The sequence below is a fragment of the Amphiura filiformis genome, chromosome 4, assembly GCF_039555335.1.
Source record: "Amphiura filiformis chromosome 4, Afil_fr2py, whole genome shotgun sequence".
Lineage (NCBI taxonomy): Eukaryota > Metazoa > Echinodermata > Ophiuroidea > Amphilepidida > Amphiuridae > Amphiura > Amphiura filiformis.
In genome coordinates this window covers 14,561,653-14,684,529 of record NC_092631.1, presented here as the reverse complement: position 1 = coordinate 14,684,529, position 122,877 = coordinate 14,561,653, and the positions used below count along the sequence as shown (strand labels likewise).

Below are 122,877 nucleotides of genomic sequence, written 5' to 3'. Positions count from 1 at the left end.
GTAACTTTTATCGTCGCAGGAGCCACCAGTCAAAAACGGAAACTCACTATTATGCTCGTATGAACTTCTTGCATTAAGCTAAATATTATTATTTCAGATCAAAATAAAATGTATCCCACTTAAAATGATGTCCAATAGCGAATTTTTATGGGCCTTTAGTTACGGTATGTTATGTATGTATGGAGGTAGGCGGCCTCAGAAAAATTTAGTTGCTGCAGTTTTGTTTGAATTATAAATATTATTATTATGTTGCAGAACATCCAGCTATTTGGACTATTTAGCTATTATGATACTGGAACACAATTAACTTTGGCAAGAACTTTCGAATGTCATAAATTTCATTTGACATTTGAATCCATAAAATGAAATTTATACCTTATAATTATTGAGCTTTGTAGTGGAATGCTCAAATTCATTACTGTATCTTGTGACATAAAGGCTTAATGAGCACTTACTATCTTGGGTTTATCCTTGCTAAACTGCATGGAAATAGCCTAGTGCAGAAATCTTTATATTATACAGCTTTATACCGTAAGCGGTGTAATTACTCAACCGAGTCTTTATACACTAGTCTTAACTTGTGAATATCTTAACACAAAGGATACACCCAATTTTGGGATAGAAAGTTGCCACAGAAGCAAAGAGTTTTGCAGTATGTAATCACATAGCTATTATGACATAATAGCAAAATAGACTGGATAGCTGAATAGTCTGCTTATATTTTGTAGAAGTGGTATTTTTGTGCAATATTTTCAAATTACAATTTTTGATTAGTAATAAGATTCAATAATTTGATATACTTAAGGCTATTCCAGTTGAAATCCATACACCCCTATGGAAAGAATGACCTTAATCTCTTCACACAGGGGGTGTAGATTTCAAGTGGAGTCATCTATTCAAGTAACCCCATTTGAATTCACTCTTCCTGTGTGAAAGATTAAGGCCATCTTCAATTAGGGGTGTATGGATTTCAACAGGAATAGACACCCTAAGTAAACATGGCTTCTGCATAACCATTGTGTCAACAGCAGAGAGTGTAAAACACAAAATATCCACTTTTACATATAAATTAAGTTTTGTTTTATGTTTTACAGTACTGATTTTTTGCACTAAGATACAAATTTGAATGTCAGCACATGGTTAGTTGTGTGAACTGTTCTAACAAATGTTCATCTTTGAAGGTGTATATGTGGCTAGAAATACATTTGTGGGTGTGTGTACTAATGGTATGTTCTTGATTAACAGGGTGCAGCATCAGACATGTCTATGTGACTGACATTCATAAACAATTTGGATGAAAGTTATTTTTGAGGAACAACCTCAAAAGGTGAATGTACTTTTGAAGTTGTGGAGCAATGTTGTATGAAAATGGGCTATTCCAGTTGCAATTTATACACCCCCTATGGAAGACATTACCTTAATCTTAAATGGGGTGTAAAATCTGCCTCCTGAGTGTGAGAGATTAATGTCATGTCTTCCATAAGGGGTGTATGGATTCCAACTGGAACAGCACAATATCAGTATATGGTGCAATATAACGTCATTGTGCTTTTGGCCCCTGAACATGTTTAAAACAAAACTGCCAACAGGTTACATAGGAGGTTTTGCTTTAAACATGTTCAGGGGCCAGTGACACAGGTTTTTTCCTGCCCAATGCTTCTTGTTTTCAAAGTTGAATCAAATTGTTGCACCCCTCCCCTTCGTGAAAGTTGCATCACTGCAGGCGCATTTTATGCAAATTGCAATGCATGGAGCTTAATTTGAAGTCGGGTCAGTAATATCCTCTAATATGCCCAAAGAAATTAAAAATACTCTGTATAATACTGTTGATATCATAATAATGGCCTATCAGACGATGTTGTTAATAGGTTTACATTTCACTATTGAAGTGTCTAGAAATCACAGCACATATATATCACATACCTAAATTGCAAATGATTCTTGCCATGTATATAAGAAAATGAAAAAAAAAAGATATTGAATAACATCGCTAATATCAAGGGGTAGAATAAAATAGCTGCCATATAGACATTTGACAATTTTTGTATTCTATATTGTACACAGTGTTAAAGTATGACACCTGGCAGCTATTGCAGATGAGGTAACATTAAACCAATCACAATACCCTCAATTTCAGTTTTGTGTGTGTTAATGGGTGGGGTATGAACGTTTGGACAGTATTTATTGTGAGACATTAGAGCACATCAGACATATCGAATTGCATTCTGAATACGAAGAATGTCCTTCTGGTATCAAATAATTTAGATTTTTGGAAATTCGCAATGTAATACACATTTTATGGCAAATGATTAAAAATTGATATTTTTGTTATTTAACAGTACTCGAAGTAAACTTTATAAATCTGATGATTTATACTTAAAGTGTATGGAGGTGGGATGAAAAGCCGATGATCAATTGAAAATTTTGACCTTTCGTATTGAAGATATGGAATTTTTTCCCAAAACACCAACAAAAAATTAGGTCTTTTTGAGAAAAAATCCATATCTTCAATATGAAAGGTCAAAATTTTCAATTGATCGTCGGCTTTTCCTCCCAGCTACATACACTTTAAGAATATATCATTAGATTTATCAAGTATTCAGAATGCAATTCGATATGCCTGGTGTGCTCTCATGTCCCACAAAAAATACTGTCGAAACGCTCATTCCAGATCCCTTAAAGAAAGTAAATTATATTAAGAAAATGTTGAGGTTCATTTACAGGCTAACTACAATTGTGCTCAAAATTTCATTCCAAAAGGACCAATTGTATTCTTTAAATGGCAAATAATATTAATTCAAAGGTGTGTGAAATGGTAAATTAATATAAATTAAGTCACTTTTGCAAATGTGACATGATCAAGGGGAATGAGTCACATGTCGACAATTTTCAATTAGAAGTTTTTTACATCATTTTCTGGCAGTTTACAAATGCTACATTTTGATGTAAACCCCATCAAAATTGGACATTTGGTTTCTGAGTTATGAGCAATTTATTAATGGCTGAACACAATATAAAACAAAAGAATTTAAACAATGTTTTTGCCAATATCTCAAAAACAAGTTTAGCGACATCCGACTCATTCCTCTTGATCATGTCACAAATGTGATTCAAGTGTACCTTTAGCTTTATACTATTATAATGTGTTTTGTTGAAAACATCAAATTTAATTCACAAGATCCAACTATTGTTGCAAATGTTGTAAACAAATGCCAACATACAAGATGCAATTATTTTCCCAAGACATAAAGTCCTGACATACTTTTGTTAGTATTGTTAACCAACTCATTGTCCTTTTCATTGTTTCAAATTGTTAAATTAATTTAATGTTAAGAATTGCAGGTAATCTTGATCTTGTGCACCAGCTTTTAATGTTTGAATGTTCCAGTGTATGATGCGTAAGCCTCTTACCTATGTTTCCTGCTATGTCCTAGGCAAACGGTTAAGCATCATGTCTCAGCAAGTACAAAATATTTTACATAAAACATTTAAATGTCGGGTTAGGCCATCTTAATTAAATTCTGTGTCTCAAAGCTTGTGAGAAATTGAAAACCTAATGCTGCGGTGTTTTACTACTGTATTTTTTATTTTTTAAATTTTTTTATGTGTCAGTACAGGATTTTGGACAAGCATTTTGTGCAAATAATATCCAATGTTGTAAATGTTGGAATAGCAGACAAAAAAGGCACTACAAACTATTATTCTTCTCTTTTATTATTTTTGTGTCCAAAGTTTGCAAATAAATTGAAAACTTGAAATCTTTTTTTTTTTTTTAAAAAAATAAAAAGAGATGAAAAAAATATTCTTGATTTTCAAAGAGGACTACACACACGATTTTACTAACGCGCGGCAGCTTTGAGACACAGGATTTAATTAAGATGGCCTTATATAAAGGGTATAAAACGTGCTAATAAGATTCAGAAAACATTTGTGAAGACTTAGTGCAAAACATTCTAACATAATATTATTAAGAGTTGACAAAATATTTTGCAAAAATATTTGCCCAAAATATTTTGCAATAACATTTTGACAACATTCAAAAAAACATTCACAACTGAGCCCGGATGTCGCCAGTGCCACTATTGAGATATGCTCCATCGAACTTAACAATAAACAATAGGAAACAAAGGATTTATTGACTGTTTTATTGATTTTCACTACTTAAATGTCAAGTACTATAGACATGATATACATCATTTTAAAGCTAATTTCAAGCAGAATATTTTGGTTGAATATCTCAAAAATGATGATTGGCGACTTCAGGGCTCAGTTGTGCCGAGGGGTCACATATAATCTGACATTTAAATGTTTTCACCAAAACCAAAACGTGTGTATAACATGTTATAAAGTTTAAAAAACATTTTTGTTGGGTACTTGATCTCTTGTGCTGATGTGTTTATTGTTTACTGTGACCGTTCATCCAAGAGTACCAGGCTTGAGCCTTGGGTATCAAGGACAACTTGTGTAACTCAAGTGGAAGAGCATCGGACTCGTCTTCCAAGGATCTGAGGTTCAAGCCCCCGCATAGGCAGTTACATTCGGAGTTTTTATCTCCAGGCTTACCTGCCTATGCATGTTATGTTTTCATTGTAATTTAATGTTAAATATGTTCTAGTGTGCGTTGCACAGGGTTCTTTCTCACCTCCATAAATTAACATAACAGTTGTTCTAATTCATGCACATCGATGAAGTTAACGAGAGAGATAAGATAATTGAAATTATAATTACCAATTGAAATGTACAAAATGTATAATCAGGATTTTATATAAATATCGAACTTCAACTATGCATTGAAATGTACATGTTTAAAAGCTACAAAATTATCAAACTGATGAAACAAAAAGGAATAAAATGTGTGAGATTTTCTGGTTGTCTGTTGGGCAACAAAAAAATCTGTTCTACGGGCCCGCCCCGCCCAGATTTTCATTGTTGGCATTTTTTTTAGCTGTATGAAATTAAAAAACAGCAATTTTTTTTGGCCAAAGGGGATTGAGTGTGGTTGACATATTTTGAAGAAAAAAGAATCAAAATATGTTTACAAAGCCAATTTTTTAAGCTTACTGAGTTAATGAATTTTTATGGTAATTTGTGATGTGATCAAGCAAAATCAGTCAAAAGTCAGAAATATTGATTTTGAGATATAGCCAAATAAAAGAAATATTTCCTTTTGTTTCCTATTGTTTTGGACTGTTTGTCCAAGTCAATTGAGGTTTTCTGCAAATGCTTTTTACAATCCTATGAGAAACTAAAAATTAAATAAGTGTGACTTCAAACTGATTTTGCTTGATCACACCACATTTAGCCTCTTCCAAAAAAATGTTGTCACCTTACAAACAACTATATTATATAAGTGATTGTAATGGTATAATATCAGATTATTGAGAAAAAGTTGTATTTTATTTTACATTCAGCTGGCATCACAAGTTTGATAGTTTTTGTGATCATTTTGATACGAGTTTGAGCTTCTTATATCTGGTGTGTGATCTTTAATATAACAACTTTATGCGAGTGTACATTTTGTTGTTCATAATATTTCTTATGATTTATTTACAGCATTGTTTTCCAAATTGGCAAGTGTTCCAATAAAACATTTCCACATGAAGGATTAGTGTGTTTGTTTTCATTTTGACCGTATTTGTTTTCATAAATTTAATTTTAAGGAGACCATTGTTTGATTGTGTGCATCCGACTGACCCTAATCTGGACAAAGGTTTCTTTTTTTATTTCTTTTTTTTTCCTGTACAAAAGAGTACGAGCCTAATTTTGGAAATTCCAGAAAAAGTTTATTTTTCTATCAAAATTTTTGACATCCTGAAAGGTTTTTTAAACAGTTTCTGCACAATTCTAAACTGTTTTAAAAACACGAATGAATGAAATGGTATACAGTAGAGAAGTTTCCCAATCCGCGCACATTTGGGCTTATATTAAGCTAATTCGACGCATACAATCATGTTTTGGCTATGACCTTTAAAAAAATTATTTAGAAAATAAATCTGACCGACCAACCGTTATCATTATATCACAAATAGCATCATGTGCAGTAGATAGCATTATCATATCACAGATATCATTGTGTGTCATCTTCAGTAGATAGCATTATATCGCACATAGCATCATGTGCTGTCTTCAGCAGAGAGCATTATCATATCAGCCTCATTTGCTGTCTTCAGTAGATAGCATTATCATATCACAGATAACATCATTTGCTATCTCCAGTAGATAGCATCACATCACAAATAGCTGTCTTTAGTAGATAGCATTATACCACAGATAGCATCATTTGCTGTCTTCAGTAGATAGCATTAGGGGCCTATCATATCACAGATAGCATTATCATATCACAGAAAGCATCATGTGCTGTCTTTGGTAGGTAGTATTATCATATCACAGATAGCATCATATCACAGAAAGCACTGTGTGATGTCTTTAGTAGGTAGTATTTTCATATCACAGATAGTATCATGTGCTGTCTTCAGTAGATAGCATCACATCCACAGATGGCATCATGTGCTGTCTTCAGTAGATAGCATTATCATATCACACAGCATCATGTTCTGTCTTCAGTAGATAGCATTATCATATCACACATATCAGCATTTGCTGTCTTCAGTAGATAGTATTATCTGTCTTCTGTAGATAGCATTATCATATCACAGAGAGCATCATGTGCTGCCTTGAGTAGATAGCATTATCATATCACAGAGAGCATTGTGTGCTGTCTTCAATAGATATCATTATCATATCACAGATAGCATATTAAATGTGCTGTCTTCAGTAGATAGCATTATCATATCACAGGTAACATTGTGTGCTGTCTTCAGTAGATAGCATTATCATATCACAGATAACATCATGTGCTGACTTCAGTAGATAACATTGTCATATCATAGATAACATCATGTGCTGTCTTCAGTAGATAGCATTATCATATCACAGAAATCATTGCGTGCTGTCTTCAGTAGATAGCATTATTATATCACAGATAACATCATGTGCTGACTTCAATAGATAACATTGTCATATCATAGATAACATCATGTGCTGTCTTCAGTAGATAGCATTATCATATCACAGATAGCATTGCGTGCTGTCTTCAGTAGATAGCATTATCATATCACAGATAGCATTGCGTGCTGTCTTCAGTAGATAGCATTATTATATCACAGATAACATCATGTGCTGTCTTCAGTAGATAGCATTATCATATCACAGATAGCATCATGTGTTGTCTTCAGTAGATAGCATAACACAGAAAGCATCATGTACTGTCTTCAGTTGATGGCAATATCATAATTACAAATAGCATCACTAGATAGCATTTTGGTATCACACACACAGCATCGTGTGCTGTCTTCAGTAGATAGCATTATCACACCACACATCATTTTTTAGAAAGATACTATATTATTAGTGTAGGGATAGGGTCTGTTATAGGGTTGCTGTTAAGAGCGCTTGGACACATACGGCAAAACATGTTAACCTACTTCAAACAGATTGCCTTTTTGGTAGAATATTCTGGTGTGAAATATCAGTAGACAGTGATTTTTTTTCGATCAGTGTGCGTATGTATCTCATATCTCATGTACCCAAATCTACCAAATGGCCAGCGTCACCTTAATAGTGATGTAACCCTTAAACTGATTTGTTGAAATCAAACGTCATTATCGTATGTTTAAAACACGATTAGATATGATGTTTACATAAGCGGTCTTATCACAAATAGTGCTATACAAACGCTAATAATGTTAATGTACCATTTGTGTGTTATGTTATGTAGATTGCATTTGTATTTTCATACTGGTGTAAAGTATATAAGCGTTTTTTATGGGGTGTTGGAAAATCTAACAGGACAAGAAAGTATTGCAGAGATGTACAAGATATAGGCCTAAAGGATAATATTCACAGTATCTTTCAGATCTGCAGCATTCATTTTTAGATGTGATTGGTTCAACCAATTTAACTACTTCTGGGAGACAAATTTCGTCAAGTTTTCAAGGTAAGAAAAATAACACGTACGATTGCTATTTCTTCCTGTCTTCTCATCAAAGCGATATTAATCTTTTGTAAGGTTTAGACCTTTTGCAAGTACCTACATTCTTGGGGAAAAATCTTGAAAATTTTTGAAACTTTTGTGCAAAGAACAGAAAACTGTCACCCCCTCTCCCCCCGTACAATGTTGAAAATACCAATGTCTTCAGCAGTTTTCCAATGTGTTCCAACATTGATTGATGGAGAGGGGGAAGGTTAAATCATTGTTGTAGATGTCATGTTTGTTCCCAAACACAATAGACGTCATTTCCGCGATCTTAACTAATTCTGCACATAATTTCGACAGAGTGTGCCAAGTTTTCCAAGTACTTTTTTTTTCAAACTTGTAGCTTTTCAATAAAGTAATTTGGACTAGGCCTACGATTATATTAATGATAATAATTATGATTCAATAAAATCTTGGTACTCCAATACAAGCCAATACATAATTTCTTCTGAGTTGATGTTGTTAACAAAATCTGGACACCGTCATACCCCAGCAAACACAAAAACGTTTTAAAAACGTTTTAAATAAGTTATAATTTGGCTTTTGGTTTAGGTAAAAACGTTTTAATAACATTAAAATGTCGGGTTATATAAAGGTCATGATAACGTTTTAAAACGTTTTGTATAAAAACACACTACAACAATATTTTTAAATGTTTTCAAAAAATGTTATTGTAAACTATTTTTGCAAACATTTTTGCCAAATATTGTGTCAATACTTAAATAACATTATTTGAAAATATTTGAACCCAGCAAACACAGAAATGTTCTTAAAATGTTTTTTTTTTCAAAACCTTTTAATAACATTTAAATGTCGGGTTATATAAAGGTCATGAAAACGTTTTTAAAACGTTATTGAAAATATTTTGTGCACAAATTTTTCGCAAAATATTTTTCAACCCCCAAATAATATTCTGTTTAGAATGTTTTGTATCAAGTTTTCAAGAATGTTTTGGGAATGTTATTAAAACGTTTTTATACCCTTTATATAACCCGACATTTAAACGTTTTCTGTAAAACATTTTTGTTTGCTGAGCAGTAGATTATCAAAAATGTTTTTAAGTTTATGAAAACGTTTTATACTCTTAATATACCCTTTATATCCCGACATTTAAACGTTTTCTGACAACCTTTTATAACCTTTTGCGAATGATGTCGAAAACGTTTTGTGTTTGCTGGGACCTCATTCCTCTCCATCTTCACTATCTATCTTCTATATCTTTATCTCCCCCTCGGTATTTCTCTCCAGCAAATACAAAAATGTGTTTTGGTTTATATAAAGGTCGTGATAACCTTTTTACGAAAAAAGAAAAAAAATTGCAACAACATTTTTAAAATGTTGTCAAACATTTTGCAAAAATTTTTTGGCAAACATAATTTTACATATTTTTCAAAATATTTTGTCAACACGTAATAACATTATGCTAGAATGTTTTGCGTTAAGTTGTCAAAAAATGGTTTCTGAATGTTATTAAAACGTTTATACCCTTCATATAATCCGATATTTCAACGTTTTCTGAATGTTATTAAAACGTTTTATATCTTTTATGTATGAATGTTATTAAAAGTTTGTTACCTTTTATAACTCGACATTGAAACGTTTTCTGAATGTTATTAAAATGTTTTATACCCTTTATATAACCCTATATTTAAACGTTTTCTGAGTGTTATTTTAATAAACGTTTTATACCCTTTATTTTTAAAACGTTTTATACCCTTTATAAAACCCGACATTAAAACGTTTTAAGAATGTTATTCAAACGTTTTATACCCTTTATATAACCTGACATTTATACATTGCAAAGTTAAGCTCAATGTTGCGGGCGCAGCCTGTCTAGAATGAAGAAATAAAAGGAAATTTTAAGCCTACATCCCAGGAGAAGTTTTATTGATGATAAACGTGTTTAATCTTTGTTCAATTTCAGTACCATCGTTAAAGATAACTATTTGGATCAAATTATGGCGCAGACAGCTATGGCCTCTTTCCTCATCATTGACCATCAATTATCCCAACAAGTTCAAGCCGATGACGTAATCAATCATCTTCGAGGTTGTGATATTATCACTGCTACTGAGCAACTGCATATCCTAGATGGTGCTACCAAGAAGATCCAAACGGACCGACTCTTGGCTAGGGTTAAAGCGCATGGTGTTGATGGTTATGTACAATTGCGGCTTGCTTTACTTCTTGTTGGAGTTAAATACAAGGATCTTGTAGCAGCCATTGACAAAATTCTGCCACCGCAACAGATGCTTGTTTATAGGAGTTCTACATTTTGATTTTGACGTTTATTTGATTTGATTAAAAATGATTGGCATGCCCGGTGGACATGATTTATTTAGAGAGCCGGAAGAAACTGAAATGACCGTAAAGGTCCGATTTCTCTTAAGCTTGTCTAGTGCTCAAGCTTTCTATAAGCCAGCAGGCTAGCCCTATCAATGTGGATCCATTGTATTGGTTTAAATTTCGAGGTGAAATTGTAAGCACTGGTATGGTATATAGATATAATTGGGCTTAAACCTGATGGCTTATGAAGACTGATCACTAGCCATGCTTCAAGAAACTGGCCCTGAATGACGTGAGCAGTGGAGCTGAAAAGTGGAGGCTTTTATTGTTTGATGCAAATTTTGATCATAGTAGGTATGTCACAGTGGCTGCACAATAATTCTGCCACACTGTGCATGCAAGCATAACAGTGAATTGAAAAGCGCGCGCTTCAAAGTTGACCAATTTTAGAAAACATCTATGTCAAAAAATGAATTTCCTCATGCTTCATTTATCCAAATTGTTTGAATTTTTAATATATGGTGTGTGAAGACTTTCCGAGGCTACCATCGGGTCCGCAAAAATTAAATATTGTTTTGTTTAAGAGCTACTGCCTGTTTTTATGGATTTTTGAAGATCGCTCATAAATCAGCGCCACCATTTAGCTGAAATGTTATCTTTCTTAGCATGTAAATTATTTCCGTCGACAACGAATGAAACACTTGCCTTGCCTTGAGTAAAACTAATTAAAAACAAAACATTATCAAAGACATTTTTAGGGAGTAATATTCCAAACCACAATAGCTTTAAGCCATTGTGTGTGTCCAAGGCCATACTATTTTTGTATAGGCCTACGCGATACAGTAGAATGGCTGTTCTTTTTACCATTTGTCTTCCCATGTTAATCCAGATAACAAAATGTTAATTTAAAGTCTCATTACAAATGAATTTTTATTTTTACTTTTCGGATTTAGCTTTGAGCAATGGTGACACATACCATGTTTACAGAAAAAAATGAAAATTCTATTCCAGACATCGTCAAAATGTCAAACTTTGTATTTTTGTATTATATTTAAGTAATTAACTGCAGTTTCTTTATTCAACATCATAACAGGTTCATACTTGACAAATTTATGGTGAATGAATAGACTTTCATTAAATATTGAAAAACCCAAAATTACTCATGCCTAATTTACATAATAATATCATGAATACATAATTAGCTGTAATTAGCTAATTTGCATAATTCATTACTTTTGTGTATTATTTGTTATCAATTGAAATAACTTTGTATACATATGTGTGCAAAAAAAACGCACCCAGATACCATGTACGGTTTTCTATTGGCATCAATTTTGCATATTAATTAGCTGAACTTAGTCATTTTTTCACCTTTAATTTGTCTGCAGATTGGCTGAAATAGCTAAAATAGTATATTTGGTTAATTTATTATAATTATTCAATGATAGATTTTTAAATTTTGTTTTCTTTAGAGGGTACTACACCCCTCAATAAATTTATTGACTATTTTGCATTTTTCTCAAAAACTAATAACACACTGGTAACAAAAGTTATGTATATTATAGGGGCAAGGAATCCAATTACTACACTGGAATTTCAGTGACCCAAGACAAGCGGTTCGATACTTATGATAGAAAATGAGGTACCGCTAGGATGTACCTCATTTCCTATCATATTTACTGAACCGCTTGTCTTGAGTCACTGAAATTTCAGTGTAGTAATTGGATTCCTTGCCCCTATAATATACATAACTTTTGTTACCAGTGTGTTATTAATTTTTGAGAAAAATGCAAAAATAGTCACAAATTTACCACAGGGGTGTAGTACTCCCTTCTTAACGAAGTACGGAAAGATAGGCATTTAACCTGTGATACTTAAATTAACGCTGCTTTTTCAAGCAAGGGTCCAAATAAACCTTCAAAATCTCGAAATGTGCCAATTTTGTCATCATAGCCATTTGTGGCAGGTTTTAATTCCATTTATGAGCATCTTAAAATTGACGCTACATCACAATGCATTGACCGATTTCAATTCCGTTTTTTGATACTTTAATAAAGCTCATTCATGTAGAAACATTAAATAATGTGTTTCTGCTGCGCTTATTTATGGGGTGATATGCCTAATCATAGCCCAATTCATCTATAATAAATGCAAAAGTAGCTATTATCACTATAACGGGAGGCTGCAGAGGCAAAAATTGTCAGATTGAGACAAAATATGCTGTCAGAGGGAGGATGCTTTTGCAGATTTGTCGGGGACAATTCACAGTATACCTTGGGAATTTGACCATGACCCCATTTTGGTCTTATGTCAAAGTTGCTAGCTGGCGCAAAATATTATTATTCATGTTTGTAAAAGCAATCAACACTACCTTAATAATGCAAAGAAACTAAAAGTTAATTTGTTTACATATTTCATGTATTTATTCCCCAAGATGATGTACATTAAATGCATTCAAGAAGTACATATACAAAATTTTGACTGGTAATATCATATACAAATGTTCACAAAAACAGTGCATACATCATGAAACCCAATCCAATGCTAATTGATAATCACCTGTGGTAAAGTGTTAGGGCTGATTTATACTCCATACACAGCATGGAACTTGCAATGTAACATGTAGACCTATTCATTATTCAATTTATTTCAACTTTTAAGTCATCTATCTTCTAATAAATATTTCATAAAAAAAAGTATTCAACATAAATTTTAGTTGTGATTTTTTATGTCTACAAGCATTCATTAGAAGATATATATATATGACTTTAAGATTGAATAATAAATACTTGCTGGAAGTATTTGACATTGAAGAATCAAAAGTCTGAACCAAGCCTCAGCTGAGTGACCAGTATACTTGCAGTTTCAGGCCCGTTCTCTATGCCTTTCACATTCAACATGAACATTGTATTTGACTACAATGATGCACTTTGCATCACAAAGAGTTGTCAATAAACATTGAAATAATTTTGAGAAGTTACTATTTTTTTGGTTTCAGATTTTTTTTATACATTCAGATGAATGTTTTTTTAAGGGGACGGTCACCCACCTTTGCAGTATTTTTGTGGGGCCTAAGAGCACATCAGACACACTAAATAGCATTCTGTATACAAAAATTATTTGATATCGGAAGGATATTTCGTGTATTCAGATGCAATTTGGTATGTCTGATGTGCTCCCAGATCCCACAAAAATACTGTGCAAACGTCACTATCTGAGCCCTTAATTCATATTAGCACATAGTATGTGCTACATAAATACTTTCAACACAAAAAGTAAAAATTTCAACCACTCTATATCAACTTAAAGCATGAGAAAATGTTGATGTGAAAAAGTTAAGGACTCCTTTACCTATACCATCTCCATTCCTCACTTAGTCTATTACAGAAAAATGTATACTATTTTTCACCTTAATATGGCAGTGACGTCAGCGCGTTGGGGCAGCTGTATCACGCATGCATCTATGCAGCGTCTTTGAGTGCGTGTGTGCATACACCAGTGCTTTGAGCGTCCGCTTCCTACTTGAAGCTGAGCCTAATGAAATCCGTACTGATGTCATTGCCACATCAGGTTGAAAAATGGTTTATCTGGGATGGTAGAGTGGTAGTTAGGCTCTTTATTCTAAGATAAGTAAAAATGTTGAATTCTATTTTTATGATCTACAGGGTGTCCCAATCAGCATAGTATGAATATACATTTGAGCTATTACATTATAATCAGCATTGGTATGAACACATTTTTGAGCTAACATGGTATTATAAAATATTTTTTGTTATTTATCAAAATAATCAATATTTACATACATACATACAGGTTATCTGGAAAGTAAAACCCTACAAAGTGAAATTCTACAGTCTACAGGGGGTGTGGTTTGATGTAATCAAGTTTTCTCCTGCAATTACAAGTGGTGATAAATTTGCGAATATTTATCGCCTTCATCATGTTTCAAAGCTGTGGTCATATAGTATATAAGTACCACTTAAGGAATAAGGAGTAAATGTATGAGCTAGAGAACTTAAGATTGAATACCATATACTTTTTTACTAATAAGAATGTATAAATCAAAATACATATCTACTACCATGTGATGAGCATCTTATTCTGTATAATTAACTTAATTCTCATCATTCAATAACTTCCTACATATTTTATAAAGATGTAGTTACTTTGCCTTGAGGGAGACCAACTTGGTTTTAATTTTGCTCATGTTTAAAATCACAAAGAACAGAACTCTCGCAAGGGTCAGATTCTAGGAATCAATGGTGTGAATAGCATTACATAAAGCTGTTAAAATCTTGTATAGGAAATATATTTCCAAATTAAATATACACGTATCATACAATATCATGTTCCCAGAGGGAGTGGCGAGAATGCATGCAATTTAAAACACTGCACTATATGGTTTGATTAGTATCACATAGGCTTAAACAGGGCCATGGTTTTCACACAGGCATTTTAAGTTATCAATCACAAAATGCGATACAACATCATGGCTGCCTTGTGTTTTTTGGCTTTTCCAGTAAAAATCCATACACCCCCTATTATAGACATTACCTTAATCTCACACACAGGGGGTGTAGATTTCAAATGGAGTCATCTATTCAGGTAACCCCCATATGAAATCTACACTCCCTGTGTGGAAGATTAAGGTCATGTCTTCCATAGTAGTTGTATGGATATCAACTGGAATAGCAGATTTTTAAAAATAAATATTGGTATTGATAGTTTTTATATTTTTGTGTTCAGTCCTTTTTTTTAATGATCACAGGATTTCAACATCATCCTCACACTAATTAGTGCTGCCTAATTAGCAACAATATTTCAAAGTATCTCACTGCATAAAATAGCAATATTAATTACAAAATATGCAAGGCAGCCTTTGGGATCAGATGTTTTGATCAAATTCAAGTAACGACTGCCCAGTGCCACAAGTGGACAAGTGCAATAGCTGCCCTGTGAACATATGGCAGTTTACACAAAGTACATTGTACACACGTGGCAGCTACTGCACTTACCTACTTCTAGCATTGAGCAGTCGACAAATGATATGTCCATTCACAGGACCACACCATATCCACTTCCTCTGGGCAAACACATGAAACCACCACCAGTAATGTGAAATATATATGGATTTACATATAATTACTATCTACAACAAAAAAAGCTTTAAAATGAGTTTTTCGTATCAAAGTGAGTACCAAAGCAATTCTAGACCTTCTCTTGTTTCCTTTCTACTTCTACTAACCCAATAACTGTGGGATGAAAGAATTGCACAAAACATGCTCCTACTACAAAATCTCAAGATTTTGGCAAGAATCAAGTCAAAAATTAGAGTTTCTTCCCACTATGGCTATTCTACTGTAATCAAAACTGTGAAGTACAAAATTTGCTTCCAAAAATATTTAGGACTAAAATCTGTAAGCACCTCATAACCACAACATTAAGTCATGAAAATAAATTTCTTCTGATACTTGGAACGATTTTATCCTGATTACAAAATAAAACATTTTATTATTAAGTTTGAGATCCTTTTTTATTAAAAAATATCCAATTTGATGCAAGGTATCAATCAAATCATTATGCACAATGATTGACAGCTGGGCTGTACCTTAACACACACGACCAGATGCTGGTAGCTTTGATATTTGTTGGAGAAACTTTCAAAAAAACTTTAGCAGGTAAGTATTTCAGATCAGTATGAATTATCATCATACCACTTTTATAGCCTGATCATTTCTGTAGTCGCGCTAGTAACCTTGTATATGGAGGGACTTACAGCATAGTGTCAAAGTTAAGATACAGCCCTGGTGATTGGTCAACATGTGCTTCAAGGCAGAAATGTCTCGTATATCGACCAATAGCAGTACACAATGCTCAGAATCAGAAAAAAATATGTCAAGCATTCATTTAGCAAGGCATCTCTGGTATTTTTTTATATTATGAGAATATTATATTTGGTGCTTTGGAAAAGTTGAAATGGCAAAGTTTTTGCATTTTCAAATACCTTTGTAGAGCATGAAATGTACAGTCCCAAAACATGGTATGGGGCAGACCACAGATTAAATTTAAACGTTTTGACCAAATTAGAGAAGGGTTTTTGAAACACATCAAAATTTGATTATTTGAGTGTACTTATGGTAATCAATATAATTACCTCTTTACCTCTGAAATAATTGACCAACCAACAATATTTCCAATATTTCATATTAAAACCATGGTCAAATCCCAATACTCTTTACAATCAGAATACATGTAAGTAAAAACAATTATTAAATTCACACATTGTTTAAATGTGATCAATATTTAACATTTTCTTAATATGTCATACTTGTGCTCTGTGCAGTTCAATCTATTTAATTTACTCCTTGGAACACACTGACACTTGCACAATACATAGTCAACTTCATAACACCATGCACAGAATTTACACTGAACATTTCAACTTTCAAGTCACATAGTTTATACACATTATGGTCATATAAAGTAGTTAAAATTGAGTACATACAGTAATGATACATACAATTGAAAGGCTACTCATCTCCTTGATATGAAGCAAATTATGTTACAAGGACTGCGAGACATAATTTACAAGTGACGAGTATATTCATCACACACTTTTTACACTGAAAATATTAATTAGTCACAACCATGGTGTCGGATTTACTAATTAATAATGTCACAACAAATGGTAAATGTCTTATTCAAGAAACAAATTTCGAAATTGTTTTCTTGAGTGAGAAGTCTTGTACTGGCAACTTATTAATTAGTCAAATTAGACCATATTTTTGATTAATTGATATTTCCAGTGTTTACTTGACTTACTTTCTACTTTACACCCAAAATATTTCCATCTGCATTTTAGTTTGTTCTCAGGTAGACTTAAAAAATCTGAAGAGTACTGTAAGATCATACAAATTGAATTACTTGCCATGCCAAATTTCAACAGCCTTTTTCTGAGACTGGTTTACATGTTGTTCTACAGAAAGTGTGCTAGTTGAGGGCCCTATAACCTAAATCTTTAGCAGTTGCGGCACTATGGGGGCATGGCAGAAATTCCCCATTCAGAGATTTTCCCATCCCCAATCATAGAAAATTTACAATTTTCGCGACAACTTGCTAAAATGTCATGATTCCCTGAAATAGTAATAATTTAGGTGCCGCCACTCATCTAAAGTTATTTCTCTAAACGCACATCACTATTCTATTTCGCACAGCATACATTATGATTAAATGTAGGAATATAATCAAATATGTAAGTCTCCAGAATCATGAAACAATGGGGTGGTTTGTTTTGTTAGCTCCATGCAATTTTGTTACTTCTATGATATTTGTTACATCAATTTGTTAGCATTTTGTCAGTTAGGTTCAATAGCAATGTATTTGATCCGATGTAACAAGCAGAAATTACTTTTTCCTTTGTAATTTGTTATTGATGATATCAACAACAAAAAATCATTATCGTGCAAGAAATACCTACAATATGCAGCAAAGTGACAGTAGATTAGTCAGCAAGGTGGCAGATGAAAAAAGTTGAGTCAAAGCTATAAATGATTCAATTGTATCTGTAAATACAACCCACATTCCCTGCTGGTCAGTTGGACCACACAGATATACATGATGTAGGTGCACATCGTGACCTATGACCCATTTGACAAACTCATCACATAATAATTGTGTTATTCCAGTTGAAATCCATACACCCCTCTATGGAAGGTACAATCTCAATCTCCCACACATGGGTGTAGATTTCAAATGGAGTCACCCATTCAAGTAGCCCCTTTTGAAATTCACACTCCCTGTGTGGAAGAGTAAGATCATCTCTTACTTAAGATGGTATATGGATTTCAACAGGAATAACCCAATCCAGGCACAACCCTGAGAATCTAAGAAAACCTGATCTGGTATATTTTGCTGACATGCAGTGTATTTGCTGTATCTACAATCTATCATATTCAGATTTCTTGGTTAGTCCTGATGAAGAAAACAAAATAAAACATTCAAAATATGTTTTCATCTTTCTTTATTTCAAAATTTTTTATATTAAACTATGTTGTTCTTCTTGCAAATGAAAATCAGTGGTAACAGTAAATGTTTGAAAAAGTAGTTATGCTATGAGTAATAAACTTTAAAGGCCTCGCATTGGACAAAGACAAATGCCAAAACTTAAACAACGAATGAAATTAGCTGATAACATCTTAAAGTAAAATGAGCATGTATTAATGTGCTGTTAAAATAACTGCAGGTGTTTGTTAATGGGCTATTCCAGTTGAAAGTCATACACCCCCTATGGAAGACATAACCTTGTAATCTCCCACACAGCTACAGGGAGTGTGAATTTCAAATGGGTTTACCTGAATGGGTGACTCCATTAGAAAACTACACTCCTGTATGGACATTAAGGTCATGTCTTCAATTGCGGGTGTATGGATTTCAACTGAAACAGCCCAACGGGTCAGTTTGCACTCCAAAAAAAAGAAAGTCCCCAATTGACTGGATGGTAATAATGCTGGAAAACTTAAATAAAAGCAACAAAACTGACATGAACGTTGTTGTTAGCTGCAGTATTATATCAAATTTGCGTAAAAACAAATCTGAATGATCCGAAATTAGTTGTTGAATGAAGTTTGGTGCCATTTGAAAAGCTGCAAATTCAAACAGATTATGTGAAATTGCATAACCTAACATGTTGCACTCATCTGAAGTTTGTGGTGGCCAACTGGCTGTACCATTTTGCATAGTTGCTACCCAGTAAAAACATGCAATTTGCACATTCAATGATGTTGCAACTTTTTTTAATCGCACCAAATGTCATTTACTTCTCAGTCAATTCAGATTTCATTTGAAACAAGTGCAGGATCATGTTGTGGGTAACAAAATTATTTACGCATTCATCTGGATTTGATTGCTTTTAATTAATTATGCTCCCAAGTTATGACTGCCCAATCAAGTGGGATTTTTTTATGCGTTTATATATACAATGTATGACCATGATGACAATGAAATTGTGAATAAGCTCTCGCACTTGTATCAGTTTCGCCCTTTTTACCAGTTAAAAAGCTTAAATACATTAATGCAATATATCCTTATAAAATACTTATAATTATCCTAACTTATAGACGGTGTATGACACAACGTTTGTCCGAATTTTGTCAAAATTATAAAAGAAATGCATCATCACAGATCATGTTAATTTATTATTGAATGTTGCTTAGGCAAAAAACAAAAACAAAATTGTATTACCCTTTTCCGATTGAACCAAAAGTTGAAAAATCTAGAACGCAATTTTTTTTCCATATTTCAATTTTCATATTTTTTGTATAAAATTCACAAAATGTTTTTCTTGTTTGTAAATAATTTCCTTTTGTATTACTTGTGTCAAACACTGTCTATGCAAAACATTATTGATAAGATTTTCATGTTGCAGTTTAACATGTTTAATTTGATTTTGAGTCAAACTGCAACATGAATCATTAAATAAATGGAATATAACCTTTTAGTGAATGCACACAGGTCAAAGGTTAAAGGTCATATTCCATTGTATGTTATATCATTAGAAACAATTATAGACGAGTCAAACTTAAACATCTTCAGTCAGCGTAAGTTCTGTGCAGCTGTCATCGTCCTCTTCTTTCAATAACCCTGCATGGATGAAAAAATAGTTGGGCACCAGCCACCAAGCAAGCATTAAGGGAGGAAAAGAAACACAGAAACAATGCGTTAGTATAGTTGGTAATAGAATGGCAGCTAAATACTAGTGTTTCACACAGCCAAACTCCTCATACTAGGATACCCCAAACCCTATACCTATGGAGTACCTTCAGCGGTACATGTATACCAAGAAAGAGGGAACATTATGGCAGTCACATATTGACTATTTGTTTGTTTTAAAATAAAATTACCTTTTTATGTATTCTGATTGAGAACTAATAATTTTTTTATTACACATCTTGTAAAAAAGCCTAGCATTTATTTCTTGGCTTTAAAAGTATGGTAAAGTGTTATTCAGATTTCCTTTGACAGCTGAACTATCGCGTATACGCGCGCGACGTCAAGCGTGTGCATTGGAGCTTGTGCAAAATAATACGCGCTGGACGGCTAGCAGTACGCTTAATTTGTAAAAGGGAATCTGAATAATAATGTAATCATATAAACTAAAGTACAAATAACCAACAAAAATAAAAATCATGGCAATGTTAATGTGTTCTGTTCAAAAACAGGGCTTCACCTTGCCTAAGTACCTTAACAGACACTATGTTTAGCTACATATTTGTACTTTTTATAACTAATTTATGTATAATTAATATATTTATGATTGTCAGCATTACTTTAACATCCCTAACAGTTATTTCTTTAAACAATGTCAAATGTTTGTGATCATCAAGAGTTGCTAGTATTTACCACTCTTGGTGTGTCAGGAGGGTAACACAAAGTGAACAAAGTACATTATGTATCTTGGTGTTGAACTATCTTAGAAATTAATGAAGCATTCGCTCCACATTTTCAGAATGGTTAAAACAAGACTATGTTGACATTTTAAAGGCAAGTTTACATGGTGTTACTGATATTTGTTTTGAATTATCATTAAAATATTAAAAACTTGAGATAAATTCTTGCAGAAGGGACAAAAAATTTCAAAGACACCCATAATAATAGTTGTAGAATGAGCTTTTCTATGTTTCATATATGTTGAACAATCTAAATACTTGATTTCTAAACAAGACAAGGATTTTGAGATCACAGAATAGCAATTTCCTATCAAAGTTGGCACGTCAGGAGGGTAACACCAATGTACAAATATGGTATAAATACATATTGGATCCTGCAGTGCCTTGTCATGCATTATGCTATAAACTTAAAACTTTTGGAATAGTTTCTGACAGGTATTGTTTATAATGTAGGTATGTTAAACAGTTTAACTACAGTTAATTTTTTTGAGAATGAAAACTTCTGCCCCTCAAGTGAGTAAAAATCAGCGTTTTTAATATGAAAAATGATATTTTTTCAGTTTTTGATGGTAAAGATATACTTTAAAGGGCTTGTTTGTCTTTAACCATGTCACAGATTACCTCTAAATGTTACAGTAGTGTTGATAACCATTATTTTAGATACCTAAAAAACGAATAAAGTTTTATGTGACTTTTCTTACAAAGTGGGTATATTCTGTAGTACATGTGCCATAAAAAAATAAATAGATGTTTTCAGACTGTCCCCTCAACTGTTTCACAAACTTTAACATACTAACTTCAAAGTAGCACACAAAAATCACTTGGATAGCGAATTTGAATTTTCGGACAAAATGTCCCACTTTTGAGTCATTTTTTTTTAAGTCGCCCATAAGACTTTATATAAGCCTATTTTTCAGGAAATCTGTATTATTTTGAGAAATCCATTGAAAGTAAACTTTATAGGAGTCTGGCTATATAAACAAAAATGACATTTTTAAATGTCATTTTGTTTCCTTAATGATGTTTCCTTAATGATTAAAATCATTAAGGAAACATATCAGGGAAAATATTTGAATAAACACATTATATATCATTTTTTGTATCACTTCCTACTTCCTGTTCATTACTAATATCGTAATAAAAAACAGTTGAGGATGTAGCATGAACATAGTGCTACTAAGAATCTGTTAAATTTAAGTTACAAAAAATAAGAAAAATCATTTTATCAAAGCTGCTGGAAATTTGAACATTTATCACACCACTCCATTGGTATTAGTTCACAACAAACTTTGCATGTTGCCTAAAGTACATGAAGATTAAGCCTATGTGCAAGTTTTCCATCATTGTTTTTTTGTATTTTACATACACATGTTATTGTCAAGCCAACAGAATTTATATGTTTAATGTAAATTCACTTATGTCTGCACACCCCACGCACCCGCACTCCTACACATGTATACTTATTCACCCCAAACAAGGAGCTCAGAAAGCCTGCTGGACAATTTTCTTTCCAAAACAAGGATAATTTGATCAACATTTTTCAGGTTTCATCAGTTTTGTCACCATAGAAATATTTATTTTGAAAGGAAGAAATATAAGTAGTGACCCTGCCTGGGAATTGAACCCAGGACCTCCGGTTTGAGAGACCTGTGCTCGGACCAGCACATGAACTAATTGGCCACAGATACTTCCTGATAAGCATGTTCTTACATTGACAAACATGCAGGATTTTCCAACAGAGGACCTTTAACTTGCCCCTATCTAAACATGGTTTTTGTAAACCTAAAAATCTACAAAACATGGACCCGTTTTTTATAATCATCCTGAGACCTACCTAACCTACACCTGCAAACGAGGTATGGTCTTGACTATTAAATTACATGCATTTATATATTGTTTGCAATGAGTTGGTGGGGGAAAGGAACAGAAGACATTGCTTTGTGTCCACTGTTATGTGAAATGTATTTTGATCAACGTCCTCGGATAAAGGCGTTTACCAACACACCCCCACACACACTGATACTCTGTTGGACACTAGTGGCTTGTGTTAATCATTATGAAACAAGACAGTCCTTGACAACACACAAGATAACAGATAGTTCATTTATTTTGATTGCACACTTGGGACACAGTCTTATCTGTGTAATTGTATATTTGGAATTTCCTTGAGGAAGAAGATAAAGTTTTTGTGGTATAATTTAGTTCTGTCACACAAGCTCAAAATAAACTCTAGATTTCCCAGTGAGCTAATTAAAATTAGCAAATTGGCAACCCAAGTTTGGGATCAGTGACCTTTTGGACACTTGACCCCAAAACCCGGTCGTACACTCTGGGTAACTTGTATCGGCCCCCGCCCCCGTTCTATAGTTTATATTAATTTCGTTTTTAAAGCTGATGGAAAATGATGATTTGTTGGCTTAGGCTGCAAGATGATGTGTCTGATAGGCCTACAGCTTTTGGAGTCAATTTTAAAATAATTAAATCACAATATAAAAAGGAATATAAAAAAATGAAACAACAATGTGATCATATTATAAGAAGAACTTGAGTGAAGTGTTGATGTTAACTGTTTGTGTGCGAGCGAGTGGCTTGCCAAATTGTACTAAATCAAAAAGTTTAAATGTTAAATATCAGGTCTGTCAGCACAGATTAGCAAATTTCTATAGTTTATATTAATTTCGTTTCTAAAGCTGAACATGGAAAATGATGATTTGTTGGCTTAGGCTGCCAGATGATGTGTCTGATAGGCCTACAGCTTTTGGAGTCAATTTATACTTAAATCACACTATAAAAGGAATATAAAAAAATGAAACAATGATGTGATCATCATATTATAAGAACTTGAGTGAAGTGTTGATGTGAACTCTTTGTGTGTGAGCGAGTGGATTTCCATGTTGTGCTATTAAATGTGCTGTTCAACAATCTGATTGTAAATTATGTGACACATACATTGCATTAAATACTAGACTAGCTTCCAGAGAAGTACAGCAGTCTTTTGTTCTTATTGACGCGAGCGCCCTGTTAATGAGCAACCCCTTCAAGAGTGCCGCTCTACGCCGACCAATCCTTTCACGCATAATTGGCCAATCAAATTATCGGCTTGTTGGTATTATTGTCAGATGGTTAAATCAGCAAAATCAGAACCCCACTCCAATGTTTACGCTGTGCTTACTCTCAAAATGTAAACAAATGCCGTACTTCTCTGCCAGAGACTGTAGCAATACATTATGTGCTCTATCACATAAAGTTTCGTATGTTAATCCCAGATGAGAAAACATCATACATATTGCTATTGTGAGATAATTGCAGAATTAAGTGCTCCCTCATGAGAAAAACAAGAACAGGTGAATGGTGTTTTGTGAGAACCAGTATGAGGTCCTCTGGAGACAATGTGAGAATATAACAAGATATGAAGATAAGTTGTGAAAAAAAATAAGTGTTGCGAGAAAAGACATGTGGTGTGAGAATGCAATAATTGAAATATTTGAAAGGTTGTGAATTGCGATTCCTTTTGTCTTGGGTCTTTCTTACCCAGCCTGCCTCGCTATTCAAAATCACGCTCTCAAAATTTTAACTTGTGATTGAAAACATGTTAAAGCAAGGTAATGTGTGCAGGACCGAGTTACAAAGACCAGCTGTAGTCACTGTATTGTAGAGGTGCAAAATCCAGCAACTGCTCTATGCCACTTGACACTGTGCATTACAGTGATGAAAACTGCAACTTCACATTTTCTCATTGTAAACATTTTGGCAAAAGTACTTTTTGAATCAATTTCATTTACATATTATTTTAAAAGTTAGTACACTTCATACTTAGATTACGAATCAAAGCTATATATTGGACAATTCTGTCTTTTAGAATCTTATGCTACTGCATTAAAGGATGATATGAGAAAAATATATTGATTAATGGGCTGAAAAAAAATGGATTAGAAAAGGGGCCGAAATAAATTTATGCCTCAGGGAGAGGAAAATGGAGGGGGCAAGCATTTTTGGCAGGTCAAAAGGGGGTGCAAATGATTTTCGGCATAATTTGTTTTCATGAGGCACCTTAAAAATAATATGCGCTAAAAAGATTGGCAAACATTCAAATAATCAAAAAAAATATACTTGCATCATAATTAGACTATTTAGGTTTGCAAATTGGGTTCCAAAAATTTAGTACATGCTGTGGGGCCAATGATATTTTTGGCAAGCCAAGAGGGGTTATTGTAATTGTTTTACCATTTCATTTAACATTCAACATGTCAGGGGATTTTACATTACAGGTCAAAGGTCATGGAACTCTGAACACACAAGACGGCAAGGGTTTTGATTGGAACAAGAGCTGGCTATGTCTTTCATTTGACCTGCACAACTTTGTATGTCATCTGATTTGACAGTCTTTGCTGTTTTAAAGACATTTCTTGTTTAAATGCTGGACATAGCCTGGGGCACATTTCACAAAGGCTGGCAATCGATCTACATGTATGCATTGATTTACCACATTAAATCAAGCATAAGATCGATTGTAAGCCTTTGTGAAACAGGCACAGGTCTGGTTTGAAGCCCTTGATATGCAATACAATGTATGGACAGGAAATGTTGCTGATGAGTTTATATGTTTTAACATGCTACATAGTCTACTATACTATGGCTTCTACTATGGACCTAATGGCAAGCTCAAAACATGGAAAACAAAATCACCCCAACATACTTTCTAGTACACGCACATGTAAATTTATGGATTTTCCAACTTATGGTAGGACCCATCATCATCATTCATGAGACCTGTATCAAAAACATAAAGAGAGAATAGAAAGAAAAAAATAGGGGAGAACAAGCACAAAATGAACAGGATCTACCGCAAGCAAATACACATGCAAAAAATCTACAATGCATGGGATAAGTCATGCTATTAATTAGTAAGGTCATTACTACTGAGTACATTTTGTTTGTACATGTATGCACAGAATTTGATTGGGAGAAATTAGGATTCTGCTAGCACAATGAATTTACTTGCCAGGCAGCGGTGAATGACTCTCAAGTAGCCCAATTTTTAAGACTACAAAAAAATTTAGAATGTTAATCACCCCATTGGGCAAAAAAGCACTTCATTGATAAAACTGACGGTTCTCTAGTCTTGATTCAAGCACATATTCACCCCAAGACACATACTTTATGTTACTGCCATGGTGCTGTGCACAGGTTATTGGTAGTGTGTGTTAGACAGCGATGGTGGCAGATTCTCTAGCGATGGGTGTGGGTCAAAGATAACTCCATCTAAAGACTCAAGTGGAGCAGTTCGTCTTTCTTGCATGATCAGATTGAGTAAATAATATATGTGACCATCCAGCACAACTGAGCCATGAAGTCACCAATCATCATTTTTGAGATATTCAACCAAAATATTCTGCTTGAAATTATCTTTAAAATGATGTATATCATGTCTATTATAGTACTTGACATTTAAATAGTGAAAAATCAATAAAACAGTCAATAAATCCTTTGTTTCCTATTGTTTATTGTTAAGTTCAATGGAGCATATCTCAATAGTGGCACTGGCAACATCCGGGCTCAGTTGTGGAGGATGGTCACATATGTGACAAAGAAATATACAGGTTGCCACGGTTTGTAAATTGACAGTTGTCCCGAGACAGCGGTTTATATGCAGTAGGCATATGCACTGCCGGCAGGGGTGATCGTCTGGCCCTGGTATAAGAGAGCGTCTTGAACAAGACTACCGGTCCTCAATGGAATTTGGAAGTTACTGACTGATCACTGGTCACAAAACACATTGTTTTTGCAATATGGAGCTTCAAAGACCCAAAACCTTTATGTCTTCAAATTACTGCCGCAGCCTGATACCTGACAAAGTAGCTCAATTTTATGCAAGTAGTGGCATGGTTTTCCTGAGTAGCAGCAAGTGCTCTCGGATGAGTACGCGCAGCTCAATTCTTCAGGTAATGGGTTGTGCCACTACTTGTGTGTGAATCTTTGCAATGCTTATATAAAAAAAAATGAAAGGGGTCAATTAAACATTGATTTCAGACATTTGTTGAAAAATGCTGGGAAACACTTTTTTGGTCCTTTACATGACACTCTAATATGGACAATTTCCATAGTGATCAAACAGGATTTCTATACTACTGAAGTCCCAGTTCTTCCAGTCAAATTCTATATGTGCATCTCATGTACATTGTAGTTTTTTTCTATCCTTTTCTCCTATAACACCTTCCTCCCCCTCTCTCTCTCTCTCTCCCTCCCTCCCTCTTTGCTCTCTCTCTCTCTCACACATACACACACCCCACACACAAACTTTCTTTCTTAAATGGTTACCTCCAATTGTGTCATAAATACAATAAAACAATCAGATCATTCACAGTAAATAAATATGGACTAATCCAGTTGCAATACCTCACTCCCTATGCAAGACATGACCTTAATCTCCATTGAATTTCAAATCTACACCCACCCCCCCCTCCCTATGTGTGGGAGAATAATTTATAAGGTCAAGTCTTCCATGGGGGTGTATGGATTTCTACTGGAAAAAGTCCAATAGTTCAGTCTAATCATTCACATCAAACTAATTCACTGCATTCTCTTGACATGCATTTATATAGTTCAGTTAATACTCTTGCATTTTTTCAAGCAGTTAATGAAATTCGTATTATTTTAAATCTGCATTTTAGTGCAAAGATGTGATGACAATATTAATACAGCTGTTGTTAGTAACGCATGGTATATTAGTTGAAATGACTGTGGGCAGTGAACGATAAAAGTCTAGTATTGTTTAAAAAAACAAAAGGAATGGCATATTCATTTAAACAAGATTAAAGCATCATCATTGGTTGGGATGATGGGGACTTTCAAATTGGACACAATCTCCCATCAACCTAATGAACATGCCATCAGTTATGTATTTCTCCAATTTACTTTCATCGCTTCATCACATATCAATTTTGATCACCAAAAGACAAACAAACTAATAATGAACATCTATTTTTGTAGCAAAAAAGTAAAATCCATTATGCATCAGACATACATGTAGTGACTATGTTAACAAAGCCAAGTTACACAACTATTGTAATATTATAAGAATTACATTTTGTAGGATATCCCTGACTGGGTGTGATGTTCACTGACACTGTATGAATTTGTTTTTCTTGATACACCTTATTAGGAGTTAATTAACAATTGTCCTATGAACAATAGTCCCAAATGAATAAACCAATAATCTTTTGGTTTTGGTTTCACTTGCATTTTTGAAACAGGAAGTGTAAAACTGTTGCTGAAAACTGATTTTTTAGGATAATACAAATATTACCCTGTTTTGGCTATGAAACAATCCAATCCTAATCCTTTACTTGGAACTGGCAATAAAAGTCCAATTCAATATTTAATCAATTTTTGGACAGGGCCAAATACACAACTTTTTTAAAGAGTATTTTTAGTATGGTATTCAAAGACCAATTTCAGGATATATGAACTCAAATTTTTTGAATCTAAATTCTAAAGTTTATATATACTCAATATTTTGAATGCTTAGACTTGTGCCAAGTCTTTCTTTTGAATTTTGTTAAGTACTGCAATTGTAAGAAAACATGCAACTTTGCATGGGTTTTTTTTGGCCCATTTTCCAAAAATTGTAAAAATATTAAAATTGGACATACCATATTATATTGTCAGTTAGGGCTAACTAAGGATTATAATATAACTATGTTTCACTTGGCAAAACAATATTTTTTTACTCCAAAGTGCTGTATTTTACTATTTTCTGGAATCAGGAAATATTTCATTGAAAATAAAGGCTTAATAATCATACGACTAAAGTAACTCACTGGACTGTGACAATGGGCTATTCCAGTTGAAATCCATACTCCCTGTATGGAAAATAATCTTCCGCACAGGGAAGTGTGAATGTCAAACGGGGTTACCTGAATGGGTGACTCCATTTGAAATCTACACTCCCTGTGTGGGAGACTGAGGTTATGTCTTCCACAGGAGGTGTATGGATTTCAACTGGAATAGCCCATATACTTGGCACACAAAACACTCTGCTGCTGAATAGCAAAACCAGTACTGACGCCATTGTGTTCACTGGATACTAACATACATTTTCACTTCCTTAATAAAGACCTTAAAAAAATATCCTTCCTGTAAATAGTACTGCAAATATATCATGTAATTGTCAAAAACCACACAATTCCAGACAAACCAATTTATTTGTCAATTTCACTCAATATCCAAACAATTAAACTGAATGATGTCCGTATATGGCAAAATAAATGTACATATACCCCGGTAATAAAAGAGAAGACCTGCATTGGTACGGAGCATAGTGATACATCATTATATTAGTTACATCATTAGAAACAAAGGACTGGACTGTGCAGGGGTTATTTATACATTGTAGCAACTGCAGATGTAAATAAGCACTGACATATTACTCTATGGTTTCATGAAGGTTTTATTTCCAATCCTGCAACACAATCATAAAGACGAGAGCACGACATGACATTTTATTTTCTATAACTGCTGGTTTTACTTTACATTTATTTTAAATAGTTTTCCCTAGCTTTTTAAAGAAATATTATTGGTGCCATAGCATTTATGATAAAGAACAGTATTTGAATTGGAAATTTAAGCAATTATTTTTCACTCATTCAATTTAAACTCCTCGCCTCACGTTTTGCATGTTTCTCTCTCTCTCTCTCTCATTTTTCTCTGTGTGTCTTTCTGTCTCTCTCTCTCTCTCTACCACAACTACTGCACAAGCACACCATGATACAAAACACATAGATTTCCAAAGAAATTGAAAGTTTAAGTTTCAGAGTAAGAAACACTGCCCACAGTCATCCAGATATCTAAGAAAGCCACAAATAAATTCAATAAAGTTCATTTTTGTACACTGTATCAATGCAACTATGTCTACTTGCTCCAAGGATATAGTCAATAGCCAATGTCAACAAAACATGTTGTTTATTTAGAACTTATAAACATTAAAAAATGCTCAACATTTTTTTTTTTCGTCAGACAATCAAATTATTTAATTCCACTTCCTTGTTTAGCAATATAGTTCACCAATTAAATGTACAAAAATATACTCTCTTGAGCCGTGCGGAAAGCGTAACAAACAAGCACTCTAAGATATAGCCATGCATGGGTTCATGCATACCCCACCACCTGAATTCAGTCAAAACACTAGCCAAACTTGGTGGAAAATAGGAAAAGAGCAACGCGGAAAGATCAGAACATTGATCAAACTTGTCACTTACCATATTTTCTTCGAATTTCATCATTTTTGGCTTTTCTCTCTTGTTTCCTGGAAAATATGCAAGGTTTTGAAAACAATAATATTTACGACAATCATATGAAAGAGACACAAAATTTACACGCATGGTATTTTTTTAAATGTTTGTGAACAAAGGCCTTCTTGATTGGCACATGAGGTCCTTGGTTCATGAGGTACATGAGGTCCTTGGTTCATTTCCCAGGGGTGGAAATCTGCTGGGGTATTTAAAAGGAATTTAATTGGCAGAATCTGTATATAAATTAAATTCAGACCTCCACTATCCTGATGGCATATTTAGAATTGGGTAAATGAACCATGAAGGTACCTCTTCCTTTGCAGCGGACATTAAGCGGAGGGTCCTGTGTACAGGGAGCCATACCTGCTACATGTATGTAACAGTGCAGAATGTTGAGGGCAATCAACCTTTTTCGTACTAGTGTTATTTACAAAAATGAGGAATAGAAACACCAAACTTCGGATTCCGATCCTTTTCGAACTCAGATTTCGGATACCCATCCTTTCCATAAATGGCAATTGCCTTTTCACAAACGGCCTATACCAAGTTCTTCCGATCTATTTCGGAACAAAAGAAACGTTAAAAGATGCAATCACAACCAATCGGATTACGAGATTGTATGGGCTGATGTCTTGGGCTTTTAACAAAACCTGGGGCGTGTGAGAGGAAAGTTCACTCTATCTCTTACCACAGACAAATCAACATGGGGTTGCTGCATGGAGCTTTTGCTCTGGTTGTTTATCATTTTAGTTCTCCGAAGTTTTACATTATTTTTGTATCTGCACAGCCAGTATGAAGAGTAATAAATATTATATCATTAAATAACACCGTTTCCAGATAATAGTCTTTCCAGTGGCCTACCGACTCACCAAGTTATAAATGGTGGCAGCGGTGGGCCTTACAGTCAGTTAAAAAAATAGTAGGGTATAAACTGCTGTTAGGATATATACACAATCTAAGTACCGTACTCGACTTGATGTGCAGTGATCTTGATGAAATGGTGCTATACAGAAGTAATATGTATGTATGTACATGTAGGGAGGAGTCAGAACTGAAGTGCTGTCTAGTCCATCACTTGGTTTTAAATACATAAACCGACAAGCTCTCCAGTGACCCCCAGCATGGCAAATAACACAACAAAAACTCGCCAGAACCAGTGTGTTACAATCTGAAATGTAGACGCTTGTTTTGTACTTGAAATGTTTGCCATAACTGTGATGATGTAACAGGATTAAATACCATAGCAACCAGTTAAAACAATTTTTGAATATATCGCCCTGCACTACAAGCAGGTTCAGTGTTCGATTTACCTGGATTCGCATCGCAAAATGCGAGTCATTTTTTACAAACTGCTACTCAACTACACAGACCAGTAGCAAAAAATGCGATCCCAAAAAATTGGGGAAAAATGCCTACTTGCGATCGTGAACCACGCTGATATACCATCATTTGCAAGTTGCCATTTGTCGAAGTCAAAAATGTTTCCATAAATTCTATTTCCAAGAAAATAATCCACAAAAATATGACTCAAAAGTCCCTAAATCGTGATGTTTACGCCATTAAACTTAATACAGTATCCTCCCTTGTATGCAAATTTATTTCCATGACAAACTTCCATGTATTACCAGATAACTAAAAGCGTGCATATTAATTTTATGGCGTCATAGAAGTAGCACTGTTTATATGGTGTATAGTTCAGTGGTGAGATGGAAATATCGTGTGTCCTTGGTGACAATCTTCCAAAATTATACAAGATTTTTAGGATTTCATAGATAACTCACATTATTTTAATGCTTCAGCTAATAAATTAATGAGTTTCCTCTACTCAAAAATGTAGGACTTCTCTTGATTACTGAAGGAAAATTTTGCGTTTAGAAAGGGCACACGATAATCAGCTTAGGAAGTTTAGGTGCCGAATTTTGAACCACATTCGGTCTGCAACACTGCAGTTGCATAACATTTTTTTAAGCATTGAGTACTGGGATTGAGTAATCTGTGAGAAGATAAGAAAATACAAAAAAATCGATAAAATATGGTGAAAACAAACTGCTACTCAAAATTTTGGAATTGCTACTCAAATCTGGAAGTGAGTAGCAATTTTTGCTACACAAAAAAATTGATGAAAATCGAACACTGAGCAGGTTGCACTCATCACCTGTGTATGTCTGCAATCATAGATTGAATACAATACCGCTCTTTTCAAAGATACTAAATCTTACAGGTGTGAGTGATCAGCGTTCAATGTATGGTTCAATGTAGAGGTACCACATGAACGTACTCATAAAAATTGTTTTAACCTATTGCTATGGGAGTTAATCCAGTTGTTACATCACTTCTACGGCGAATATTAAAGAGTTTTCTTACTTTTGTTCATGTTTCATTTTCCTTTCTTCTTTTTGTCTTTCCACCTTTGCATCTTCTCTTGCCCATCTTGTAAAGGAAAAAATAGAAACATAAAATTAGCGATTAAGGCTAAATAACAATAATAAACACTACGGTTGGAATACAGCGTCCATGTGCAAATTCTACGAGGTATCTAGGCACAGCAAAAACCTATGTGTTCAACAAATTATACACAAATTTAAGGAAATAACAGTGAACAAAGCACCAAAAATCATTTAATTCAGATTTTGACACATTTTTTTAATTTTCACTGTAAAACTTTTTCAGTGCCCATATTGCGGTTTTAAATGGAATGAATACAGTAAATTCACACATAATATGTGTATGGTACTGACCAAGTGAAGCCATTTGAAGTGAAGCTGTCAAATTCAGAAGCCAGAGTTCAGACATGAATGCACATGAGCACAGAATGAGTTACTTGCATCATTTTTATGAAATGGGCTATTCCAGTTGAATGAAATACATACACCCCCTATGAAAGACACGACCTTAATCTAACACACAGGGAGTACCTGAGTGGGCGACTCCATTTGAAATCTACACTCCCTGTGTGGGAGATTAAGTTCATGTCTTCCATAGGGGGTGTATGGATTTCAACTGGAATAGCCCATTATGAGCTATTATGATTACGTTTACCTCTATTATGCTTGTTATTGACTAAGACTCATTTGCATAACAATGATATTATTTTATAATTTTACCAAAGTTATTGGTCTCGCTATGAGTTTCAAACTTTGTCTCACTCGATATTTTAAAAACTGGTAGTTCAGTCATCACCAAACTGAGCTACCAGATTGCGGGTTTATCAACCCTGATCTCAATTCAGAATATGTGGCGCAATCAATGGAATGAGTCTGAACCTCGTTAATATTGATTTTCTTTTGTTTCTTATTTCCTTCAACAACTTAAATGAAGCCTATACCTAGGTAACCAGAAGTCCAACTTTCACAGGGTTTGCATCAAAATGTAACATTTTTGAAGTGTCAATAATGCAAAAACCTTCAAATGTAATATTTTTTCAAATTTAATAAACTAATGTCCCTTGATTGTGCCACAAGTATGCAGGTAAGGTAAATACTCATAAGGTAAATACTCACTTTGCCCGATTTCCCTTTGACCGACAGCAACAGCAGTAGACGCCACAGCATATGCTAAGAATTAACACACCAGCTATCACACTCATAGAAATAATCAAGGCTTTGAAGTTGACTGTTTGGAATAACAACAATCAAGAAAAGATAGCAATTACAATACCGCAAAATAATTACACTACATTCAAATACGACTAATCAACAGGGCATTTAATATATTAAACCCGTATCACATCACATTTTGCACGATCTAGCTAAATTGCTATGCAATCACACAAACATATATCATTGCTATATAATTATTGCTACAGATACAAATAAAACTTTGTCACTAAATTATGCCCTGCTAATCAAATGTTTGTATACCATGAACCAGGCTTCAAAATAAGAAAAAAAAAAATCCGGACCCTTGCCTTTGAAATTTCACCGTATTACAACCGCTGGAGTAACATGCATGGGCGCTAGTAGTAAATTCCAATTTTCTATGCTTTACCTCACTTGTTCGGCTCAAAATTAAAAAGGGACATATCTGACAGTAAAAGCTAACATTTTATGGAAAATAAATACTAATCTATTTTTACAGAAATGTTATAAAATGGCTTTAACAATTAGTGGTATATTTCTAGTCATGGTAAAGTATTACACCTTGTTGCCATGAACTTGGCTTGCTCTGGCACTAAGATACTGATTTTTGCAATCTGTTTCAACAAAACAATAGTAGTTCTTCCTTCATTTTATCGACTGCCATTTACAGTCAGACAACATACATGTAGGCAGTAGGCAGAACATACCTACTTGCTTGCATGTCTAAACAATACCAATTAAGTAGCCACAACCACATGTACACACACAATCTTCTGAGGAAGAAGAGTGCTGGCAATATGCAACACGGGCAAAATATAATTTGTTGATGATTGACTCACTTGCGCAAGTTCCCCATCTTGCGGCTCCTAAGTCGCACTCCTTTGTAGGCAGCAGTTCCTTCACTGGGTATAGTTGGCACTTATTATCTGTTTTACAGTAAAAGCACTGCAATAAAATAATAAAAAGTTATGACAGAGTTTTCATCACCGTAATCATGTAAGGGCTGGCTGCAAAACCCACCTGCAGGTTGACTGCCAGCGCCCTGACAGAACCGGTGGTGTAGCCACCAGGGTTGTAGCATTGGCAGGTGGTGCCGGGTGGGATACATTTGTACAACAATGGTGACGCTGGCCAACCGGCACAAAATGTCCATAGAGGCTTATGTAACAGTTGGGTCGGTAGGTCAGATTTTTTAATTTTATTTTTTACAGATATTGCACTTGAAACTGACCATTTGAAGACTGAGTAAATACAATGTAAGTCAAAACACACAGCACTTTACTGGTTTAACTGTTGAGATGGTTCTGCGTGTTATACTGTTCATTTTCTTTACATTTTCTTTCTTTAAATTTATACTAACCACTGTTTTACTAGCACATTCAACGCAAATTAAAAAAAAAAATTAAAAAAAAACATGGTCGGGACCAGGGTACACGGTCGGTCGGACGTGGACAAACAAACAATTTTTTTTGGCCTTATTCCCTGATTACTCGTGTTCACTAAAAATAATTGTGCCCTGAGCCAGCGCTCAAATTTGAAAGTCAAATTACCCGACACCTAACTTTAATGAAGCACTTCATTTTAATTTAAAAATGCTAGTTGCGTGTTGGGTAATGTGCAACTGGCGCACAAGGTCTTATAAATAAATACAGTGGCGGAGGCCAGGATTTTTTTCGGGGGCATTGGGGTGACAAAGTGAATTTTTTTTGGGGGGTGGCAAAGTCAACAAATTTTAGCATAAAATTGCTGCTAAATGTTGAAAATTTTCACAATATTGGGTTCTTACTGGGGGGAACAGGGGGCAAGAGTTCTGACTGGGGGCATTTTTTGAAGGGGGAGGGGGTAGATCAACTTACCTTTCCTTTTAGAGCTTTGACACACTCATCACATTTGCCAGCTCCAGAAAAATTTGAACACTCATCTGTAAAAAAGAAATGCACATCATTATATTGTGATTTATGCAAATTTATAATGTACGGTACCCGGTACATAAAATTGCATATCTAGATAATTATTAATTAAAGGCAGGCCAAGAATTACCTAATCTACCTGTAAATTTCTCGATCAACATTATGCTGGCCTGATTCATGCATGCATGTAAGTTAGCCCAAAACATCAGGGCCCTATTCCTTCCTCACCATAAGGCCATGAACGTGGTACCATTTACAAAGTCAGGGACAGGGGTAGCGCTAGGTCGCTTTTTGGGGTCCCGGACCCACCAAAATAGAGTTCGGACCCCCTGTTTTTAAATTTTCTGTAAGTTCAGGGGTCCCTGCAGACCCCCAGTTTTTCAATCTAGCGCTATTGCAGACATACTATTTATGCTGCATTTGTGTAACTCGGACTCACCAAACTCTACTCAGGACCCCCTACTTTTTAATTTTCTGCGAGTTCGGGGGTCCCTGCGGACACTGGGGTGTTTAGTTCTAGCGCTACCCCTGGTCAGGGAACCCTGAACTCGGGTCGCGGTGATGACGTCACACTGACGGCCTCTTAGTATATAATACTAATAGGTAGAATTCAGAGCACAGCGACGATAACGGTCACAAGTCTGGTCATTTTACATCCTCAAATGTGCTCAAAATTTACAAACATGCATCAAATAAGTTTGTGTATTCAAGTGTCATCTTCAAGTGAGGAACCGCAGGAAGTAGACATACATTTTGTAGACTAGTGATAGTGGTAAAAAGTGGTATTTTTTTGTACCGGGTACCCTGGTCTGGCAGGATAGTTTGTGGGTAGCCCGAGGTACAATTGTACTCACACCTCCGTCACTACAACTTCCACTACGGAGGTCTGAGGCTTTTGAGCCTATCTGGTCCAGGGTACACAGTATTGAATTTTATTAACAAAATATCACTTCTTACCGTTCATCACGTGAAGATAAGACTTATAAACAAAACATTTGGTGCATGTGTGAAAATTTTGGGTACATTTGAAGACTGTAAAATGACCAAATTTGTGACCGTAGCGATCGTCACCATAACAAAAATTTTGTCTCATAGAGATAACACGGCACGGTGTAGGCTTGGGCATCGTCAGTCTTTCGCATATCGCGGCCAAAAACATATCACGATATCGCCATCTGACGATATTTTTATCAATACATGCATGCATGCCATATCAGAAGTTCACTGGTATACGGGTGCAAAACGGCCCGGCAAACAGTGAAGCATCAAGTATACAAATAAACAAGTACAAAACATACTTATTCAATCCACTGCCATCGTTCAAAACAGCTTCTTTATATCCAAAACGTTATTAAAAACAGTATGAATTCAACCATTTGCTGCTATTTTGCATTGCATGAACATTGAACATTTCGTTGGTCGTGGCCTCCTGAGTGGATGGGAGACCACTGCTGCCCTCATACACATTGAACATTTCGTTGGTCATGGCCTCCTGAGTGGATGGGAGACCACTGCTGCCCTCATACACATTGAACATTTCGTTGGTCATGGCCTCCTGAGTGGATGGGAGACCAATTATAAATATATCGCCTGTCACTATTTCTACATATCGTCATCGCGATAAGGATTTAATATCGCGATATAAGAAATTTCATTTTTTTGCTGTGAAATGCAGATTTAATGAAGAAAATAGATGCAGGAAGTCTTCATAGTGTTATTTTTAAGGGGGTACTACACCCCTCGATAAATTTGTGTCTATATTTGCATTTTTCTCAAAAACTAATAACACAGTGGTAACAAAAGTTATGTAAATGCAATTACTACACTGGAATTTCAGTGACCCAAGACAAGCGGTTTGTTATTTATGATAAGAAATAAGGTACCGCTAGGATGTACCTCATTTCCAATCATATATACATGTACTGAAGCGCTTGGCTTGAGTAACTGAAATTTCAGTGTAGTAATTGGATTCCTTGCCCCAATAATATACTGTACATAACTGTTGTTACCAGTGTGTTATTAGTTTTTGAGAAAAGTGCAAAAATATACACAAATTTACCACATGGGTGTAGTACCAGGGACGGATTTAAGCACTGGCCGGGTGGCCCGGGGCCAGTTGATTTTGCTTCGGGCCAGTAAACTTCCACCAATACTGGCCCGGCGGGCCACTAGATTTTTGATCCTGATATAACTCATATGAGGCAAGATATAATCAGTGATGGACACAATTGGACACAGTTTCTGCTCCACTTGTCACCTGTGTGTAATTTATATTTTTATTTAATGATTTATTCTTATCCTTGCATTGCAAGCAAGTTGCAAATATACGGCCGCTTTTTACGGCGATGTAGGCCTACATACTATTTCCAAGCTCTTTCATGCTCTATCTCACTGATGATGATAGCGATATCCCAAATACCGCATACTTGAACCTTTTCTTTTGTGAACTTTTGGAACTATAGATTTAATAAGGAAGGACTACTGACTAGTGACTAGTCTCTCTATATTGAGTACGCTCAGTACAAAACAATTAAAAATGTTCAGGTTTGCTTGAATTAAAGTGGCACCATATAGATCCTGGAAAAAGATTTTTAGGGTCCATGGTGGCACAGAATAAAATAATGTTAACACACAAGTAACATACATTGTGTCAAGTTTGGTAACTGGTAGTCTCTAACTAAAAAAGTCGCATTGGAACGTGCAGGCCCGTAACCAGGATTTTTAAAAAGTGGACTTTTGTTCAAAATTTGGACTTTTTTTGACCGACAAGGACTGAAAACCTCTATTTTTTTCGCTTGCTACGCTTGTGAATGGGACTTTTTGGGTCAAAATAGGGGACCTTTTTTGGCATTGGGAACATGCTTCTTTATTTGCACTTTTTGAAGTAGAACATATTGAAAAAGTTGGGCCAGTAAATTTATTGCAGGACCAGTAGATTTGCCGTTTCACTGGCCCGGAGGGTCAGTAGAAAACTGAAACCTAAGTATGTCCCTGTGTAGTACCCCCTTAAGGATTATCACAAAACTGAACACATGAGTATTTTTATGAATGCAGGGACAGGTGAACCTTTGAAACTGCGACATGAGTTCACGGTTCAGCTGCCTCCATGAGCCCCGCTTTTTGCAATACTAGGGAAGTCATGGCCCTATCATGCCTATGGCAAGGAAGGAACCAATAGGGCCATGATGTGTCGGGCTAGGTCGTAGGCATCTCAGACCTGCGTGCCGAGAATTCAGTGGAAATTGTAGTGATGGAGGTGTGAGTACCTTGGGATAGCATGCTGGCTAGCATGTGATTGCGACTCATATAGACTTGAATTTTAATACACGAATGGCAGGACTTGATGCGCGCAGTTACATAACCCAAAATCTCGCCTATAATCAAATTACATGCAAGTAATTCTTGGCCAAACTGGAACATGCGTGTTGCGTCCATGTAGTGTACTAAGCGTGTACGCAGTGTAAGGCATGTGTATAGGGCCTACTTTCTTCTGTACCGCGCTATATCCGTGTGTGTTTATCGCGGAGCCACTAGCGTTCACAGTGTTCCAGTTTGGCCAAGAATTACTTAATTTGATTGTATGACCATGCTACATAGTACACTGAATGAATTTATAATCAAATTAAGTAATTCTTGGCCAAACTGGAACACTGTGAGTGTGAAAGCTAGTGGCTCCGCGATAAACACACGCGAATATAGCGCGGTACAGAAGAAAGTATACACGCGCCTTGCACTGCGTACACGCTTAGTACACTACGTGGACGCAACGCGCAAGTTCTAGGTAACCCAGGCAAACCTTAGTTAACACATTTGCTAGTCAGCCAAATTCGCCGACAATGTCAATGCATATTTACATAGAAATTTAAACAAACTGGCCGAAGAAGGAAACGTACATAAATATGTTTTCTATACTTCACTTGACCCAAATATATGATTTTTTTATGGTGATAAGTCATTTGGACATGGAATTTTAGTGGGATTTGGATAGCAGTTCCATTAAAAAAAGCTTCTATCATAATGAGACTAAGATCTAGAAACACCCCGAAATGCCGTTTTGGGGAATTTTGCTAGCTGAAACTTTTTGATGAAAGTCAATCTTTGACAAGATGTAACTGTCACTTTGCTACGGAAAGTGCTATGAAAAAATGGTTTTCAGTTTTGGCTTTGTTTACTCAAGGGCTTTGATTTGATATATAAAATGATGCAGTTTGATGGCAAATTTGAATTCACCTAGCATACCTACAAGTTCCAGTTTGGCCAAGAATTACTTAATTTGATTATAGTAGGAATTCCAATTGAATGAACGCAGCTTTCAATAGCGTGACGTTTTTAGCGTACACTGCGCGATGAAAGCCAGCATGTGCGACTGTGTGCGTGAGTGACGCGAAGTGAATCCAACCGACCGTCCATCATTATATCATACGGCGACGCACTTGTGATTGGTTAACATTGTATCTAGACGTTCGCTTTTCGTATCTCTTTCCTTGTTGGAAAGGTATAACGTTGAGGAGATAGGAACATGTATCGTCATCCGGGACCTACTCTGCCATGTTTGGCTGAGTAAGTACATGAACACGGTCTTTTGTGCCTATGTAAATTAGTCATTGTGTAAAGCTGTGTTTATACCCATGGGTTGCTCATCATCAGACTGAATCCTTGACCGACATATAGGTGTCAATATAGGCCTACGTGTCGCTTTTGAAAAACAGCGATTCATGCGCATGCTCAGCAGGCAAATACGACGGCGATTTAGTACACTGATCATGCGTGCGATTCAGATTTCTGCAAAAGCTATTGAGTATAAATGCGTCTTTAGAAATGACTGGCGATTGTGTGTTCTCAAGTGGGTTTTATCATGTTAATTAGTGACCTGACACACATTTGTATTGGTTCGATCAAGCATTGATTTTTTGTACTGGATCGTCCAAGCATCTCCAACAAATTTTTCAATGTAAGTGCCTCTGGCCCTAGTGGAAGTAAAAACGGATACTATGGTCAGAGTTCTAGGGCTAATTGTATCCAAGGTCGTGCGTTCGTGTTGTACTTTAAAATACACTGCGTACAGCTGTTGAAAGCTGCGCTGCGTTCATTCAATTGGAATTCCTAATATAAAGCATGAAAGTCATTAATGATAAGCTTACTACTCACCCGGTGAAGCCGTTGTTACGGGATCTGGTGCAGAAGCACATAGCACTAGGCACATAAAGACGGCAACAACAAGACAACATATACTCCAACGAATATTCATTTTGATACTAAAAGGTTTTATTATCGTTAAAAAGACAAATTTATTATTTCTTCGTCATGTCACATTACACCATAACAAACGAGTACAAAGGTCGCACTTCCGTCTTCCGGACTGGGGCGTTTTACATAGAGTATGAATTTGTACGTAAAAATGAACGTCTTGTGATTCTTGTAAAGTTTAGGTAAGTTAAATTGATCAAACCAGGCTTTATTATTTTTGATGCTTTTAAATATCCTACCCATTGATATTTTCACTTATTTCAAGAATTTCATTTATTTGTAATTTGAAATTAGTTTTGCCTGCGGCTTGATTTTGGTAGTTGTCCGGTCATTTCAATGACGTCATAGCAAACTTTTCCAAGGGTAATGGTGGCGCTGATCATTATTTTTTCATGAACCCTGTCATGAACATGAAGAAGGAAAGCCTGCATGCAGGGGGTGAATTGAAGATGAAGAACAAGTCTTCAGGAGAGCGTGGCCTAGCGGTTAAGGCGTAGGACTGTGAATCCAAGGGTCAAGGGTTCGAATCCCGGTCCGGCTCTTTGTGTCCTTGAGCAAGGCACTTCACTCTACTTGCTTAGTGCTTCGGAGGGCACTTTAAGCTGTCGGTCCCGTGTACATGCATATTTTCTCACATTAATGTAGTGTGCACGTAAAAGAACGTCACAGGCTATTCGAAAAGAGCAGGGGATCCTCCCGGTACTGTTGACTGTAGGCCTACTTCAAAATACACTCAATCTACTCTAGGTTCCAGAGTAAAAATAAGTACAGCTTGTCTGTACGCAGTGCGATAATACTCATACATATGAGGTAGGGTAACTTGGGGCAAATTGGGACACAGGGTAATTTGGGACAGTGATTTCGGAAATACTTTTATACCTTAAAATAGTCACATTTTGCCCATTTTTGCAACAAAATAACTTTGATATAATGTCTATTTATATTTCAAACCGTTTAAAAGTATCATTCTTCATTAAACAGGAACTTCTGAGGGCCGTAAGCTTAACACATCAAAATAAGTATTCCATTTTTTGTTTTGTCTAAGCAGAGGTCACGACTTGTGGCTCAATATCTGAATCAATGGTCCGGATTAGTGTTTCTCAAATTAAAAAATAACTTCTAAACTACCCTTTCAATTAAATAAGACAAGAATTGTAACTTTTTTTTTTTTAAAATTATAAGAAAAGCTTTCTTTTAGAAATATGCCAAATTGGGGTAAAATGGGACGCCATTGATTTACTGTGTGCTAACTCAAACTGTCCCATTTTGCCCCAACAAAAAAAGTCCCATAGTAAATCAATGGCGTCCCATTTACCCCAGCTGTCCCATTTTACCCCAGCCTCTGTTACAGAAAAATCGTTGCAGTGGGGTAAAATGGGACGCCTTAAAGACACCTTAATAAAATAATGAAGCCGGAGGCCGACCGGCACCAATTTTTGTGAAACGTAAGTCTACTAGACACTTGGTGATGTAGGGGGCCTACTTTTTGTTTTGTAGTGGTCACTTGTCGCAAGTTGTCTGGTATTAGTATTATAGCCGAGTAAAATCTGGTGGGGCAAAATGGGACATTAGGTGGACCAATTTGCCCCACTTCCCCCTAGGCACTTACAAGGAAGAAGAAGAAGTCGGGAGAACAAGCCCAGGGAACAAGGAACTTCAGAAGGCAACTAGGCCTATATAAAATGATCTTCCCAATGACCTTGAAAACAAGGCAAGAATGTTTGCAGACGTCTGTGTCAACAGGAGACAAGAAATTCATAAGAGACATAAAACAACTGGAGATCGAGATGAAGAGAAAGTTGCTAACAAGCTCTATAACAAGATCACAAGAGACACAGCACAACTGGAGACGAGGAGGAGGCTGCCAAAAGAATACAAGAAGCCAACAAGAGACATACATCTGGGGAGGAGATGACAGCTGCTAACAATAGACATGAAAATCAAAATAAGAGACATGACAAAAGATGTGACACATCAAGAGATGAAGAGATAGCTGCTCAACGGTAGACAAGAAGATAATAGACCTACAAAGAAAGTGAATGGTAATGAAGCTTGCTACTGTACCAATACCCAGAGCGTGATGAATAAGAGAACCCGGGGGGGGCACTCCAACTTTGGAGGTGACGCGTATGTAGGGCTGTTAAGACCCCCTTTTTCAACGTCGCTGTCACCCAAAGACCCCATATTTTTTACGAACACATGCTCTGTCACCCAAAGACCCCCTATTTTTCCATTTGATCTGTCACCCAAAGACCCTTATAAGTTCAATTTGAACAGCAACTTTCATTTAGGCCTATCACTGATTTTGTTACAAAGAAATTTGAAGCCATTTAGAACTACAAATTCGATTTTCGAGGTTTCCGTGGCGCTGTTTAAAGATTCCATTTATAAATTAGGTCATGTTCTCACCCAATGACCCCATATTTTTTATATTTTGCTCTCACCGAATGCCAAAAATCATGCTCTCACCCAATGACCCCATATTTTTAACATTTTGCTCTCACCGAATGCCCCTTAGTGCGAAAGTGCCAGCCCTACACCTATATCCATTTCATATTGAAGTGCCCCCGGGAAAGAGAACTGAGCTTGAGGCAACTATTGATGATCTAAAACCAGATGTGATATAGGTGTAACAGAGTCCTGGTGTAACAGCACAATAATGGACAGCGAAGTTGCCTTTGACAGCTATGTTTAGACTTAACATGACAAAGCTTCACCAAGCGGTAGAGGAGGCGGTGTCATTCTATACATTCATGAGTCACTGTCAGCGGTTGCTTGTCACGAGATCAACAATTCCAATGACTTCAACAGCTCAGTGTGGTGTTTGATTGAGTTAGAGAAAAATGAGAAAGTGTTAGTTGGACTATGCTATATACAGAAGTCCTAACAGTACAGATGAGAACAACCGCAAGCTATGCGAGCAACTTAACTTGAACATGCTGCAAAAGTTAAGAATGCTACTCACTGCACCTTCTACTCATGGGTGACTATATACAATTTCTCTGAAATTAACTGGAAGCAAGGCAAGATAGAGAGTGGTGAGGACACGGAAGAGGCACATAAGTTCTTTGACACAACACAAGATCTATATAGTGCAACATGTCGAAATGCCTACAAGAAATAGAGGTAGCCTACCCAGAAACCATCCATGCTTGATCTTGTCTTCTCCAGAGACGAGCAGATGGTAAACAACATTGAGCATCTATAGCACCGCTCGGAAACAGCGATCATGATGGCCTATTCTGGGAGTATGAAACAAAGTCTATACTTCCAAGGAGTCGACAATGAGACCACGTCATCCAAAAGGTGATTATGTTAAGGTCAAGAACCACTTCAAGAATGTGAATTGGGAAGAAGAGTTTAAAGTTAAGAATTGCAATGAAGCATGGAACATTTTCAAAGAAGCGTATGAAACAACCATACAAGAACATGTTCCACTCAAGAAGAAGAAAAGCAAGAAGCCGCAATGGTTGAAGTCTGGAGTAAAGCGGTCAATTCGGAAGAAATACAACATGTACTGTATCAGCGATACAGAAAGACACAGCAGCAGTGACGTAGCCAATCATGACGCTCGTCATGGCCGTCGGTTTATGTAAGACCGTCGGTAGACGGAAGGTGTTGGAGAAAAAAAAATGGGTTAACAATAGGCTATTATTACGCAGGGTGCCAGAAAAAAAGGGGAGAATTATCAAAAAAATGATGAAAAATTGTGAATGAAACTGAATTTTACATAAAAAAGAACCTGATGGGGACTGAACCACCAACTCTAGCAGACCGTATAAGTCAGACATGGAAGAGCTCAGTGGAGCAGAGTTTACTCTTGATGATATGTAGTGAAGAAGCTAGATAAGTTGAAGCAAGATAAGTCACCAGGTAGGCCTATAGATCAAGTACATGCTAACGTTCTCAAAGAATGCAAGAATGAAATGGCTGTTCCTCTGTTCAGGATCTTTAAGAAATCGCTTGAGGAAGGCTGTATCCCAGACGACTGGAAACTGTGAGGAAGGCTGTATCCCAGACGACTGGAAACGGTGAGGAAGGCTGTATCCCAGACGACTGGAAACTGGCAAGAGTTTCACCAATATTCAAGAAGGGTAAAAAAACCAGGCTTGCAACTACAGACCAGTCAGCCTTACCAGCGTTCCTTGCAAAATCATGGAGTCGCTACTGAGAGATGCCATTCTCAACCATGTCAACCAACACAATCTGCTCTCAGAAGATCAGCACGGGTTCAGAAGTGGAAGATCATGCATGACCAACTTACTCACCACTCTAGAAGACATCACAGGAAGCTTGGATGAAGGATTTGGAGTAGATGTCATAATTATATCTTGACTACGCAAACTGAGAGCTTATGGGATTTCTGGGAAGATCTTAGACGGGATCAAGGATTTCCTTCAGGATAGGAAACAACAGGTTGGAGTGAGAAAAGAATTGTCAGACTAGGCCGATGTCATGAGTGGCGTACCACAAGGGTCAGTGTTAGGGCCAATACTCTTTGTATTGAACGTCAATGATTTGCCAGAGGTAGTTACGTCAACAACTAAAATAATTGCTGACGACACCAAGCTGTACAACAGGGTCAAGACAGCTCTGAAGGAAGTGATGCTATACAGGATGATCTCAACCAACTCAAGGACTGGTCAGATACGTGGCTCCTTCGTTTCAATGCATCAAAATGTAAATGCATGCACCTGGGAAACGATAACCCTGAGAGATCCTATGTCCTTGGAGATGATGAAATTGTGATGGCCAAAGAGGAGAAGGATCTGGGTGTTTACATCACAGATGACTGCAAACCATCAATGCAGTGTACAAAGGCTGCCAACAAGACCATGACGAGTCTGGGAATCATCAAGAGTACAATTCAAGTACATTGATAAAGAGAGTTTCTCCATCCTGTATAGAGCCTTTGTTCGTCCACATGTGTGTCCATGCAGGCATGGAGTCCTTACCAAGTCAACGATATCAAAGAAATCGAAAAGGTGCAAAGAAGAGCTACTAAACTGGTACCAAGTTTAAGAGACAAACCATATCAGGAAATGCTTGAAGAATTGAATCTTTACCCGCTAGAGGTCAGAAGATTAAGAGGAGACCTGATAGAGGTATTCAAAATCTTGAACGGCCTAGAAGACATCAGACCAGAGGAGCTCTTCACCAAGTCACGCAACACAGACACCAGAGGACACAACTTTAAGCTCTTCAAGAAGCAGCTGCACAAAGGCCTGAACCTGAGGAAGTTTTCTTCTTCCAGAGAGTGGTAGATACATGGAATAAACTTCCTAAAGAAGCACCGAATGTTAAGACAACAAACCAATTCAAGGGCAAAATTGACAAGTTTTGGAGCAAGAATGGATATGGGGAACTAAAGGCTTAAACCTATAATTTTAACCCATCAAATCTAAGTGTAACAGCCTTTGCATCGGGGCCTGAGATTGGAATTCCAGTTTCCTTTCTCACGAAGTAAGGGCTAAGAGTAAAATTGTACAATTGTGTTTGGGAGTGGCCTTCTCTCTTTTCTTTTTCCTAGCTATTTTCTTCCATTTCTTGCTTTGTTTATCAAAGCTATCTAGGCCAGCATGCATATATTAGCCTACACTGGCTATTCAGGCTTGTGCATTTGTATGCGCTTGGAACGGTCCATGGTTTTCCGTGGATTAGCATGTGTTCCTCACGGACCAACCTGGGTAAACAAACAAACAAACAAGTGTATTTAAGCTTATTTCACACAGCGGCGAAAACACATAACATTAACATGATCTGCACAAGCTTGAAGACTGGCAGAATAGGCCTAGATGGGGAATGCCTTTCAATGCGCCAAAATGCTTTATCATGAAGAAGCAACCTAGCTTAGGATATGGAATATATTTTCTGCCAGCAAAAACTGCAAGAAGTATATTTAGGCCTATATCGCATCCATACTTGGGAATAGAGCTAGAGATTAAGTTGATATTAAATAAGCACAGAGGAAAAACACATTTTGCTAAAGCAAACATGCATACACTGCAAAAAAGTTGGTCAAATCTTTCTACCTATTTGGTTGGGCAAACTCTTTTACTTATTTGTTGGTCACGGCTTGCCCAATAGGCCTAATAGTTAAATCTAAATTCTTATTGGGCAACCTCTTATTTTGACCATTTATTTTTCTTTATTTTACTACGAGAGGACAGGTTGCGAGAGGAGTACAGTTGGTTAAGTTTTTGGCCACGTAATTTATATACGACTGTTGTGCTAAATAAATCACATCAGTTGGGGAACTTTGTAGTAAATTGCGTGAATTACAAGTTGTTGGGCAAAAAGATGTAAAATGTTGAGCAAAGTTTTCGATCATGCGCACTGTTGTCTTTTCATTGAACAACAGTTGGTCAACATTCGCGCGGTTCGGTTCTGGAAAGCACATTTTCGATCTTATCATAAAATGGCGGAGGACGCAGTGGCAGGGGTGCTGGCAGAGTAGGGGGCTGAGACAGCTATTTGACACATTTAAAGGTGAGTTTTCTCTAAATTAATTATAAATACATACATTATTGCACGGTGTTACTTGCCTCATTTCATTCTGACCACTGTGTGTGAAAAAATACTGAGAAATTTAGTGAAGTTGTTTTACGACATGTACGAGTCAGACACCCGTGATATGCACGCGTCGCATAGCCATGCATGCATGACGACAGTCTGCACTGAGTAGTTAAGCTTACGTATCAGTTTTTATTAATCAATCAAGTATTTGAAAATAACTTCACTAAAATCCTCAGTATTTTGTTCATACAGAATGATACACAGTTGTCAGTATGAAATGAGACATGTAACACCGTGTAATAATGTATGTATTTATAATTAATTTAGAGAAAACTCACCTCACAATTGAAAAATATTTGCCCAACTATGTTTGGCAAATATTTTGCTTAATAGTTAAGCAAAAAATAAACCAACGTATGAACCAATAATGTGTAAAATGCCCAACAGTTTAATCAAATTTTGTCCAACAATTGGTCCAATCAACTAGATTAGTTATTTTGCCCAACAGTTTGATCAAATATTGCCCAACAATTAGTGAAAAATATTTACCCAACTATGTCTATGTTGGTCAAATATTTTGCTTAACAGTTATGCAAAAAATAAACCAACATATGAACCAATACCATGTAAAATGCCCATGTTGGGTAAATACTTTGCCCAATATTTGAGCAAGTTTTTGTTAACCAACTGTTGGTCATAATTTTTGTACAACTTTTGTTGGTCAAATTTTGACCAACTGTTTCATGTGTTGTATATAGACCAAACTGTTGGTCATTTTTTTGACCAACATTTTTTGCAGTGTATGGGTGCTGCATGGGTTACCTTAATACCTGTGAAAAAACCTCTGGTTCTCGCACCTGCACCTTGCAAGGAAGCACCTGCACCTTAAAGAAACTGCATAATATGGCGCTTAGTGCGACCAATAATCGAGTAGGCTATGCAAGTCCAGTTTTTTTTTGGGGGGGGGCGGTCAGATTCTGCATGAACTTTAAACAAAGAAGAAGTTTGACCCAGGAGTTGGGATGCGACTCATTGGAAGATGGAAGAAAGCAAGCTAGATTATCAATGATGTAAAAGATAATGAATAACATGGTGGGCATTATAAACAATGGAGTTGATCAAAGAACATACACCTCCAGTTTGAACTCCCCAGGAGTATTTCGAGCTATTTCGGAGGTTTATTCATCCAAGATCCAAGAACCAGGAAGAAGAACAGCAGCAACTATAAAACGATCTATGCAAGACTCAACACATACACCTATTTTCCAAGAGCAATTAGGGAGTGGGATGCAACGGGGGAAGAAACAATCAGGGCAAGCACAATTGATAATTTCAAGAACCGACTCACCAAAACAATAATGAAGAGAACGCGGCCAAGACCCCAAAAGTTGGTGTATTTTGCAGCTTAATCATGATCATGTTAATTATCTGTCCGACGATACCGACTCAAACAAGAAAACGAGACTCAACAATGTATTTTCCCTTTCTCCTTTTCCTCCTCCCCGGCATCATAGCTCCATCTCCCCTCCCCCGCTACCCTCCTCACCCGTCCTTCAAAAATTCAGTTCCTTTCTTTCTTGCTTGCTTTGTTCAGGCTTTTTATTCTTCAATGCTTGCTTTCATAGATCTCCCCAGTGGCGGCGCAAAGGGGGCGTAGGGGGGCGTTAATTTCCCCCTCCCTGAAATTCCCCCCGATCGCCACTGGATCTCTACCGAGAGATCTCTCTGGCTTTTCTTTGGCTATCGAATTTTCCGCTACGGTCGACTAATCCAATCGATAATGACGCTATTGACATGTACGGGCTGAGCTCCATGCACTGACCGAGTTTTGGGGTATTTTTCAATGGTTTGCTGTCATTTACTCATCAAGGCGGTCCCCCGTTATTATAAAGACTATGCTAATGATTTATAGATTGACATGTAGAGAATAAACCATACTTGATTGAGAGAAAGTACTAAATTTGTACCTATTACGGTTTCGTGACACCCCTCTTCCAAATGCGACCAAGCCAGGGCGGCCCGGTGAAGCAAAAATTAATGTGCATTCCCAGCAAACACAAAACGTTTTCGACATCATTCGCAAAAGGTTATAAAAGGTTGTCAGAAAACGTTTAAATGTCGGGTTGTATAAAGGGTATTTTAAGAGTATAAAACGTTTTCATAACCTTAAAAAACATTTTTTGATAATCTACTGCTCAGCAAACAAAAATGTTTTACAGAAAACGTTTAAATGTCAGGTTATATAAAGGGTATAAAAACGTTTTAATAACATTCCAAAAACATTCTTGAAAACTTGAAACAAAACATTCGAAACAGAATGTTATTTTGGGGTTGAAAAAATATTTTGTGAAAAATGTTTGCCCAAAATATTTGCAATAACGTTTTAAAAACGTTTTCATGACCTTTATATAACCCGACATTTAAATGTTGTTATTAAAAGGTTTTGAAAAAAAACATTTTAAGAACATTTCTGTGTTTGATGGGTTCAAATATTTTAACATAATGTTATTTAAGTATTGACAAAATATTTAGCAAACAAGTTTACAAAAATAGTTTACAGTGACATTTTTTGAAAACATTAAAAAAATATTGTTGTAGTGTGTTTTCATACAAAACGTTTTAAAACGTTATCATGACCTTTATATAACCCGACATTTTAATGTTATTAAAACGTTTTTACCTAAACCAAAAGCCAAAATATAACTTATTTAAAACGTTTTAAAACGTTTTTGTGTTTGCTGGGTTGGAATAACACGGGAGTTTGGATATAGATGGTAGGATTTCTTTCTCATACAAATGTATGGTCCCCCGTTATTAAAGCTTGTACCGGGTTGAAAATTCAGATATTTTGAAAAGAATAAGTAATTGAAACATAGAGCAAGTAGGCCTACTAAAATCATAGTTTTTATACTTTTTTGATATATGACGCTAACTAGTTCATTTCCTATATCTACAACATGCTGGTGCAGCGCTACCAGTAGGGGTCAATTGCCTATTGTGAGTGCTCCTGTGTTGTGTGCATACATGTAGGCCTAGGCAACAATAACGGCATGATGGAATAATGAAATTAGTAAATGGGGCACGACGGGTTTCCGTACTTTTCCCACAATGCATTGCGTTCAAAACAGAAAAACAAACATTTTCACAAAAAGCATGAGCCATGCAGGAAGCCATGGAGAGGAAGTTATAGCATTGTCATATTAATTAACGTAGGCCTACACTGCGCACAAAAAGCACGGTACGCGTAAAACAAATACATATACAATATCTTAAACTTAAAGACACTAAAACCTGTAATCAATATTATAGATGGGTCATCTTAGGGAGTGTTCATAAATACTCTGGTGGGGGGGGCTGGAAAATATGTAGGGGGTCAAAAATTTTAGGAGTTCTGAATAGGGGGTTAAAAAGTTTTGGGTGTATGAACAGGGGGGTTAAAAGTTTTTCGGCACGTAGGGGGGGGGTGTAAAAATATTTCGCTGGCTGCGCGGAAATGTTTCCATATTGAAACAGAACAAAAGTACATTTGATCCAGTGTTAAAAATTGTCGTCTATGACTTAATTTTGAGGTTTGTGTCAGTTCTTTCTGGTCAGCTCTTTAAATCACTAAAAGCTGTAATATCTTTGCTCTTCTTTAGTGTTGACAATTTGTACAATAATATTTCATGTAGTACAGATTATTCATTTATTATCACTAATATATACAACTAAATCATGTTGCATTACAATTATAGGCGGAGGAGGCTTGAGAACCGGGGTACACGTCCTCCCCTCTAATGTTTTTCCATGGGGGACATCCTCTAAAAATCCTGAAAGAAGAAAAAATAAAGCAATAATTGCCATGTGCAACTTTTTTTAGCACATCGAAAAGTATCATGTTTTGGGCCCAAATAGGGTAAAATTGCACAATTTTGCGCTATGCGAACTGGCCCATCAATTTAAAAAAAATGAAAGAGAAAATCTGGAGGGCAAAGAAAAGGAGCAAGAAGATCGACCCTTTTCCATATAAATTCAACCCGATCATGGGCCAAAATAGTATAAAATACAAAATGTTTGCACGCTGTGTGCCCACATTGTCACAATAAAGGCATTTTCATCCCATCATGGGCGAAATACACACTTTTTGCACGCGTTTTGTCCCAATAAAGCCTTTTTTTTAAAGCTCAAATACATGTACAGTCTCTCTAAAAAACAAAACCGGTATATGTATTTGCAACTGCAATTTATTTTATCGTCTGTGTCCCCGAAATTTTATTCACCCACCGACCAAGAAAACTGGCTACGCCCCTGTATTTTGGGCTAAAATAGTCTTGTTTTTGAGCGCTTCGCCGCAACAAAAGTCCCAGTAAACATAGGCGTAGATCCCGGGGGGATGGCACATTCAATCATCCCCCCAATGTTGACGCTTGTATGTGTGTTTCTGACCAAATTAAGCTCATATTTGGCCATTTTAGCCCCAAAGTACAAATTTTTGCGCGCTTCGCGCGTATGTAATCCACTTTTACATCAAATTTCATTCGTTTAGCTTCCAAATGGCAAAAATTTTAGCACGTGCTACTAAAATCATTTCCACAATTCCACATCAATGACATGCATACAATTTCATTGCACTTGAATACAAATTTAGTAGGCCTATCATTAATGCCATTTGAATGGTAGTAGAATTGAATTAGGAGAATGGTACATTATGATGGGGGGGTCAAAATAGTTTTGAACCTATATGAGGGGGGGTCAAAAAGTTTTAGGTCCATTAAGAGGGGGGTCAAAAAGTTTTGGGTTCGCGAAGAGGGGGGTTAAAAAATTTTCGACATGAAAAAATATTTTCCAGCCCCCCACCAAAGTATTTATGAACACTCCCTTATTCTGCGTATTTTGACACCTCATTCGGCACGATGCGACTTTATTCCCTCAAGTTATACCAATTTGAAGGGAAAAGGAAAGCATTTCAAAAGTGCCATAATTTCCTCCTTCATGCAGGGCGATTCCAACCGGCTTCTGTAAGGCACACCGACACCGCCTGGCTAATAATTATTTGGTGCAGCAGGGACATTAAAATGAATACACGGGATCGATACACGTGAATTGCTATGCACGATTTTGATATCAGACGAAAATCTTCCGATACTGGGTTAGAAATTGATGAATATCTCCCGCAAATGAATTTTTCTCAAGAACCCAGATGTGGTCTCATACACTTGAAAATACGTGTTGAACAGATATGATAGTCGCTAGAATGCGCTTTGAAAATTGGCCGTGCGCTTTGAACTCAAAATTTGACCATTTTATATTGCGTTGGTCCTACAGCGTGCAGCGTGTAGTACAGCTGCACTCACATGTAGGCAGTATCCAAGTCGATGACCATTGAACTCAATGGGGTATACAAGCTTATTCACGCACAACCAAGATCGATTACCCGGCTATTGTGAGTAGCCTTAGTTATGTCCCTCGACTAATTATTAGTTTTAAAGAGCTTTAAAGGTTTGAACCAAATGGCTAATCGTGGCTGTGGATTTAACCTACCATGGCGATTCCTGCTATGAAGATATAGGGTCGATGACACTGTGTAAGGGCTCATTATAGCCTGACAGATCAGCACTCACTCAGTGTGCTCATAACTTGCGTGTTTGTGAGAAAAATCGATGTAAACTTTTATCATATGCTCTCTTTTTTTTTAAATTCAAGTTGGTATAACATTGTATAAGCTGAGAAAATAATGTCGGACCGTGGTGAATGGGGTATCTAAATACGCAGAGCAAAATTCTCAATCTATTGACTATTTATTTGACATTAGGTTTAATGTCTCTAGATATTGCTTTTGTTTTAAGTATACGGGTACTCTTTGTGCGCAGTATATATTATAGGCCTACTAACCTAGAGCCGCAGAGGACACATTCGGCCAGAGCCATACACCTAACCGTAGTCTGTGTATGGGCGGAATTGAGGTGAAGTACTTGATGACATCCTCGATGACATCCTACCACACTCATGAACACCGGATGGAGATCAGGGTGGCTGAAAAACAATTTACCACTGTTCACAACTTCATAAATCTGCACCTTACATGCAAAATAATGATTAAAAAAACGCGTATGGATAGGTTTCTATAGGCCTACAAAAACGATTCTCTTATAAACCATCATGCGCACAGTTTCCACCTCTATACACATGAGCACACATTTTCGTCCAAGAGCTCTCAAGCATGCAAGCAGTGAATTGTCTCCGCACAGAGTTTGATTACACTACACGGTTGAGTGCATAGCAATGTAAGAGTTGTGGAGCTTCCAGTTGAAAAATGGGCCTCTTTGACTGTTTTTTTCCGAAACCTCAAGTGTTCCCTTCATCCAATCAGAATTTTTTAAATATCAAACGAAAATTAACGTACGTAACACTTCCACCATACACTTGGTGTGGAAAACCTGTTGAAAACTACCTATCCAATCACATTTTTTGACCAAAATGTAGGTTTTAAAAGTCAAAACCTCAAGTGTTCCTTGATGAAAAAGCACACTTTATATTGTCCATATACTAGCGTCACTAGAATGAGCAATGGCCAATTCTCTTTAAATTTCAAATCTTGTGTAAAAAAGTTACTATTTTCGCCTGTTTTGTCATAGGGTTGTAAATTCAATAAACTATGACTTACAAATTGATATGCTCTTGGGAAAAAGGTTTTTAATAAAAATGTTTCTGAAACGGCCGTTTGAACCTGAAAAAGGTTACTGAAAATTCAAGAAGAATTAGCCAGTCAGTCAACCATTTATTCATTCATTCACGCATGCATTCATTCATTCACCCATTCATTCATTCATTCATTCATTCATTCATATATTTATTTACTTTTCTTCCTTAATCAGTTAGTTATGTGTTTGTATTTTGTACTTTTGTACAAATTAATAAATTGCATTAAATTGGAAAAACAGTAGCATGATCGACGGGAATTATACAAACATAATTTTTCAAACTCTAGGGCGCAACTATTCCATGAAGTCCAATATTGATAATAATTGTGATCACCCTGTATTTTATAAACCGGATAGGTTGTAGGTGAATTGTCATTGGCATAATCAGAGCGTTCTTTGGTATAATGTTGAGTCTTATAATAACAATAGCATGCAGAAAGTATAACGACCGATATATATGAATCCTCAAACGCCGGGTGATAAGGAATACACGTAACAAAACAGTGTGGTAAGTGGAAATTTTTAAAAACTTTATAAAACTGTTTCATAAACTATTGGTTTTAATTTAGGCATATAGATATAGGGCCTACATAATATATTCTAATTTAAAACGTTTACACTTAGTGTAAGTTGAACTTGTGCATATTAATTCCATAACCGAAACTTAAAAAAAAATCCTCACCGTCTTTGAGAGACCATGACCAGTTTATGGGACAAGGATTATTAAACCTATAATGTTGGCCTACGGTCTTTTAAATTGATTTTGGTCATTTTTTTTTCAAACCTGAATTTAAGGCATAGGCCTATTTGTAATGTTTATACATGTCCCAACTTACACCAAACTGGGAAATTCATCCCATTTTTAGGACAACATTATAGCAAGTTTGAATTAAAGTCATTATTATAACTTTAGAACACCACAGCCCGGGGGGCCTCTCCCTAAGAAATGGTATACGGGGATGCTCAAAGGTTTTGAGGCGCATTTTCATGGATTTTGGTATACCAATGGGGTGGTTTTAAAGTTGTTTCAAGTATATTAATGACCCCTTATTTCTGTGATGGTATTGAGATGGGCTGTTGTAAGTTTTTAGTTATATTGACGATATAATGATGGGTCACCATTACAGTAAAAATGGTATAGAGATGGGTTGGTTAACTGATAGAAGCGACTCAAGCGAGGTATAGTGATCGGGTGTTTTTTTGCACTATGCAGGTATAGAGATGGTCAACATTCAGAAGTCTACTTTTAGCACCCCCGTACAAATATTTTCCAAGAGGCCCCCCCGGGCACCACAGTTTAAACGCGGCTAAGATAGTAAGAGAGTTTTCTTTTATTTTACCTCATTAGTTTGGCTTAAAATGACAAGTAAACTTTCCTGACAGTTGTTATAACATTTTATAATATTTAGCAAAAAATAACCAAATTAAAATGGACCAAAATTTTATATAAACGGCTTTAAAACCGAATGTTGAAATTGCGCTGCAAATGGGTTCCGTTGAAATCCACACTGAGGGGGAGTATGTTTTTCAAATGCAATTGGTCAGGGTTAATCATTTTGAAACCCATACTCCCCCTGTACTATGGTTTTACCTATATCTCCCACAACTGGAGTGAGTATTTCAAATGGAAGCTACCCAGTTGTCTATTCTATTCGAAACTCATACTCCCTCCGTGGAAGACTTGAGACAAATCTTCCACAGGGGTAGCGTGGATTTTAAATGGAATAGCCCAATACGTCGAGAAGTCGACTTGGAAGAATATAACTCTCCATGATGATGTCGATATCGACGTTTATAGAAGTCTGCTTGACAAGATAAGGAAGTGGTCAAGTGGTGCGATACGTGACATCTTACACTGTCGACATTTCATCTAGAATTAGTGCTTTTATGTGCTACATCTATTTAAGCGACTTCAGAAACTTTTACAGATTGTTTTTTGGTCCTGGACTGCCATATCTGAGTGATAGTCCCTTAAGGGAACTGGAATGAGCGTTTTGAGCGTTTCGACAGTATTTTTTGTGGGACATGAGAAGACATCAGACCTATCAATTGCATTCTGAATACGAAGAATGTCTTTCTGATATCAAATAATTTTCATTTTATGAAAATCACGATATAATACAAATTTTATGACAAATTATTAAAATTTGATATTTTTCACATTTTTGAGATATAACAGTCCTCGAAGTAAATTTTACAAATTTAATGATATAGTCTTAAAGTGTATGTAGCTGGGAGGAAAAGCCGACGATCAATTGAAAATTTTGACCTTTCATATTGAAGATATGGGTTTTTTTTCCCAAAAGACCTAATTTTTTTTTGTGTTTTGGAAAAAAATCCATATCTTCAATACGAAAGGTCAAAATTTCCAATTGATCGTCGGCAATTCATCCCACCTACATACACTTCAAATATAAATCATCAGATTTATTAAGTTCACTTCGAGTACTGTTAAATATCAAAAATATCAATTTTAATGATTTGCCATAAAATGTGTATTACATTGCGAATTTCAAAAATCAAAATTATTTGATATCAGAAGGACATTCTTCGTATTCAGAATGCAATTCGATATGTCTGATGTGCTCTAATGTCCCACAATAAATACTGTCCAAACGTTCATACCCCATCCCTTAACTTGTATTACTCATGGAACTAAAGGACCTAATTCGTGCCTCTTATTTGATAGGTCTACCAGTTTTCACACAAACCCGTATTGTGCATCCGCTTTGATCAGCATGTGGTTATCTATTGAAATCATTAAATAATAAGAAAATGAATTTAATCGATTCTGAAATCAAAGATTCGCATGAACTTCCGTAAACATATATGCTAATACAAAGCCAAACGCACTTTTCCGTAATTATAAGGTTTACTCAACTTTTCATTCAATTTGGACTTATATTATTTATGTAAATGAGAGGTGCCACAAATAAAAGAAATATGTTGCAAATAACATTTTTGACAATAACTTATATTTGCGGCTATAAATATTTTGCTTCTTGATGAAATAACGTTGATACTCGCTCCCGGACATTTCGAGTCAATTGTATCAATTACCTGGTTTATTGCTAATAAATACATACTGAGAAGAGGCGTATGCCTAGATAGATCAAACTATTCATGTGACCTGAGGACTATTTTGGAATTGGTTTAACACATGCAATATTATGAAAATTACTTATAACTTGACCTTAGAATTCTGAGATAGCTCAAGAGTAAATAGGAACCCATTAGGCCTATATAAATCTTCTTCTACATGTATGTGACTATCATTATAAGGCAATAAAAACAACAACAATCAATCATATTGCCATGATGAATGAATGGTGAATTTGTGTGATGGGAATTCAAGTTTGTTCGCACTTACGGAGCGAACCGTTGTATGAAAATATATGATAATCACGATATAAAAATAATTATACCTTAATTGAGCATGCTCGTTTTGTGGTGCGAAATAATACCGACAACATCGCAATATCTGTGCATGTGCATCACCAACGCACGAGATCAAATAAATAAATAAAATAAATAATGTTTTAAATAAATAATGTTTTTCTCTTATTCTGATCTTTATTCAATTTCAGATTCAACCATCATCACGATGCATACAACAGTTTACCTTTTGGGATTAGCAATCATTTCCTCTGTACCAGCACTTTATCATTGTCAACAACTAGCCCAGAGTAAGTAGTAAATGATGTGTTCAATTGAGTACCGTAAATTACAGATTATAAGCCGCGGCTTAAGGTTGGTCTGAACCCTGGAATTATGGAAACTTTCGGGTCTCATAACTTCTAAATTGTTGGTCTAAAGTATATAAAAGTATTTAGAATGGCAAAGACTTGATAAGTTCATCTGTGAGGTCAAATTTGGGCCAAAATGCCATTTTTGGCCCAAAATCCCCAAAATAACGGTTTTTGGCCCACTTCTTTTTCGTGCATCGTAACAAAAAAATTCTTGGGCCAAATTTTTTTAAATTAATTTTTAAAAATTAGAACCGTTGGGGTTCGATAATGAACCCCACAAAACTAACCGAGTATATTGGAAAATGCCATACGGCCGGGCGGTTTCACCCCGGGGTTTCACAAGTTGCCGGCTCGATCATGTCATCCGCCGCCTGGTTGCGATGAGTTACGGTAGAAAATGATCGATATATCGGCAACACATCCCGAGAACGCATCGCAGTGCGGTGGAAGTCTAAACCAACCTTTACTCATGCTTCATACCAAAATCTTTGAATTAGGGGCTTGACAATAATATCGTACCCGGGGAGAATCATTTGAAGAGAAGAAATCTTTATGGACCCCCACAAGGGCAAGCAATTATTATTGGAGGCCGGTCGACTGCATATCCGTCAGTACACGCTTTTCAATACGGAATAAATGCTAACCTCATCGTGACATCATCCAAGCAGCAAAGTTCCAGTTTCCCATTGAAAAGGCGTGTATTGACGGATATGCAGTTGACACACCATTTTGGGACAAAGGTTTCTACTCATCATACATAGACAATTATCCCTGGTAATTTACAAGGGAGGTGATTAGGAATTGTGGGCACAGGGTGAGCAATTTTGTTGCTATCTTAGGCAAGTAATTAGTGCCCAGTACCTTTAACCCCATGAGAACTACCTGCCGATGGCGATTGGTCAGAATGGATGTTGTTTCATTTATTGAACCAATCAGTGATATTGTAAGAATAATGCCATCATTTAAAATGAATGGAGTGAAATATTTTCAAAACTGTATTCTTATTGGCTATTCAAATGAATATCTCTTGTTGTCAACCAATCAAAGATGTTGTTAGAAAGGCAGTAGTGCCGTATAAAATAATATTTTAAACTGAAATTTCAGATGCTACAGCAGATATTTGTGCGGAAGCCATGACTTGTGGAAACTGTATCACACGGGACCCGTCTTGTGCATGGTGTGGGGACGACGTAAGTGAAGTGTTATGACGGCTGATGTAAAATAGTTTGTTTTCTTGTTTGTTTACCACAGTTTAAAGCGACGCGATCTTTTGTTGGTCGAAGCAATCGAAAAATCGATTTTCATTGTCTAAATCAATATATTATTGAGAAATAACACTTTATGTTTTGCAAAAGTCCATTCAACAAATCATATACTTTGAAAACTTGCTTGATTTATTGTTGTTAATGAGTTTATGTACGTTTAAAAAAGTTTTGTTGTTTCAGCCTTCTTTACAACATAATTCAAGAATCACAGGACCTACAAAAGTAACTGTTATATTTGACTTCTTCTACACGCTCGTTAAGAAATGGTTAATGCAATTTTGGCAAAGCTCACTACCATTCGCAAGATGCTGTGAACTACCAAGTGACAACCGTTTAAAATAGTTGCTAACCTTAACAGTCTTCCATATACACACACCCTGGCGTGTAGTTGGGACCCGACATAACCGCTCAAAACATGGTCAAAAAGCCTATAAACTGTAAATAATAATATTATTAATCGGTAGGCCGTGTTTTATGGGAAGAACTTCCAATGAAAGAAAGGCTACTCCCTGCAACAAATTAAAGATACTATCTATGATCCACGTGAAACAGAAGTGCTGCTAATAATAAGCCTTTTTGAAATATGGCGGGCACAAAAGAAGAGGGCGTACTTTGAAGTGAGTAATCTTTTGTCAGCTGAGAAGCATACAAAAGATTACTCACTTCAAAGTACGCCCTCTCCTTTTGTGCCCGCCATATTTCAAAAAGGCTTATTATGTGAAACCTCATTTATTTGGTGGCATACGATAGAACTGATAAACTGATTCTAACAAGACAATTGGCATTGTAAAAAGTAAATACTTGTTTTAGTTTTGTTAACGTATTATACATCCATTGTTTTAATCATTGCAGATTTTTTCAGGGGTGAGATGTGATTACGTAATGAGTCTGCAAATTAGGAGTTGTAGCAACATTACGTTCCCGTCTGGATCACTCAATATAACACAGGTATGATTACTAGAACTCTATAATTGCAGCACGGTGAAGTTGGCTCAAGATTTAGACATTCGTTAGGCCCTATTACTTTGAATATTAGGGTTTTAAAAGTTTTTCTGCATCGATCACACCACATGGAGTAATTTGAGATCTTTTTTTGGACATTCAAAAAGTTCAAAATGTTCAATAATAATTTGCTTTTTCCTGTGCTCTCCATGCAGGCGCAAAACCTAGCAGACGCCGATACTTCTCCTACCGGACAAGCAGTTCAAGTCACTCCTCAAGAAGCTCGAATTACATTAAAAGTTGGTAAGTTGTAATGAGATCATTTAAAGTTAGAAGATACCTATTATTTTGTCAACTTCCTTTGACGATATACTCACAGTCATACTCACGTATGAACATTTCTGTCACATTCCTTGATTTGATCGAGTCCCCTTAAAATGAAGTAAAGATGATTCAAATGAATTGGTGCATAACCTGATTTTTATAGCAAACCGTGACGAATCTATATTGACCAAATGGCTCAAGCTAACTGTAGTACCATCCTTTAGGTGCGCGTAGTTAGCTTCTCATAGTGGAAAGGTGGATACGGGGATGTGCGGCAGATTCGGTAAGCATCTCAGGCTCATTAGGTTGAGAATCGGATCTCACATTTCAGAAAAATGGTTTAGAGAAGTGGTGATTTTTTTCCAAATATTTCTCCAAAAATCTTGAGAAAAAATACTGTTTTTTTTAAATTGTTTTTCTAGTAGACATTTTAAAACAATTTTCAGTCATTCGTTGGTAAATTTACCGTCATTGTGACAGAAATCATTGCAAAGTCAAAAACCGTGGTATATTTTTGGGTACCTTTTTCGTTAAGATGTGTACTTTTGGGAGTAAAATACCCACAATGACCCAATGCAAAATCAAGATGCTCCGGGAATTTAGCATATTAAAAATATCGCAGTACTTCAAAATAATTATAATTATAATGTAAATTTTTAAGTTTCAAATTGTGGTATTTCAACATCTCATATGTGGTGTGATCAAACAAAATCCGTCTGAAGTCGGACATATTCAATTTTCAGTTTCTTATAGGAGCGTAAACAGCATTTGCAAAGCTATATTTTGCAGGAACCCCTATTAAATTTGGACAACAAGTTCAAAAGATGTGAGCGGTTAAAAAGTTTCCAAAACAATAGGAAACAAAAGGAAATACTTCCACCGTTTGGCTATATCCCAATATCAATATTTCCGCCTTCCGACTGATTTCGCCTGATCACATCTCATATTTTACTTACTTCTCTATTTCAGGTGAACCACAAGTAATAAGACTACAAGTACGCCTTGCAAAGGATTATCCATTGGATTTGTATTATCTCATGGATTTAAGCAATTCTCTTAGACTTGATCTCAAAAATGTTGCTAATCTTGGAGTTTATCTAGGTAAATTGGCTTCTTGTATTTTCATTGCATATATATGTTATGTTATACGGCTTTAATATGAATATGACGTTCAATACAATTACATGTGCACACTATTTAAGGGTACACGACGTATTGTTGGTAGAAACAGCCGAAAAATCGATTTATTGTTGTCAATGAGTTATGTACGTTTTACAAAAGTGTTGTTGGCAGCCCTCTTTACAACATAACTCAAGAACCACAGGACCTACAAAAGTACATCTGTGGTATTTGAATTCTTCTACACGCTCGCTGTGAAATGATCAATGCAATTTTTGCCAAAGCTCACTACCATTCGCAAGATGCTGTGAAGTTGAACTACCAAATCGCAACAGTTTAAAATAGTTGCTATCCTTAATAGTGACATTTTTTGTATAGAAGCAAAAAAATTGCTGATTTTTGTAGTGCCGATCTGACCAAAACAAATTTGTGTTTGATTTTGCCGATCTTATTCCCCTATCTTGCCTGATGATGATAAGCCATGACTCTCCCTAAATCACATTGTAGGCAGAACGGGGTAACCGGTTCACATACAGTGGCGGCGCAAGGAATGTGTTTTTTCTGGGGGGAAATGGGAGGGGGTGAAATTGAGGGAGCGGGTTAAATTCACCAATTTGAAATTTTCCTACAATTAACTGGGTGACTGGCCCCAATTAGGACGAATTTGGCCCATTCAAAAATAATGGACTTTTTGTGTGTTTTTTGTCCTGACTGGGGGGACTTGAGGACAAAGAAAAAACGGGGATGCCCTTTCTCCCCTACCCACGACACACGACCACCACTATTCACATGGATGTTAGGTGCAAGTATTATTCTCTTTTTTTTTTATAGAACGTGAACTGAAAAAATTAACCGCCGATTTACAGCTTGGCTTTGGATCTTTCGTTGACAAGACTACTTCACCATTTACCACCAACATAGATACGTAAGAGTTGTATTTGTTTGTTTGTTTGCTTGTATACTATTCATATCAGCTTATATCGCATCGCCTCTTCGGTCGTCTGGTAAGATTATTTCACACTGTTTGATAATATTTAGCTGTCCGATGATGCATTTTCTTTGGGAAAAAATCAAAAAGATGTTTCTTCTGAGAATATGTAAAAATAAATAAATCTATTCAACTGGACTCACTTTCATTGGAGTGGCTACAATATCGCACCTTATCCAAGGTGCATCTCCAAGGCGAGTGATTCTCTGACGGCAGTTGATTATTGACCTGTGAAAAGATGGTTTTGCCAAAGGTCGTTAATTTTGGAATTGTTAAAATTTGACTCAAGATCAACGACCTTTAGCAATAACACCTTGTCACAGGTCAATGACCAACTGCCGCCAAAACATCAACTGACCTAAAGATGCACCTTGGGTATGGTGCGATATTGTAGCCACTCCAATAAAAGTGAGTCCAGTTGAATAGGTTTATTTATTTCCATAATATCTTCAGAGAATGAACTTTAAAATGCACTTTCAAATTCCGTTTGTATTATCGCTTTTGTATTGTCGTAATGAAAGTAGAATTAAATTCTGCAAATCTATTTAAAGTGATCACACTATGAATATCAAATTCAAACATTCACACATTAAGTTAACAATTAATGTGCTTTGTTTTGTTTTTCTTTGTTGAGATAGTTGTGAAGCTGATTCGTGTTGCTTCGACTGTGATGTTCCATTCGGTTTTAAGAATCAACTTCCCCTTACGACGGACACCGGAAGGTTTTCAGTGAGTATAGATTTAAAGATAAAGAAGTATTAGCCATTTCTTCTTTCAGCCACGGCATTTTAACCCACCTAATCATAGCAGACATTAAAGAAAGTTCAATAAAAGTTTCAACTTACTTTCAATCCTCGGGGAAAATATGAGCTGTGGGCATGGGCTTCAATCCGGGTGGGGGGGGCGTGTCCCACTCCCCAACCTTTCGGCAAAATGACCCATTTTTTGTTCTTTTCAGCCACTTTTTAACAATGTTGGCCGGTTGTCCCCCCCTCATTTCAAGAAGGGTTGGCGCTAATGGCTGCGGGTGATAACTATTAAATTATTATTATTGTTATTATTATTATTATTATTATTATTATTATTATTATTATTATTATTATTATTATTATTATTATTATTATTATTATTATTATTATTATTATTATTATTATTATTATTATTATTATTATTATTGGTCTTCTTTTTTCCAGGAACGTGTTGCAGAATTAAAGGTATCAACAAGCATAGATTCTCCAGAAGGAGGTTTAGATGCTCTCCTGCAAGTAGCTGTATGTAAGGTATGTATCTACCAAAAAACGTTGACAACGTAAAGAAATCAGCAAGTTTAAAAAACCCACCTCGGCTCACTTTTTGAAACTTGGTCCCATTTTGAACAGCAAATCAGTGTTTTTATTTTATTTCAACAGAATACAGCGTTTCCAACAAGATTACAAGCCTACTTGTTATTCGTTTAATTCAATCATTAATCATGTTAATCATGATTATTATAAAACAAAACACAATAGGATATTGGCTTACCATGCAAGAACAAGATAATAACCTTTCAGGTCGTTCCAGAAAGCTTACAAATTAATATCGCATCTGCACATTAAAGATACCTAACACTTCTGGAAATGTTTTAAATTTATATAAATATGATAAAGTTTAAATCAGTAACTTTTACAAATGGGACCAAGTTTCAAAAAGTGAGCCGAGGTGGGTTTTTTTAAACTTGCTGATTTCTTTACGTTGTCAACGTTTTTTTGGTAGATTTCTTTTCTTTTTATGAATGTAGCCAAGCAGCTCCAAGCTTGGAAAGTCATCAGGTTACGAAGTGCACCATAAAATGAATAAAACGAAAAATGGATGTTTGAAGTTGCTATTCTTGATTCATGACAATAAATAATTAAACAAAACTTTATCAGTCGTTTATTTTTAAAACTTGCTCGTCACGCGTGACTGTAATGTTCAGAGGCGTACACAATGATCAATAAACATTTTAATATACTTTAATTATTCAAGGCTACGTAAATATGTAAAGAAAATATAAATATGAACAACACACACCCAATGTTGACAATGCCAGAGAGACACACATAGAGTAAATCCGATTTAGGCCTACTTCATGTCGGAACTGGTAAATGCGCATATATTTAAGCCTATACTACGGAAGCGTCTAAATGCCCCAGATAATCGTGTTTTAATGTTTGTGGTTCTTTGTAGCCCTGCGGGGCAATCTACTTGGCTATCCGAATTTCGCGGTTTGTGGTTCTTTGTAGCCCTTCAGGGCAACCTAGTTGAATATTCCTATTAAGCGGCGGTTGTCGGCGATCTTTCGTGGTTTGTGGTTTTATCAAGCCCTGCACTCTATCGGGAGCTAATTTATAGTTTAAGCTTGTTGAATATCCATATTTCGTGGTTTGTGGTTCTTTGTAGCCCTGTGGGCAATCTAGTTGCATATCCAAATTTCGCGGCTTGTGGCTCTTTATAGCCCTGCGGGGCAATCTAGTTGGTATCAATATACAATATATAATGAGCGGCAGTTGTTGTTGATCTTTCGCGGTTTGTGGTTCTTTATAATCGATAGGCCTGCGGGTAATCTAATTGGATATCCAAATTTCGCGGTTTGTGGCTCTTTGTAGCCCAGCGGGGCAATATAGTTGAATATCGTGGTTTGTGGTTTCAATTTCCCTCTATCGGGAGCTAATTTATAGTCTAAGCTTGTTGAATATCCGTATTTCGTGGTTTGTGATTCTTTATAATCGATAGGCCTGCGGGCAATCTAGTCTTTCGCGGTTTGTGGTTCTTTGTAATCTTTCGTGTTTTGTGGTTTTAATTTCCCTCATCAAGTCCTGTTCTCTATCGGGAGCTAATTTGTAGTTTAAGCTTGTTGGATATCCATATTTCGTGGTTTGTGGTTCTTTGAAGCCCTGTGGGGCAATAGTTCCATATCCAAATTTCGCGGTTTGTGGTTCTTTTAGCCCTGCGGGCAATCTACTTGGATATCAATATTGAGCGGCAGTTGTTGGCGATCTTTCGCGGTTTGTGGTCTTAATTTGTTGGATATCCATATTTCGCGGTTTGTGGTTCTTTATAATCAATAGGCCTGCGGGCAATCTGGTCGGATATCCAAATTTCGCGGTTTGTAGTTCTTGTTGGATACCCCTATTAAGCGGCGGTTGTCGGCGATCTTTCGCGGTTTGTGATTTTAATTCCCCTTATTAAGTCCTGCCCTGTATCGGGAGCTTAATTTATAGTTTAAGCTTGTTGGATATCCATATTTCGTGGAGTGTGATTCTTTGTAGCCCTGCGATATCCAAATTTCAAGGTTTGTGGTTCTTTATAGCCCTGTGGGGAAATCTAGTTGGATATCAATATTCAGCGGCAGTTGTTGGCGATCTTTCGCGGTTTGTGATTTTAATTTATAATATTTATATCAAATATAATTTCAGTCTGAGCTGTGAACAGAGCCACTGATAAATGTGTTTTAAATGACGAAGATGCCATGCCATGATAGTCAGGCATGGTGATATCATCTGGATGGTAAAAGTAGGCCATAGGCCTAGGACTAAATGTGAATAAAAAATCAAACATGTTTGTTTGATGGAAAAAAAAAATAATATCACAATAGCAATGGATGTTCGAAATGGTGTTATTCTTGATTTTCGACAATAAATTGATTATTAAAACATTAAAAAAAAGTGGTGGGAAGTTTCGAACTTGAGCAAAAATTCATGAATGGATTAGAAGTCCATGGCCTTAACCACTTCGCCACGGGAACGTCCCGTTATTACGCTGTGTGAAAGTGGAGTATTTATTAATATGAATATATGCTGTGGTCCAGAAAGAATAAAAGAATTGTGAAAAACTTGATTTTTTGGCGAATGGGGTCCAGAATTTGTATGTAGGGTATCCAGGAAAATGCCTGGGTATATTTGAAAGTGAATCTGAAAAATTAGTGCGACAGTGACAGCCATGTATGGCTGTAGCAGTGACGAAAGATTGTGGATATCAGTATGATTAGCCACTAATTTTGGCTATGAAATACCGCGTGAAATAAAGCAAGAATGTTTGTTTATTATCAAACAATCGGATTGACTGTAAGATTGGTGTAACTTTTTGAAATAAAGAGTTGTTAAAATATGACACTTTGGACAGTAAATACGATTTAGCATGGTTTTAGATATATTTTGTACCCGGCGAAAAATATCAAAAAATAGCGTTTTGTTCCGTGTAAATATAAGAGAGATTGCGGAGAGGCGTTCACTGCAAACGCCATACGGGTTACGGATTTCTGCATTTTGCGGTAGAACGTCATAGTCCCGTTCACATCCAAACTAGCCTCCTACACAGCCAGTTTGTGTCGGTCCTAACGCTCGTCGTTCCTAGTATGTTCGTGATAGCCGCATAGAGTCTGAACCAAGACTACGTGTAAACGCAATTGCAATCATGATGGCGCTATGCTGAGACAAATAATCTAAAGGTAATAGGAAGCACCCATTGATTCACCTTGGGTGCATCGAACCAGAGAAGATTATCTTCTTTCATCGAACTACTTTCCTCGGTATTGATATGCAAATACGACTAGCTGTATCTATAATGTTCTAAGCATTCAGTCCAGATTAGCGATATTTGAGTTTTGGAAAATGAGTATAGGCCTATGTTCACACGTGTATGCTATTTGTCTAAATAATCTAAACAGAGTTTGATGTTGGATGCCTAGGAAGTCTTGGTGTATATTATTCGAATAACAAGAAACAAACTCCATTATCATATAAATAATACCCTGTTTACTTTCTAAAGCAAAATGAAAATAAATAATCTAATATGCCTAGTTCGATTACTACCCAGCAAACACAAAAATATTACAGAAAACGTTAAATGTCGGGTTAAAGGTTATGTGAGGGTCAAGGGCATTAAACGTTTTAATAACATGCAAAAAACCTTTTGTTCAAAACTTGCTGATAAACGTTCTAACACAATAGACACTTAAATATGTTTGCCAAGTGATATTTTACTATAGCATTTCGAATTTTGGCTTAAAATGTTGTTGTATTACTTTTTTCAGTATAACACGAGTTTTCATGATTTTTATATAAACATACATCGATATGTTATCAAAATGTTTTAACTAAAACCAAAAACACATGCATTATCATGTTTTAAAAACATTTTTGAGTTTGCTGAATAGTATCCATAAGCAAAACACTTTGACAGCTGTTTTAATGCACAACGAACAAGCAAGGCGAAAAATAGCGTTGCACGAACTTCTGTTCCCCGTCCCAAACAGACAATTATACCGCATTTTTGCCGTAACACGACACAATCTTGCCTAAAACGCCTCTTCGCAAGCTGATATTTGGACGGCATTTTCCACACACAAATGAATAGGCAATTTGCCCGTTCGAATTCGCGGCGAAAAAAATTGAAATTTGTTCACTTCTTCTTGTCTATACGAGATCAAATTTTAACCCCCAAAATGGATTTTATTACATGTCGGACTCTACTTGTTCTATTAGGATACTTTGATTCGCTTCATAACAAGATAAACATAACATTTTTCTGCATTTTATAATGCGTTTTTTGTCTTTTGGAACGTCATTTTTGCTACCAACCGCAACGTAATCGCCTTACGGTAATTCCACGATTGACCAATTCACAATAGATTTCACCCTCTAGAGGGCATAATAACCGATTTTCGACTAGTGTAGCTTGCTGTTCGCGTTCCCGTGTCACGTTTCACGTAAATTTCGCAATCTCTCTATAGTCTCGCGGCGCATCTGTTTATTCTTCTTTATCAGTCGTTTTTTTTTAAAAACTTGCTGGTCATGCTACCGCGTGACTCTAATACAGACTGTATCAATAAAAAATTATACAATTGCAATTTCGATTTTTAGAACAAAATAAAAGCGATCGTGGCAAAACAATGTTATATGAAGTGGAATCAGTAACATCTTGACTGACAGAAAAACTTTACTTAGTTTCTTTGCTAGTTGGGGTTCAAACGCCTTGCTCAGTTAACTAAATCGTCCAGAAAACGAGTTGAGCCAAATTGACTTTCATAATTAGCAACTGCATTTTTGCACTTTAGAAAAAAAAAATGAAGTGGTCATACATGGCGTAAATGTGATATGCAGTGGAATCAGTGATATCTTGCCTAACAGAAAAAACTTGGTTTCTATCCTAGTTCAATTTCAAACACTATGCCCGATTTTACTTAATCGAGTTGGGCCACGTTTTGTCATGTTCGCACGTAAACCACCAAATGAATCAAACTAACTGTAGGACCATCCTTTAGGTGCGTAGTTAACATACGGGTGATGACAAAATCCCCACAAACCAGGTATCACATTTCGTATAAGAGCAGAACATGGTTGCAAAGCTTTTATTTGAATCTTGAATTAAGAAAATAATGTCGTTATAATTCTTAATGTTTTGGGTTTTAATTGTTTGAGTCTAACTCGTGAATGAGCTATATTAATTTTATGGCATATATCTATACCTTTAACTTATACGTCTCTTTTGTTTTTCTTTTTCTTTTTCACAGGAACAAATTGGCTGGAGAAATCGCGCTCGACGTATGATAGTTTTCGCAACAGATGCAGGCTTCCACATGGCCGGAGACGGAAAAGTATGACGTCCTTATGAAGCATAGCGTTTCTATATAAATAAAGTGAAAAAGAGATGATGATTATGATGATAATAATGATGATGATGATATATGATAATGACAAATGAAGTTTGAAAGAATTTGTGACTGGGCTAATCCAGTTGAAATACATACACTCCCTATGGAAGACATGACCTTAATCTCACACACAGAAGCATTTCAAATGGAGCAACTTGAATGGGTGACTCCATTTGAAATTCGTACCATTTGACTTTGTAAAAAAACGTTCGTCTGAACTTGTCTTTCGTAAACATGAGAGCCAACTTAATTATGCAAATTGCCTGACCTTTGCTGATGAGCCGATCTTGGAGCCATCCAGAACCGATCAATCAATACTGAAAAACCCCGTATGTCGTATTAACATAATTGGACCGCCTAGAAATCTTCACCGCCATTTGACAGTGCCTTAAGCAGTAAGACATGTGAAAAACCGAAAACCACAGATCATTATATTCGTTATCCTAACCGGTCAATAACACAATAGGGTTTGGTGGTATGTGTTATTAACTGGTTAAAACAGGTGAAAGATAAGGATGACGAATATATATGACAATGTGATTTTTTTGTAAGGCACTGTCAACGTAATGGCACTGTCAACGTAATGTCATGTGTGAGTGATTGAGGTCATGTAACAACATTTTACAACTACATCAATTTTAAGAAATAATTTCTGACAGCGCAAAAAGGAAGTCAAGCTAGTTAGTCAACCTAATTGAAGAAGTAAATAATTAACTTCTGCAGTACCTTTAATTCTTCTTATCTAGTTAGCAGGGATTTCTAAACCAAATGATGGAGAGTGTCACTTGGATCCAGTAACGAATGAATATACCAAATCAACTGATCAGGTAGGAGCATTAATAAAAATGTATGTACTTGTTTATATCCTAAGATAGAACTTCCATGACATACAACTTTCCCTTCTTGACCTTCAATGGCATATCTAAGAAAGTCAGCCGAGTAGAGTGCTAAAAAAGATAAGCTTCAAACTGCAGTTCTTTCATTCGGCCTATACTATTCCGCAAAAGTATGAACACAATTCAAGTATCAGAACAATTTAATATGTCCAACTACACACGGATGAAAGTGTCATGTTATTTGGGATGTTGATTTGTTATGCTGTAGTTAAGAACTGATAACAAGCACCCATTTAGCTCTCTCATATAAGGGTGCAGCTGGTACACACCAGTAAATGCTCCCCCATTGACTTTCTTTTATCACCGCGTTCAGAAGTGTCGTGTCATTTTTCAAAAACTCTGATCTTTCCTCCAAAGGTATATAGGAGATATTTACTGGTATGTTTACTATTACCAAGACCGAAGGGATGAAATCAAAACTCGACCGGCGGTTGATCGCCGGTCCGCCCGGTGTCCATTATTTAGAACAATAGAAACCGTCAAACCGGATGCAAACGGACGGAACCGGCGGTCAGCCGCCGGTCGAGTTTTGATTTCATCCCTATCCTAGGAGACGGTTTGTATGTTTGAAGGTTTTAAATTAACCATGCACACTGTTTTACCACCGCGTTCAGAAACTTAATCGGATCCTTCGCCATAAGTCATGCAACAAATAGAAAAGAATTCTTAAAAGCCCATTCAGTGATCCCAGCCAACGTGTAAACAATTAAAAATCATAAATTGTCTAAAAGTGAAGAATAGGACATTAGAATTGTTATGATGATTTTTTGAATGAACAATTGGGCAAAATACGAGGAAATCGAAGTTTTGACAAAGATGAAGCCCCGTCCATAAATTGCATTCATGTATAATGGCTTATGATAAGGATAATGAACTGAGTGCAATGCATTCGTCAAGATAATCGCACGCGCCGTGGAGTTATTGCATTTAGCTCGAGAGCCGATAGGCTCAAGAGCTAAATGCAATAACTCCATGGCAAGTGCAATTATCTTGACGAATGCATTTGCACGAGTACATTATCCGTCATACACTTTGAGTGTAGGCCTATTAAAACAATAGGCAATATTAATTGCTGCATTCATTATATTAGTTTTAATATTAGGAAAATATCTTACATTTTAAAAAACACCGTCAGGACATTGACCAGCTACGTAGCATTTAACTGGTAAAGAAAATCAATCCTGTATAAGTTAGCTATCAATGGTATCGATTGCGCCATACGCCATACTTTAGTAACTTATTCACGCATGGTTTGGAACCAATTGACTTTATGTTGTGATCATTTAATATCGTGGTTTCGAACACAGAGAGCACTGAACCAGTTCACTTGGAAACGATCGATTTAGATGTCCGACTAGTACTACGGTGAATATCAACTGGACTTTATAGCTCTATAATTTGAACTTTAAAATCTACTTAGCCTATATTAAAACACACGACATTGGGATTTAACAATTTGTTCAGTATTATCATAGGCCTTCAAACACATGTGTTTGAAGGCCTATGGTATTATAAAGCATGATCATGATAATTATTATGCGCTAGTGTGTGTTTCCAGGCCCGGCTATGTTATTTTAGATATAGGCCTACATGTATTTCATTTGTAAAATGCTGAATATTTTGCAATGGTGTCATCTTGTATAATTATGATCCACCTGTTTTTGGCCCTTTTTAATTAATAGAAGCTCGATTATTCTCATTTGATGTTTGATTTATTTGAGGTCATTAATCATAAGGCCGTATAAAATTAATGTTTTGGTTCTCGTCCCCTCCCTAGTCAATTTCTGGGATTTGTCAGATTTTTTTTTTATAGATTTTTCAATTATTTTAGACTTTGGAATGATTTATGAATTTTTCATACATATAAATAAGTTTATTAGAGAACAAGGACCACTTCCAAGTCTTTTTGTGGTACTCTAGGGGGTTTATCCCTCAGAATCTCACATTTGAAAAAAAAAAAAAAGTGCCTCATCGTTTCCTCGAACACTGTTGGAAAAGACCGAAAACTACAGACAATGCTGATTTTACACTGAAAAAAAAAAAATTAAAAAAAATTAAAAACACCTCCCTCCCTCATCAATTCATGAAAATCCTCTGGACGAGAACCAAAATATTAATTTTATACGGCCTAATTTATGACAATTGCGATTGCTGAATAGGGTGCAACTCTAGTAGTCTTATTACAAGACTGCCCTACCCCAACCCTAAACCCTAACCTTAAACTCCGTAAACGAGGACTGGACTCAAGTCTAGCGAGTTGCACCCTATTCGGTAATTGTACCCTATTATAGAACACCGTTTGTAACTATACCATTTTAACACCACAGAATGTATATTCGTACTTTTTTGATGGTATATATATCGAACAGACAATTATATAGTTATGTGACCTCTATGTCGAAAGCGTCATCTAACTCTACTATATGGTTATGTGAAAGTAGTATTTCTAGTATTTGAGCGTGCACGTATTATCTAGAATCTATTGTTTAGCGTGCAGGTTTTAGATAATGCATTGTTTAGCGTGCAGGTTTATATAATTTGGGCTGTGAAGGGTAGTTCGCGAAAATAATGCACGGGAGAAGAATACATAACGATGAATAGAAACGGGCACTAGAAGTGTATTTTGTCTTACACAGCTTTCGGCTTTAATCACACTTTGCAGGCTATATGTTATAGCACATTTATGACACGAACAAAAGTACCCAAATCTGAAGTTTGGTGATTCTTACGATCATACGGATAAGCAAATTACTGAATAGGCCTTTAAGAGCCTTGATGACAATATTAGAACAAACTGTTTAAAGAAGTATCAGTAATACTTTCATGCAGCAGTGTCTTATTATGTAAATTCTACCATCAATTTTGCTACAATTGTTTATGTTCCTTGCAGGATTTTCCATCGATTGGGCAAATCAATGCCAAGTTTCAAAAGAAAAATATTGTACCAGTCTTTGCTGTTGATGAAAGAAAATACAATCTGTACCTGGTAAGTGAATTGATAATATCGTCTCAACCTGGACTCCTGCTAAAGTGCTAATATAAAGCACTGTACAATATGAGTATTTAAGTGGAGAGTGATAGCACCCTCTGTTGATGACACAAAGCAAATCCTGTTAAAATAAAAAAAATTAAAAACACTTTGTTTTTTGACACCAAGCTATAAATAAATATATAAAAGAAGTAGATATAAATTAGCACAGTAAAGAAAAGATGGGGAGTGGTTAAGCGTTATTTATTAAATTATTATTTATTCCGTTATTCCTTTTTACAATTGTTTGCTACCATTACGCCAACTATAGAAAGATCTTGGTAATCGAATTAAAGGAGGATTTCGTGATCCTAGTATCCTCTTTTTATGAAATTTTTTTCATTAGATAGCCACGAAAAAAGCTTATTCCCAAAATTTAAGTTGATTCCGATTTTGCGTTTGAGAGTTATGCATGATTATGTGTATTGCACTGCTCCATAGGCCACTGTTGTAATTTCGTTCTGGTATACCAGAACGAAATTAAAATTTTACGATATTTTTGCTAAACGAATTAATCTGCAAGAAATATTTGGTGCATAAACATTATGTAGCCAGAGGTTTCCAGTGGTATAAAAAATCTCAACTTTTTTTTGAAAAAAGTGGGAGGGGGGTGAGGCTGTGGATCACGAAATTCCCTTTTAAGCTTTAGATCCAATTTAGACGACTTATATATAAGGTTAGAAAGATAACTGCACTAAAATGCTTAATATTAGCACTTTACGACATATTGTACAGTGCGTAATATCAGCAATTTGAGAGACTTGGTTGCCGGTTGTCTATTGTGAATGATATTGCTGATCTAGTATGATGGCCCAAAGCAAGTCCTGTTAGTAAACACTCAAAATAAGACGTTATCTCCTAACATAATATTTTCAAATCTTTATTTCAGGAATTGCGACAATTAATAGAAGGTACAAAAGTAGGCATTTTAGCTCCAGATTCAGTAAATGTAGTAAGGCTTGTAACAAATGCATACAGGGTATGTATAATACTAAATAGCATGCTTGACAATTGAATACATGAATACAAAACCCACCCAAGTCCATGGGAAGTGATTTTGAGAGAAAAACATGTGTATCATTTTAATTCCTTCAGTTATATTTACCTGGTCAATATGGTAAGTTTTACGTGCAAATGAGTGGGTTAAACTGTATTAAGTATGACGATTAGCATTTCAGGGACTTCGTGGGGTTCATTTTAAATTTTGGACTTGGGTGGTTTTTTGAATCATATACAATGACAACAATGTTTGAATGAGATTACCACTAGTAAGATAATACAAAATAAAGCACACAGGTATGTATAATGTTGATAAGCATTCTGCCATGTAATATAAACCACACACTTTCCTTTATTAAACCCATTTTTTTTTCAAAAGTCACTCTGAAGCAATGAAATGTGTTACAAGTGGACTTTTATACATATTGGATTTCAATCAATGTGTTACAAGACTCAAATCATGGACTTGGGTGGTTCTTTCATACATGCTATTTTTCACATGCTCAATAGACACAGTGGATGAATTTGAGTTGTTTTTTCATACATATGACAGGCCTATGCATAGCAACAAATTCCCATGCTTAAATCAATTTGGCCACAGTATGGACTTGGGTGGCTTTTGTATTCATATATTCAATTATTTTCCTCTACTGTATTTTTGTCTTCGTCATCTCCTCCTTCTCGTCGTCCTATTTCTCTTTCTCGTTCATTGTCTTCGTCTTAACTTGTTCTCCTTACTTTCTTCCACATCTGTTGGTGCTTCGTCTTCCGGTGCTGTTGGATCTTCTTCATCACATTCTTTTCCCCTTTTTTCGTCTTCATCTTGTTTCTACTTCTGCTGCTGCTTGATCTTCTTCATCTTCTGCTCTTCCTCCTTCTTCACTTCACCCCTCTTTGTATTTATCTTCTACTTTTCCTTCCAACTTTATACTTCATAGTTTAATCAACTACCTTCAGCTATATTTATAAATACGTATTATAAATACGCACGTGACCCATGGGCACGACATACCAGCAAGACCAGCAAGTGTGACCAAATACACATTGCTCTTGACCACTATACAGAAATTATAGCAAATTATTACACATGGGAGGATTCCGAATTTGTAATGGTCAAAAACAACATTTTGAAAATATTTGCCAACGGAAAAAGTTATTTAACAACGGAAACGTTTACAATAATATTACAAAATTGAATAAAATAGACAATTTTGCCGCACAATCTGGTGTCGTTTACCGCCTTTGCATTAAAATGTTTAATGTGGTGACTTTGAGCGTTTTGCTTTTCTTCCATGGAGACTTTGTCGGTTTGGTAAAAGTTTCCATGGAAAGTCTCGTGGCGACTTCCTACTTTTTGCTCTAATTCCTAGCTCAAATGTACAGGAAGACCATCCGCTGTGTCGAAGGTCACTTCCAGACTTCCTGTCTACAAATTGTTATGGCAGCACGGAGGTGGTCACGTGCCTATTTATAAATACGTATTTATAAATATAGTCCAAGCATACTGTTGATCAAAAACAAAAATAAGACTGAAATATGATGTTGAGAAAGTACCAGTTTCTTCACAGAAGAGTCGAAAACTAATCAATATAAAAAGATGAAGCAAAGAAATAACACATTTACGATCGTTTGTTTAATTATTTTCAATACCATCAGCAAATTACGTCCGAAGTCAACGTTGGGGACACTTCTCCAGATAATATCGATATTTCTTACACGTCCTATTGTGTTGGCCAAGGCGCAGTTCCCGGTTCATCAAAATGCACTGATCTGTTACTTCAAGAAGTTGTGGAGTTTGATGTAAAGATTATGGCTAAAGATTGCTCACCTGATGGCGGACAACAAACGTATGTATCGTATTTGTTAACAATTGCATACCTTCCCTCTTAAAAAAACAAAACAAAACAAACCAAAAAACCGCAAATATATAGTGCACTACGCACAGGTACAAATTGAAGCTTAGACATTGATCCACAAGCCTCAGCAGACTCTAGCTGACCACTTCTGCTCCACATCATTCAATAACCATTAAAACAACTCGGGGACTTTGCTGCTTTAAAATGCACACCCAAGACATTCCACAATTGACCACCGCAGCCAGAATCAGCTTCTCGAGTTTCGTACGGGTTACAAAAAAGGGAAAATCACCAGTAAGTCAACTCAATTTTTCAACGAGAGCGTACTAAACCACCGCCATGGTTCGAACCCGCAACCTCTCGCACCATAGTCGAACGCCTTATCAATTGAGCTAACGTGACTGCTGAAAGACCACTGATATCGTGAGGAGGTCCTTGATTTTGACGAACGATGTTATTCGCAATCCCTTTTTAAAGCGAGAGTACAGATCACTCGTCTTGAGTCTTGAGAACGATGCCTTCTATTTGCGAACTTTTGAAAAGATCAAAATTTTCACCTCCAAATCAAGAGAGTATAAAGTCTCTTTAATGCAGGTTATATTTTGTTCCACAGATTCACAATCAGACCGTTTGGATTTGACGAGAGTCTAACAGTGACTGCTGACGTCATATGCTCATGTGATTGTGAAAGTAAAGGGGTAAGGCACAAGAGCACAAACTGGCTGCACTATAGCGCAGCCGGCTGCACTCTGGCTGCACTCTAATCTTTGCGGGGCCAGGCGAGGCCAACTCAAGGTTGGCCCCGCTACCTGCGGCCGGCTGCGCTAGTAATAGTTTTCTGTTATCACCTACCTTGCGACCCATATCTAAGGCCCAGTGAATTGGATCTAAGGCATAAAAGGCTTATTGTGTAATAATAAATAGCTCAGAGAAACCACAAATCCTTATTGCTATAAAGTGGACAAAAGGAAATCAAGCGACTATAAACATTACGCGTACGATGACTGTTTAAAAAAGGACACATTAAAAGGTCACAACCCATGTAGTTTAGATTAATTTAATGTCACTTAAAAAGTTAGTAGTATGACTTTGTAAAAATTATATCTCGCTTATTCATTATAATATTATCAATTGTCACTTATTGGGCCTATTTGCATTAGGCCTACTTGAGTTGATTAATCTATATTGTCAAGTTCTAATGGTATTGACCTTGGTTATAATCATATTTACAATATTTATATACTATTAATTGTATTAATTTATAATCTTCGATTGTATTTGTAAATATTGTTATATTTTGTAGGTTTGCATTTTTAACTATGTTGTATGATAATATTCTGTATTGCCTATGTTTTCTGATAACGTTGAATATAACTGATGAATGAATGAATGATTTTAGGTGTCTGTGTTTTTATAATTTTATGTATTTCACATAATTATTACATGTACTATGCATTTGACATGAAGATATGCAGTAAGAATACAAAACATATACAAATAGCATACCGGTGTGTTATGGTAAATGGTATTACAATAGGAATAATGGTTAATTGTACAGCAAACCACATTATTTATCCAAGCAGATAATCCTCATGCGACCTAACACCCTATGGCCGCACTCTGGCTGCAACTTTCAAAATACATTGACCACCTATGTTGCAGCCAACCTTGTAACTGTTGCAGCCAGATAGTGCAGCCAGAATTAAAAAGAATAGTGGGGCCAAAGTGCAGCCGGCTGCGCTAGAGTGCAGCCGATTTTCGCTCGCATACCTAAGATTGTTTGAAATTAAGAATTTTTCCTGATCAATATCTATCGCTGCCTGAACTGAGAAATAATAAAACAGATATATCTCAGTAAAATCAATACAAAAATATACATAAATATTGTATGTGTTTCATTCCCTGTGCTTTGAACTGGTTCAAGGAGAAAAGAAAAGCACCAGGTCCAGTAATCATTTATCTTTGCATGATAATCTCTCTTTTTGTTGTTGTTGCTATGATATGAATCATTAATATCGAGGGTTGAGAGCTAGAATGCCTCAACTCACAATCACATGCTGTCACAAAACGAGCATAAAAGTCGCCAGGGCACTATAGAAGATACAGTCCATCAGTCATGACAAAATTCAGTAGAAAACAAAAGACATTCTGAAGGAAATATTGATATTTGAAGACCAAAGCGAGGAGTCATCCTAACATGTCTGGTATGATTTTAAAGCATGTAAAATAAGGATTTCAAATCGGGAATATCTCAGACAAACATTTTGTCAAGTTTATACTCATTTTGTGAGAGCTGGTCATTGTGAATTAAGGCTTTCTGGTTCTGGGCCCTCTATTTAGGTAAAAGACCGTTCGTTATGCAGTGGTGGAAATGGTACATTTACATGTGGACAATGTCAGTGTGACGAGGGTCGTTATGGAACAGAGTGTGAATGCGATGGTGACTCCGGGACTGACGCAGAAGATTTATCAAGCTGTATTCGGTATGTGTATTCGCCAAGCGATCATTTAAAATAATACACTCATAAGTTATGTAAGAAACACCATACCATTCCTAACCGGTGGCAACTTGATGGGTATTTGCAAAGACAGAAGTATGAATTTAATTGGAAACATCTGTAGGATAAATTCCGACTTCTGCTCCCCCGTGATGCATAAAGTTATCCATGAGAGTTTTCTGTCCATCGGAGGGAGGGGCGTTAAGCCATCGATCCCGTGTACAGAGAGACATACGTATACATGTATCTCGCAGTTAGTTTAAAAAAAGAGCAATGTGTTTACCCCTGATTGTCCTTTCCAATCCATCCCAAATGCATTTGTCATGAATAGTTTGGATGCTTTTATAGGGCCAAGGTTCTAGTTTTCAAGCAATCCAAATAAACAATCAAATCAAGGAAGATTCTATTCAACGATATCATCTCACACCACCAAATAAATCCCCATAGAGATATGTACTAAACTTGCCTCAAGGAAACGTCATTTTTTCTTCGCAAGAGCGACTCAGTTCCTAGCGACAGCTATGATGGTTGAAATTAGCCCTAGCCTGATCCCCTGACTGGGAAAAAATATAGGTTGACCGTCATCATTTTTTACGACTGGCCCTTGAAGTCTATGATCTCTGGGAATTACCTAATTTACCTGCAAAATCATGCCAGTGTTTCTGTATAGAAAAGGCTGCTTAAAATCATTAAAAAATACTCGATCTCTCCCACCTGTGGTACATTTGCAGGATTTGATATTACTAATCATGACCAATCCAAATTTATGTAAATTTCTGCTCATTTTAATGCTTACTTTAGGCCATCTATGGGTTTTTCTGAGAAATGCATTCAGGGCGTACAAACGTATAATACTATTTGGTGGTGTGAAATCATATTGAAAGTTTTATTTACGCTTGTGTTGGCTTTAGTAGATTCCACCATAACTAATTTCAATTTTGTCCTCATATTTCTAGACAAAACTCCACCAACGTGTGTCAGCTGCGAGGGCAATGTATATGTGGGCAGTGTGCGTGTAGTAATCCAGAGGTGGGTATACGGTATACCATTCGATATTTATGATGAATAATATGCCCGGGGATCTTAAAAATGTGTACGGAGAGGTGCCACGCAGACTTTCGGATGCTGACTTTACCTACTATTTGCTGTTTTGCTACCCATTAGCATACAAATTTTTAACAAAAATCACCCAAATTTGCCCTAATTGGGCGATTGTAAGGGCACTTTTGCCAAAATACGCTCAAATGGGCGCATTGATCTTCACTGAAAACCCACCCATCGATATACAAATTCGCTAAAAAGGTACCCCAAAACCGTGGCACATCCCCGTATACCTTCAACCAGGAAGAGATCCCCGGTAATATGCTTTATTCACAGCTTCACTAGTGGCGTCGCCAGAATTCATTTCGAGGGGGGGGGGCAAGGGGGGAGATGAATTTTGGGGGGGGGGGTGGGGTAGTCGGAATATTCTCTTAAAATATGGCCATTTTGGTCTAAAAAAAGGCAATTTTGCCCCCCCCCCTCCATAGGTCGATGTTAGCCCAAAACAGGGGAAATTTGGTCCAAACTAGTGAATTTTCATTATACTGCAATGTAATGTATTTATATATCTCGTGATAATAAATGTTTGACAATATTATTGTGATACTGCTTTTTAAAGTGAACATATAACAAATGCTTATGTTTTCTGATGAAAGAAGTATTAATCTTTTTCTCGCTTCTGTTTCTAATACTTTTTCAGTATTTTGGCCAACATTGTGAATGCGATTATAATTGTGAAGAGTTTCAGGGATTACCGTGTGGAGGTAAGCTTAGTATCATCATCATTTATAAAATCAAATCGTTTATCGTCTTTATCATGATCTTCATGTCTTGTCGTCATCATTATCACCGACGTCGTTGAAGTCATAATCATTGACATTAGCTTTGGTGTGTTTTCACCGTCGACATCGTCGTCGTCGCGTCGCCGTCGAAGGTTGTCATTTCAAGATCTTTATCTTGTTTTTGTTTTTTACTTATAGTTTGTGTACAATTGTTACATCATATCATATCATATCATATCATAGCAAATCATATTATATGATATCTTAGCATGGCATATCATATCACAGAATAGCATTATGATAATTTGTATACCCACATGAAGAACAATATATCATATCATATCATATATCATACCGTATATTGTATCACAGCATGTAGCATATCATAGCATATTTTATCATATTATATCATATTAAGTACGTCAAGTTTCTGCAAATTATCCCCCGACAATCAAAATCTACTACTGCTGTTGATCCTAAAATGGAACAACTATCCTTTTAGCAGAAATACACATTTCTGTGTTATCTGTTAATGAATTATTGGATGTTTTTTACAGGTGAAGAAAGGGGTGACTGTAACTGTGACACCAGGACACTGAAAAGAGAATGTCGTTGTAAGCCTGACTACTATGGATCTGCGTGTGAATGTGTAACAAGTAGAAAGGACTGTGAAACTATAAATGGGGTAAATATTAAGAGTTCATGATATAACGTTACATTTTTCATATTATCATATTTAGTATTTACGTTTATATCTGTATAAACTGCCATTGTGATAACAAATTAATATATTTAATATTTGTGTTTTTCTTGTAGTTACTTTGTAATGGTTGGGGAACTGCACGTGTGAAGGTAAATGCGAATGCAAAAAGGAGTCGCCTTTCGGTGGTGACAAATGTGACGAATGCGCGGTACGTATAGCGTCCATCGCGACTTTCTGAATCTTATATCGGCATCCTTATATTACGTGATAATATAATTTTGGCCTGACTGGCTCATCGTATAGCGGCCCAGGATATTTTAGTCAACAGGTATTTGATTACATGAATACAAAACCCACCCAAGTCCATGGAAAGTGATTTTGAGAAAACTAAAAAACTGTGAATCATTTTATTTCCTTCAGTTAGATTTTCCTGGTATAATGAAAGACGGAGATAAAAAGACTTTATCGCGTCTGACGTCATCTGTCAATCAAACTCAAGCACTGTTTGTTTACAAGTGTCGTGATGATGACTTGCTGAACGCGGCTGTATAACCGGACGCCTTATTGTTAATTTTGCACCTTCAAACATACAAAACATTTCAAAAGTTAGGTCTTTATAGTACGAAACTTTCTTTCCCGAAGGCACCATGTCGACAATGCCTAGAAAAAATGCTTTTTGCCGTGTAAAAGTGCGTAATTTTTCGCCATTTTCGGCTATTCCTTTTTCTCCGATCGGCACCAGATAAATCGGCCTTCCTTTTACGCGTTATGAACCAATCAAGGATCGTAAGTGACAGTGACGTAAGACGCGATAAAGTCTTTTTTTATCTCTGCCTTTCATTATAAATAGGGCAAGTTTTACATGCAAACGAGTGGGTTAAATGACCCCTCACGAAGCCCCGAATGCTAATCGTCATACCTAATAGGTATGACGATTAGCATTTCGGGGGCTTCGTGAGGGGTCATTTTGTATGCCGGACTTGGGTGTTTTTTTAATCACATAGTAATAGTAGTCTTGTTTTGTGCCCATTCAGCTTCATTTCTGCGTCTTTTACCACTTATTTCGTTATCACTGTTGCTATCACCTCAATTTAGCACGTCAGTCATCTTGCCCTGTTTGTGAGGGCACTATAATATGTGTGCAAAAACTTGTGTGTCCTGGTTTTTTTTTTTGGAATTCACATGCTCAATAGACGCAAGTAGAGGGTGGATCTGTGTTGTTCTTTTATACATATGATAGGCCTATTGTGATGTGGCCTGAGTAATTTAATTTAGTTATTTATCTTTGTTTACAACATAAAGATATGTCTTGAGAAATATGAGACAAGGGGAAACTCTTTGGAAGTAATCTTGCAAGGGTTTGTGTGTTATGGCATGTATTAGGGGAAAACCCCTTGGTTACAGTAAACAAACACAATCAGAGTTATTAATATCATAGGGGATCCCAATATTTCTCAATCTTAGTGCATTGCTTAGTGTTAACTGGGGAATCCCCAAGAATATAAAGTAGATGACATCATTGGGAATCACCCACAGTACTGAAATCACCCAGTACTGAATGATAAACCGCAGAGCAAGAAGATGCTAAATACTGCGAAGTAGATGCCCATAACTGCTCGCGAATTCGCAACCAGTGATATGGGTACTCTATATTAATTATTCATCGGCGTACTGCGGCTTGAAACTGCAAGTCGCAGGAGAGCCATCGAAATACTCTGATACGCCGTTGACTAAGTCGGCGAAATGGAGCATCGGGTCCTTACTTCGCTTCTTTCATTTATTTTCTTTGATGTCTTGAAAGTATTTTTAATGTTTGTCCACATGGCTTCTTTGTCGAACTCTTCCTGATTAAAAAGCAGAGAAAATCGTCCTCCAATGTCGACTTCATAGTCTCTCCTAGTATTTGGGGTTTTGACTCTGAAGACAACTGGGCATTTGTGGTTCTTCATTGTACGAAAATTAGCTATAACCAGCTTGGTGGTTAGATCCAACTTGAATGTTACTGCGCTTGGGTAGCTTGTATTTAGCACACAATTTTGTTATGTGTTTTGTTTTATTTAGAGGCTCCCGTGTCCATTTACTTGTGTCCTTTTACTTACGTCCTTTTCTGCTTGAACATTGTGTTGCTAATTTAGAGGTCGTTAATGGAGCAGAAATGTAGTTTTTCACCTCCTTGGTACAGTTGAACACTGATGGCTTATCTGTTTATCTTAAATCTTGTTTGCATCTTTACAAGGGGTATACACTTGTATAATGACATTAAAAAATCAGAATTTTTTTAAAATATTTTATCATGAAATGAAAGGAATAACTGATATTATTAGGCTAAATTAAACTTAAAATATATGTAAATAGCGCCCTCGATTTGCACACAAATATACAATTTGTAGAATAAAAGTTACTACAAAAAGTGAGAAAAAGCTGAAAATGTTGATAAACAAAGGAAAATCTGTGTTAAAAATAGTTTTAAAATATATGTGTTTATTAGTATGATAGCTGTTGGTATTGTTCAGGTCTAGAATTGAAGATTATATGTTTTGTTAGAAAAATTAGCAAATGATCACATCAAACCGTGGCCCATAGCTATGTTTGCCAATGACATTTTCCCATTGTTGCCAGCGGTTTCCAACCTTTGCTTGCAATTCTCCAGTAATGATGAGGACATCATTTTTTTAAGTTTTATTGGCAGTACTTTGGTGAAGATAATAGAATTCATCTACACTTTCTTCCGAGTTGGCCGGATTTGGTGCATAACTGCAGGGGCGTAGCAAGCGGTTTGACAGGGTGGAAAAAGTCCATGGGTCTCGAGGATTCAGGGGCCCCGATGACAATTATGGGTTAGGGATAGGGTTGATCATAAAGGAGATGTTAAAAGGGCCTGCACTGCTCCTTATCCATGGGCCAGGGGCGTCGCTAGACCAATATGATTCGGACGGGTGTACAGCAATCATGGCAATTTGAAATTTGTTTTTCCTGCTGAACATTACTTTACCAACGTGTTTCTTCTACCTTAAACAGACGTGTGTAGGACAATGTTCTTCGTTTCAAGACTGCGTTTTGTGTGAGGTTTTTGACAAAGGACCTTTTACTGATGAACAATGCGACATGTGCAAAGCCCCAATTACTTTAGTGGATGATCTTGTAAGCCGTAAGTATGATTCTCTGTAGATGAGTTGACCTATGACAGTCGCGTAGCCAAAGGGGAGGGGACAAAGGGCGCAAGCTACCCAATGCGATAAGTCTTGCCCACTGTGGGATGCTGGCAGGGGCGTTGCAAACGGGTGGACAGGGTGGACGAAGTCTATGGGCCCGGGGTGTTCATGGGCTACGAGCAAAAGCAAAAAATTAAGTTTATAAGGGATAGGGCTTATAAAGGAGATGTTAAAAGGACCCCACACTGCTCCTTGTCCATGGGGCCCCGAAGCTCTTGATACGCTCCTGGATGCTGGCCACCTTGTTATTTAAGATTCTTATGCCTTTATTTGTACCTTTTAGCCCATTTGACCCTTTTCGTCAAATTTTGCCCATTCGTCCCCTCTAAAAGGTCCAGCCTATGCCACTGACCTATGATATCACATGCGTGATGATATGCATGCATATAGTGCATTCAGGAAAGAAAGTTTCCTATTACTAAGACCTAACTTTTGAGACAGCGTGTATATTTGAAGGTGCAAAATTAACCATAATGCACGATGTTTTACCGCCGCGTTCAGAAACTCTTACACAGACCGTGTCCGAGTGACGCAAACTAGTCTTTCTGTGGATATGTGTTTAATTCTTTTTTTTAAATTCATTTCATGCAGTAAATGGTACCGATATCGTACTATGCGAGTACAGAGATGATGATAACTGCACTATTCTATACACATACAACCTACAGGAGGATGGCACGTACACACTGTCAGTACAGAGAGAAAAAGGTATACGGATATCAATATTATATCATACCAACAATAGGTCTGCCATTACACAAACAAAAAGCCAAACAAACAATATTATGAATGGTAAGGAATAGGTCATATTATATGGCTAATTTAAATTTGAAATATGTGACCGTCCACGGCGAATGAGCCGTAAATTCCTCCCTCGGTCAATTTTGTTTTATTTCGTGTTTAAAAATAAACATCATAAACTTAAAATGGTATATCATTTGACTTCAAACGATATCCAGAAGCGGGGTTATGGTTTGTTAAACTTTGCTCCTTCAACAAAATTATAGCTTTTTACGTTTTTACATGTGTCTCTTTTTCCACATTGTTGGCAATAAATATCAAACAGTCATAATTGGCGGTCATTTCAAATCATCCCCAAGTCAACGAGGTTTAAGAAAGTTCTCTCATTGTTAATTGTTGGTTATGCATACCTGTACAAAATACAATGCCTGGTAACCCACCACTTGAACAGGATTTAGCAATATAAGCAAACAAAAACCAGAGCTATTAAAAGTTCTATCGCCATCTACGGTAGAAGCTTATTATCCACTTCAACAATAGGATTATTGATTAGATTTTGACTATCGAAATGAGACGGATGTCGGGCCAGCTTAAGTTACCGATGAATATGACCTTCGTACACATTTTACACCGTAACTCAGAATACAATTTAGGGAATTATACGGCTCATTTGTGCTGCCGGGTCACATATATGTAAACAGCGCCCTCAATTTGTACACAAATAACCAGTTTATAGAATAAAAATTACCACATAAAGTCAAAAAGAAAAATGAATAAATGACCACAACAAACAACCGTGGCCTATAACCGCACGAAAGAAAAGAAAAACCTGGTTTAATACGCCACAACACATGTTTTTTTGTTTTGTTTCTGTTTTTGATTTTTTGCGGGGGTGGGGTGAATAAAATATAAACTACTAATAATTTAATTGATAATCTTTTGTTTCTTCTTAACGCAAAGCTTCATTTTCATTACTTTATGTAGTGTGTTTCAAACCTAAAGATGGCGGCAGATTAACTCAGGTTGCGTGGATGTGGATTATAATCGGCATTATAGCCGGTATCCTATTGCTGGGAATCATCATTATTGCTCTTATCCGATTATGGATTTTTATCCAAGAACGCAGAGAATATGCCAGATTTGAAAAGGAAAGGAAAGGCGCAGGCTGGAACAAGGTAAAGAGCTCGAAAGCAGAAAATGTATACGTTGCCGCTGTGAATATTTTGGCTAATAATGTAGGTCTAGTGTGCCTTTGCTGTGCAGGAAATTGAAATATAAAGTTTCAGTTGGTCGTTGCTCACGTGGCGTAGCTATAGGGGTTGTGACGGCCGAGGGCAAGGATATTATAACCGAATGATGCTCCCTGAACTCTCCCCCATCAATCAAACAAATGCGCGCGCGCGAAGCGCAAGAAAATTTGCACACATATTACTAATTGGTTACAATCAAGTTGAATTTCGGCCTTTAAATGGGCTTTCAACAAACTTTATATGTTGAACTGAGCGGGAAGCGAAACTTTTGACTTTCGCCGCTTGGAGGAAGCGATTCGGCGCCTCCTAGCCTCCTAAGCCCCCATGCCACGTGTCACCTTCTAGCTACGCCACTGGTCTCTCAAATATCGGGTGTTTTTAAAAAAAAGCCAGTACATAATACATAAAGGCACAGTCATGCTTAACGTTTGCGTCAGTAGATCACATCAGGACTATTGTAATCGTATCCGCACGGAATCGTCAATCATATCAAAGAACCAATGAACAGCCACAATTGGATAGCTAGTTAAACTTAATGTATTGTAATTTGTAAACATTTAAATACGACGTTTGTCGGCTATAATACTGTTGTCTAATATGATACAATATAAATCTTGATGTTTCTATTTTCAGAGTGATAATCCTTTGTTTAGAAAATCAACGACAACATTCCTGAATCCCATGCATGGAAAGTGAAGTCTGTCAATATGAAAATTATCCTCGATGATCCTCACCCTGTATCCAAATTCATCACCATCATAAAGCTTTGAAATAATGGCTAGCAATGTAAATAGGGTCTATTACTAACGATGAACATTTGATTTTTGACCAATGAAATGAATTGTTCTTTCCAAAGTAAGAATAAATAAAGGAACCAGCCCATTCATGCCATTGGTCAAATCTCAATCACCCCTCGCTAGCGCCGGGAGTATAATGCAGTAACTTACCAAAATGATGTAGCTTACATGTATAATTGTGGTATAATGTCGACCCGGAACTACTTGTGTATCGGAAGGATTTGGACATAACTTTTCGACCCGGAACCACTTGGATCATCGTGGAATATTTGAAAAGGAAATTAAAATGTAAACAATGGTATATAATTTGTAGCAAAACTAGAGGTTTCCTTAATTTAATGCAACTGAAAACATAAAGAATGGCATATCACATAGAATAGAAATATTATTTGATGCCATCAAGACATGATTAATATCTTTTAAAATGTATTTTTGTATTTATAGCAACAAATAATTATTCAGTAAAATACGGTGCAATACTTACACATGTCCAAAAAGTTTAAAGCATTGCATTTAAGTGAGCTACGTTAATAAAGTAAGGACCATTATGCAGTCTCAAGTCTAAAGGTATGCACATCACATCGAGGTTTTTCAGAGAGACGAAAAAGTAGTCTCATTACAAAACAACGATCGATGCAGCTGTATCAAAGGACCATATGCAGTCGCACGTTGCATCCTGATTTTGCAAAGAGACAAAAAAACTAGTAGTCTCATTACAACAACGTCACAACGATCGATCAACAATTCGATCTACTTGAAATATGCTGATGTTTGATTGAATATGAAGTACAAAGTCTGGACAAGTAGAACCAATGGCGCGTTTGAAAGAGTCAGGTTTTTTTAAAACACACACACACACACACACCCCCACCCCTACACACCCCAACCGGATGGATAACGATTATTTCGATACAGCCTGTACAACTGTTCAATCAAATGTATTTGTAATAATATTAATAATAATAACAATAATAATAGTAATAATAAGAAGAATGTAAATATAATAATTCAGGATTCTTCTTCATATGTGTAGTTGACAATGTTTTTAGTCAATAAATTATGATAGTCGTAAATCATTTGTATGGTCTCAAAAGGTGGGGCATTGACAAACAACCTGCCCCTCCCCCACTTTCAATGTGCGCACGCCACTGCAATACAACCAAGCATTTTCCATAAACAGATGCATTAGTAGGGTTGTAGATCATACTTTTTCTTATTTTGCGTGACATCCCCAAAAATATTACTCACGGCTTGATCTTTCGCCATCTTGGCTGATAGCTTGATCACAAGTGTTTGCTGTGATCTGGTCCACTGCGTTTCCCGCGGAAGTTGGATGCACTCTCACTCCCAGGGTTGAAGGTTGGTTTTAGCAGTGGATCATACACGTGACTGATAGAAAAAGCCCCGTCATCGCGGTTGATCAAAATTCGCTGTCCAATCAACACGGAAAAGGCGAGAAATATCATCTAGAAAGCGGAGAAAGACCTAATCGGTGAGCGTATTCGTGTAGGCATACATTCTAGATAAAGACTTTAACGCCGCATCACGCAGAATTAGAGAAGCAATACAAATACGCAGAAAGGGGGCCAAAACGGTCAACCGCGCGACGGGGCCTTTCGCGCGAATTTATTCCACTTTTGCAGCATATTTCATCAGTTTAGCTTCAATATGGCAACATTTTTACTCTCCTCTTCCGTTACAATGCGCTCTTTCTTGTCAAACACGAGTTCTTATGACACCCATTTGTGATGCAGGGGTTAGTGGGAAGTTTAACCGTACAGTGTTTCTTTCTGGCTATGAGGGTATCCAGAAATTGGATGGTTCCTTCCGTCTCTTCCTCATAAGTGAACTTTATGGTTCAATGCCACGAATTATGTATTACACGGGTTTCAATAGGAAAATGGGTAATTTCGGGTGGAATTTTCTCATATTCAGAACTCTCACAGTTAAATGCCACTAATATCAGGTGAAACTATATACGGTATATGATTTAGATGCCAAATGATTAAAAGCTCAACATAGCATAGTTGACCTGAGACTTTTCTTGTTTTAACGCACTGAACCGTAAACACCTTAAAATAGCAGTGCGCCCTCGAAGCTGAAAGTTACAAGGACGAATATTTACTAGAAAACCAAAGCCGTGCGTATGAATTTTGGTACTGTTACAACAAAAATGTCATATAATGAGAGATAATATTCCATTTTGAAGCATCAAACCCAAAAAAGTACTTTTTTGGGTATATTATTATACTTAGTCAATTTCAGCGATTTTAAAGCAGCCTTTTTCAGATGCCATGCAAAAAATAGTTACTTACTAGTACTTCCATGTATCGCCCAGGCCTATTAGTGGTATATAACCTAATCCGATTTAATTTATCAGTTTTGTTGATGTGGTCCATTTGCTGTTGGACTGTGTTTCTCTTCGCCACATCGAGGATGTCATCGACATATCTTAACCACAATTGTGGCTTGCAATCCTGGGAAGCCGTGGCAAAAGCTTGATGTTCCAATGCTTCCATAAAGATATTAGCCGCAATCGGTGATACTGGGCTTCCCATCGCGGTCCCAAACAACTGACGCTAAATTTTCCCTCGGAAGGTGAAGTAGGTGGTTGTCAGAATAAAATCCAGAAGTTGAAACCGGTTTTTTTGTTGTAGGCCTATACTCTCAAGACGCTTTCTTTTCCCAGTCTTTTATGGCTTTCCTTTTTTCTTTGGTAACAGTTTGCTACGGTACTTTTGAAGACTTCAACGTGCTCGCTACTTTCGCTCTCAGTTGGATTCCATCAGGTGTTTCCTATAGGTGTTTACATGCCAACTCGGTAGCCAATACAAATTCTTCCGCAGATATCTCTGGTGGCGAATGGCGATAGGAACAAAAACTGACAACGCCAAGAAATCAATAGGTGATTGGATGACCAGTTCTCAGTAGCATCTGCATCCAGTGTTGACAAAGATAACATAGTAGTTATCGAAACGTAGGCTACACATTAAGTGCAATTTATTGGATCAGAAATGAGACTTTATTCTACCGATTCTGATGATTTTGTTCAACCATGGGTCAAAATTGGGTTACATAACCAATAAAATGGGACCCTGCACTTTAACATGTTTAAGGCTCAGAGATGTATTTTTATATTCTTTTCCGACAAGTCCCACGACCTCTTTTGGAAGAGGCAGCGACCCCCAAAAGGGGAACCTCTAGGGAGTGTTCAGAAATACTTTGGTGGGGGGCTGGTAAAAAGGGAGGGGGGGGGGGCCAAAAAAGTTTTGGATCTTAAAAGAGGGGGGACCAAAAAGTTTTAGGTGGTAGGAAAGGGGGGCCAAAATTTTCATTTTTTATCATAGAATTTCATATCTCTTCAAAGTGCAGTAGGCTACAAATATGTACCAATCTGATCAAAATACAACTAAATCAAGATCAAGAAAATATTGCAAATAAATTGGATTTCTTTGCACGTAAACTGCACACTTCAGTTTACGATTTCTCATTGCACAATTATTTTGCACACATAGGCCCATACCACGGTATTTGGGGGCCAAAACTGACACCTGTGTACATTTGCGTGACCAAATTAATCTCACATTTGACCATTTTAGCTTTTTGCATATTAAATTTGTTCCAATTTAAACAATATTTGACCATTCTAGCCTCAATATGGCCAAATTCTTTGCGCGGTTTGCGCGCATACTATCATAATAGATCCAAATTATGATGTGCCTATAAATTATGATGTGCCTATAAACCTCCAAATAAATCCTCTATTTCATTTATCCCTGTAAAATCAGATAAACACCCTGATTTGGGACAAATCTAAATTAAGTATAAAATGAAAATTTCCTTGTGCTTGTATATATTTCATGCGCAATTGTCCCACCGAGAATGTTTCAAACATTTGCCTCCCTCAATGACATGTGGAACAGATACCACACCACTGGAAACAACACTATTAAGTAATAAGTATGTTAATGTTTGTTATATGATAAGGGGGGGTCAAAAGTTTTGTCTGTCAAAAAGAGGGGGTCAAAAAGTTTAGCGGTCCTTCGAGGGGGGGTCAAAAAGTTTTCGAGCGGAAAATTTGAGGTGTACCAGCCCCCCCTACCAAAGTATTAATGAACACTCCCCTAGCTTTCAGTAATTCGCTGTTTTTGAATACTCTCATATTCATCAAAATTACGGTCTTGGCATCTTTTGGAATAAACATTGATATAAACCGTGAAAATGGCAAGCGATCACGCGAGAATTTGCAATGTTAAATTTCATTTATGAAATAAGGTTAAATTTGGCACAGTATAGAAAAGCTGCTGTGATTATTACTTTAATTGAAAACTTTGAATTAGGACGTTAGACTGGGTTATTGGTTATTAAAACTTTCAATAAGGATGCCGGATGTTTGTGATCGGCTTCCATCTGGGTAAATAAGGATGTGGGTGAAGTTACAAAAATACCACGTTCTAAACGTGGACCAACTGTCTACCTTTAATATTGATATAGGCCATGTCACTGTGTGTAGGCAGTGCGTCTCCGGATACGTGTGGCCGGAATTTATGTTGGAAAACTCGAGAGACAGTCACGTACACTTGATGGGAAACCGTAGTGTGGCTAAGAAGAAGACTATTTGAAAAATAGAAAGCCAGGCTTCAAACTTCATGAAATCGAATCGGTTTTGCTGCGTTACGTTGTGGTGAATCCCTGCACGGTCTACGTATTCGTAAATGAGTTGCCATTTTGGGGTTAGTCAAGGCAAGATTTATCGGTGAAGTTCCAACAATATTTCAGCAATATTCTAGACAGCATCTCAAAGAAGATAAACATTCTGATGAATTTGTAGCAGGCTTTGCAAGGAATATTTCTAACACCAGATTAAGTTTGGTAAGTATACTTTATATCAAACTATGTCATTTTGTTATCTGATTTATTGTGGTATCTGATCAGAAAACAAGTAGCCTACATAAATAAAGACCTACTTTTGCCATTCCCAGCGTTACGGTTTAGAAATTAGATTGTACGTAGTCCAGTTGATGCATCCGACAAGGCCCCAGAAAACACAAACATTTTCGTGAAAGAGTAAACAAGAGCAAAAAAGGTTGCCAGAAAACGTAGGCCTACGGTTAAAATATCGGGTTATATAGCCTAAAGGGTATATGATAGAGTAACATTTTAAGACCATCAAGGTGTATCAGAGTAGTCATGGTCGTGCAATGCCAAAAAAAATCTAGATTCTAGATTAGGAGATTAATTAAAAGTTACACCTCGGCGATCGGAATGGGTACGGAATGCAATTTTTTTCAAACCTGACTTTTTGGCATTGTATTTAAATGTTTACACATGTCCCAACTTACACATTAATGGAATCAGCCAAATTCGTAAATAGGGCAATGTCGACATCAGAAGCAGTTATGTACACATTAGTTGAATTGCTTTCACTTATCATGCCTACTTGATCTGAATATTGGTCCTTAAAAGGGGTCTCCGGCAATCATAACATTATGCCTTATATGTTAGAAAATAATTATCAAGCACGAATCACATGGTTTTATTTAAAACATACTCATATTGACCATAAAAGCGAATAAAAACAGTCGGCTCTCAACTCGCGATATTCAAAATTCCCGCGCCGAAATTGTCTAAGTGCATGACGTAATGGTTATTTGTGCTCAATTGTCGTCAGCCTTCATTATATAACTTGGATGTCATTGCACGCGACAATTTCGGCGCCCGGGAATTTTGAATATCGCGTGTTGAGAAACGGATGTTTTTATTCCTTTTTATGGCCAATATTTGTTTGAAATAAAACCAGGTGATTCGTTCTTGACAATTATTTTTCTTACATATAACAGTATACACCAATCCGAGAAGCGTTTACTGTATTTGGCCCTCTATTGACGGCAACACAGATGTACCAGAGCGGGAGATTTAATTCGTAATTCAATACTCATGATTGTGTATTGAATATCACTGTTGTGTACAATTCCCGGGTACAATTCTGTATAGCACACAATAAATAATGGATGGAACCCCCGACCTCGGGACACCGCAGTTTTACATCGGGGAAACCGCAGTAATGGCGAAGTCGGATAGGTGTATAAGGCATAATGTTGTGATTGACGGAGACTTCCTTTAAGCTTTATCTTGATCTGAATATTGGTCTTAATCTTAAGCTTGATCTTTATTTGTTTTTCAGAGTCATTCATCATGACACATAATAGAGTATTCCTTTTTGCGTTAGCAGTTATTTTTTCCGCACCAGTCCTCTATCATTGTCAGCAACTATCCCAGAGTAAGTTATTGGATACTGTTGTGGTTAGATAAAACCAGCTTTTACACTATTGCCCGATATGTTTGGTACTTTAGTTATAATGGACCATAAAACAAACCGCACATTACAATTTTGGACGATTCATCATCATCCTTCGGCTGCGGAACAGGCGACTACAAGTTTCCTCCAGCTACAGCTACGGTCTTGAGCCATTGCTGATAGTTGACCTTGACTCAGCATGCTGTCCGTGTCCCCCAAAAGACACTGCCGGATGTGTTTCCAGCACAAGGTTCGTTGACGTCCTCTTGCTATGAGTTGGGACATACAATGCATACTCCTTTACTGGCTCATCGTCAGGCAAGTGGAGTATATTCTACCCGGTAGATCGAGCTGACATGCCCAGTAAGAGCCGTCTGGGTCTGGAATCTACTCTACTGACACACCGCTTGCCCGCATAATATTCAATTCTGTTCTATTGGTTAATAACGTAGATTGATCTTAGAATGTAAGTCATGCCTTATAATTTTGTATCTTACTAGAACTTAAAAAATAATTTTGATGTAATAAAATCCGATAGCGAGAAACCAAACGCGATGATTTGAAATCGCTTTGTCCGTTTTCAGATGCGGCAGCTGACATTTGTGCGGAAGCCATGCGTTGTCGAGATTGTATCGTAAGCGATCCATCCTGTGCATGGTGTGAAGACGACGTAAGTATTCCGTTTTATAACTCGCCCAACAAAGTTAAAATGTAGTATAAACCTGTTCTGAAACAAGTGTGAGTCCTGATGTGATTTTCTGGAATGAAATTACCATCAGGCTTTACAAAAAAACACCCACGTTTAAAGCTGCATTTGTACTCCATCGCTGTGCGACGAGCAATTGGTATTTGACCAATGAGGAAGCGCTTTAGCGTATTCTACTAAGGCAACAAAAGCGCGCTACATCATTGGCTAGTACTCAATCGTCAATCTGTGAATTTCTTGAAAACATATCTGAGATCTGGAGGTTTATCTTACTATAAATAGGGAAATGTTGTATGTATCTATCTATGTATCTATCTATCTATCTATCTATGTATGCCTATAAAGGCTCCGTCAGTTTCGATCCAAATGTCGCCAAATTCAAACGGGAGATCGATGAATATACGGGAACGTGTTTAAACTTTATTTGGTTGAAAACGGTCAAGAATTGGCTGCAAAAACAGTGAAAATATGGGTAAAACGGGTTTTTGTTATGAAAATCGGTTACCAGCCTACGCGCCACTGCAGCTGGCCGGCAGCGCGTCGGCGCTGCGTGCGTAATGCGCACTACGCTAATGCGAGCGTACTACGCCATGTCGCGCGTAAACGACGCAGAGTCGCGCAATGAATGATAATACGGGTGAACGACCGACGTAGGCGTAATAAATACGGGGAAAAGATGTGTGTTAAAAAGTACAAACAACATGAAGAGGTAGGCCTACTGTAATTAAAAAAGAAAACAAAATGAGGACAAACAGGTAGGCCTACGAGTATGTGGGTTAGCCTATAGTTAGTCACAGTAAGAAAATGAAAACGGGAATAAAATAGGCTAAAGAAGGAAAGAATAATAAAATCTAATAAAATTAGATGATTTAAATAAAAAAAGCTATTAAACTGAGGACAGAACTAAATAAATAACATGAAAACGGGAAATCACAAGCTAAGCAGCAAATAAAAAATGAAGTCAACAGGGAAATGTAAGAAAGGACAGATTTAGAAAATAATGCGAACGGGATTGAGTAAAATAAAAAACATGGTAACGGAAATTTGCAAGCTTAGCAGCAAAATGTTTTTAAAAAATGGAACAAAATTGGCCCATGTAGAAGAAACTAAAAAGAAAGAAAGAAGCTAAAATGGAAACTTAGGCTTAACGAGGGTCAGACTCAGATAAATGAAATTTACCTTTTCAATGATTCTACCTGTTCAGTAATTCCTCCGTTTTAGTGAACGCTCCAATTTTACTCACCTAGCGGGGACCTGCGCGTAGCGCGGGTGTCCCGCTAGTCTTACTATAAATAGGGAAATGTTGTATGTATCTATGTATGTATCTATCTATGTATGCTATAAAGGCTCCGTCAGTTTCGATCCAAATGTCGCCAAATTCATACGGGAGATCGATGAATATACGGGAACGTGTTTAAACTTTATTTGGTTGAAAACGGTCAAGAATTGGCCTCAAAATCAGTGAAAATGTGGTACGTTGCTATGCTGGGTAAACAAAAACGGGAGTCAGTTGTCAAGCTAGCCCGTGCGCGTCGTACGGGCGTATCTAATGCTAAGCCGCTCGCGTAGCGCAGCGATAGCGCGCGGGTAACGCAGCACTACGCAAACGACGCAGAGTCGCGCAATGAATGATAATACGGGTGAACGACCGACCGTAGGCGTAATAAATACGGGGAAAAGATGTGTGTTAAAAAGTACAAACAACATGAAGAGGTAGGCCTACTGTAATTAAAAAAGAAAACAAAATGAGGACAAACAGGTAGGCCTACGAGTATGTGGGTTAGCCTATAGTTAGTCACAGTAAGAAAATGAAAACGGGAATAAAATAGGCTAAAGAAGGAAAGAATAATAAAATCTAATAAAATTAGATGATTTAAAGAAAAAAAAGCTATTAAACTGAGGACAGAACTAAATAAACAATTATTTAGAAAATAATGGGAACGGGATTGAGTAAATAAAAAACATGGTAACGGAAATTTGCAAGCTTAGCAGCAAAATGTTTTTTAAAAATGGAACAAAATTGGCCCATGTAGAAGAAACTAAAAAGAAAGAAAGAAGCTAAAATGGAAACTTAGGCTTAACGAGGGTCAGACTCAGGTAAATGAAATTTACCTTTTCAATGATTCTACCTGTTCAGTAATTCCTCCCGTTTTAGTGAACGCTCCCATTTACTCACCTAGCGGGGACCCGCGCGTAGCGCGGGTGTCCCGCTAGTAATTAAATAAAAAGGTATTTTTGACCCTTTGATTCGCCACGGTTTCTGTGCCGAATTGAACATGTTTATGTACAAAACGTATAGCATTCATTTCCTCGTTGTGTGGCACATTGAGATCGATGATTTTACTGGGATGAGATTTTTCATTACAATAGTAAAACGTGATTCGTGCGCAACAACATCTCATCCTGCAATATTCTCTGAATTTCTAACAAACTTGTCTCAACCTAAATCAGAAATCTGGAGGGGCACATTTCAAGAAAAAGTGATTTTTAAGTTCTATTTTTCCACTGTGTCTGTGTCGAATTGATCAGGTTTCTGAGGTTTGTGTACAAATCGTATTCGCATTCATCTCGATCCATCTCGGCTGTTGTGTGGCCGATTGCAATGATTTAAAGTCTTTTAAACTTAATTTAGTCCCAAAAATGTCACATGAGCATGTCAGTTACGTAATCCAATTAAAATGTGCTTAACGACAGGGGATTAAAGCCTTCGCAACCGGCAGACTGTATAACAACGGACGAATACAAGCTTTTATTCATCTATAGTGTCCGAATTGAGCGCTGACATATGGAAAATGTTGCCAATCAATAAACATGAAGTCGTACGATCAACACCTATAGTTGTATAATTAGGCGACTTTATCATTTGTATTCCTACATTGGGCGTATCCTGCTGTGTTGCCGGGCTGTGTTGTCAGGTCATAGCATGTTCATTAATTTAATTAGCCGCATAAACCGCTTTTGACGCCGTTTTGCAATTACATAGAAGGTCTGTGCGCGTGCGACCAAATTGAAGCAACACAAGCTCACCCTTGGGCTGTGTAACAAAAATGGTACCACTTTCTCAAGTGGTACTCATACACATTACTTTGTTGTGGGCACTTAGTGATACTCGCCTGCTAGCTGTGTAAAGCGTTAATATACTGCCGGGTCAGTAACCAATTTAATGGCGAAACCATTTTGTTCGAAACAATGATACCACTTTTATGAAAAGCCTCTCGGCAATCAAACTGGCATCAAAGAAACAATGCGTTACGTAATATATCTGCTCCCACATGTTTATATAACCTGCTTGGTATATAATATGTGTGAATTACAGGATTTTTCAGGGAAGAGGTGTGATTCTCTTATGAATATGCAGACCAGGAATTGTGGCAACATCACTTTCCCCACCGGATCCGTTAACATCACAAAGGTAGGACTGTATGAATTATAAAAACTGAAATAGGAAATATAGTCGATGCAAGATATTTAGATTTCCAATCACGGGCTGCGGAGAGTTGATCGTCATACGCAAACTGGTCCTTTTAATTCAGTCTCCGATTATAACATAATTATGTGTTGGGGTGTGTTTACTGTTAAAGAAATTTTAACACATTTCAATTATTTCAGTACTGTTGTTTGTTTATTTTTATGGTCAGATAAACGACATTAAAAACATGTACTATCCCTATCTTCATGATCTTTTTGAGTGCAAATTAGGCTTTGCTTGTCTTTATAGGAGAAGCTTGGCGATATTTTCAAGATGTATCAACATGATTGGTATTGGCTTCCAATCTAGGACCGAATTCTTTTTAAACTTCTGCTTTATGTTTTCAAGTGCTCTCAGGGCCGTGCCCCTAATTATCTTTGTGAGCTTCTTTCAACCTATGCTCCCGGAAGGGAAGGATTGAGATCTTCTTCAGATAAGACTCTGCTTAGTCAGCCTAGGGCACGTAGAGCAGCTGGTTTAAATACCTTCTCTGTCTCTGGCCCGAGGGATGTATGTATTGGTACGGTACCCATCAGTTTATGGTGTTTATTAACAAACTCGCTCTTTCAGTATGCAACATTGGATCGTCTTGAAATGCACAGGACTTTAATTTTTAAACGTACATAACCTGCATCGATAAATATGGTAGCTCCTATGTTGCATTTTGAGATGACAGTCTTGTCCATAATCACTGGAAGCTGATGGATACCAATCATTTTGATACACCCTGTATGTCATCACGCCACAAACAAGACAATGATAAATTCTTTAACGCATTGTGCTTTTTCCCTCTGGTGTTCAGGAAGCAGAACTAAAAGATGCAGATAACAACGGAGAAGCAGTTCAATTCACTCCTCAACAAGCCCGAGTATTTTTAAAAGTTGGTAGGTACTTTACAAACAACAACACATTAACAGTATTTTAAGTTCTAACAACACACTAAAGAACTTGTTTTTCTATTTAGTGAAACAGAGTCTGCTGAACTGAAATTAATTGTGTGAACATTATGTTTGTTCAAAAAATTACAAAATCTTACATTAAGAATTTAACGTTGTTTTTGTTTAGCAAATAGCAAAACTCTCTTTAATTTTGCCTTTTTCTTTAAAACAATTTTAAGTCGTATTCCTATCAAAAGAGTAACAGAAGAATCGATTTTTTTCTTTAACATGCAATAGAGCTACGGCTGTATCATTAACGTTATATATTTATATTTCAAATATTTCAGGCGAACCACAAGTAATAAGACTACAAGTACGCCTTGCAAAGGATTATCCATTGGATTTGTATTATCTCATGGACTTGAGTCAATCTCTAAAGCCTGATATCCAAAATGTTAAAGGACTTGCAGAGGGGCTAGGTAAGCTATATTAACTATTATGTTGTAATTCTAATAAATCCAATGATCACCAATGAATGTCACTTATTACATTCACGCCACAGAAGTGAATTCCGAAAATCAGAAAATAATTAGATACACTTACCTCGACTTGTGCGTCTCCATTTATCAGATAATGGTGACACACAGACCACAAACAGAAAATGTGCGCCATTTTGATGGACAAATGTAATCGAAGAATAATTTCACTATCTGTGACATTTCGTTTGCTCAGAAACAGGACAGTCATAGGTCACTTTAGTAGGACTGAAGGTGTTGGCCGAGTTTGACGTGTTTTCTAGGGAAACATATTTTGCCTTATTTGAATTGAATAGGTCGGGTGAAATGACATAATAAATAAACCGAGAGAGCGAAAAAAATCAAAACCACTGGGGATCGAACCAGCTCACCCCAATATCTCAGACCAAGAGCATAACCAACTCTACCATACGGACTCACAGCGGATTGCTAGCAAATCCCCATATTAAAGCCAGAATCACTTCCTTCGCAAGGTGTCTCAGTGGTAAAATACAATAAAATTAATTATCATGAAGTATAGAATTAGATTCTTTAAAACTATTCAACTGGACTCACGGTTTTGAGAGGCAACGGTTGCACACCTTATCCTAGGTGTATCTTCAGGCCGTCTGTTGGTCTGTCGGCAATTGGTCATTGGCCAGTGGCGAGATGGTGTTGCCATTTGATTATACCTGGATGAATGACAACCTTCACAAACAAATCATGAAGTATTATTCAACCAGTCGTTATACCATTTTCTTTTTATAGAACGAGAACTGAAAAATCTAACGACCGATTTACAGCTGGGGTTTGGATCATTTGTTGATAAGACCACCTTACCATTTACCCTGTTCGATGTTACGTAAGAGATGATAAATTATGGTAACTTGTATAATAATAAAGGAATTACTTTTTAATATAGTTCAAAACTTGTGAATCACATTTGTAGCAGTGTTGTAGTAAACACATAATATATGGCCGGGGTTGTGCAAGTCCAACCTGGTCTCTTTAATATGCAGTGTCTATGGCATTGAACCCATACTCGTAATCAGTCTATGAGACTGAATATACGGCAGTAAATAGCGTCATCTGTTTTACATTAAAGTTGTTGTTGGGAAATGTTACATTAAGGTTACTGTTGGTCAATATTACATTTAGGTTACTCTTGCTTTCATGCCCTGCGGGGCCCTTATATTGGGGTCCCACTTGAAGTGTTTAGTTGTCGTATGGGAGTCTCCTGCCTAAGGCCGGCCTTGATGTTTTTTGTTGATCCTGGGGCCCTGCCCTCTATCGGGGGCTAATTATAGCTTAAGCTTGTTTGCTATTGTTTTGTAGCAGTATTGTTTCTTTGTAAGCCAACATTGTTTCTTTGAGCAATGTTATCTTTCTTCTGGTATATCTTAGCCACAGCAATGCAAACCACATGACCAAAGCCAAAAATTAAATCTAGGACCTTGACCGATTTCAACCAAATATAGGTTATGTTACTCCCAGCATAATAATATAATATTATCCGACTAAAAGAATGAGAATAAACGATAATAATTTTTGTTTTTTACTCTCCTCTACCGTGGGATATTCTCTAATTCTTATTCAGTGGGAGTGATCTAGTTCGTAAACACATAATCTGACTGGACAATCGCATAATTTCGGGTGTCATCTATCACTATCAGAGTTTTGATAACGCGTAACAAGCTTATATATCGATTGTTGCTTTCTTTGTTTTGTCTATTTTTGGAAACAGGTGTTTAAACGATGGGTGTTGCTTATCTTGCGATCCTCCATTCAGTTTTAGAAATCAACTTCCTCTTACGAATAAGATTGGCATATTTAAGGTGAGTATTGGGGTTATTTACATGATGTTAATAAAACTCCTTTTTTAAATGTTAACTGCAGAAAATTACGAAAGCTTACATTGTGTATAGGCTCTAAGAATGGTCCTGAAGTGAGTAACTGGTACAAAATCATCATCATGACCAGGGACAAGAATATATCAACTTCAATGGCGTCTTCTAACCGTTGCTAGGAAATAATGATCAGAACCACGAAGCAAAAGAGCGCGAAAGTGATTCCAGTAAGCGACTTTAAAAGTAGTAAAGTAATTGAATTAATTTACAGTTTTCTACTTAATAAACGTGTATCTACAACAATATATATATACTCCCAGTGGGCACGTCAGCAAAATGACGTCAATACAACGTCTGAACGTTGTATAGTGGTTGTAGGATGGTTGTATAATTATAAAAGTTGTTTTGACGTAAATTAGTTGGTTTAAGGGGTACTACACCCCTCGATAATTTGTGTCTATTTTTGCATTTTCTCAAAAACTAATAACACAGTGGTAACAAAAGTTATGTATATTATAGGGGCAAGGAATCAATTACTACACTGGAATTTCAGTGACCCAAGACAAGCGGTTTGTTATTTATGATCAGAAATAAGGTACCGCTAGGATGTACCTCGTTTTCTATCATATAAACTGAACCGCTTGTCTTGAGTCACTGAAATTTCAGTGTAGTAATTGGATTCCTTGCCCCAATAATATACACAACTTTTGTTACCAGTGTGTAATTATTTTTGAGAAAAATGCAAAAATAGTCACAAATTTACCACATGGGTGTAGTACCCCTTAACGTTGTAATAACATGATTTTACGACTGTGGGCAAATTTTGTTATTACAACGTTAAACCAACCAAAATTTGCCCACGGTCATAAAATTATGTTATTACAACGTTAAACCAACCAATTTATGTCAGAAAAACTTTCATTTCCAATAATCCTACAACCACTATACAACGTTCATACGTTGTATTGACGTCATTTTGCTGGCACCAGGCTACTACTACTACTGCTGCTGCTGCTACTGCTACTGCTACTGCTACTACTACTACTACTACTACTACTACTACTACTACTACTACTACTACTACTACTACTACTACTACTACTATTGTTCTTATTATCAGGAAAGTGTTGGAAATGTGTCAGTCTCCACAAGTTTAGATACTCCAGAAGGAGGTTTAGATGCTTTGATGCAAGTGGCTGCATGTGAGGTAGGTAATTGCATGATATATATATATATATATATATATATATATATATATATATATATATACATTATTATGATAGACTAGACAAAATTTCAACAATTCAGGTTTCGTAAGGCATGTGTTAGTAAAAGTTGATAGTTGATAACCAAAGTATCTTTACTAATTTGAACCCGCTGAATCCAAAAATCCGGCGAACAAGCGTTATTTTGAGTCTATGACCCCAGAAATGACTCCATGGGGTCGAAACTTTAGGGTGTGTTTATTTAACCTACCTAACTTTCGGGGATGAAGGTTGGGAAAATTATTCTAAATTTGGTCCATGCATCAGATATGATGATCTGTCTTTCATGAAAGTGATAATTCTTGGATCATAGATGAAAATTGCCTAATTTTGCCGACTTGGTCATTTTTGGCATGAAACCAAATCACGTATTTCTAGTTGAAAAATTTGTAGTTCCAAACCGATTCTGCTCATGATACTATACACTTCATCGCCATGCTAAGGTACCTCTAGGGTATGTAAATTGTGCATTTATATCATATATATCTTATCACATTTATAGCTTGATGAAACTTGCATTTTTCCAATGAAATTCAGCTACAATTATGTATCTATTCAAACTCGTCAGGCAATTTAATTAAAAATTACACGTATTAATATCATCCTAAGATGGTATTCTTAAAAATATAAAAATTCACCGCTGGCTTTTTATTCCTAGGTGCAGTTATGCGCCGTTATAATTACGCATGTTTGTACCACTTAGGAACAGGTATATGATACATCACTTTGTGATTAGAAATGTTGGCCATGTGTAGGATTTCAATGAGCCTGTCATTGTTTTTCCAAAATGACTCCAGTATATTTACTCGAATGTGTAAATGCTATCTTCTTTATATCTATGTGAAACCGTTACATGGATTTTTGACCATGTTAACCAATGACAGGGTAGAGTTTGAATCTACACAATTTTTGTTGCTTCTATTTTCTTTTTTGCAGGATCAAATCGGCTGGAGAGATCGTGCCCGACGAATTGTAGTTTACGCAACGGACGCAGGCTTTCATATGGCCGGAGACGGAAAAGTACGAAGATATACAAATAATACATGGTTAGAGGGGAAATGGTGCAAACTTTTTTCCCGAGGTACTGGTTACGGGCCTGTCACCCGAACCCGGAGGGTGAGGGGTGATAGGCCCGAAGCCAGTACCGAGGGAAAATAGTGAGCCCTATTAACCCGATATAAACTATGTAACATTTTGACTATGGGGATGAGATTATCGTGGTGGTAAGGAAAATTATGGCACGGTGAAATAGGTCATTCATATCATTTTGTGATTGACCAATTAAGTGATCTGATTTACTCATGAATATGTATGAGGTGTAATAATACCATCTATCATGATACAGGGTGATTCAAAATGAAGTAAACGCATGTTTGTGGCGCTTTAGTACGAAATCTAGAAGGAATCCGCTGTAAATGAAAATATAATTGCAAAGAGCAAAATGAACGTATAAATTAAACAAAACAAAAAAGAATGGTTGTACTTGTTTACTGCAAACCCAAGCATGTAGGGGTGGTCATTGTATTGTATTGACTGGTATAGCGCGATATTTAAATGCAAAATAAAGTTGTGTAACAGGAGTGGTTTCGATCAGTAATGCCTAGTGGCTAAATTATGCCCTAAAGATGGGCCTCAAGAGTTCTTTTTTAAGTTTTCAATTTCAATTTTATTGCACTGCACACAAGCAAACGAGCCAAGTACAATATTGCACTTCAAATATGGCGACAAAGTTTCATGAGACTATAGGGGTCCGCGTGAAGTTCATTGTCTCTTTCGTCTTCAGTTTCCCACAGCTGATCGGATATCAAGTACATGTAAGTAAGCAATATAAGAATGTAGGCAAGCTTTAAATCATGTGACTCTAGTGATCTGGCAGTCCGAAGCTTCGGGGTCTTGAAGACCGCGAACTACTAGATCACAAGTAAACATTGCTAAAGTTAGGCATGCGTTGCAAATAAACACAAAGATCAGCAGCTCAAGACGCAACCCCTTTCGCAACATTTCCCAAGCAAGTTTCAGTCGGACCATCCGGAAGATTATGAATTACACATGTTATAAGAGTTATCATGGTTATACGAGGAGGTATCCATACAAACTGCAGCACTGTCGTGGATATATGTTTCTACTTGTGCAATTAAAAGATAAATATTACCCAATTTCTGTAGCTATTTATAACACATCTGCTTACGGAACTAGCACTTCCAGTGTATTATTGGAAGAAGGGCCCAACTCCGGCTTATATCACGACCTCTACCGTTGCCATAGAAACATCATATCATTTCACATGAATGTAAATGTATGGTCATGGTCGAAGGTCTCATGAAGTTGGAAGCATTCTGTCTCTAAAACTTTTCCAAATATTAAGTTTGTTAATATCTCAAAAACAGTTTTGATGGAGTTGGGCCCTTCCTCCACTCAGGTATTCAATTGAGCAAGTACCTAATTGGCTATAATAATGGATTTTTGCAATGATTCTCTATGACAGCTAGCGGGGATTGTTCAACCAAACGATGGACAGTGTCGTCTTGACCCGGTTACAAATGTATATATGAAATCAACTGAGCAGGTAAGAAGAGAAATAAAACACATTATGCTTTGTATAGGATCAACAACTTATAAGTTCCCCCTAAATACTTTTTTAAATAAATCGTAAAATATTTGACGAAATGCAACGTGTAAAAAGACTTAAGTATCCTTATTTGTTTTTCACATATGGACCAAATTATAGCATCATACGTCAAATGTTGCGTTCAGTCACAATGGTTCATTATGTAAAAAAAAGAGATCGTTTTAAACAGTGGCATCTGAGTCCATAGGAGTCAGATCTCAAACAATACAGTAGGCCAGGACTATGCATGTGTTTGTTAAAGAAAACCTGACTGCTATGGACTCAGATGCAACTTTTAAAACGGCCTCTTTTCTTACACAATTAACCATTGTGACTGAACGCAATGATGCGTGACGCTATAAATTGGTCCACAGGGGTAAAACAAATAGGGCTATACATATCTTTTTACATTTTTATATTTTTTTGACTTATTTTAAAAAGTAATAGGGGAACTTATAAGTTGTGAAAAAAATCCTGGTTGCATCAATGTGATCGGGTATTATCGGTAGGCTACATAATATACTGATTTTTTAAAGAGAAATTGTCAGAGTCTTGGAGCTTAAAAAGGGGTTCATTAACTTCATTTGAACAATGTGCGCGCGTACAATTGTTGGTATTTTGGACTATTTTTGCCCATGATTGGGTTAATTGTTGGCGCGGCCTTTGACTCTTTTACTTACAACTCCAGAACCATGCATCTCAGATAGGTCAAACCATACTTTTTCTGAATCGTTATGACTTTGACGTGGGTTATTACAAGATCTGATCAAGTTTGAAATTTGGACCTTGTATGGCCTCAATTGTTTTCTGAGCAAGGTGCATTTTTGTCACCCAGGTTTTTCATATTCCTTGAGGTCAGATTATGATATTAAAACTGATTCTGGACCTTGCTTCTTGACTAATGGTGATCTTAATATTTCCACAGGTCTTACTAGTCTTCAGCAAGTTCTATAATCATATCAAAACGAAAGGTGTTTTCCCTATCACGAGAAAAATCATGCACATGGGGCGGACACCCTTTATATTAAGTATTTGATCTCCTTCACATAGTCCAAGATGTTGGCTTCCATTATCGGTAATCCCCTTCGATACTATAGACGAATCCAAGGAGCCAAGTCATGGTCAGGATTTGGTCGGACATCTTTGGGTAGCCGCTAGCACCAACCTGGTGTTTTGAGCGTCCAATTGTGCAAATAAAAGCCGCCTAACACCTAGATATAGAGAAGATGCAAGGACGAGGATGGTTATAATAGAATAATAGCTAATAATATATATAATGGAGATAATTCCGCAGGTAATCCCGTCGCATCTATTCATACATAGTTAGTCCTTTTGTTCGCAAGTATACATCAATGCATAGATACCGCGTGTAGTTAATCCGATTATTATGTCACTTCAACAGCGAATAGACCATGCTGTGTGTTTTGTCGAAGGGAACTGTATTGTGTTATTCTTTTGTCTACCTGTGTTTACGCGGAAGGTGTAAAACGGGTGATGGAATGCAGTTAAATATTTCCGCCAAGGCCGAATCATTTCACATTTTGAGTGCATTGTAGCCGACGGCTACCCAACTAAAGGCTGCTAGTCAGGTGTAGGAATGCGTGAATTTGGATTCCTCTATATCAATGTCTTTGTGTGTGTATGTTTGTGTAGATGGGGAGGAAGTGAGCTTGTGTGTTACATGAATAATTCATTTTCTAAATATAATGTACTTCTTTCAATATTTACGCAACGTGCAGGATTTTCCATCTGTTGGACAAATCAATGCCATGCTTCGAGAGAAAAATATTGTACCAGTCCTCGCTGTTACTCAAAACACTCATTACGACGTGTACGCGGTATGTGATTCTTGTCTGCTGAATTGTTAGAATAATCTTTATTTTGATTTCGTGATTGTCCAATGAAATAATTATGTGTGATATTTTCCGTAAAAAAATGACATTGTGATTTCACATTTTGGACACCTACGTCGTATAAAACGCACGTTTTACATTGAAATATGCTGATTTTACGACATGTCGAAGTACATGCAACGCGCCTAATTTTCAGCACGAATAAGTCTCATATTGAAAGTAAATTCATAATATATGGATGTAGTGGTCCTTAATGTACCAAAAATATATGTTTTAGGGCAACTACAATATTTGGGAGCACAAAAATACAATTAAATTTATGCAGCATGTTAACCTTGGTTTTCAGTCAAAATCAAAAGCATGTTATATTGAATTAGGCAGAAACTCGGTGTATGTAAACCATGCATTTTTCAATCACATTGTCCTCTATCGATCAGATCAGATAAGCTCTAGATATTAGTCTTTGTTCCAGCCGCCTTGTTCACCTTCGTGACGAATGAGCACAATCCAGTTTGGGACCGAGACTAGCAATATTTAACAATCGTACGTGCCACGTTCCATGTGTGTAACATCGCAATCTCTCTAATCAAACCGACGGTGGAGCCGGTGGAGTGCGGAGGAGACTACTAGTTACGCTATAGTAGTAGGCGAACGTGAATGCGTTAATAATGGCAGTTGTGTGTATATTAGGTCTTGAATGGCTAGTCACCTTTGTTTTCGGCGCCTTAGGCTTCGCCATTTTTTCCTGAGAGAAACTGTTTCGTAGTCAACATTCAAAGCAATTTATGTTCTAAAATATTGTTTTCAATTATTTTATTCCAGGAATTGAAACAATTAATCGAAGGTTCCCAATTAGGTCCACTGGCTTCGAATTCATTAAATGTAGTGCGGCTTGTGACCAATGCATACAAGGTTTGTATATACTCATTTAGCATGATTAGAAAAATAAAAGGCATGAGTAAATTGGGTTTAAATTATTGTAAATATGGATTCCATGCAGCATTCCTGTCTGACAACATCGAATGCAAGTTAGCAAGTTATATGGTATTTAAAGTTCAGAATAAAAAATAAACACCGCACAATTACCATATCAGGTCATGCGGTGGATTCTCTTCGACGTTAAATTTGATTGACTGGTTATACCAGTTTGGTGAATTGCATCTTTGTCTCTCTATGCCAATTTCCCAGCAAGCAAGCAAACAAACAAACAAACAAACAAACAAACAAACAAACAAACAAGTGCATTATAGAAATTACCTATCTCAACCATATTCCACATTAACCGTAAATGTCCTTCCTCCTCTCCTCCTTCTTCTCCATCCCTTTTTTTCTTCCTTCTTTTTCTTGTTCTTTATCGTCGTATTGTTCTTTTGCTTTATCTTCTTCCTTAATTTGGTCTCCTACTTTTTTTCTCGCCTTTTTATCTTCGTTTGCTTAGCCCCCATATTTCCGAAACGTTGACGCTGCGAAAATACACTTTTCCTTACTAACCGTAACAAAGATTATTATTAAATAAAAGAAGTTTCTCTGATTTCATCGTTTCGATACCTTCAGCAAATTACGTCCGAAGTCAACGTGGGGGACACTTCTCCAGACAATATCGATATCTCTTACACGTCCTATTGTGACGCTGAAGGCCCGGTTCCAGGTTCATCCAAATGTATTGATCTGCTACTTCAACAAGTTGTTGAGTTTGATGTAGAGATTTTGGCTCAAGATTGTTCACCTAATGGGGGACAACAAACGTATGTATTGTGTCGTAGTTTATTTTCTAATTATTATTGTATACAGTTATCTCTATAACGACCTCCTGATTTACGTTTGACAATTCCTTTCATATACGACAGATCGCTCCTCTCCTTTGTATTTAAATAATCGCAGCTTTCTGCCAATTTTGTTTTTATATTTAAAATACCACAACATATATTTTAATATAAGTTATCCACTTTACGCATATGTGACTTTTAATAAAAGGCAGTGGTTCCCGTAGTGACTCTGGCGGGCTATTTTGAAACAGGCATGGTTGCACATGCAGGTACTTCTTTTGAAAGTTGACTTCGGTTGTATATATAAATGCGCATATATAAATGCCATACCGTATTAAACGATATAAGGTACCCGGATGTACATAAACTCCCCGTGCAAAAGTATAGGGGAAAATGACAGGTCGCAAGGAAAATTGCTTTTGCAAAATAGTGGCATTGATTGCAAAGGGTAAAATAACTTAACCCGAAAGATAAACTCTTTATTAACGTTTTCCATCACGGAAAAAAAATTAACTACGGAAAAGCTAGATATAGCTGATTTACAAACTTATATTTCATAATTTCCGTGCTAAATGGGCGTGCCAATTGGCCATATCTATGACGTAGTGCTGGTTTCATACTATCATGCTGCTTGCCGCCGAGCGGCGTGACACACGCGCATTGTAGACAAACAGACACAATCAAGACTTGTGAATGGTTGATAAGTCATGCCTCTTGTCGCAACGGCATGAAAGTATGAAAGGGGACATGATTGGCTTTAAGGTCAGAACTGTGCAGGCGGCGGATGACATGATCGAGCCGGCAACTTGTGAAACCGCCCGGCCGTATGGCATTTTCCAATAGAGGGTATTCATTACTACGTCATTGATGTGATTGCTCATGCATAAAATTCCTCCACATAGGTTGTTTAGCTTAATCGGGAGAGTGACCTCTTGAAATGATGATCACGGTTATCTTTGAGTTATTACAGTGAGGCCCACGTACAATGTTCAACACAAAGTGAACAATGCTATAACTTGAGGACAAACAAACCAACACCGCCAAATTCGACTGCCATGTGTACAACGTGGGAAGCTATGGGGAAATTGAACACTTGTTGTCTGATCATGCATGTGTTTATGGTTCGGGTAGCGGTTACTTAGCAACTCTCGTTCCGCTTGGGTTTATTGCATACACTCTATATAGTCGGTTAATTTTGTGGGGTTCATTATCGAACCCCAACGGTTTTAGCTTGTATTTATATTATTTATCAACATAGGCCTATTTGTTTGTGATATTTCAAGCGTTTTAAAATTTCAAAATAATCCCATTCAATTACACGGTTGACGATGAAAATTTACTGAATTTAGAGAATGCAATGCGGCCACCACCTGGAACTGTGGTCGCAATTTCAGTGATTGACAGTGAGGTAACACGAACATGGCACTTGCCATCTGGTCACGTGCGCATTTATATATGCGCATTTATATATACAACCGAAGTCCACTGCTAAACAAGGTATAGCAGTCGCTGATAGGATATGCAGCTTATAGAACACGGATCACCTTTATTATATTTGGTGTTGGCAGGCAAAAACTAACTAAAAAGCAGATTCCATCGATGGTCTTTGACAAAGAAATCTAATCTAAAAAGGGTTACTGGATTTAATTCTTAGTTGCATAGAAATGGAGTACTGTTATATTGCAAATTTGTACAGGATATCGATGTCATTGCAATGTACCCACCTACATGGTGCAATACCATTGCATGGTGCTCAGGGAAGTTCTATATAGCAATTACAATTGCATCGTGTAGATGGGCTTATGAGGAGTCCGTTTAACTGCAACTAAACTCCTCAACAAAAGTTTGAAAAGTTTTTCAAGCATCTGTATCTCAAATTATTTGTGACATATTCATATCGTGTTACATATCCCACAGACCCCACTACATTCACAAGGTGTTTACTCAGCCGTGAAAAATGTTATTGTTTCAAATTGGGTGTCATTGCAAAGGAGAGTATTGTAGCTATCCATTGATATGCAACACGATATGAATATGTCACAAATAATTTGAGATACAGATGCTTGAAAAAACTTTCCAAACTTTTGTTGAGGAGATTAGATCTCATAGATCTTGAAAAATGGCACATTTTATTCGTCCGTGTGTGCAAGTCATAATCTTATAATCATAACAAGTATCTTGTACATGTAGAACTTAATCTAAGTGTGTTACGGTATAGTTTAATGTGTTGCTGCACAGATTTACAATCAGACCGTTTGGATTTGACGAGAGTCTAACAGTAATTGCTGACGTCATTTGTTCATGTGATTGTGAAAGTAAAGGGGTAAGATTTTTTAAAATAAGAAAATGAATATTGAAATAGACTAAGAGTTATAACAAAATAATATAAAGAATAATATATATACATTTTAAAGAAATCTATGTTAATTGGTGTGCGTTTATCAATACTTTATTTTAATAATACGTTTATTAATTAATATAAATTTCAATAGCGGGTGTACTCTTCGCTAGTGTATGAGGTCTGGGGAAACGTCTGTAGAGTAATTTCAAACTTTCGATCTCCCATTGGTTGATTGATACATTGAAGCTTACAGTCAGTTTCAAAAAGTTTAGGTGTTTTAACAGTGGTGGTTTAAAAACCACCACTGTCCCATATCGTACAGATGCTGTTTGGATATTTACAAACTAAGTACAAATAATTTTTTGCGCCATTAGGACAACAGTCGGGGTGAAAGTGAACTGATAGCGATTCTGATATCCATAGTTAACAACAAGATTTTAATTACAAGAAAGGTGCTTTTTAAGTCGATGCTATGCATAAGAATATGTAAAAGAATATGGTCTATCATACCTCTGTAAGATTATGTTTTTCATGTTGTGGTTTGTTGTGTCATTTAGATAAAAGACCGTTCGTTATGCAGTAGTGCAAATGGGACATTTACGTGTGGACAATGTGAGTGTGACGAGGGTCGTTATGGAACGGAGTGTGAATGCGATAGTGACTCCGGGTCTAGTCCAGAAGATATGTCAAGCTGTATTCGGTATGCGTATTCGCGATGTTATGAAGTCTTGTTTGACTTTAAAAAATTACTATATTGGTATCCGTGTGAAACCAAATAATTTTTCTTAATATAAAAGATCACCCCTGTTTCAAATTGTTTCTACCTTGTTTCTACCTCAGAAAAGATATATGATAAATAAACGGGAATGACATGAATCTGAGCCAGTTTGAGTCTGATGTTTAGGTTGCGGTCAGTAAATTCAGGAACGAAAGTCCATTTTTAGATGCAAGAGGAAACCGGAATACCTGGAAGACCTACGAGAGCGAGTATGATCTACTATAAACCAAATGCAGTGCCTTTGAACGGCCAGGACTCGAACATGGGACGTCAGTGGTGCAAAGCGAAGAGGTTTTAAGAGTTCCGTTGTAATTTTGTGATACCTGTTGTATATCCTTCGTTACTTTTAAACACGATTCATCCTAATTTTTCTAGACAAAACTCCACCAACGTGTGCCAGCTGCGAGGTCAGTGTATATGTGGGCAGTGTGTGTGTAGCAATCCAGAGGTGGGTACCCCGGGGGTGGGTATCGTTCACTAAAGGTTATATGCCTAGGCTCGAATATACTTTATTCACAGCTTTCGTCTCAGCTCGTAAGCAAAGTTGGCGTGGCCCCACAGTTTCCGGTCCCTAAAATGCAACAAGACTGAGAGAACATCGGAATCGGGATGTGGATGGTGGTGGTGGTGATGGTGGTAATGGTAGTGGTGGTGGTGGTGGTGGTGGTGGTGGTGGTGGTGGTGGTGTCGGTGGTGGTGGTGGTGGTGGTGGTGGTGGTGGTGGTGGTGGTGGTGGCGGTGGCGATGGTGGCCATAGTGGAGGTGGTGTTGGTGGTGGTGCTAGTGGTGGTAGTGGCAGTGGTTGTTATGGTGGTGGTGATCGTAGATTGTGTAACGGTATATTGTAAATCCATTAATAAACAGTAATGAAATAGTTAACACTAGTACTGGTCTTCTAATGAATATCATTTTAGTTTCCCATGATTTAAATTGATTTAAATTTAAGTGATTTTAATATTTGTTTCAGTATTTTGGCCAATATTGTGAATGCGATTATTCGTGTGAGAAGTTCCAGGGTTTGCCATGTGGAGGTAAGCTAAATAGAAAGACTTCATTACCACTCTTTGTTTCCTATTTTCATAAAAATACAAATACAAAAATATAATGTTATGACGATATAATTATTGTCATAACATGGGTGCTTCTGGGCATTAGACTTGATGTTTTTCCTTTCAAAATGATACTCTTTTCGTGAGGATAACCGACCAGTTGCATTATCCGCGCAATGGAGTACGAGTAGAGTCCCGGGAGTAGAGTACAAATCCATTTCGCCGTCTTGCGGCCGTTAGATGGGAAAGTTTGTTACAAAGATGTAAATCGCAACCTCTGTTGTTGTACGAGAAATCTCACACACAAACCAATGCAAAAATGGCGTGTATGTAATCGTGGGTGTAATGTCTAACGCATGACATGCAGAACGCCACTACCCACAAGATGGCAGATCCCGCGGAAAAGGCTGAAAGTCTCTATTATGTGTTAGGGTTAACTTGTTTTTGTACGTTTATTTATATATAGGCCAACAAAGAGGCGAATGCTATTGTGACACAAGAACACTGGAAAGAGAATGTCGTTGTAAGCCCGACTACTATGGATCTGCGTGTGAATGTATATCAAGTACAAAGGACTGTGAAACAATAAATGGGGTAAATAATAAGGGCAAGATGTGTTATGTCGCTGATATTTAAAACATCCTTTCGTTGGGTAATAATGCAAGGGTTGAAATTACACAAAAAATCCTAATATTGAAACAAAACAATGAAATTAAATTTGAAGGCACGCTTTGGCAAAAAGAAAAAAAAATTGCGATATAATACAAATTCTATTATTATAATTTCAAATTTTCCACATTAACAGTCCTCGAAGCCAAAACTCCATTGACAGATAAGTAACACACACGATAAAGAATGACTAGGTTTGTGCAGTAAAGGTTTTACCCCAAAATTTATGCCCATCAATATGCACAGGCGCTACTCCACGCGCTAAGTACAGAAAACATATAATATTTAATATTTTCAGTATTGTAATTGAATCCGAACAAGTCATCAATAATAATTGTATATTTTCATGTTGTATTGCAATAATCATGTAATTCAAAATCATAAAGTGTATGTTAGTATTTTGTAAGTAAATATTTCTGGTTATTTTGTAGTTACTTTGTAATGGTTGGGGGAATTGCACGTGTGAAGGTAAATGTCAATGTGAAACGGATTCGCCATTTAGAGGCTCCAAATGTGACGAATGTCCGGTGGGTATCATTAAATATCTTTCGTATCATCCTTGTGGCCTTTTTTATAAGTCAAAAAAGCACAAATAGGACTCACGTAGGTGGGCCAGCCTCACTTTTTTCTATGGTCGCATTACCTGCCCCACCAGTATAACGTTGGCCTCACTCTGGGTAGTCCTAGTATTTTGAAGGCTACGGCCAGAATGAGGCCATTTGGTGTTGGGTCGCAGAGATTATATCACTTGAGTAAATATATATTTAGATTTCCTTCTATCACTTTATAGTAATAAGGATTTTTGGTTTCCCTGGAAAGATGAGTAAACACTATAAGTGAGTGCGACCGACCGCAAGTGGGCTGACCTTGAGTTGGCCCCAACTTGGCCTCACTCAGATTATAGTTGTACCAGAATGAGGCCGGTCCACTAGTATGAGACCGATGTGTGCTCTCACGCCTTATTTCATCAGTATATTAGGGCCAGTTTATAGTTCGACATTTTCCCTTTGCGACAAACCCAGCGATTTTCGGTTCTCCACTGGCTGGGATTAGCTTACTTTTTGGTTTTCTCCTCATGATGTTTGCGACTGAAGCGAATAAACATCTGCAGCAAAATTACAAAACACACACGACAATGTTGAACTATATAATGGCCTAATACGATAATAGAATAAGCTTTTGGTCGAGACGTCACTCCATGGAAAAATTTAACGGGGGAAGTGTCCCCTCCGTCCCTATACGCTTCGCCGCCTAAGTGCAAATTATGGTACATTCTTCGAAGAACGTGTTGTCATGAAACGTTGTTGGAAATGTTTTGGTACTAATTTCTTTCTTTTTTTCTTTTTTTTGTTAGTTGAAAAACAAGTTTTATAAACATGTAATGACATTATGTAACGATTTGTGTTTGCCGAACGAACGTTTTTTATCATATATAATTATAACCATCTTTTTATGTTACCTTAAACAGACCTGTGTAGGTCAATGTTCGTCGTTTCAAGACTGTGTTTTGTGTCAGGTTTTTGACAAAGGACCTTTTACTGGTGAACAATGCGACATGTGCAAAGCTCGAATTACTTTAGTGGACGATGTAAAGAAACGTAAGTGTGATACAAAATTATCTTTGAAAGTGACAGGCGAATGCATTAGTAGAATAATTAAAAAACGACTGCCATACGATGAAATCCCCTTAATTTTTTTTACGATTCATAGGCTTTCTGCTTATCGTTTTGAGAATTACAATACCAATTGGTACTCACTTTGAACGTTGACATCTGGGGTATACCACAATATTAAAGTGTTTTCTTTTCCCTCCTTTCTTCTACCTTCAAACAGTAAGCATGGTAAATGATACCGATTTCGTACTATGTGAATACAGAGACGATGATAACTGCACTATTCTGTACACCTACCAGTTACAGGATAACGGATCATACACAGTACTGGTACAGAGTGAAAAAGGTAGAAACATTAAACCAACAATTGTATAATTTACATACACTTACATACTAATTTGTACATTTGCCAGAATATCCCAATTATGCCCGGCACGCGCACATTCTTTCGTCTTTGCGATATTACGCAAATGTTTCTACTTATTTTAGTATGACTGGATAGAGACCCATTGCTACACATTGGCATGCCTGCCAATTATAATGGTATTTTGAACAAATATAGGGGTTACAATAACAACCCCACCCCCTCACTTCGTAGTTCCTGTAAAACAAAATAGCTCAGCAGGATGAGGGTAAACCTAAATTTTCCGTGATGATTGCATCTTGATTTTATCCTTGTTTTCTTTAGTATGTGTCAGCCCTAAAGATGGCGGAAGGAGAACTCAGGTTCCGTGGATATGGATTATAATCGGCATTATAGCCGGCATCCTTTTGCTCGGGATCTTCATCATTGCTTTAATCAGGTTATGGATTTTTATCCAAGAACGCAGAGAATATGCCAAATTTGAACAGGAAAGGAAAGGCGCGGGCTGGAACAAGGTATGAACGGGCTGAATGCTAGGTTTATACTCTTAGGGATGAAATCAAAACTCGACCGGTGGTCGACCTAACGGTTATTGCGTGCGTTTTACCGTTGCATCGGACATCGCGTTTTCGGTTGTCCGAAGCGATTTGCATTTCTCCGCTGCGATCTTCTGCTGATCTTTCTCTACACTCATTTGTTCGTTTTTTTGTACGCGCTGTAATTTCGCTGCAATGGTGAATCATCACAATCAGATCGCATCAACTAGGTTGCTGCCGAACGGCGCACACCTATCCGCATTTAGATTGTAACATCCACCAATTATCTGTGCAGCTCCCCAAATTCCATTGGGTGAAGGAAGTTTTGATAACCAAACAACTAATCACCGATTTTTGCGATACAGGAGGAAACCGGAGATCCCTGAGAAAACCTGCGAGAGCGAGCATGGAATCGGGATAAACCAAGTGCACATGAGTCCTTAGGCCGCGCTGGGGCTTGAACCCGGGACCTCAGTGGTGCAAAGCGAGGGAATTACCGCTGCGCTAACTCGCCCTCCCGCACTAGCGATTAATTTGTACCCGATGAGGTGACATACTTAACGTTCATTCGTATAAATTCAGCTGAAATTGAGAATGGCCTTCTGCTTTTTGTTGTCAGAATGTGGCAATTAAAGTGACTAGTACATGGGCGTAGCCAGTCTCATTGATTTGGGTAGGCGAGATCTCGTAAATTTCCTCGAATTAGATTTCCCCCCATTCTCGTTTCTCATCTTCACTATTTTATCTTTTCCCCCATTTCTTCCGTTTCATTATTTTTCCTTATTTTTCTCACTAAAGCTATGTCACGCCATGCGTAAAGTTTGCACGATGTCACGTCAAGATTCTAACCCATTTCCGCGCGGAACGGTTAAAACAAACAAAACTGAACAGCAGCATTGGATAGTTAGTTCAACTTTAGATGTCTTGTTATTTGCGATATTTGTTGTTTACTGTTATCTAATATTACATTGAACTCTTTTTGTTTCTATTTTCAGAGTGACAATCCTTTGTTTAAACCATCAACGACAACAGTCATGAATCCAATGCATGGGAAGGCATTAGAATGATACTCGATTATCCGTACCTTGTATCCAAAATCTTCACCAAACTTTTAAAATATTTACCATGTCACAGATTCAATTTAAAAGATCGTACATGATGGTATAATAATTTCAAATTGTAATAATTAGCCAAAAGAAATATAGATAAATCCTAATCATTTACTTAGTTCTAAACTGGCAATAGAAGTAAAATGTTAGTATTTTTGCAATTTAAGGAAAAACGGGTCAAAAATTTTTTTTGCATGTTTTCTTACAATTATTTTAACATTTTATGTTGATATCGATTATTGGTTATAAAGATATTAGAAAATGTTTTATTCCAAAAATTATAACGCATAACCTGATTATTCCAGTTACTTAGTACAATATAGTATATATTAAAATTTGACTTTAATTGCCAGTTTGAACTTAATTTTGGCAAAACAGGATAATGTTTTTTAATCCTCCAAAAATTAGTGTTGTATTTTTCTGGAATTTTGAGTAGGTCGTAGCATTATAGGGCATGCTAAATCAGGCTCGTTGCCCTCACCCTCCCCCCATCCGACGACTGACGCTATGCGTCTGGGTCGTTAAGTTTTCACGCATCACGCATCCAATTGGAGTAGCAGAATATGTAAAAATACATCGAATGCTGTCACCATCATATGTTTAGAATCGTGCAAGAGTATCCTCTCTTCCTCTGGAGGACAGCCTCTCACGAATATAAAATTTAGTGCATTATTTGAAATACGGTATTAGACAACATAAAAGATATAAACTAGTAATTATTTGATAAGTAAAAGTTGCTAATAAGGTATGGGAAATGTTGTGCGGTATCGGCCGAAAAACAATATGTCTCAAAAACTATATTGTTCAAGGTTGCCCCGCAGGGCTAAAAAACCAGTATTACTCAAAAACAATAGCGATCAAGCTTAAACTATAAATTAGCCCCCGATAGACGGCATGGCCTGATGAACCCATTTCATACTTGGAGAGAGCCCGTCACCCATTCCTTAGGTTTGCTTTCTTATCCTGCGGGGCCATTATAATATAGCCACTACATTAGTTGCAAGTCCTCACTATGAGAGTTTCTGCATGCCTCAGCGCTACCGGACTTGTGCTTTTTAAGCCCTGACGGGTTGGGGCCCAGTATCAAGAAAAATATCAAGGCCGCAACCCCGGTATTGCTGAGGCCGAAAACTCCCATGGTGAGGAATTGCAACTAATCGAATGCCAATATATAAATGCATCGCCCCAGCTAACACACTACGTTTTCACGACGTTCGCTGACGTTGGACTTAGGTTGTCATTTACGTTGTAAACACATAAATCTCTGAACTCGTATTCGTGTAGTGACAACGTTATTTTCGACGTTGATTTTTGGACGTTTATGACGTTGTTTCGACGTTGATGCAATGTTTGACCAGACCTGGTGACAATGTTTAATAATACGTTCAGAAAACGTTACAAAAATACGTATCTGAAAAATAGTTTGGATGTTGACACCATGGAGATTGTTGTCCATCCAAAAATTCTCCATCGTGTCGTCTGACGATCGCCTTTAGGAGTGAAACCAAAAGTAACGACTTCTATTCCTGAAGTTCTAAACTTTGAACTTTTATACGCTCTCCGTTTTTTGGGATTGAGCATCATTGTTGCTGGATGTTAATATAATGTCATAATCACGTTGTCTCGACGAATAAAGCACGTGGTTAAAACGTGGTTTAAAAGTCATGAACTGACCCAGATACAACATCATTTACGGACGTCGTTAGTACGCAAATTTATGGCGTTGTTTCGACGTATAAAGCACGTTATTACAACGCCGTATAAATGTCATGGTCTGATCCCGATACAACGTAATCTACGGACGTCGTAATTACGTTAATTTGTATTGGTGTTGTGACAACGTTATTTTCGGATGTTGATATAACGTCATAGTGACGTTGTTTCGACGTTCACAACTTGACGTCGAAACAACCTCATAATGATGTTACATTAACGTTCGGGAATAACGTTGTCACAACACGAATACGAGTTCACAGATTTACGTACTTACAATGTCCATATATTAATTACGTTTATACGACTTTATATAACTTTTAGACAACGTTGTAACAACGAAAAATTGTTAGCTGGGGCAGGGCAATAAAGCAAAACCCTGCGTAACTATAATGTAACTTTGACCAACAGAGGGCGCCAATATACATAAATATGAAACTTATAATAATTATTTTCTGCTAAACATTATTCATGTTTTGCTAAGTGTAGTGATGCTGACAAATCGGCAACCAATTAGGCATATTTGTATTTTTTTTGTATGGCTATTTGTTACTAGAAACACTACATTTGTATGTTATCTGTGGGACAAACAATAATAAGGAAGAGAAACGATACGTTGAGCAGAGAAAAAAACTTGTAACAAAATCAGGTGATACAGCCTCACTGTTGTTTTATTTTGCCCAAATAACCAAAGTTGGGATTTTATACAAAGTTCCTTAATACAGAGGAAGCTTTCTGCTATTGCAATAACCTCCACCCGTGAACAGCAATGAAAAGAAACGACAAGTAAAAGTAGAAAATAAAACTGTTAAAATCAGGTGATATAGCCTCACCTTGGTTTTATTTTTGTCCATGTAACCAAAGTTGGAATTTAATACAAAGTTCCTTGATACAAAGGAAGCTTTCTGTTATGACAATAATGAGTGCCACTCCCTCCACTCGTGAACAGCAACGAAAAGAAACGACAAGTTGGGGTAGAAAATGAAACTTGTAAAATCAGGTGATATTGCCTCACTCGTTTTATTTTTCTCCATGTAACCAAAGTCGGAATTTAATAAAAGACCCTTGATACAACGGAAACCTTCTCTTATGACAATATTGAAAATATAATCCTTTTCAAATGGAAAGAATAAAATTCAATACTTTTAAAGGTTAGTTTTTCCGTTATTTTAAAGATCTTGTTTTTCAGCATATGATAACAGATGTACTCTGCAAATAGAATTTATGTATTGATGCAAGCTGATTATGAACTCAAAAGTTGACTTTACCAGGTAACTAATCACACATTTCACTCAATCATAAACAGTGTCAGTTTCATTTCATTTGAAAAAGAACTGTTCATGGGCGATATAATGAAACACTAATAAGTTTCCACGTGATTTAAAAAAAAATTATGATATAGATAGAAAAAACACTAAATTATTTTGGGGCGCAATTCATCGAAATTATAATAACCTCTTCAAGCGCGTTGTAATATTGGTTAATATGTTATAAATGATTTCATGAATCTATTTAGTGATTGGTTAATATGATGTAACGTTTTGAAGTAAAAAAATCCCAATTCACGGGGAAGGGGTGAATATTTTGGCAAGGAAAACAATGTGGGGACAAGGAATTTTTGCCAGTCAACGAGGGGGAGGGGAGCGATATTTGGCACGCATTGTGGCGGCACGCTGGCGGCACCTTTTCAAAAATATGTTCAAAAATGACTTGGGGAAAAATGGTAGGCCCCTATGGAAACGTTCAGGCCTAACCTCGTGGCCTGACTCTTCTTGCACACGTGCATGGGATGAATTCGGATAAATATGGACATTTGTATTTTATTCGGTGGCTCAAAATAGATCAACAAATTTACGGTAAACCTGGCGCGTGCCCGGGGGTGGGGCTTTGGGGCCTGCAGCCCCCGGGTCTTAAAAAAAGAGGGAGACAGAGAGAGAAGGGAGAGGGAAGAGAGGGAGGGAAGAGGAAGGGAGTGACAGAGAAGTGGCATAGCCAGGCCCGTACGCAGTATTTCTTTTTAGGGGGTGCTGATTTTAAAAGGTGGACCTTTTTCTTGGGGGTGGTGCAATTTTGTAAAAAGTGGACCTTATACCCAAAACTTTAGACTTATTTGACTAAAAAGAATAAAAAACCTTTTTTTTTTTTCTTTTGCCACACGCACGCCCCTCCCCCTTCGTACGGGCTTGGGCAAAGCCAGTGGGGCAGTAAGGTGCTCTATAATCGAAGGGGCGGAAAAGGGAGGGAAAAGGAAAAGTCCTACTTTTTCGGTCTAATTTCCCAAAAATTGAAAGAAATATCCCGAAAACTGAAAACAAATATAAAATAATACCAATACCGGGACGAAAATATTACACAAATCGGCACAAAATATTAGCAAAACTGGGATGAAAATTTTGTTTGAAATATATTATGCCGAAAATAATACCAATAAATAAGTGTAAAATGTAAAAAATATGGGGTCATTGGGTGAGAGCATGATTTTTGGCATTCGGTGAGAGCAAAATGTAAAAAATATGGGGTCATTGGGTGAGAACATGACTTTTTTATAATGGAATCTTTGGGTGAGAGCCAAAACAGCGCCATAAATACCTCGAAAATCAAATTTCTAGTTCTAAACGGCTTCAAATTTCTTTGTTTTTTCAAAATAAGTAACAAAATCACTGGTAAATGAAAGTTGCTGTTCAAATTGAACTTGTATGGGTCTTTGGGTGACAGATCAAATGAAAAAATAAGGGTCTTTGGGTGACAGAGCATGTGTTCGTAAAAAATATGGGGTCTTAGGGTGACAGCGACGCTGAAAAAGGGGGTCTTAACAGCCCTACATACGCGTCACCTCCTAAGTTGGAGTGCCCCCCCCGGAATTGTTTCCATGAGTCGGGGTCTGAACAATTAATTTACTACTCCCATATAATGTTGCAGTTCAATTATAATACTCTATGAAATATTAATGTAGAGGTTTGGTGCATTCATCACCACATGTTGAGTTTTGATGTGTACGGAGAATTGAAAGTCTGCCAAATGTCGTCGAGGAAGAAAGGTTATTCTGCAACATTTAAGCTCAAAGTTATGAAACAGAGCAACAAAATTTTTTAGCATTCCCCGATTTTTTACGTTGACTATAAAGAGTGTACCCCGAGCCTGCGCTTTAATTCATGAATTGGATAGTAAAATTAGCAGGCACTCAACTTGGGCTAGCTAAAACCCTGATTAGGCCTACTCGCAAAATTATTCCCGCTGCGCCGGTTCACGTTCACCAACATTTACTAATATCGTTTGCGGCTGGGTTTTGAGACTATGGAGTATGTGATTTATGAGACGTCTCTGAATTATGATACTGTCAGGTGTCTCGGCACTGAAGAGTCTTTGATATCAGAGACGTCTTTGAATTTAGTGCCCCCGAACTGATATAATAAAAACTTTTATAATAAACTGTCATAAGGAAATTAGCTACAGATCATTAAAATTTAATTTGTATAATAAACGGTCAAACATAAGGAAATAACGTAGCATGGCACCAACTAGCTACAGATTATTAATTTGTCTTATCATTTGTCTTATCTCTTTTCATTTTCATTTTCATTTTCGAAGTGTTCAATTTTAATTATTGACATAACAGTTGGGGATATTTGATTGCAATGAGCACAGAACGATCCAGGGGTGGCTTGTATTTTGATCAGGTTCGTATTCGAGTACGTAAAAACGCAGGACTTTGGTAAGAGGGGGGACTACCACGTAGGAATCAAAATCGCTTTTCATTTAAAGTCCCCCAAAGGGTATAATATTTTTATACATACATCTTGAAGAAATCCCTTTGGAAAGGGTATCGAAATTCCACAATTACTGTATTAAACGTCCACGAAACACTGAAGAAAATGTATCGATTCATATTGAGTTCTTTAGGGCGCACCATTTGATTTCCAGGGGATATGGAAGTTTTTCGGCCTGTATATTTTATTGATGGGTCTTATTTTGCGATTAGGTAGTTCAAACATGGTCGTTTTGTTTTCACGAAATTCGGTGGGTTTATGTACTTCATTTTGAGAAACATTCCCTCCAAGACTATAATGGACTATTCCAGTTGAGACATGACATTAATCTTCCACACAGGATGTGTGTATTTCAAATGGGGTTACCTGACTATTTGCCGCCATATAAAATCTACATCCCCTGTGGGGGAGATTAAGGTAATGTCTTCCATAGGAGGTGTATGGTTTTCAACTGGAATAGCCCAATGGTGGGGGGGCGCAAACAATATTCAAGAGCGCTCCACTTTGCAAAAATATAGTTTATAAAACAAACAACATGTAATCTTACTCCTCGCGCTTTGAGGATATATATTCTCCTTAAGGGATGGGTTTGTATGTGGGTAAATGGAGGAGAAATCGGAGGATTTTGGCATGTTTGCTGTGATTGTTTGCCTAGCAATATTGATCACAAGTACACAATTGATGGTGCATATCAAGGACCAAACTCTATAGTTTTATATTTGAGCACGATCACTTCTGTAAGGTCATGGGAAATTATGTAAATCGGCTTTTATATTTGATGTTGCATATCGGCTCACGCACTTTTTTTTTGTACCCAGTATTTCACAAAGTCCCTGTACTCTGATGACTCTATGACTTTTTTCTGGTATGTTGAGCACTTTAAACA

At 36.8% G+C, this 122,877-nt stretch overlaps 2 protein-coding genes across 7 annotated transcripts; one reads left to right on the top strand and one right to left on the bottom strand.

Moving 5' to 3' along the window:
- Nucleotides 1-12,717: 12,717 nt before the first annotated feature.
- On the bottom strand, nucleotides 12,718-40,970 carry LOC140150580 (pituitary tumor-transforming gene 1 protein-interacting protein-like). 3 transcript variants are annotated; one of them, XM_072172622.1, is made up of 8 exons: nucleotides 40,693-40,967; nucleotides 35,491-35,555; nucleotides 34,474-34,579; nucleotides 33,557-33,668; nucleotides 32,421-32,486; nucleotides 30,024-30,070; nucleotides 25,479-25,536; nucleotides 12,718-19,960 (listed from the first exon to the last, which is right to left on the bottom strand). In XM_072172622.1, exons 1-7 carry the CDS (start codon nucleotides 40,790-40,792, stop codon nucleotides 25,487-25,489), a joined length of 546 nt encoding a protein of 181 aa, XP_072028723.1. In that variant the 5' UTR covers nucleotides 40,793-40,967; the 3' UTR covers nucleotides 12,718-19,960; nucleotides 25,479-25,486. The 3 variants fall into 3 exon arrangements, with proteins under 3 accessions (XP_072028723.1, XP_072028722.1, XP_072028721.1); XM_072172621.1 differs by having other exon boundaries at nucleotides 25,463-25,536; nucleotides 40,693-40,963; XM_072172620.1 differs by lacking the exon at nucleotides 25,479-25,536 and having other exon boundaries at nucleotides 40,693-40,970.
- Nucleotides 40,971-54,381: 13,411 nt separating this feature from the next.
- Nucleotides 54,382-118,877, top strand: LOC140150579 (integrin beta-1-like). Of its 4 annotated transcripts, none has more exons than XR_011858814.1 (24): nucleotides 54,382-54,495; nucleotides 57,575-57,673; nucleotides 58,841-58,926; nucleotides 59,854-59,949; nucleotides 60,159-60,246; nucleotides 61,237-61,368; nucleotides 62,218-62,311; nucleotides 63,013-63,103; nucleotides 63,568-63,654; nucleotides 68,904-68,987; nucleotides 69,791-69,871; nucleotides 72,831-72,926; nucleotides 73,858-73,947; nucleotides 75,624-75,814; nucleotides 76,437-76,521; nucleotides 78,164-78,306; nucleotides 79,278-79,350; nucleotides 80,063-80,126; nucleotides 80,702-80,829; nucleotides 80,961-81,055; nucleotides 83,866-83,995; nucleotides 84,651-84,767; nucleotides 85,785-85,975; nucleotides 86,684-87,937. XR_011858814.1 is itself a non-coding variant. In XM_072172617.1 (24 exons), exons 2-24 carry the CDS (start codon nucleotides 57,592-57,594, stop codon nucleotides 116,467-116,469), a joined length of 2,409 nt encoding a protein of 802 aa, XP_072028718.1. In that variant the 5' UTR covers nucleotides 54,382-54,495; nucleotides 57,575-57,591; the 3' UTR covers nucleotides 116,470-118,877. The 4 variants fall into 4 exon arrangements, 3 of the variants coding, with proteins under 3 accessions (XP_072028718.1, XP_072028719.1, XP_072028720.1); XM_072172617.1 differs by lacking the exons at nucleotides 61,237-61,368; nucleotides 62,218-62,311; nucleotides 63,013-63,103; ... (14 more) ...; nucleotides 85,785-85,975; nucleotides 86,684-87,937 and adding exons at nucleotides 98,546-98,677; nucleotides 99,482-99,575; nucleotides 100,458-100,548; ... (14 more) ...; nucleotides 115,191-115,381; nucleotides 116,398-118,877; XM_072172618.1 differs by lacking the exons at nucleotides 80,961-81,055; nucleotides 83,866-83,995; nucleotides 84,651-84,767; nucleotides 85,785-85,975; nucleotides 86,684-87,937 and adding exons at nucleotides 113,321-113,416; nucleotides 114,358-114,487; nucleotides 114,723-114,848; nucleotides 115,191-115,381; nucleotides 116,398-118,877.
- The last annotated feature ends 4,000 nt before the right edge of the window (nucleotides 118,878-122,877 follow it).

What these genes read in the sequence shown, in the direction of transcription:
- LOC140150579 (XM_072172617.1), top strand. Translation starts at nt 57,592, where the DNA reads ATGCATACAACAGTTTACCTTTTGGGATTAGCAATCATTTCCTCTGTA. An exon ending in GATCACTCAATATAACACAG is followed by an intron (nt 59,950 to 60,158) that starts GTATGATTACTA and finishes CTCTCCATGCAG; the next exon opens with GCGCAAAACCTAGCAGACGC. An exon ending in CTCATTACGACGTGTACGCG is followed by an intron (nt 106,272 to 107,108) that starts GTATGTGATTCT and finishes ATTTTATTCCAG; the next exon opens with GAATTGAAACAATTAATCGA.
- LOC140150580 (XM_072172620.1), bottom strand. Translation starts at nt 40,792, where the DNA reads ATGAATATTCGTTGGAGTATATGTTGTCTTGTTGTTGCCGTCTTTATG. An exon ending in AAGATGGGGAACTTGCGCAA is followed by an intron (nt 33,669 to 34,473) that starts GTGAGTCAATCA and finishes TATTCCAAACAG; the next exon opens with TCAACTTCAAAGCCTTGATT. An exon ending in TCAAAGGGAAATCGGGCAAA is followed by an intron (nt 32,487 to 33,556) that starts GTGAGTATTTAC and finishes TTCCTTTACAAG; the next exon opens with ATGGGCAAGAGAAGATGCAA.